General features: G+C 32.9%; 12 protein-coding genes across 12 annotated transcripts in view; 5 read left to right on the forward strand and 7 right to left on the reverse strand.

The window, feature by feature from the left end:
* The window catches only part of LOC148314000 (brefeldin A-inhibited guanine nucleotide-exchange protein 3), a 19,278-nt gene extending 5,455 nt beyond the window's left edge, over positions 1–13,823 (forward strand). Inside the window, exons 8-23 of the mRNA XM_088265968.1 lie at positions 1–34; positions 840–1,067; positions 1,147–1,202; positions 2,166–2,470; positions 3,450–3,617; positions 4,630–4,813; positions 5,508–5,628; positions 6,597–6,792; positions 7,343–7,484; positions 7,726–7,969; positions 8,597–8,690; positions 8,768–8,935; positions 9,789–9,992; positions 10,427–10,600; positions 10,685–13,351; positions 13,493–13,823. The exon at positions 1–34 is cut by the window's left edge and continues 197 nt beyond it. Of these exons, the coding sequence (XP_088122094.1) occupies positions 1–34; positions 840–1,067; positions 1,147–1,202; positions 2,166–2,470; positions 3,450–3,617; positions 4,630–4,813; positions 5,508–5,628; positions 6,597–6,792; positions 7,343–7,484; positions 7,726–7,969; positions 8,597–8,690; positions 8,768–8,935; positions 9,789–9,992; positions 10,427–10,600; positions 10,685–13,351; positions 13,493–13,690 (5,183 nt within the window). The 3' untranslated portion in view covers positions 13,691–13,823. The remainder of the gene's footprint in view (positions 35–839; positions 1,068–1,146; positions 1,203–2,165; positions 2,471–3,449; positions 3,618–4,629; positions 4,814–5,507; positions 5,629–6,596; positions 6,793–7,342; positions 7,485–7,725; positions 7,970–8,596; positions 8,691–8,767; positions 8,936–9,788; positions 9,993–10,426; positions 10,601–10,684; positions 13,352–13,492) is intronic.
* A 2,860-nt stretch (positions 13,824–16,683) lies between these two features.
* Positions 16,684–18,699, reverse strand: LOC148314001 (zinc finger protein 277). Its single transcript, XM_088266081.1, has 2 exons — positions 18,349–18,699; positions 16,684–17,850 (listed from the first exon to the last, which is right to left on the reverse strand). The coding sequence occupies exons 1-2, from the start codon at positions 18,617–18,619 to the stop codon at positions 16,775–16,777; spliced, it is 1,347 nt and encodes a 448-aa protein (XP_088122207.1). The 5' UTR covers positions 18,620–18,699; the 3' UTR covers positions 16,684–16,774.
* A 1,179-nt stretch (positions 18,700–19,878) lies between these two features.
* On the reverse strand, positions 19,879–22,777 carry LOC148314002 (uncharacterized). The gene is made up of 2 exons (XM_088260749.1): positions 21,419–22,777; positions 19,879–20,192 (listed from the first exon to the last, which is right to left on the reverse strand). Exons 1-2 carry the CDS (start codon positions 22,648–22,650, stop codon positions 19,973–19,975), a joined length of 1,452 nt encoding a protein of 483 aa, XP_088116875.1. The 5' UTR covers positions 22,651–22,777; the 3' UTR covers positions 19,879–19,972.
* A 328-nt stretch (positions 22,778–23,105) lies between these two features.
* LOC148314003 (uncharacterized) lies at positions 23,106–36,624 on the reverse strand. The gene is made up of 7 exons (XM_088262097.1): positions 36,453–36,624; positions 29,703–29,800; positions 27,258–27,371; positions 25,672–26,445; positions 25,390–25,502; positions 24,327–24,470; positions 23,106–23,830 (listed from the first exon to the last, which is right to left on the reverse strand). Exons 1-7 carry the CDS (start codon positions 36,622–36,624, stop codon positions 23,713–23,715), a joined length of 1,533 nt encoding a protein of 510 aa, XP_088118223.1. The 3' UTR covers positions 23,106–23,712.
* Positions 36,625–42,966: 6,342 nt separating this feature from the next.
* LOC148314004 (death-associated protein kinase 1-like) lies at positions 42,967–59,754 on the reverse strand. Its single transcript, XM_088266200.1, has 20 exons — positions 59,392–59,754; positions 58,097–58,239; positions 56,317–56,476; positions 56,007–56,158; positions 55,664–55,780; positions 55,062–55,243; positions 54,855–54,982; positions 54,362–54,776; positions 54,059–54,207; positions 53,512–53,601; positions 51,857–51,940; positions 51,538–51,729; positions 50,589–50,786; positions 50,211–50,393; positions 49,799–50,041; positions 49,180–49,399; positions 48,492–48,638; positions 48,326–48,415; positions 47,555–47,778; positions 42,967–46,482 (listed from the first exon to the last, which is right to left on the reverse strand). Exons 1-19 carry the CDS (start codon positions 59,419–59,421, stop codon positions 47,564–47,566), a joined length of 3,138 nt encoding a protein of 1,045 aa, XP_088122326.1. The 5' UTR covers positions 59,422–59,754; the 3' UTR covers positions 42,967–46,482; positions 47,555–47,563.
* A 1,710-nt stretch (positions 59,755–61,464) lies between these two features.
* On the forward strand, positions 61,465–64,482 carry LOC148314005 (uncharacterized). The gene is made up of 3 exons (XM_088267131.1): positions 61,465–61,792; positions 61,890–62,021; positions 63,861–64,482. Exons 1-3 carry the CDS (start codon positions 61,671–61,673, stop codon positions 64,462–64,464), a joined length of 858 nt encoding a protein of 285 aa, XP_088123257.1. The 5' UTR covers positions 61,465–61,670; the 3' UTR covers positions 64,465–64,482.
* On the reverse strand, positions 64,475–95,960 carry LOC148314006 (endoribonuclease ZC3H12A-like). The gene is made up of 4 exons (XM_088267022.1): positions 95,679–95,960; positions 69,690–70,228; positions 68,329–68,448; positions 64,475–68,218 (listed from the first exon to the last, which is right to left on the reverse strand). Exons 1-4 carry the CDS (start codon positions 95,700–95,702, stop codon positions 66,958–66,960), a joined length of 1,944 nt encoding a protein of 647 aa, XP_088123148.1. The 5' UTR covers positions 95,703–95,960; the 3' UTR covers positions 64,475–66,957.
* Positions 95,961–96,467: 507 nt separating this feature from the next.
* Positions 96,468–98,744, forward strand: Lamtor3 (Late endosomal/lysosomal adaptor, MAPK and MTOR activator 3). The gene is made up of 3 exons (XM_088266443.1): positions 96,468–96,679; positions 96,790–96,982; positions 98,505–98,744. The coding sequence occupies exons 1-3, from the start codon at positions 96,636–96,638 to the stop codon at positions 98,640–98,642; spliced, it is 375 nt and encodes a 124-aa protein (XP_088122569.1). The 5' UTR covers positions 96,468–96,635; the 3' UTR covers positions 98,643–98,744.
* Positions 98,529–103,249, reverse strand: LOC148314008 (glyoxylate reductase/hydroxypyruvate reductase-like). The gene is made up of 8 exons (XM_088266325.1): positions 103,098–103,249; positions 101,668–101,761; positions 101,433–101,581; positions 101,027–101,216; positions 100,782–100,945; positions 100,202–100,366; positions 100,000–100,125; positions 98,529–98,904 (listed from the first exon to the last, which is right to left on the reverse strand). Exons 1-8 carry the CDS (start codon positions 103,132–103,134, stop codon positions 98,783–98,785), a joined length of 1,047 nt encoding a protein of 348 aa, XP_088122451.1. The 5' UTR covers positions 103,135–103,249; the 3' UTR covers positions 98,529–98,782.
* A 475-nt stretch (positions 103,250–103,724) lies between these two features.
* fl(2)d (Pre-mRNA-splicing regulator female-lethal(2)D) lies at positions 103,725–113,395 on the forward strand. The gene is made up of 5 exons (XM_088266679.1): positions 103,725–103,821; positions 104,099–104,331; positions 111,225–111,349; positions 111,500–111,842; positions 112,348–113,395. Exons 2-5 carry the CDS (start codon positions 104,160–104,162, stop codon positions 112,800–112,802), a joined length of 1,095 nt encoding a protein of 364 aa, XP_088122805.1. The 5' UTR covers positions 103,725–103,821; positions 104,099–104,159; the 3' UTR covers positions 112,803–113,395.
* A 599-nt stretch (positions 113,396–113,994) lies between these two features.
* LOC148314010 (U3 small nucleolar RNA-associated protein 14 homolog A) lies at positions 113,995–117,736 on the forward strand. Its single transcript, XM_088266564.1, has 3 exons — positions 113,995–114,783; positions 115,430–115,622; positions 116,073–117,736. The coding sequence occupies exons 1-3, from the start codon at positions 114,125–114,127 to the stop codon at positions 117,456–117,458; spliced, it is 2,238 nt and encodes a 745-aa protein (XP_088122690.1). The 5' UTR covers positions 113,995–114,124; the 3' UTR covers positions 117,459–117,736.
* A 105-nt stretch (positions 117,737–117,841) lies between these two features.
* On the reverse strand, positions 117,842–120,556 carry LSm3 (U6 snRNA-associated Sm-like protein LSm3). Its single transcript, XM_088260874.1, has 3 exons — positions 120,426–120,556; positions 120,248–120,355; positions 117,842–118,104 (listed from the first exon to the last, which is right to left on the reverse strand). Exons 1-3 carry the CDS (start codon positions 120,444–120,446, stop codon positions 117,925–117,927), a joined length of 309 nt encoding a protein of 102 aa, XP_088117000.1. The 5' UTR covers positions 120,447–120,556; the 3' UTR covers positions 117,842–117,924.
* Between the last annotated feature and the right edge of the window lie 4,037 nt (positions 120,557–124,593).

Genomic DNA, 124,593 nt, shown 5'->3' on the forward strand with positions numbered 1-124,593 from the left:
ATCAGCACAGCGACGACATGGCACTGGTCAGACTGTGAGTATTAAAAACAAATTCTTGCAAACTTTGGTCCACAATTCAAAAATACAGGGCCTTTTAAAAAATATTTATTAGTTGCCTTAAAAATCCTCCCTGCCTGTTATATACAAGGATTTATAGCATATTCTGTTTATATATCTTAAAATGATAGTGAATTTAAAAATGACGGTGATAATGTAATAGAGGTTTACATTTCTAGAAAAGGTTGCGCATACTGAAACAACTTTTTTTACGGAAGATGATCAATTTAAAATATTTTACTACGGTGCATATTAAAAAAATATATACTGTTATATGTTTATTATAAAAATCTTATTTGTATCTTAGTTGAAACTTGACAGATCCCATCTGTTGATAAATTTGTGATAGCTATTTGCTTCACAATGTTTTCAATTTATCATAAAGTTATGTCACACTGCACTAGAAAAACTATATTAGGGAAGAAAAAAACACATTGAATCTATTTTGAAACTTGAAAAGTTAAAACTTTTAAGATTTTTAATTTAAATGGCTTTTAAAAAAAATTTTTGTCCACCTCCGTAGTGTAATGGTCAGCACGCTCGGCTACCGTTCTGGAGGTCTCGGGTTCGATTCCCAAGGGGGGTAAAATGAATATAAGTGATTTATTCACTGTAATATTTATTTAATATTACCCTGGACTGGTACCTGAAGCGGAGGGCTGATCACCTTTCCTTCATGTGTAAACGATCAAGATAACACTGCGTTTATATGACGCAGTGCCCTATGCACCATTGGGTGCGGATAAGGGTTTTAAAAAATTATTTTATAAAAATACTTGCAGAATAATGGATGCCATCGAAGAGTGTGCAGTGAGCAATAATTCCCACGTGCTTCTCGTCAGCTTGGAGTGCATAGTCAGCCTGTTAGGTGCTCTAGAAGACCTGTGTGAGGGGAAATATCTTCCACCAAATGCCACGGAGATTAACAACAAATGGCTAAAGTTAGAAGAAGCTGATTACAGAGGACCTCTCACATACCAAAGTTTAGCGAGGTTACCAAGTCCGTACAGGTAACATATGTTTATGTTGAAAATAATTTACCGTTTACAAATTCTAATTGTTGATACTGATAAGTCTTTTTTATTGTAGGGACTTGGTTGCTGAAATGCAATGTAAACTGGAAAATGACGGAACAGATTCATCAGGTATTGTATAATATTTATTTTATTGTAATATAAGCTACATACTGCAAAATTTTACAGGACTTTAACATAAAGTTAATATTTTTTTTGTCATTTATTGTATGTCCGCCTCCGTAGTGTAATGGTTAGCACGCTCGGCTACCGTTCTGAAGGTCCCGGGTTCGATTCCCAAGGGGGGTAAAATAAATATAAGTGATTTTTTCACTGTAATATTTATTCAATATTATTACCCTGGACTGGTACCTGAAGCGGAGAGCTAATCACCTTTCCTTCATGTGTAAACGATCAAGATGACACTGCGTTTATATGAAGAAGTGCCCTATGCATCATTGGGGTGCGGATAAGGGTTTTATTATATTATATATATATATATATATATATATATATATATATATATATATATATATATATATATATATATATAAATATATATATTTGCATATTTGTGGGCTTTATTAATATTTTTATAAAGTGGACACAGGCAATTTTAGGTGTTTTAATATAAATTAATGTAAAAGTAAATGAATTTATATCTGCTTACTTTTTGTTAGTAAATAAAAATTATTTTTAAACATGCATCAGTGCAATATTACAAATAAAAACAAAAGATGATCGTATGTATCCAAAATGCTAAGGTAGCCACCACTGAATTTAGTTTGACAAGCTGTCACTCTAAAAATATTATGGTTAACTATAATATTTTATACTATTTATACTATCAACTATAATATTTTTCAAATATTTATTTTAATTACTGTGTTATGGAGGTTGGCATATTAAAAGTGATAATTATTGGCTCCGCTTGCTATTTTTACACTGCAATATTTAATTTTTGCTTCCAAAGGGCACCAAAGCTGTTGTTTTTTTATGCGATTTTCGTTTGAATGGGATGGATATAGACTATTAATAAAACCATTTTTACTAATTTGTTGGCAATATTTATTCAATGCATAAATATGATTTTAGATACATCGGGTCCGGAAGAGAATGGTTCCGCATCTGAAGGAGAGATGGACTCTGATGCAGACAGCGTGTTCCTTCCTAACCGACAACATCCCACTTACCGGAGAGACAGCTTGGAAAATCTATCTTCTAACAATAAGGAAAATGATACAAACTTCATGAAATCGGTTCCTTCCACTCTGAATTTGGGGCGTTGCAATATAACAGACTACAATGTAGATGTTGAGAGACAAAATGCCAAGCAGTTTGTTAAGACGTTACAGAATGTGATGGTTCCAAAATTGCTTTCCTTTAGGACATGTGTAGAGGTAAGTTTACAATGTTTTTATTTTATATTATGAGATAATATAACTCAATCCACTTTGACAAAAGTTGTAGACATACATAAAAAAAAATCTTCTTCTTCTTTATGTAGATCCTAGGGATCTGTTTGTGCCTCCGCATGTCGCTCTTGGGATGTCGACTCCCAGCTGTCTTTCCATCTTTTCGGAGGTCTGCGTCCTTCAGGGTTGCCTTGGAGGGCGATACGTGGAAGTCTGTCTTCTGACATTCTGTTTATATGTTCCTTCCAGTATTGCCTTCGTTGTCGTCCCCACCTCACAATATCCTCCGTCTTACACATGCTTCGAATGTCGGTATTTCTTACTCGGTCTCGCAATGTGTTTCCGGTTATGGATCGGAGAGTCTTCGTTTCGGAGGTTCAAAGTTGAGATAAAAAAATTGTAGATATATATTCACACATACTGATATATTATCAACGCATGGTATTTTCATTACTATTTTAATTACGAAATAAGTTTGATAATTAATATTGTAGGGTAAAAATTACACGTGGACCTATTTGAGTACATAAAAAAAAAGAAAAACACTTGATATTCATAAATATATTTTATTAACATATGGCAATACATCAAATAGTGAAAAAGTTTCCTCATCATTTTGGTTCCATTTTTGTTCTATTACTTCTCTTTTTTTTCTTCATTTGGCTGCATCAAGTGACACATTTTATATTCACACGTTTTATCATCGTCAATGGTGTAACAAGAATAATGATATTCTAGACAACACATTTTATCCTTATAACTCTCTTTTCCCTTTTCATTTCTTACTCCAATCAGTCTTTAGTTTGTTTCTGTTATCTGTATTACTTATATTAGAGAAAAGATATAGGGATAAAGAAAGAGATAACAATATATATACCTAATATTAAACTGGTTAAGACTTTCTCAGATGGCAGTCTTGAATATCCAAAATGTTCTTATTTTAAAATATACTTAATGTTTACAGGTGGATGAATCAATGCAAGATTTTGCTTCTAAGTGTTGCCAGTTCAATGCGGCTCGATCCCCCTCCACATCAACAATAATGAATGCTGATGGAATATACCTAGCTACTTACTCTACACTACTACTCAACCTTAAACTCATTTACTCAGGATACTATAAGGGAAACACTGTACGTACATTGATTGCATTTTCTTTATTTTTGAACGGAAAGTGAAAAGACCCAAGAAAATTTTATATTTCAATAGTTTAATAAAGAATGGGTATAGATGAAACATCAACTTTTTCTGAATTGTAAATGAGGAAAAGAAAGAAAAAAGAAGAGTTAGGGAAATATTTAATTTAAAAATGAATATATTCTTGGCTATAGTAAAAACATTTTGTTATATGGTAAAACTTCAATTGTGCAACAAAATAAAATGTAAATTCGTACTGATTTTAGCATACATCGCTCACTCCTTTCAACAACAACATATATCAACATACTTGATTTTTCAGGAAATCATTTTTAAAGTTTTATAATATAATAAAATGCATTAAAAATAAATATCAAGCCACTTATTGAACTTTTTACTGTGCAACAGATCTTTTTAGGTAAAACCTGAATGTTTTTTCTCCATTTGAAAAATATTTATTGAATTTAAAAAAATAATTAAACAATACCTTTTTTTCAAAATGCAAAAACAACACTTTCTGCCCTGTAGCGGGTAAATATTAAGTTAAAAATATGCCGCTTTTGATGGCATGTAGTACATTTTCTGGGCATTCCAAAAACATGCACAACTGAAAATTGAAGATTTTTGAAATATGACATTGTTGAAAGGAGTGAGCGACATGTCCAATATTGCAAAACTTCTGAACTATGTGGATAACTAGTCCCACAATGCAGCATTCCCTGCATTCCCCTATTACATATATCAAAATATATGTAACTCAAATTATAATCCATTTATGCCCTTCGTGACATCATATGATCCAACTTAAAAGCATAACGGCACTAACCCAACACCTTAAAATAAAAATAAAAATTGGCCTAGTGAAAATTAAAAATAAAAACAGCAATTTCTTTCTTTTTCACCATAAGTCCATTATTGTATAGTTGATTTTTACATTTTATTCCTGAAATGTTACAAACTGATAATATAGTCTATATTATAACCTAAATTATAAATGATTTATTCTAGACATCGGTGCCTTTATCTGAAGATGAGTTTGTTGAAGAAGTTCACGGAAGTGGTGTGTTGGTTTATCTGTCTTCCACTTGGTTGTGTGAAGTGTACCAGCAGGTCCTCACCACTTCCATATTAGAAATCAGTGGATACCAACCATTGGTGCAAGAACACAATGCTCTGGTCAACCTTCTCATTGGTCAGTAATTTTACATATGATGTCAGTAGTTTATATTGGATATCATACAAACAAAAATAATATTTATAGATATGTATACATTATTTTTAAATTTATACAAAGCTGATCAATATTTGATCAATACTTAAAAAATATTAGTATCAATGGCCATATTATTTATTCATTTGGCAATAACTTTATGGTACAACAAGATTTTAATGCAAAATGAAAACATTTTATTTGATCTGTGACCGGGTTTCGTCACTATCGATATCATCATCAGACTGGTCGGCTATGTCCGCAACAATGAAACCCTCCTCACTGGTAAAAAAAAAGTAGAAAAAAACTATATAGTTGTTGTTTTACTATATGAAATACAGTCCCACTAAGAAATGTCAATACAAAACTGAAATCTAATATGTAACTAGTTTAAAAAACATTTTTATTTTTATATTTGTATCTATGGTTATGTTAATCTTTTAGATTCCTAAATAATCATTAATACGCAAATAAACTTTAAAAACTAATTGATAAGTCTTGTGGAAGAAGATATTTGCTTCAAAACCATTTGACATTATAATTTTTTTAAGTTTTAAAAATATGTATAGTGATTTTAAAACGAAGTTATATTGTATGTTTTAAAATAGAGAATCACAAATTTAGTGCTTCAAATACTATTCATATTTAATTAATTAGAATGAACAATCCGTTCCAGATTTTGGGGGTCTGGGAACAAGTCAGGTAATGTGTGATTGGCAGAGGCTGAAAGAGGTCTCAACGCCGAGTGGAAATGTTGGATCTGCTGAGAAAACTGCAGCATTGAAATTGGCTCGAAGGTATTTATATACGTCATACAAATATGCTTATTATTTCATCCCCATTAGCTTTCTATAAAAAGTCTCCACCTCTATAATGTAAACCACTAGGTTATTGCATTGTGCTACCTCGAGGTCCCAGGTTCGATTCTTAGGGGGTTAAAAATAAATATTAGTAATTTTTTACTCTTATATTTATTTTTTTAACCTAATCATGAAATACGAAATAGAAAGTCGACGAGGGTGGACAAAATATCTCCTGGCTCCAGAATGTATGAAATTGGACAGGGATCAGAACCGTCAAGGCACTGTTTAGAACTGCTCAGGACAAGGTTAATTGCTCTCAAGTAATAGTCGACCTCAGGGGGACCTGACAAGACATCACTAAAGAAAAAGAAGATATATTATTTTATGTTAATTTTTTTATGGTTCACAAACAATGAAAAACTTATTACAATAAATGAAATACAGTGCAATACAAATTATTTTAGTGTTTTTCATCAATTAGATGAGAACACAACAAGCTTACAGAAACAATAACGGTGCAGGTTAAATACATATTTAAAGAATTGAAATTTGGTTGTTAAAAAAGGGTAATAACAATTAAAAGTAATGAAATAAAAAAATTAAAATTTGGAGTAAAAATTAAAAGTTAAATTAAACTATACCACATAAGGTACAAAATTCAAGACTCCACTGGTGGAGTCTTGATTGGTGAACCAATCTGAATTGGTGAAATCAATTTCAAATTGATTTCACCAATCTGGTAATAGACCTCATTAATTTCATTTCATCCTGAACTGTTACCTGAAGCGCAGGAATTAATCTCCTTGCCTTTATGTAATTGAGGATCAAGATAATACCGCTTGAAATTATCCAGAGCCTTATGCTCCATGGGGCGCAGATAAGGGTTAGAAGAAGAAACTTATATGCGTAGTTTAATAAATAATAATTAAATGAATAAACATCATTGTATTGTTTTATTTTAGGGTTCTTACATGTATGTGGGATTCTATGGTAACTCTGCTGAGTGCTCCGCTAGTAGGCAGGTACTCCGATACTGTCACTAAACTGTCCACCCGAGTGAAACTGCACAAACTACTGCCACGGAAATCTAGATTCATCTTGAAAAAGGACAAAGTTAGAGATGAATTGGTTTCCTTAGCACTGGAGGGTTTGCACAAGGTAATTTTACTTTTCTTAGTAGCAAGTACTTAAAAGTAAGACACTTTTATCTTTAACACAAGTTTCAGGCTTAACACAATGTTGTCAGGACACATCTTAATTGTGTGTTCCTACACACAATTAAGCTTAAAAAAATACTTGTCCCCCTAGGAAACGGGACAAGTATAAATACATTTTTTTTCTGAATTGTCCTTTTGATTGTTTGAGGAACACGTATATATACTGGTTTGAATGTAGGCACCAAATACCACATCACAACTAATGATTCAAGTGATAATTTTCAATGGAAACACTCTACACTATGCAGGGTCAGGTATGCCACGTAATCAGATTGTCAACAGTATAATAAATATTGAAGCTCATTGGAGGTAGTTAAATGGCAATTTTTCTGCTCCTGACACTAATTGGCGCGCAGATCCGCCCGACAACAATGTGTCAATGAAGGTTTCATAAATAAAATATAAATTTCACCAATTAAATGGTGTAGGAAAGAAAATAGCCAATTTATTACTATGTTATTTTTACACACCTTTTATCAAACTGATTTTAGGCTGCCCGGATAAGCAATATCCTGAGTCTACAGAATCGATGCAGCAGCCTTCTAGCCTTGCTATCGGACTCTGCTTGCTCCGAACCTCCTTCCACTAAGATTGTCTCCTCACACGCCCTATCCCTAGATGTCTTAATATCTGGTAATTACTTGTATGGTATTTAATTTTTGGTAGATAGGTTCATATCTTAGTTAAATAATTAATGTAGCTGATTGCTACAATAAATCCATTAAATACTGTGATTCTCAAACTGAAAAGGGTTTTAAAAATCATGAACCTTGAGTCTTCAGTGGGACTGCTTTGAATATATTCAGACGTGATAATCAACAACTTATAGTAAATATGTCATATACAAGATTCTTTCTTACTATGTTGATTTCAGGCGGTCTTGAATTGGGGTCGCGTTCGATAGACTGCTGGCGTCACATATTCACAGCGTGCCAGTATGTATCTCGGTTAGAGCACACCCTCTTCGGGCAGCAGTGCAACACGACCACTCCGCTAATCACTCTTCAGACGGGCCGGAATAAAACTGTATCCTTCACTCACAACACTCACGGCAATTTCCTCAGTGACAAATTACACCAGAGCTTCAACTTCAATCAGGGGCAGGATGATGAGACATGGTAATTTGCACATTTGCATTTATCTGTCCTTATTTTAAATGTCAGTTTTCTGCTTTAAAAGTGGGTCTAAAATTTGGGAGTAAATATTTCATGTATTTTTAATATCAAATAGTATTGTAAAAGAAAAACACTTGTTTTTTACCACTTGACTTGTATTTATTTTATTATAAAGACTAGTTTCGAAAGCTATGCTTCCATGTTCAGTTCTAAATACATATAAACTAAAGCATGAATAATTATCTGTTCTATAAATAAGGAGGGGGGTAAGTTATGGAGAGGGAGGTGAGTCAGGGGTGGAGTTTGAGAATAAAGAAAAAATGGAAAGCAAAGGTGAAGAATTTTGAAATAGAATGGGAATTCCCAGCTGATTCCATGCATCCTATTTCATATAAAATGGCCAGTTTTCATTATTTATTAAATAGTTTAATTAACATCCCCCTCAGTAACTAAAATTATAATCGCAAATTAAACACAATAAAGATATTGCAGATTTCATTTCAAAATGTTAAAGAAACACCTTAACATTTTGAAATGAAATCTGTAATTTATAATAATCTGAAATTTTTTATTTGAATAATGATTTTATGTATTTTTAATAATCATATTTTAATATTTATTATATTTCAGTGTTGACATATATAGTTTCCTACAATCTAATATTGACAGTGTGGCAAGTAATAAGATGTCTGTGGCATCTATAATCCAGAAATTAAATAAGGAGGTATGTTTTTAATACCATACATACTTATATTTAAAATCTAATAAGTATGTATGAATTAAAATTAATGCATTTTTCAGACAAACAGAAGTAACACTCCCGGTTTCATATGTGGAACGGATGCAGCTAAAGTGTGTTGTGCTTTATCGCAACAAGTTGACTCATTGTTTGGTGATGCCGCGAGTAAATTGAATCTGCCGGCACTCTGTGGATTCCTACAGCAGTTGTGCTTAGCATCCGAAAGACAGGTTAAAATAAATTTTATTTTTCCTTTTTTTATACTACTACTACTATCATCACGCCGTTTCCCCGCAGGGGTAGGCAGAGAGGATGGAATGCCACACTCTTCTGTCCTGACATACACTCCTCGCCTCCTTCACATCCATATATCTAGTCATACATGCCCTCCGATTACGCAGACTTTTGACACCGCCAGATTTTAGGTTCTGATTGATCTGATCGTGCCAAGTCTTTTTCGGTCGTCCACGTTCTGTTTTCCCTCTCACATTCGCCACATATATTTTCTTAGTCATTCTCTCGCTATCCATTCGCTCCACATGTCCATACCTATTACAAATTCACAAATGTTTGTTAGAAAGTTGATTTTCAACAAATAACAAGTAAGGAATTTATAATTTTTTAAAACTTAAATCATAACAACATGTATAATTTATGAAATATCATATAAAGAATTTCATTCAAGTAATCTAAATTATAAATCAAAGACAGAACTAGAGTCTATTCATTGAATTTTGTCATAAAAATATTACAAATGACTTGTTACCAAACCATCTTGCTAAGTGGTGTTGCATATATAGAAGGCACTGGTATGTTCTTCTAATCCTTATCCACACCCAATGGTGCGTAGAGCACTGCATAGTAGTAGTCTCTTAATCATTACTTACATGAAGGCAAGATGATCAATCCTTTGCTTCAGGTACCAATCCAGGGTAATATTAAATAAAGATAAGAGTGAGAAATTACTAACATTTAGATGTTACTTTAATCTTTTCTCTATTTTTCTTCTTTCTTCCGAATGGAAGTAACATAGAAATGAACGAAATACATAGTATATCACGATGCACCTTTTTCCATGGACAGTTGAGCACAGAAAATTCTCAATCGGAGCACCACGGGGGGCGGTGGTGGAGAGGCGTGCTGGGTCGGAGTGCCCCTGCCGCGGCTGGCGGGGGCGGAGGCCTGCTGTCCCGTGTGGGAGAGGCCACGCTGCAGTGCCTGCGAGCCCCCCGTCCCCTGGCGCACCACATGGCTGTGTGGACCATCGTAGGACCGCATTACATGAAGGTAAAATTCACACCGTTCAGACGAGACTGTATTCAAATTGCTGTTTAACTTCAATTATTATAAATTTTAATTTGGATGCCTTCGCTTGTCATGTGCTGGTTATGCATTTTATTTATTATTCATTACACGGTGATTTAAGGTCTTTTACTTTTTATGATCGTTTTGTCATCTAAATCAATATTTCAAAGTGTTTTAGTAAAATTTTGACTAAGGTACAACTAACTAAAAAGGAATAAGCATGACATCCTACGAGCCTGGCGCTGTGATTGGACTGGCTGATTCTTTTTTAACAATTTGTATTTTATGGATACATACATAATGTAGTTAGTATGTAGGTTTGTACACCCCATTAATGGACAAGTTGCTGAACAGCCCCAATAATTTTCTGATAAAATTACATGCACGTATATATACTTTTTTATTTTATATTTCAGGCTGCATGCAGCAAAGATCGTCGGATTTCCAAGAAAGCTATTCAGTGTCTTCATGATGCTATAACGTTACTTCTGAATGAACAAACAGAGCTCCCGCACTTTCATTTTAATGAAGCTCTTCTTAAGCCATTTGAAAATCTTTTGTGCTTGGAATTATGCGACAGTGATGTTCAGGTAAACAAGTATTTTTTATCGGGTACTCTGTATGTTCTAAATTAACAAAATGTGAATTAAAATCATAAATGTTTATTTTTACAGGAACAAATAATATCTTGTATATGCCAGTTTGTTGAAGCTAATCAAACTGAAATAAGATCTGGGTGGAGGCCATTGTTTGGTACACTGAGAGCCGCACATAACTATAACCAATACTCCGCTGTTCTCGAGATATTCAGAGTATTCTTGAATACTGATAATACTCTAGTTTTTGCCAATGCAGCGGTAGATTGCATTCTATGTTTGCTCAGTTACATCAGAGGATCAAATATAGATGCTGCTCCTTATTATGCCCAAAAGGATTCGGATAGTCCTCTGAAATCACCTGACAGCAATTCAAAAACAGTATTTAATTTATCACAACGATTTGTGCTAAAGAATGAAGATAAAATTTTTGACAGCTGTCAAAGTCAATTGACAGTAGAAATCTGTAAAGAATCTTTAAACTACATTGAAAGCTGCGCTGAGATTTTGGGAATGATGTACAGTATGCCCAAATGTCCTACATTCAATACGGCTCACAGAGTAAATGCGGATATGCCGTTACAAGTTGTCGACGCTCTCTTTCCAAAAACTGCATTACATGTCAAGCAGTTTTCCAACACGTCTGAAATTACAGATGGCAACATTATATCTTATAGAATTTTATCGACAGCTTTACCGAGTTCCAAATCCACAATGTCATCGTTGGTTAAGTTTGATCGACCGAGTGGAATACTCAAAGTGTGGCACTTGCTCATAGAAGGATTAGTGTCGGCTTGTATCTCTTGTCCCCGCCAATTCCAAATGGCCGCGTTAGAAACATTATTCAAAATATTCCAAGACATGATGGTTATTCCTGGACCTTCCTTTGGTCTTCATTGCATAAACCATTTGTTACTACCGTCGATGCAAACCTGGCTCAGGCAAGCTAGCAAAAATGGTACAGAATGGGATTCCTTCGCCCCAAACTTCAAACAGTGCTGCGGAATGGCGACAGATTTGATTGTCAAGTACTTAAATCATTTACAGCACGAAGATCAAGATTCCAACCTTTCAAATAAATACAGTAATTTTAATGCAAGTTCTCCGGATACGAGTGAAGAAGAACTAGAAAAGCGAAATGAAACATTGGAAATAAAATCTGTTACATTTTCTTTGAAACAGCTGCTTCTAATTTTAGTAGAATGCGTGTCACAGCCTCATGAAATCATAGCGAGACTAGGAGCGTCTTGCATTCGGCACATTATTCTGACATCGGGGTATCTGCTAACGCAACAGCAATGGGAAATTACTTGCACAAGTTTACACAGAGCCTGCAATGCGAGCTTGGCGCCACTTCAACAACTGTCCTTGGCTTTTGAAGAGCACTCCAATAGTTTTTATGGAGATGTGGCCATAGTCAAGGTAGCAGCTAGGTGCGATAGCTCTATTAATGATAATGTGAGATTACACTCTATGGCGCAGCAAGTATTCCTATATGACTACAGTAAAGAGCACACTCTCAATACAAAGAGTGCCCAAAATTTGAGTAGACAACACAACCAATCGCTGCTTATTAAGAATCTCGTTTTGACAGATGATCGAAGTTACATATTTCTGTTATATCCTCAAGATGCCGCATCGATCGCGAATCCTGATTTACTGACCATACGGATACCTCACAAAAGTCTCGTGATTGGATTGCTAGCGCATCAAATTTTAATTCAGATTATCGCAACTATACTATTACAAAAAATTACTAATATCATGCCATTGAATCACATTTTGCTGGATACGTTCAAATCCAATGGTTTAAATCTTAATAACCGCTACGCTTTGAATTATAATAATGTAGATGTCTTACTCAAATGTCTGGACATGTCATACAGGAGAGCTATCAACTTTGATTTGAGGCCAGGGTTAAAGTTTTTAGTTCAAAAAGTTTCAAACTTGGACAGTGCTGCTAATCTTTATAAACACACCACCGCCTCGTGGATTATCAAGATGATAACTCTCACGCAACTTCACTTGCAAGGATTATCCAAAAAGCGAGTGACTCTCAAAAAGCTTCAAGATCTATTGGACAGCGATCATTTTTCACAAAATGATTTAGAAAACAAGTTTTTGAACAGGTCTTTTGACTTAAAAAATTCTTGGGATATGCTGTGTGACCTTTATATTAACGCTATAGAAATAGACTGTGTGGCGGCAGATCTAGCCAACAGCGAAATATCCGACAATATACACGAAGTAAGTTCCAACTCGATAGACAACGAAGATTTATCGGATATCGATCAATCGGATAAACCCAACAGATGCTTTATGAATAGTAAGACAGCATCCTTTGAATCTGTGACCCCCGTTACGGATAAGTCTTCTGAAAGCTTTGTTCCAAAACCGTTCACGTTCAGTGACTTCCGAGAGCAGCCAGTGTGCTTGGAGTACGACAGTGACTGTATCGAAGGTAAACAACCGGAACTTGAACCAACACGGCCCGGCAGTGCCGGCGAGTCTGAGAAGAGCTTACCAAATGAATATTATAAATCGAATGGTGATCAAATGTCTCTTAAGCAGTCGGATGAAACTACTAGCCATGATAGTGGCTTTAAGAGGGACTTGAAATATGCCGTCAATAAATTACAAAGTACTCCTAACAGTACTCTCAATAACATCCACGGGGAGCCCTTACTCCCGGCACAACCAGTTCCACCAGAAATCGAACAAGAAAGGATACATAGTATCTCCAGGGTAAGTTTTTTATATTGTTTTTTATATTCCCGTCTATATATATAGATTTTCTTCACCACTCATCTCAAATACTTGCATGTTTTTTGGTATGTCAATCAGATAGAAATTGTAAACTATATATTTTTACCATCTAAATTTTAGGATGCAGAAGCAAAACGTGTTGCGCTGGCAAACATACTGGCGGCATATTTAGAACTGGTTTTGTCATTCCCGATGGATCAATTTGAATTGACAGCCCCGATGCTCGACTATGGATATGCCAGACTGTTAAAATGCGCTACTGATCCCTTGTTGATACAAAGAATTGAGGCTTTCTCAAACAAAATTGACACTGTCTAGTGCCATTAATTTTACTAAACCCAACACAACATGATCAACTTGACCAATTGTATTTCAAGAAGATTCTATATAAACCGAATTAGTCTATGGTTTTTATAAAGAATAATATGTAGGTACTACTAAATAGGTTTTTTTTTATTCTCTGCACAATTATTTATTTCATAATGACCTTTCTTAAATAACAAATAAAAAACAATTCCTCTAGTGTCTGTTAAGGTTAAAAATGTCAACACTCAAAAAGACAGGATCTAACTGCAGTGTTCTCTGGGCCACCACATAGTTTGTTTATTCCCTTTTTACTTATTCCTTCCTTCCACTTTTGGCTATGTAGAGAGCCCAGCTGGTATTGTTATCAAAATATTGTAAGTTTTTCAATCGCATTATTTTTATAATTTTTACATTAATAATTATCGTTTGAATGATGGTAGTAATATTTATAAATGAGTATTATACCTATCTTTAAGCCGCTGATTCGTAATCAGGAGTTAGTTATTTTTTGCTATATTTCACAAATCATTCCAAATCAGAGGTTTGCAACGTGGCTCCCTGATGATGCCAATCAGAAAAGATTATTTGTGAAGCACGCATAATTTTTTTCTCATCACGCTCACTCCTTTCAAGAACGTCATAAATCAAAAATCGTCAATTTTCAGTTGTGCATGTTTTCGGAATGCTCAGAAAATGTACTATATCCCAGCAAAAGAGGCATATTTTTAACTTAATATTTACCCGCTACAGGGCAGAAAATGTTGTTTATGCATTTTGAAGAAAAGTATTGTTTAATTATTTTTTTAAATATATTAAATATTTTTCAAATGGAGAAAAAACCTCAAGGTTTTACCTAAAAAGATCTGTTGTACATCAAAAACTTCAATAAGTGGCTTGATATATATTTTAAATAAATTGTATTATATTTATAATCTTTAAAAACGTTCTCCTGAAAAATCAAGTTTTTTGATTTATGACGTTCTTGAAAGGAGTGAGCGATTAGTTCTTAGACCTCAGCTTAAGAACTGATCTAAGCAAAAGTATATTTACATAACATGTACCGCTTGTTATTCAAAAGTAATTACTAAAGAGTCGAGAGTGATACTTTGTGATGTGCTGAGTTTATCTATTTCAAAATAAGCTGAGTTTCAAGGCGTCCTCACACCAAACTACAAAACGTAGTTTTTACGACAAACAATAGAGATTTCACATATAAAAAAACATCAAATTAGTATATATACTTTAAGTTTAATAGTTTATTGTACATGTTGTTTAAAAATAAATATGGCTAAGTAATAAAAGAACACCGTGTCATGTGTCAATATTGACAAACATACTGACATATATTATAATTCTGTACAAATTTGCTAATGCAAAATGAGTACATGCATATTGGTTGTAATTGATAGATTTAAGTTAACAAATAATACTTAATTATATCAGTAGTGTTCAGCATAATCTAATATTATATATAGCATAATCTTATTAACCATATACGTATCTATGTTTTTTAGAACAAATTGAGATGTTTTGACAGTTCAAGATGCAGCATACATTCTTCTATACAAATGAAAACTTGCATAATTCTTATTTTCATAACACAAGTACATTAGCTTAGTATGAAAATATATACATAGTACAGAAGAATACCACTTTATAAAGAATTCAAACCCTTATCCGCACCCCAATGGTGCATAGGGCACTGCATCATACAAAGGCAGTGTTGTATTGATCGTTAACACACGAAGGAAAGGTGATCAGCCCTCCGCTTCAGGTACAAGTCCAGGGTAATATGGAATAAATATTAGAGTGAAAAAATCACTTATATTTATTTGACCCCCCTGGGAATCGAACCCGGGACCTCCAGAACGGTAGTCGAGCGTGCTAACCATTACACTACGAAGGCGGATGAAAATATACTTTATAAAGAATACCACTATATATATACACTTCTCTCAAATTATTTTAATCAATTTAAATACACAATATTAAAAACTAACTAACTTACCAAAAATATTATATTGAAAACTATCTGTGCAATATAGTGCCATCATTTATATTAAGTGCCGTATATCAATAGTAAATACGTTTGAACTATTCATCCTTCGTCCATTGTTATATTTATATAAATTATAATCACGCTTAGCAAAAATATATTTTATTATGTGAATTTTTATTTTGTTTAGCTAAATGTTCTTAATGTTTGTGAAATCAATATTAAATGGCTATTAACCAAAATAAACTGTTTTATTTAATAGCGCTCAGAGCTAGCTTGTGTGAAATAATTTCAGTTTGAATTTTGTCATTCAGAGTATCATAAAAAGTATAAATTAACCTAAAAATTACTTTATTGACTTTCTGAAGTCATGATGTATTTTGGCCAAAGCTTGTTAATCTTTTTATTAATTTGCTCATACTCGCCTGACCTCGCGCCGTCAGACTTCCACTTGCTGAAGCAAGCAGCGTGAACGCTATTCTAACTAACTAACTAACCATCACGCCGTTTCTCCACAGGGGTAGGCAGAGAGAATCGAACGCCACACCACTCTGTCTTTGCAAACATTCTTCACCTCAGCTACATTCATGCATCTCGTCATAGATACCCGACGATTATTACGACTCCTGACCCGGCCGCTTTCAAGTATTTGACATACCTGATTGTGCCAAGTTTTCCCCGGTCTTCCTCTGCTTCTTTTTCCAACTAACATTCGCCTCATAAATTTGTTTAACCGTTCTTTCTTCACTCATACGTTCCACGTGACCAAACCATCTCAACACACCTTTCTTAATTTTATCGATAATGCTTATTACATTCTTTCCTTATTTCATCATTCGAACGTCTATCAAACATCGTTTTGCCACACATTCATCTGAGGGATCGCATTTCTCCTTACCTTACCTCACGCTATTCTCCTTACCTGGTATAACATTGAATTCCAATGGGGCCATAAAACATCACCTTGTTCAGTTTTATTCCATGTATAATAAAAATGAAGTTCACTCAGTAAGTATAATATTATATTTTTACAATAATTTACGGGCTAAATATTAACATTTATTTAGTTGTATATGAAGTTATCACTAAACAAAAGGCCTTTATTCACTAAGGACAGAAAGAGCCACCTCTTCAGAAATATCAAGCGGAGTTAAAGTCTTTGGGTCCACTGTCACGGGCACGCTAGTTTCATCCGCAGAATCTTCATTGTCTTCTAAGCAAAACAATAAACCATCGTCTTCGTAAGTCGGAAAATAAAACTCGGGCTGGTTCCACAATTTGGAATCTTGCAACTTGAAATGTGTAGCACTAGACATGTGTGCTAAGAGGTCATCAATATTTTTAAATTCGGTATCACAAGAGATGCAGCGCAAGATATGCACTTGCCTTCTTACATAGTTAACAATTTTCACTTTTTCATAAAAATTCATTTTTTTCGTTATGTAACTAAAGTTAAAATTGTGTTTTTTAGACATATGACAAACAATATCTTCATATTTCTTTTCGGAGTGCTTACAAAATAAACATATAATAGAGATGCTGTCTTTTTCCTCCCAATCGGACCAATCACTATCGCCATCTGAGCTGGACTCTTTGTTACTCTTCCTAGATTTGACGCTATTTGTGCTACTGGTTGCCTTTTTCTTCGGTGCACCGCATGTTTTCAAGTATGTTTGCCAATTTTTACCCATTTCTAAATAATTGCTAACAAAGAACTTATCATACTCTTTATTACTGGGGTTGATTCTTTTATGAACCTTTTTACGCATATGTTCTTTGAGTATATTTCTATCTTTGAAAACTTTTTCGCAATAAATACAAATAAAGTTATCCAATTTATTGGACAGTATTTCTATTAGTTCTCCTATAAACACCAAGTTTTCTGTTTTTGCAATATAAAAGTTGTGTTTTTCAAACAAATGAAGCAAAAAATTTGCCCTTGAATCCTTTATGATAGTTCTACAGAAAAGGCATTCTCTTTCATATTTCTTGTCTTCTCTTTCGGCAGTTTGTTGGGAAAGTATCTTTTCTAACCTCTTCTGCTGCAAATCTCGTCTTATTTGGTTATCTATCGGAACAACATCACTGAGCAAATAGTACTTCTCATTTTTAGATAACTGTCCATCAGGCGTTTTATCTAATAGCATTGTAGAACAGTATTCGGCCAATTCCAAACCTAAAAGAAAGTGTTTATATTAAATAAGCAGATAATTATTAATTATTATTATCGACATTTGGACTAATAAATAAACTGTTTCTACATGGAAGAAACGACCAAGTAGCCATGGATTCTAGTAATGGAATATTATTTTGATACAAAATCGATCAAAATACAAATATCAAGTCATGTGCGCAAAGAATTTAACTTTATTTACTATCGTAAACAGAGCCAAAACTGGCTCATTAATCAAGTTGTAAGTAGTTACCGCCACATAGTTTCAGTAAATGCGACTAGACGCTGAACACAAAACTTAGCCGTAATAGTATTGTCTAGCAAATAAATAAAGATCAATATAGCATTACACCATTATAGAAACAAGACAAAATTAATTGTCATAATCTAATGAACCAATCTACCACCACCGAACTGTTAAAATCTAAGTTTTTTTTTCAAATTTTGTTACCGATTACATTCATCTTAAAAACAGATTTAACAGGGAGTGATCCACCTTACCTTTAAACTTTTGCTTCCAAAAATGAATATATTCCGTCAAAACCGCAATTTCTTCAACATCAGCTATAATCAAACGATGATCCGTATACAGATGGGTCAACATTTTCTGTTGCTCTTCTGGCATCGAGAATTGAATATCACACAACATACACTCACAAACACGGGTCGGATGAAATAACTGTTCAGATAACAAAATTTCATATCCATCTTGTTCATTCACATTAAATGTTAATGGCCCAATAATGTTCGACGGTCTTGTTACTTCTTCCATTGTTTATTCCACAAATGAAAACGATTTTTTTAGGTTATGTGTACTGAGAAATGTCAATGTCAAATTCGGACCATCTAGACTGCGTTCATAAAATATCGGACGATCGATTACCAAAAATACGGATAACGATAACGATCACAGGGCTCAAAATGTCATGTGAAAACGCATTTAGTAGGACTTTTGACAATTTCACTTATATTTATTCTTCATAATTATTTTACTTTTATTTATCTCTTTGTCCCCCCAAAAGATCTAAAAAAAACTAACTAACCATCACACCGCTTTCCGCAGGGGTAGGCAGAGAGAATAGAATGCCACACCAATCTGTCTTTGCACACAACCTTCGCCTCTTCCACATTCACACATCTTCTGATACATACACGCCGATTATTCCGACTCCTGACTTGAGAACTTTCAAGTATTTTAAATACTTGATCACGCTAAAAGATTTGTATTTATTATTTCCTAATTGACTTTTTAAAAAAATCTTTATTTCTCACACATTGTTATACATACTGTATTCTAGAGATGAAAAATTATAGTTACCATCCATTAGTCCATATACTTTTTAATATATTTTATTTTTATCACATAATTTATTGTCACTTTATTTATTCCAGACATCAAAGTAAATAATTTTGGTAGTATGTTGTTATTTTACTCAGGAGAGGGGGTTCATGGTCAGTGGGCATGATAAGTTTAGGAACACCTGGTTTTAACAGTTTAAAGTTCTGTGAAATTTGTTCGCGTTTTATGAGTAGTGTATAAAAGTGTATAAAAAGTATAAAAGAGAGACTTGGTATTTTTTAGGAACTTGAACCCCAGCATTATATCCAGCACGCACACAAGTGGTTTTCTCAAAAATTGTTACTCTTGTAATTCTAATAACTTAAATTAAAATCACTTCATAAAATATTTAATTTATCTATATCTGCTCCCATGTGGAGCATACGGAATCCACAAACTACCTTCAGGCTCGTCTGTCGGGTGCCAGCTTGCTTCCATTAAGTAAGTCCTGAGTCCCGAAGTTTAGACGAGAACTGCAGATGGATTGTTAGCACAGGACGTTCTGGGTGGTAAAAACCTGATGCCTTGTACTTTTACACGCTTGATGGCAGCTCTCGGGAGAGATGCAAAGTACATGGCCTAGCCAACTAAATTGCCTTTAAAATAAACTTGAGTATACTTGAAAAATAGATTTACTTTGGTGTTCTTGACCTTTACTTTGGTGGTGGAAATACATACAAAATAACATCAAATACAGTTTTCCACTTGTTTTTTATTATTTTTTGTCACATCTATATCATTCTACAATTAGTCAGGAAGATAGAAAAGTATAAAAAAATTATGTATTCAGATTTGAGGAGATAAAACAAGATTTGTATTAGTGCTCTCAATTATAGCGGTCAGTAATACAATATCATCCGGTGTGATGGCCCATCCGTTCAACTGTCCCAGGCTGCGTAACTTCGGACAGGCATCCATCAGCAACTCCACAGATTCTTGGGTTAAAAGCGGAGCACTCGGAAACCAAATCCCTTCCAGATGATCAAATTTATTATGGTGTAACATTCTGAAAACAACAATCAAATAAAATATGTTATGACAAATATAGTAATAAAGAAAACCAAAAAAATGAAAAGCAATAGTTAGCCTCTCGAATTTCATGATCAATACATTTTTTATTGAGCATACTATATCTTAAATACATGATTATTTATATTAAAATGCCCAATTAGTAATCTTAACATAAGAGACTATTTATTTACATAATTAATTTATTATTAGATTAAAACCAATATTTTTAGCTTTTCCACTTTTTTATTTGACCAGCGACCGGGTTTCGACGACGAAACCCGGTCGCTGGTCAAATAAAAAAGTGGAAAAGCTAAAAATATTGGTTTTAATCTAATAATAAATTAAAAATGCAATTCCATCACGAAGTGTCAGTGGATAATATAAATTTACATAATTTGTTAATATCAATCTTAGAATGATTAATGAATGGAAATATTTGTTATGCTTACTACTATCACAATAACATTTTTCAAAACAGATTACATACTATAATATAATTAAAATGTAACTTAGTTTTAAAATCACTATAATGATTTCATCATAGTGAATAAAATCACTATAGTGATTTTAAAACAAAGTTACATTTTAATTATAAAATGGAAAATCACAAAGTTAGTGCTACAAATATAAATTAGATTACATACTATTAAATTTTAATATTTCCTTTGAACAATAAAATTTATATCCTGTAATCAATATTGACTGGAAAGTAAAAAAGCTGAAGTGAATCTATGAATATTAAATATATATAATACATGGCATTAGCATTCGCTACAAAAATATAAAATTTACAGATGAAAAAAAATCTTTCAACGTCTAATTTATTTTATTCCCAGAATTGAACTATCTGAAATTTTATTTGATTTAAGTGACAAAGTAATCTTAGTCGACAAAATTCCCGGTAGATATTACATTATTGATAGATATGATATTATATTATTACAGTCACACACTAAGGACGGGAAAGGTATTTCTACCCGTTTGGTCGATTGATGCTTGCGGACAAGAAGGGCATTTTTACCTTCTGCGCTGGCCTCATTTCAAAGGCAGAAAAGAAGGAATCATACTATTATGTTTTATTTGTATATTTTATGCCAATCTCTGTATTAAGATCTAAACTATATGTACATAATTTTATCGAATCCCGTCGCCAGCAGTCCACAGGCGTAAAAAATTAGTGTGGTAATACAAAATGCAATATGTTATACAAAATGTAAGTACCTTGCCATATCCATGTCACTCATTTTTATTTCATCTCCTATTATTAACTTCCTAAGGTTTGGAGTACATGTCATTAGATACTTGAATGTTGACATTCTTATATTACAATGCAAAATTTCTATATCTTCCAACTTAGTGTACGGTATTTCTTCTTCATGCGTCAGAGTTTCCATTTTGTAAAGTTCTATAGAAACTAGACTGCTACACTTGTCAGCAATATGCGTCATGTTCAATGGTCCAGTCGCTTGAGATAACATTATTGAGTTAATTTTGTGACCGCATCTTTCTATCAGTTGATGAAACTCATGGCACGGAAACTTATTTAACTTTAAACGATTCAAGTTTTCCATTTTATCTATAAAAGAAATAACCCCAGGTTCTGGCTGCTGCAAGTAAATCGTTTCTAACTGGGGACAGACCTTTATGATACTTTTGATTGCATCTTTACTCGTGTTGGTGTCATGAATGTATTGTAATTTGGATTGTATATTATCCGGATAATCTCTGGACTTAACAAGGTGATGGATAGCCTTACCGACAAAAGAGTAACTTCCAAGATTTAACAAATTTGGTAAATTTGCTATGATTAATGCCACATCAGTATGACATACATTTTCTTCCCCGTACATTCCAATATTTACAACAGTGAGTGATTCCCTAATCGAAGGAGAACCTCTGCATAGTGCATCTAAACCAATTTCGGTTATATCAGTTTCTCCCGACACATCGAGCATTTTCAGGCTTTCACTGAACTCCCCGATATATTTAAGGATTTCATCATTAGCTATATATGGTATATTTAATACATGTAGATGCTGTAAAGATTTTATTAAATCATACAGAAGGTGCAGATGTTCATCCTTAACCCAAATGCCTTTCAAATTCAAGGCATTTAAACTGGTTCCCTGCGTTATTATTGTAGCTAAAATCCTATCGTAAAATTCTTCAGGAAATATGCCAGTTGCCAACATTTTAACATTATCCTGAAGGAGTAATTTCAAGGCAAAATATCTCGCTGTTGGGTCTAAATATTCCGAGTTCATTATAAGATTTAGCAAGTCTTGATAGATGTCTCCTGTCACACCGAGATTTTCAAAGTAAGATTTGATCACAACAAATGTCAAAGCCACATCACCATCCTCCTCCAAGGATGCAAGCACATCAATTACTTGTTTAGCAACAATAGTCATTGATAATTGGTTCAGTAACGGCACTTCACATTTGGGAGACATTTTCACAAACTTGGTATTCTAAATCTAATATGATCACCATAAGATATTAAAAATTTAATTTAATTATGTTATTCTTCACATGTGCTAGATGAAAACAACCAATTCTCATGGATTTAACATAGCAAGTGAAATTTGATGCGTTATGACCTAGAAAGTATACATAACCCACCTCCTTAAAAATCTATCTTTAAACTTGGTATCGTGCCAAAATCTAAAGTTAACAGGTGGTGGTAGCCCAAATCAATTTTATTGTTCCTTATTGCGTTTTTAACATTAACAAGGTACTAAATTATATAAAAATACTCATGTTGGTTTTTTTTACAAATCTGATTAAAATCATTTAAATTTCAGTGGAATTAAATTATTGATGGATCATTTCCATTCGGGTGGTGTTATAAAAATAAATACAAATTTATGAAATAAAATATAGGTTTATTATTAAAAACTTCACAATTTTTTGGTTAAAAACAAGTCTTTTCAGAATCAATAGTAACATATAAAAATTTAAAAAAACATATATACTTAGATGTTAAAAAAATGTCGTAAATACGTATGTGTTATAATATTATGAAACGTAACATTTTTTAAATTGATAAAATGTATTGATTTTGACATCTCAGCATAGATAAAGAAGAATATGAAACACGGAAGGGGTTCGAATCTCGCATAAATCCAAATAAAACACCCTTTATAAAAGCTTTTTCATTCCAACATAGATGGCTGTTGTGAACTCATATGTACTGTGTCATGAGATTGATCATATATCTAGGAGTTCCCAAAATTTGAGTAGTATAGTTGTCAATCATGGGTGAATCATGTTGTAGGTGTGTAAAGTGATCAGTTAATCAGCCTATGACAGCCCTATAAATACCCAGACTTCTTCATCTATGTTGAGATGTCAAAAAAATTGTGAAAATAAGTTTGAGAAAACACAGATTTGAGAACAAGTATTTGGACACACTCAAAATGTTATTGATTACTCATAATAATAACTCATTACATAATATTATTGTCAGAAATAGGAAAACATAACGTAATAACTGGTAATAAGCAATAGGGTAGTTAAGGAGAGTGGTTTTCCAAATTAGTTTCAGATTCCTTCTGCTTCTTGTTCTTCATTTTTTCTAATCTCATCCGATACATTTTGTTCTCATCAGAGCACTTGGTCGTTATAATGTTCCTAAAAAAAATAAAAATAGTTAAAATTAAATAAGCACTGTTACAATGTTATCATTTGCAATTTAAATATATAGATTTGTATGCACAATTAAAACACTTCTAAAATGGAATTGCAAGCAGAATTATATTGTTGACTAGACCTGTTATTTAGCCATTAATTATATTTTAGTTTTTTCAGATTTACGGAATATATTTTATTGTTTTTTTTTAAGTGCCGAACAAAAATTCAATGGATTACTTTTTGATACATGTGGTAGTATTTTATGAAAATAAAATTATAAATTATCCAAAAATATTAATATGAATTTTACCTTTTAACTAACGAAATTTAAATTGTATTTGTAAATTTATATTATCATAATTATAATTTATTTATTTAATCATTGTTCACATTAACATTTACAAATTATTATGTGCGTAAGAGCATAATATTATTGTAATTATTTTGATAACTTGTGTTATTTTATAGGATGTAATGTAATAAAATAAAAACTCACCTCACTAAACTTTCTTGCACTTTACACATTTGGGATACAGTCATAATAATATCAGCTATTTTCTTCGAGTCTAGTTTCATCTTGGCTGGTTTATCACTAAAAGCTGGTGAGGATTTGCCAGTAAGAGAATGTGTAGCCAGTGTTCTAGAAAATAGATAGCATATATATGAGTAAACAAAATCCTCATCATAACATAAGTTTACTTTAGAAATAATATTAGGAAATAACTATTCATCCTCTCCGCATACTCCACTCAGGCACTCACAACAACGTCATCTGTTGTAGAAGATAGCTCAGAGTATGGTCAGTTATTTTTTAAAATTGATTTGGCAGTCACTTTATTGTAAAATCTATCCATTTTTAATTTAAGTTTTACTTAATTACGTAATTAGAATTAGCTTCACGTATCGCTCACTCCTTTCAACAACGTCATCTATCAAAAACTTGATTTTTAAGTTTAAGAATATACTAAAATGTATTAAAAATAAAAATGAAACCACTTATTGAACTTTTTACTGTGTAACAGATCTTTTTAGGTAAAACCTGAAGGTTTTTTCTCCATTTGAAAAATATTTAGTATATTTAAAAAAATAATTAAACAATACCTCTTCTTCAAAATGCAAAAACAACACTTTCTGCCCTGTAGCGAGTAAATATTAAGTTAAAATATGCTTTTGCTGGGATTTAGTACTTTTTCTGAGCATTCTGAAAACATGCACAACTGAAATTTGATGATTTTTTATATATGACGTTGTTGAAAGGAGTGAGCGATATGGTGTTTGAAATTGATGCAGAATGCATTGAAATACGTGTCACAATAGATTTTTTTAAATATGGTCAGTTGTCTATGTCATAAGTCATCATTCAACTGAAGCACATGATACTTTCACCTATTTAGAATATTCAAGATGCCGAAAAATATTTAAAAAAGTAATTTTGAAAAACCAACATTATCAACACAATACAAATTATGCATGACTGTACATAATTATATACACATATTTTTATTTCAATTGAAAAATTGATTTTGTAAAAATATGAATAAAAACTAAGGACTACATACCTCCTTGGAAAAACTGACATGAGTAATTTTCTTGTAGCATATGAATAGGAATTCCACTTGATCTGGTTATAAGTGTGACGAGGGATAAGTGTCTTTCCACTTCCAATGGGTACCTAAGAGTTGAGTTAAACAATAATTAGAAATGTGAGAGAACTAATTTAATCATGTGATGAATATAAGATTATTTTTTTTTATTTTTTTTTATTATAATAAAAAAATAATAAAATAAAATAATACATAGGAATTATTACGATAGATTTATGCATCAAAAACATTAATTACCATTTCGGAAGCAGTTGTTTCTCCTTCAGGAGCAGGGCTGGGTAGGCGATGCTGGAAATGTATCGGTGTGGTTGGAGGGCAACCAGGGTACGGCGTTCTCGGCCGTTTCTGGACCACTCTGTCTATATCACTCCGGTTTGAATCTCGAAGAATAAGCATGGAAGTTTTACACATTCCTTGGTCAACCATGCTAGAATTATACGAATTATCTTCTTCAATGATTGTTTGATTTTTATATCCAGATTGCAATTGCTCTATAGTTCTTTGCATAGACTCCATCTTTTCTCCAAACTCATCGATAACTTTGTGAAGATAATTGATTTCCGAAGTTAATTGGCTTTGGTTTTGATGAAGAACAGCTATATTAGTCGAATCGGAGTTAGTCACATTTGTTTGAGTTTGTTGATCAAATGTCATAGGAGGAATTTTGATTTCGGGATGTTTTCTCTTCGATATACTGGTTCTCGGTCGCGGAGTATCGATCCTCAAATTACCGGTAGATGTGTTATGTGAAATCTCTTCCATTCTCTCGATAGTTGCGTAGTTGCAAGATTCCAAAGCGTGCTGAGTGTGAGGTCCTAAAGTCAAAGAATGTCGTTTCTGCGTTTGGAAACTGTTAGCTATAGACATTCTTATGTCTTGAATCTTGGAAGTGGGTTTTGATGTAGGTTTATTATTTCTCTGCTGTTTTTTGTTAAGAGCCGTTTTTTCATGGAGTTCTTTAGCTTTATTCAATATGTTAGTCTTAAGGCTGCCTCGTTTCTTTTGTGGCACCTGGAAAATATAATTATTTATTAAAAACTTTTATCTAAATTTAACTTATCTGTACCGAATGGTAGATAAGATACTGCATTGGAATAATACAGCATTATCTCGATTGCAAAGGTAACATTAAAAATATGTATTATAAATACATATTGTTTATCAACATTTTTTACATATGTACACATAACAAAAAAGGAATTGTTAAATATGCTAAACATTTCACATACAACTTGTCCCAGAAAACAGTAACTGCTTGCTCTGGGACAGTAAAGAGCGAGGTGAAAGATTCATACATCCAATTAAATAAAAATATTACATAAAATAAACTGTATTTTCAAAATGAGTTATTCTAATGCCCAATATACGATAAATCAAAACTTAATTTTCTCTAACTCAGGTAACATTTGACGTAATTAAATTTATTTCTTGAAACACTATTTTTGTTTTGAAAAATTAGTTTTTATTCAAAATATTTATATGGTTTTTAAAAGAAAATAGTTGTTGAAAGGTAAGGAGCTAAAAATTATTTATATATTTATTTTTTTCAATACATATTCTTTAAAAAAAAAAATGCGTACAGAAACGTCCAGCACTCAGCGCGGGCAAGCGCACTGTAATTTAAATGCTTGAGATCTCACCATTAGTGGTTTCTACACTAAGGATTTTTTAAATGTGAAATTTAAAAATATAATGTGGACCTATATCAGATAATTATTATTATTGGTCTGCGGGTCTATACTCAATGTAAAAATGTGAATATACATTTTTTTTATTTGTCCCAAGTTGTAATAATATAAAAATTATAGAACACATATATTTACATTTTCGTCATTTTCAGAATCAGCATCTGATGTACTTGGATTCCAGTCGGTGCCACTGTGTGCAAAGTCTCCATCATCTGAATCCGGGGCCGGTGAAGGTAACTCAGATTTCAGCTAAAAAATACAATAAAACTTTTAATAAGATGAGGGAAATCACAACAAACAAGTTTATTATGTAGTATCACAATATAGAAAACCTAATTTTAATACTAAATGGAAAATCAAATATTTTGTCCTTTTGCAGAAATATACCCCCACTAGGTGAAGATTTAAAGTTTTTTATGCTCTCTGGCAGCTTGTGAACTTCACGGAATTTTACCATCCAGCAGTCCAGTTTTGAAAAATAAAAGCGACTGTGACAGTTTAGCGTGATGGAATTTACGTGCAACGTGTTCACGCACCGATCGAGAGCACCTATCCAAAGAAAGATGGAAAAAAGCACAAGCCAATCCGAGCCAATCATCGTTTTATCAAGTTAACTGAAGTGCTGGACGGTAAAATTCCGTGTAGTGCACAAACGCCATCTGTGTTGAACAAACAAACATACAATAACCTACAAGGCCTCTATTTTTAGAAGCTTGTCTGCAGATAGGATAGTAGGGATAGGGAAAGTAAATGTGAAAAATACATCACAAACATCCGGAATTGAAAATAAATTTATTTTGCAATTGGCAGGAATCGAACTCGCGACACCAGTTTCGCAGTCGAGCGTCTACCCAACTATGCCACGGCGCCTGCTGAACATGCTACCTTTTGAACTAAAAATTATTAAAAATTTAATGCTCAAAACCGTTAACAATATTTATTTATTTATTGTAATTGCAGACAGTTGGTAGAATTCCAAATAGAATTGTTGGGTAATAATCCAAAATTAAACATGGTTATTGTATTGAATTCTCATTCTCATGGTTATCTATTACATATATATGATAATGTGTGACGGGTTTCGTCTTATTATTATCATTAAACATTATCTCATTATCATATTACATTATCAAACACATGGTTTGAGTGTTTGACAATGTCTTAATAAGACAAAATGTGTCACATATTATCATATACATATATGTAAATAAAAGTATAATTTAATCCAATAATCGTGTTTAATTTTGCAATATATTACCCAACAAAACAATATTAATATTATTTTTTATATCAGACTGGATTATTCACCCTACAGACGACATGTCAACATTGTAGGTGTCTCAACTTGATATGAGAAACATCTATCCATCTTAGTATATGAAAGAAGATGGAAGTCTGAGCATTCCAGGGCTTACGACCTGGCATTTGGCATCACTTTATACACTTGTGAAAAGTTCACCATTCTGCCCATTATTGATCATCCATATTGCATTAATTTTTGAAACCTGTATAAATGCTATAATTTCGATTACCCACCACATTCCGGCACAATTTTCAATAGATGTGGAAGTATGGCTGATAGTATCGCCACTTGTTAAATTTTAAGTAACAATTTACTAACTCTGGCATAGTAAACATTTATTATTTGTAAAAAAAATATTATAAAGTAAACTGATAACGGACAGTCAAATTGAGTGTGTGAGGTTTACCAGTAAACATCTTGGTATTTCTTCAATATATGAGTAAATATTTTATTGCATACCCTTCCAGGAGTCGAACACGGGACCAAATGCAGAAGTGATATTACAAAACGGCAAAAATATTGTTTAAATTGAATAGCCAAGTACAGTGTTTAATACATACAAAAATATTTTTACCTATAAAACTATAATATACTCATACATAAAATGCAGTACTTCCAATGAATGTATGAAATACTCACTAAAAATCTGCAAGGAACTGTTTCTTCGCCTTCTTCTTTTAAAAATATACCTACATTATTGTTGACATACATTTTAAATATTAAAATAAATAAATTTATAAACCAAACACAAAATTAAAAAAAAATCTGACAGGCACTTCTGGCATTATGTCCCAGGACGAGCGCAGATTATTCACGTACACACGAAAAAAAATTATGTAACATTTTAGTAAAGGTAAATGAACATTTTTTTATTACTTAAAATCGTACAAAGAGGTAATAAGTTTGTTTAAAAAACCTTTAATATTACGTGACACTTTAAAAAAAACGGGTGGTTCTGGGAATATCGTCACAACACAAAACATTACAGTATACTTACATTATCCACGAAATAAAATAAAAAATTGTTATCCATGATAACATTATGTAAACATAATTGAATAAAATTCTACACCCAATGCAAAAACTTATTTTTCATGACTGATATCGCGTTATTTGACGTTTAAAAAACGCGCTAAAGTTTTTTTAAGGTTTTTTAAAGTATACGCATGCGCAGTACATGGTAGTACCTACGCGCACAAATAGGTATGTTTGTCTCTGTTCACAGTTTAGCCGCGCATTTTTTAATATTTTATATGAAATGATCATTTGAAACTTACATTTTCTTTCGAAGGACCGGACTTCCGTCTCGTCAGGCCGAGTTGCAAAACGGCATCTTGTAAGTGTTTGATCTCTTTTTCCAAGAACTCCTTGTCAACTAGAAAAATACAAAATCAGTATTAAATTCTGGTAAGATTGATGCTGACATTGATTTATTAATCGATATATTTTAGATGTTATCGATTAACGACGTTTTCTGATCCGATTCCAGCAAAGAATTTAATAGAGGAATTCGTCAATTCATTTTCGAAACGCTGTTAACTCGTTCATGATAACATGACGTGTGGTCCCGTGATTAGTGTCGCGGACTCTTAAGTCAGAGTTTCTCGGTTTGAACCCACTCTATCACAATTCGATACCTATTTCTAATTATGAGCCGCTTAGGGTCACAGAAATAGTATCTGCTTTATAGAGCTATAATAGAAGTAGTGTGGATTCGTTTTTGTGACATCATTCGTTACCAACTTACGAAAACAATGTTTTTACGAAGGCGAATATTGCAAAAAAAATGATAAATGAACATATTGATTATATCATCTGTTATAAACACAAAACGAGTTTTACACAATCGTTTATAGGTTGAGTATGTTAAATTAGATTTTCCTCCCAAATGATAATACCCTATTGCCAGCCTTTGCCTCCTTAACGCCATTAGAAGTTTTTCGATTCCATTCAACAATTTCTATCGATGATTAAAAAAAGGTTTCATTTTTTTCTCGACAAAGTGGGGCTGTTTTATTCAGACGCCCCATCTAATCGTTCTTTGAACGTCCTCGACCTCCGTAAAAGCCGGTACAATGATGTACGTTCATGGTTAGGGCATATATCGCTCACTCTTTTCAACAACGTCATATAATCATATGATCAAAAATCTTCTATTTTCAGTGGTGCATGTTTTCGGAATGCCCAGAAAATGTACTATATCCCAGCAATAGCGGCATATTTTTAGCTTAATATTTACCCGCTACAGGGCAGAAAGTGTTGTTTTTGTATTTTGAAGAGCGGGTATTGTTTAAATTTTTTTTTAAAATAAACTAAATATTTTCAAACGCAGAAAAAAAAATTCAGGTTTTACCTAAAAAGACCTATTGCACAGTAAAAAGTTCAATAAAGGGCTTCATATTTATTTTTAATACATTTTATTATATTCTTAAACTTTGAAAACGATCTCCTGAAAAATGAAGCCTTTTGATTTATGACGTTGTTGAAAGGAGTGAGCGATATATAGCGAGGGTATGAATATTAGAAGTAGGCCCACGTTAAAACGAGAGAAATATCGTTCATCTCTGTCCTGATCAAATATTTTGTAAAATTGCTAAACGTCTTGGATCACGTGTTTTAGGTTAAACGACTGCTATCTATTAGAGCTTTCTATCAGATTTATCCAGTATTAACATGTCCGCCTCCGCAGTCAGCACGCTCGGTTACCGTTCTGGGGGTCCCGGGTTCGAATCCCGGGGGGGTCAAATAAATAAAAGTGATTTTTTCACTCTAATATTTATTCCATATTATTACCCTGGACTGGTACCTGAAGTAGAGGGCTGATCACCTTTCCTTCATGTGTTAACGATTTAGATAACACAGCATTTGTATGATGCAGTGCCATATGCACCATTGGGGTGTGGATAAGGGTTTGAATGAATGAATGAAGATTCCGTTACCTACTTAAATCTAAACTTTATTACCTCCCCTAACAAACTTGTGTACAAATAATTTTTTAAATTTCTTAAAATTAATTGTATAAATTTGTCTTCAAATTTATATATGTAAAGTAATTCACTTATCAAACTTACATTACGAACAAAACTAGCCCCACTAACACATTTATCTTTTAAAAATTAATGTTAAAAGTATAAATAAAAAATAATTAAAAACTAGCTAGAAAACCCTTAAAGAGTAAAAATACTAAAAGATGAATAAGAATGATAAAGTTAAGAAAAATCGGAATTTCTGATTTGGACACCGTATTTTGACTGTACAACATTTGTATTGGTTTCGATATAATATTTTTAAAATAAATATTTTAATTTATCCGTCATCGTACTGAATTAATTAGCATATTTGGCTACCGTGCTTGATGTCCCGGGCTGAATTCCTGGATGATCAAAATGAACGAAAAACCGATTTAAAAATATATTATTTTACCCTGAATTGGTACCCGATGCGCCGAAATAATCACCCTGCTTTCGTGAGATTAATAATTAAATGAACAAGGTATCAATTTAATGCAGTGCTCTATGCGCCATCGGGTGTGGATAAGGGCAATAAAAATAGTGTTTATAATCCATTACATGCTTAAATATATGTACAGATATATTACGAGTATATACAACAAAAAAATGGTATATATCGTTAAAGAATGGTACAAGACGCCAAAATTATTTTAATAACTCCGGGATATTTTTGTATATTTATTATTTATTCGGGATACTTATTTTCTATAAATAACATACAATTACGTTAAATGGAATTTTGTTTTGCAAAGTAATGCCATGAATAATAATGAACATATGCTGGTTCTTTGTTTGTTACTACTTCTCTGGATACTTCCAGAGAAGGGGTTGAAGCGACACATTCGCCCTCTCAACTCGAAGCAGTCCTGCTTGGAATGAATAATTACCATCAAAATACATCTTATCATTATCATTTCCATATAATAATAATTCACGTCGGACATAATTCACGTCCGTGTGAGCGCCCTTCAGGTCATTTTATGAAAATAGTGCTATATAAACAATCCAATCTTATCATTACATGACAATTAAAATTACTTTTAATTTACATTAATTAATTTTAATTACTTTTTAGTTCATAAACAAAAAAAACGGAAATCTTTATAAGCTTTACAAATGTTTACTTCAATACATTTTTTTTTTGTTTTAACAGTTTGCTAATGCTTTCGTAAGACGAAACAGCTGTCATCTGTCAGCTGTCTATAGAAAAAAGTAATATCAGAAATCAAAACAACACGGGATAATAAAACGGGGGTGTCAACTATAATACTTTCCTTAATTGATTCGGCAGTCACTTTGTGGTAAAATCTATCCATGTTTAATTTAAGTTTTACTTGGTTAATACCACTATTTATTAAAATCTATTATGATACACTTTTCCATGGATTCCGCATCATTTTCATACGGTATTTGAAAATGATGCGGAATGCATTGTTTCGATAAACACGTGCTACAATAGATTTGAAAAAAATAGTGGTATTTACCAAGTAAAACATAAATTGAACAGAATTAAAATTAGGTACATTTAAGTTCTGTGTACAGCAACCTTGAGGCTTAAAAAAATGGCGCTTAAAAATGATACTATATTATTATTATCCGTTTTTCTGTCCCACAATTTGAAGCAGACGTCCCACAATTTGGTCGTGATATTGACCAACCGCTCTAATGGATTCTACAGAAAGTTTTGCAGCACATTTCGAATATGAAGATTTCGGAAATTCTCTTTTGGGAACAGATTTTTTGCAATCCAACTACCCTTAGATGGAGACCCTTGTTATTATAATAGAATGATTTATGGGGGGATGGGTCCATGGGACTCATCTCGCTAGAAGCGTTGAAGTACATACCTACCTAACTCACATGGCTCACGTTGCAAAATTTTTTGCGGGATAGTGCAAATTCCTTTTGTCTGTTAGCCGAGGGAATCCATGGGAAGATAGGAATCTGATTAATTGTTTGTCTTTCTATTCTATTTAGTGAGGTGGTTAGTGCGTTTGGATAACGTAATGGAGTTCTCGGGTTCGATTACCAAAGGGGTTGAATATCACTGATCTCACTCGAATATTTATTTAATATCACCTTGCCTTCACGTAATGCAATCAAGATAACACTGTGCAAGATAAAACGCTCAATTAAGATAAAATGGTGTGATGCAGTGCCTTATGCACCATTGGACGTATCCAAGAGTGTGCTCTTCTGTCCTGACATACACTCCTCGCTTCCTTCTCATGTCTATTCCACTTTAAAGAACTCTCCTTGGTCTTTTCAATTATCCCTTGTTCAGCCTTACATTCCTTTCGTATATCTTCGTTTTAAATTCTGTCGTACAATGATTTTTCAAACATTCGCAAAAACTAAACAACGTTGAATATTAAATATCGAAAGAACGAGTAAATAATAAGCTTAAAAAATATTGGAGGGCATGTATGTTATGGCTAAACTGACCATTTATTTTTGTCCTCAAAACGGGATATCTACCAATTTTTACGTAATAGTATGTATATTAAAAAAAAATATTCCATAGTTTTTATGTATTAATATAACGAAAAGGTATGTTGATAAAGAAAATTAGAGGAAAAAATAATATAAATATGAAAAAATTATGTTGTTTTATATTTTTTTAATGAATAAATTTCTTAGTATAAGAGGGTTTGATAAGAATGGAATTTAAATAAGAATGGAATTATTGACCGGATTTCAAAAAAAACTACATCATCACTTTAAGTACTCCGAACTTGTATTTGTGTTTTTTTATGTCGTCCACAGCTAAATTGTTACCTTGTATTGCTCTTTTTTAGAAAATGGGACATTTCGACGTCCCGAAACTTTGCTTCGGGACAACGGGACAGGCTATCTAAAAACGGGACGTATGGTCACTTCAGGTATGGGTCAATGAATAGTAATAGAGGAAGCGAAAATTGTACCTATGTCAGGACAGTCGCTTGTGGAGTTCCATCCGTTCTACCTACCCCCGCAGCGGAAAACAGCGTGATAATAGTAGCTTTAGTACCAATAGTAATATAAAGCGATTCTACACGGAAGTTAACGATTAAACTACGTATGTAAGATAACTTTATGATTACTTGTATCACGAAGATTTTTTAGCCCGTAGACAACACTTCGTAATACGGATAGGTATCCGGTTTAAAAATGCAAACGTCATTAGAAATAACATTACCAATAATGTTCAAATGCGCTCCCTCAGACGAACGTGTGGAAAAGCATTGTGTGACAGAATTTAAAACGAAAATATTAGAAAGGAATGCAAGACTAGGCATGCAATGCATGCTAGGGATAGTTGAAAAGTTTAAGAAAAGTTATTTAAGGTGGTATGGACATGTGGAGCGAATGGATAACGAGAGAATGACTAAGAAAATATATGTGGCGAATGTGAGAGGGAAAACAGAACGAGGACGACCGAGAAAGACTTGGCACGATCAGATCAATCAGAACCTAAAATCTGGCGGTGTCAAAAGTCTGCGTAATCGGAGGGCACGTATGACTAGATGTATGAATGTGAAGCGAGGGGTGTATGTTAGGGGACAAAAGAGTGTGGCGTTCCATCCTCTCTGGGTATTTATGTCGTGTTTGATTGTAATTCTCGCCGACGTTACGGCTATGGCCTGTAATGATGGCCGAAACGTCTTAACACACGCCACAAAAACTCATAACCCATCAGCATCTCTAAACTGCTGTGAAAATCTGAGAAAGTTGAATATTCTTGAACTCTATTTACTAAATACAAATGTATTGTAGCACTGAAAATATATAATTTTATATAAACACACCCCACTTATTTTTTTTAAGTGAACGTTTTAAAAAAATCATTGGTCTCTTCAATTATTTTTAAATTCATTTCACATAAACAAATAAATAAATAAAAAAATTAAGACGGATTCAAGTGATACACCACGAAAGGCTTTTAAAAATTAAATAATTATATTATTAACTAACTAACTAACCATCACGCCGTTTCCGCGCAGGGGTAGGCAGAGAATAGAACGCCACACCACTCTGCCTTTGCAAACATTCCTCGCCTCTTCCACGTTCATGCATCTCCTCATACATACCCGCCGATTGTTTCGACTCCTAACCTGACTGCTTTCAAGTATTCTGCATACCACCTGATCGTGCCAAGTTTTTCTCGGTCTAATTATTTTACTATCTAATTATTTTATTATTGACTATTATTTAATTTTAGGATGCGCATTATGCACTTACATAGAATATTTTATACGAGTAATTATAAAAATAATGTGCATTACACACATATATATGTGTATATATGTGATATATATATATATATATATATATATATATATATATATATATATATATATATATATATATATATATATATGTATATATATGTATATGTATATATATGTATATATGTGTATATATATATATATATATATATATAATATATATATATATATATATATATATATATATATATATATATATATATATATATATATATATATATATATAATATTACATAAACTGTCTTTAAAATATCGCTCACTCGTCTCAAGAACGTCATAAATAAAAAATTGTCAATTTTCAGTTGTGCATGTTTTCGGAATCCCCAAAAAATGTACTATATCCCATCAAAAGAGGCATATTTTTAACTTAATATTTACCCGCTATAGGGCAGAAAGTGTTGTTTTTGCATTTTTAATAAAGGGTATTGTTTTTATTTTTTTTTAATAAGTACACTAAAATATTTTTCAAATGGAGAAAAAACATTCAGGTTTACCTATAAAGATCTGTTGCACAGTAAAAGTTCAATAAGTGGCTTAATATTTATTTTTAATACATTGTATTATATTTTTAAACTTTAAAAACGTTCTCCTGAAAAATCAAGTTTTTATATTTATGACGTTCTTGAAAGGAGTGAGCGATATCATCAAGTAATACATGAAATAATTTTAATCTTACATTTTATATTAAACTCAAATCATCAAAAAACTTTGCTTAAATAATTAAATAAAATGAAGACTGTGTACTTACCAGAAACAATGACTATACATGCTTGACGCACTGCCCCGTTCTGCTTGACATTCACAAGTTTCCCGGTGTGATACTCTTCGAAGCGCAGATCATCCACGAGGTCCTCGCTGCTGACCAGGCAGTATCCATTGTGAGTGGTCTTAGTTCCCTTCCACTCCACGATCAACCACATCTTCCGATAGTCGTTTCCTATTGGATGCAGATAACTCATTTCGCGCCGAAACCCGATCGATCGACGATAGCAAATAAATAAAATAACGGACGCGAACCCAACTGAATCTAACTCGAAGAGAGCTCGTGGCGTACTGGTCGCTCGTCGCTCCTGCCTGCTAGAAAGGGCAGGTAAAGGAATGAAATTCTACCACTCTGTTGTCTCATTGCCGCCCCTAGAGCCCACCCTCCTCCCTTCTTAGAAAGGCATTAAGGTTGTAAAAAGTAAAAACCCAACTTATGCCCGCGACAATTCGTTACGAGCGCCCATGAAGAATGGCGTTCAGCTGCGGAAATAAGGCCGCAGTCCCTTTGGGTAAATACGGTAATTTATTGTTACTTGCAAGGGTGCACTTAAATCTACCTGGTAATGCATTGATTTTACTAAGGCCTGTGTAACATCTGCACATCTAGCTACGGCTGAATGGGATGGTTTAGAAAGTTAGGAGTCCTCGATTTGCTGATAAAAAAATATACGAGTTGGATTTTCTGACGCAAAATAATTACGTTCCTATAACGATCCGCTTTAAAATAACACAAATCAAATAAAAATAATAGTCTTGATAAAAGAAGCGGTTAGCTTCGAAACCGGTAGACATTATAATTAAATTATAATAAAAAATTTGTAGTGATTTTAAAACAAAGTTAAATTTTAATTATAAAAAAATAATAGCGTTATAAATATAAATATATCGCAAAACGATGCGTTTAAACCATTTTTTTTTACGAATTAAAAGGTAGGTAGGCAGATTATGATTACAATACATGTGTACATTATATCATACGGTGAACTGTTAATGTTTACAGATTTATATTCAATTGATTTTATTCATCTGTGTAGTGTGTTGGTAAGCGCGTTTAATTACCGTGCTGGAGGTCCCGAGTTCGATTCCTTAGGGGTTTTATTTATTATTTCAATTCCTGACCCGACCGCTTTCAAGTATTAATACTTATGTAAATGTGTTAAAACACACCTGATCGTGCCAAGTATTCCTCGGTCTTCCTCCGCTCCTTGTTCCAAATACATGCAGGTCATAAATTTGTTTTACCGCTCTTTACTCACTCATTCGCTCCACGTGTCCAAACCAACTCAACACACCTTTCTTAATTTTATTAATGATGCTAAGATAGTTCGGCGTTGGATTCCTTCCTTATTTCACCATTCGAACACGTGTCCAAACCATCACAACGCACCGTTATTAATTTTACCGACAATGCTTATCTCATCCTTGCATTCTTTCCTTATTTCACCATTCGAACATCTATCATACATCATTTTGCCGCACATTCGTCTAAGTGATCGCATTTCGACAGCATTCAGTCTGTTTTCACCCTTTTTTGCCAACTCATGCGTCACTTCCACATGTAAGAGTTGGAAACAGAACTCCGTTGCGTACTGCCAGTTTTACTTTCGCTGAAAGGTTTTTATTTGCTATAAATAATTTCAGTGCATTCACTATTCATTCATGGTAATGGTCAGTATGTTTAGCTACCGTGCTGGAGGTCCCATGTTCGATTCCCAGGGGGGGTGAGAATATATATGAGTGATTTTACACCTTAATTTTTATCTAATATTACTCTTGACTGGTCCCTGAAGCGCAAGAGTGATACCTTGCCTTCATATAATCAAAGATCAAGATATCAATGTGTCAATACGATGCAGTGCCCTATGCACCATTGGATTCGGGAAAGGATTGGAATACACTATTCACTCTATTTCCAGCATTCACTGTTTAGATATTTATATATGCATTAAATTTAAATATTAATATTTCATTTTTTTAAAATCCTTATACGCACCCCAATGATGCATAGGGCACTGCATCATATAAACGCAGTGTTATCTTGATCGTTAACACATGAAGGAAAGGTGATCAACCCTCCGCTTAATATAAACGCTCCAGGGTAATATGGAATAAATATTAAAGTGAAAAAATCACTTATATTTATTTGACCCCCCTGGAAATCGAACCTGGGACCTCCAGAACGGTAGCCGAGCGTGCTGACCATTACACTACGGAGGCGGAGAATTATAATAAATATTAATATACTGAATATATGTAAATTGAATATATCTGTTTACGTTTCTACTCCTTTAGTCAGATCTCTCATATTCCCGAGTAATTCAAAACAAAAACAAAAAAACATATCGCTCACTCCTTTCAAGAACGTCATAAATCAAAAATCGTCAATTTTCAGTTGTGCGTATTTTCGGGATGCCAAGAAAATGTACTATATCCCAGCAAAAGAGGCATATTTTTAACTTAATATTTACCCACTACAGGACAGAAAGTGTTGTTTTTTCATTTTGAAGAAAAGGTATTGTTTAATTATTTTTTATGTCCACCTCCGTAGTGTAATGGTCAGCACGCTCTGCTACCGTTCTGGAGGTTCCGGGTTCGATTCCCAAGGGGGGTAAAATAAATATTAGTGATTTTTTCACTGTAATATTTATTCAAAATTACCATGGACTGGTACCTGAAGCAGAAGGCTGATCACCTTTCCTTCATGTATAAACGATCAAGATAACACTGCGTTTATATGACAGTGCCCTATGCACCATTTGGGTGCGGATAAGGGTTTTATATTATATTATATATTTTTTTTTTTAAAGTATACTAAATATTTTTCAAATCGATAAAAAAAACCTTCAGATTTTACCTAAAAAGATGTGTTTTGCACAGTAAAAAGTTCAATAAGTGGCTTGATATTTATTTTTAATACATTGTAATATATTTTTAATCTTTAAAAACGGTCTCCTGAAAAATCAAGTTTTTTTATTTATGACGTTCTTGAAAGGAGTGAGCGATATGTAATAGAAAGATCCCTGCATTATCCGTAATTACCATAACTTCTGAAGAAAACGTAATTATGCGGGTAAATCCAAACAATTAATTTCTATTTGCGTTTATTATTGTCCGGTTTGAACCGTACGATAAATGAACAAAGACAATTAGGAACGCTTTAGTAAATTCCTGTAATTTGTGTTATTATTAGAGAAATACTTTTATTACCTACGATTAAGTAATTACCGACAATAAAACAATTTACGTTGCTTTTACATCTAGCTTTCCGGTGACTAATGTATGTATATGTGATTTAGTTTATTCCACAAAAATAATAAAGAAAAATAGATAAGTACCAATTTAAAATCGGTACTAATTATTCCTCGAAATATGCGTATTTTTTTTACTACTACTACTACTACTACCATCACGCCGTTTCCCCGCAGGGGTAGGCAAAAAAGATGGAACACCACACTCTTCTGTCCTGACATACACTCCTCGCCTCCTTCACATCCATACATCTAGTCATACATGCCCTCCGATTACGCAGACTTTTGACACCAGATTTTAGGTTCTGATTGATCTGATCGTGCCAAGTCTTTTTCGGTCGTCCTCGTTCTGTTTTCCCGCTCACATTCGCTACATATATTTTCTCAGCCATGATCTCGTTATCCAATCGTTCCACATAACCATACCACCGTAAAGAACTCTTCCTAATCTTTTCAATTATTCCTTGTTCAGCCTTACATTCCTTTTTTATATCTTCGTTTTTAATTCTGTCATACAATGATTTTCCACACATTCGTTTTAGGGAGCGCATTTCGACAGCGTTCACTCTGCTTTCGTCCTTCCTTTGTCAGTTCCATGTTTCGCTTCCATACATTAGTGTCGGAACCAGCACGCCGTTGTGAACCGCTAGCTTGGATTCCGTGGATATATTTTTATTTGCAATCACTCTGTTTAAAGCACCATTTATTCTATTCCCTGCATTCACTCTTCTCTTAATATCCTTTTCCGTATTTTTTTAAAGGACCATATTTTGTTACATCTTGATTTTGCTAATGTGAAAACATTACTTCATACAGATATAATTTCTACAATTAAATATCTTTAGTGGTTAGGACGTGGTTTCACAATGGTGGCGACTTTGATATCCGACTGAGTCAACTAGAGCCGAAAACACGTATTTTTTAAATTTATTTATTGATCAAAACAACCCCTCATCAATCCAATGCATTTGCAAATAAAATATCTACGAAAAAATCAGTGACTGTAATTATTTTTTATTAAGCCTCCACTTTTACGAGCGATTAAACTTTTTTAAAACCCTTATCCGCACCCCATTGGTGCATAGGGGCATCACATAAACGCAGTGTTATCTTGATCGTTAACCCATAACCAAATGTGATCAGCGGTCCGCTTCGGGTAACAGTTCAGGGTAATATTGATTTATGTATTAAATGTTAAATCAAATGCATTATGTTGGCCACACGCAAGTGTTTTTGACTTATATTTTTTACTCAGGAATTGCATTAAATTATAGTAACTATAAACATAAATTACAAATCATATTCAGGATGTCAGATGATAGACTTCCACGTATCGCCCTTCAAGGAATCCCTGAAGGACGCAGACCCCCAGGCAGACCTTCAAAAAGGTGAGAGCTACAAGCGGAGGCACAAACAGATCCTTAGGATCTAGAAAAAAAAGAAGAAGACATTCAGAAAAAGGCTATTAAATTGAGTTGAAACAGTTGAGGCCTCGTTTGAGTCAAGCGGTGTTGCATAAGCCGTAGCTAGAACTCAGACTCACTTAGATCGGTGGTCTCTAACCCACAGGCCGCGGTCCGGCACCGATACATAGATCAAATAGTACTGGGGCCCCCAAGGCCGTGCGTTACGTAAAAATACGTAAAAAAAAATCGAACACACCCTATAAAAATAATAAATAATTATTTAGTTGTTAAAAATAATAATCCAATAAAACTTTTTCACGCCAGATTATCGCTGACACAATACCTTCGAAGTAAAAAACCTATTGGCCTATCAAAAGCTATCAAAATAATCTAAAATATAAACCATTTACATGAAAAACCGACTATTACACCATTAATAAAATAAAATAATAAACCTTGAGTCCCTCTCCAAGCACAAGAGCTCAGTCTCTTTTTTGAAGAGGCACAGCGAAACTAAAAGTATAAGATAGTCATATTTATAAATGGATAGAAATTGTATCAATTTGTATTTTTAAAATGTAACTATATTAAATAAATAAAAAATCTACATTCGTTTCCCCTCGGAGCGAGCCGTGGTAAAATTATCAAATGATGACCGGTCCGCGGAGATAAAAAGGTTGGGGACCACTGACTTTGACGTAAGGTAATTCCAAAAAAAAATACTAAAATAGTTTATTTTGATAAGCTAATTTTGCTAGTGAAATAATTTATATTTTGGATCCGAAAATATACGTAATATCATTTGCAAGAGAAAGTTCAGAACGAATCTTATAAATATATTCAAATGAAGAGTAGGTATGTCAAATCCGATGCAATGGGAGTCACTTCGTATTTAAAAAAAATTAATCGATTGTTAAAGCTAAAAATAAAAATAAATGAAAATCGATACCTCTGCACGGCATTATTATTCAACCATTTTAGACACTGAATCATAACTATTGGTGACAGGACAATGTCGTTTTGAGTTTTAGCACATAAAATCTTGCAAAGCAATTTTCTGATAAATGTGATAAAATAAATTAAAAAAATAGGTTGTTAAAATTTCGTTCGTGTTTTTTCGCCTCTCTAGAGAGAAAATAAAATAATGTAACCATCAATTCTTATTCTTATTGTATTTTCTATTTTATGTTTACCCGAGAGGATAATATGACGAAATAATTACATAGGTGCTTGTAAAGATGGTTTTATATATATATATATTTTTTTCTTGTTAATTTTAATATGTCCATGATTATATTTTTATCCATACAATTATTATTATCCATACATGTGTTGAGATGGTTTGGACATGTGGTACGAATAAGTGAGTAAAGAGCGGTAAAGCAAATTTATGACGCGGATGTAGTTGGAAAAATAAGCGGAGGAAGACCGGGGAAAACTTGGCATGATCAGGTATGTCAAATACTTGAAAGCGGTCGGGTCAGGAATTGAAATAATCGATGAGTATGCATGAAGAGATGCATGAATGTGGAAGAGGCGAAGAATGCTTGCAAAGACAGAGAGTGTGGGGTTCTATTCTCTCTGCCTACCCCTGCGGCAAGCGGCGTGATGGTTAGTTGGTTATATTTTTACATCACTTAATGAACCCTCCTCCCTTGTAATTTGGATTAATATACTGCAAACTATTTATATATGTATTATGTGTTATTATTTATTCTGTATTGTCTTTTATGTGGGACAGTGAAGGGAATATTTAGAATAAAAACAATGATTTTATTGAAAATATTATATTTTCATCTATTCAACGAATAAAATAAAACAATTTTACATTACATCACAGATAAAATATGCAAATATTATAATATTAAATAAATGCAAGCTAGGTAACTTTCTTGTACTTCATATTTGTTATTTAATATAGTAATCACAAAAAGTTTGGAAAATTCATATTATAATATTTAGATTTAAAAAAAATAAAACTAGACACATTAAAAATGGCTACAGCAAATACTTTATAGATTACAACATCTAACATTGGGACTTTAAAAAATATATTTCTATATTATCATGATTAAATATGTACTTTATTAAAGGGTAACACAGATATACGGAATAAGGAAAAAATATTAGAAACAGCAAGATTGTTATCTATGAATTACCAATCATATCAAGATCTAATACTTAAAAAATATCAAGTATGAAAATGTGTGTTAAGAAGTTTTTATGATATTGACTTGTCAGATTAAAGGTAAAATTTTATACAGTACAATATACAGTAAATTAAACCTTCATGCCAACGATATACAAGAAAGTATATTACCTACTCAATGCCTGTATATACCTATTCTCCTTAAGATTGTAAAATATTAAGGCTTAAAACTGCCATTTACTTAACTTGAGAATACGTATCCATGACAAATTCAAGGTGTTTAAGTGTGCGTGGTTTGATTTTGCAAGAAAACCAGAAACAAGATGTTAGACACAGCAATTCATGCTCACAACTCTCACCAACCAAAAAGATACAGTTGGCTAATCCATATACTCCGCATCCCTCCCAAAAGTGGCCATCAAGCTTGTTTCTATGACGTGGCAATACTAACAATTTGTCAATAGTCCTAAATACGTTATAGTCTGACATGGCAAGATGCAAAGTAGCTGGCAGTCGATAGATGTGTCTGTCGGTTCAAATATTTCAAGGAGTAAGTAAGTACAATCTATAGATTGTACGAAAATACAAAATATTTCCTAAATTGCACTGTAATGTCATACATTCCTGTTCCATTTTATGAAGAGTATTCAGTATGTTTGTCCGCCTCTGTAGTGCAGTAGTTAATGCACTTGACTTCCATGCTAGAGACCAGGGTTTGATTTCTAAGGGGTTCAAAAATCACGAAGCGATATTTATTCAATATCACCCTGGTACCTGAATCGTATGACATTAGTCCATTATTGGCAATTACGCCACGCCTTTACATAATTAACAAGTATAGCGAAGCGACATGATGTTTAATTAATTTATTATTATTAAAAGAATTTTTATTTATGAAGCATTCAAACCCAGGCTGTACCAATAAGATTTTTTTAAAGAAATACGTTAATGTAGAGATAAGTATTTTACTATAAAATTGATTTTTGTTTAAAATTTTGCTGAAAGGTAATAGATAATAGATCGATAAGGTTAAATATCATTAAATCACTAGAAAGAGAGGCATGTAGATATTTTAAATAGATATCTAGATTTCAACTACAGCTAGCACAACGAATGTTGACTAATTGATCTAATATTAATGTTAGCTATACAAATTGTTAAACAATACTTTATATCAAATAAAACCTAAAATCCAGCCAGGTACCAAGTCGTCATATTATGTAATACCATTAAATCATATTCGTGTATTCTAAAACTTATTTTGTATAAAATATATATATTTTTTATTAAATATGAATATTAAATGCTATGTTCACAATCACAGAGTAAAGGTAAATAAATACATAGAAAACTGGTCATACTGTCTACATTTTCTGTTTTTTAGTAACCTGATCATGATTTAATCTTTTATAGACTCTGCTGACTTAAAGAAGACAAAAAAATCAAATAATTTTAATTATATATCGCTCACTCCTTTCAAGAACGTCATAAATCAAAAAACTTGATTTTTCAGGAGAACGTTTTTAAAGTTCAAAAATATAATACAATGTATAAAAAATAAATATCAAGCCACTTATTGAACTTTTTACTGTGCAACAGATCTTTTTAAGTAAAACCTGAAGGTTTTTTCTGCATTTGAAAAATATTTAGTATATTTTTAAAAATAATTAAACAATACCTTCTCTTCAAAATGCAAAAATGACACTTTCTGCCCTGTAGCGGGTAAATATTAAGTTAAAAATATGCCACTTTTGCTGGGATATAGTACATTTTCTGGGCATTCCGAAAACATGCACAACTCGAAATTGGCGATTTTTGATTTATGACGTTCTTGAAAGGAGTGAGCGATATATGTTACAGGGAAATGCTAGAAAACGAAGTAAACCTAGGTTATCCGGGTTAACTGAGCATTACCCAATCCTGTTGGGTAATGTTCTAAAACTGACAAAAATAAATTTTAATTTGTTGTTTACCCATGTATATCTAGGTCTACCCAACATTGGCCGGGTAATGTTAGGTTAGGTTAGATTTTTTTAAATTTACTATACAATATGTTTGGTACTTTTTTTTATAATAAAACGCATAAATTCAAATATTATGTTTAAATATTCCTTTGCCCTGAGTCTGTACTTATATTGTCTACGTTTTTCTAACATTATCCAATCAGCATTGGGTGGACCTAGGCGTACACAGGTAAACTGCAAATTAAATTGTATTTTTCTCAGTTTTCAAAGTTTACCCATCAGCATCGGGCAATGCTAAGTTAAACTGGATAAACCTAGGTTTACTTCATATTCTAGCATTACTCGTAACATACATATATTATTAAATGTTATGTTTTGTTTATATTACTATGTTATGTATCACATTTTTTGGGAGTAATGGATCGAAATACAAGCAACGACACACACGCGGTCCGCGGGGTATTTAAATGCTGTCCATCTATACTCACATTTTCACTTTTTAAATGCTAAAAAAAATCCTCTGTGATTCTGAACATACTAAAAACATTACATAGGTATTACTTTGTTAATAAAATTTTGTATTATATTCAACTTTAAATATATCTGTATTCATTTACGGTTTCAATAAATCATAACTTATTAATTAAAAAATAATATGTATTTAATTCACCAACATCAGGACGTATAATGATAGATACACATATATGCATTTCTTACCTCTTTTTTTCATAATTCATAGCAGGAACAGCTGTTATCAAAAGAAGATTGTTTAATATATTATTATATAAATATTTTGAATACTAAGTACTTGATATGTATCGCACAATATTACAATATATTCCTAAAACTAAAGCACGATAAAAATATTTTGAGCTTTTGACATAATGCATTTATTTAAGGCAATTAATTATTTGGTTACTTTCTAATTCCATAATGGGCAGTAACTACTGTTTAATAGAGTAGCCAGTAAAAAAAATAGCTAGTAAGCTAGAATGATGTTTTTAAAAATGTAATTACCAACTGTTTTTTTTTAATTCAAATAAATTACCAAACACAAAATTTTTGTGGTATTAACCAAGTAAAATTTAAATTAAAAATGGATAGATTATACCACAAAGTGACTGCCGAATCTATTAATGAAATATTTATTTCAACTGACTATTTAATGTGTCATTAAAAATACTGACAATTTTTATATATTATTAACAACTCATTATTTACTTACGGAAATAGATACTGATGAATACTGGAAAAATAATTAATAGGAATAAAATAACTGTAGAATTTCATACAACAACAAAAAACTCAACATAAGTAAGTCAAATTCAGATTTTTGAGTCTCGTACTGCTCGATATTATATTTCTTCTAATAATTGTTTAATTTTTAAATTGAATTTTTGATTTTGAAATGAACATTTGAATAACTATATGTAGGAGCATTTACCCCAGATTACAACATTGCATAATATATGCCTGTAATTTTTGAGAGCGGAAAGCATATTACCCAGAAGCATTGACCGGCCCCTGCTGACTCCATGTAAAAGTACATTGCACTTTAGTAATGGTTTCACAATTGATTTATTTGCATTGACTTCTCAGTCACACAGTGGGGAGTACAGGAATAGAATTTATAAAAGAGACTGCTGCTGTACCAATCTCATTATTTCACCAGTACTAAGCGCAGCAGCTCCGGCACCACTCGGATTCATCAGTCATCCACTGACACAGACACAAAGATACAATATATCTTATATCATTCTTCCATTAACCCATTGCAACACAAAGCCATTGCGGGCGAATCGCCGGCCAAGGTCAATTTGTCACTGACTCACAAAGCTGGCGATTCGCCGGTTTGTCTTTGATGTGATTTTTTTACATTAAAACTGACAATAACTTTCACAATTCTGAACTGAACACACTCTTCCAAAACTACCTGGGGATGAACCATAATGATCTAGTTTGCGAAATTACAAAATTATGCTCTTATGTTTTACTATTTTTATTTTGTATATAATTTAGTCTTAATGTTATTGTAATAAAAAAATTATCAAAATTAAATAGTATAGTTCATAAACAAATTATGTCATCTTTATTAGTGGTGCAATGGGTTAACAGTGGTTCGCCCTTCACAAAATTAAATCAAACAAAAAAATAGTCTGTAAGAGTGCAATCGGTTAATACCGACTTGGTAATCATTCTCTCTCAATTCACAAGTGGTCTCCCACTTCTATATACCTGTTTAAAAATATGTAGCCTCAAAAATCTGTGTTTTATTTACTAATTATACATAAATAATTTTTCATATAATCTGAATTTACCAATTTAATCTACACATCTGTGTGAATTCTAGAGCCAAGAATGGTATTGGAACTAGCGTTACTTTCTTTGGACAAATCGCAAGTTTCCACATTCTCGTCATCTGATTTGGAGGAAATAGAATCCAGGTCTCTGTAATTAGTTACTCTGTAAAGTGGAGTGAGGCTCATGATCAGCTCTGCCGCGTCGGTACGACCCAGTTCCTGGAGTTTAGAGAGAAGCATACCTAGAAATACAAATGTATCTATCTGTTAGACATACAGTGTGGGGTGGTTTCGTGTGAGAATGAGTGTGGAGTTTTGAATATTGGTTTATTACAGTTAATCGTACATCTACAATATTGTAAGGAAAATAATCCAATAAAAATAAATAGATAAATTGTTTAATTCTTATGCAGTAGCTAAGTTCCTACCAATTCCTAATTAATTACTATAATTTACCCGCATGTAAATATTACCATATGAAATTTGTAGCGCTGGTATCGACAGTCATGTTGATTCCATTTTCTTTTTTAGCATCAAAGGTCTGCTACAAAAGGAAATGGAATCTTACGCTATTAAGTCATGCAATCATATTTTACAGTTTGGAAATAAATTAGATAACCAATCGTTATTAGTAATCTTTGAATATCAATAAAGCATTTTTCCAAATGTATTATGACATATAATTTTGATAAATGCCTAGTTCTCGGATCCCCTAGTGAATCCGTAATGAATTAAATACATTCATGTTGAAAAATTGTCATAGTAACAAAGAAAAAACACAGTACTTACCTATACTGCAATTGACAGTCATCAAAAGCTTTTGCGTATGCCATGTCTCCATTTCAGCATCGAAAGCAGCAATTGAATCTTGACTTACACCTGTAATAAACAGGCTAAATATATCTTCTAATCTCATTTCTAAATTTGATATTGAATCAAATGATAATAATAAGACCTAATGCCACGGCCAACATGCACCAGTGTGCACCGAGGTGGTGCGGAGGATCCAGCATGGCTGATAGTCTAGAAAGCAGGCAAGGATTCATATTTCTTACACTGATGTCCAGACACCACTCCAGGACTTCATTGATCATTGGACTATCTGCAACAACATTTTGGCAATTTCACAAGAATTCTTTATAAAGAGACTATTTTTTAATACTATGTTATTTTTACTAAGAAATAACTTAAAACAAAAAAGGGTATTAATGCGAGACTAAGAAATTGAAGAGACTAAAACTCAAAAATGATTTCAAATTATCAAAATTAAAAAAAAAAAATTTGGTCAAATGTATTTACAAAGAGATTTGTAAATTATGATAAGAAAATAACAAAAGCAGTGAATGAAAATGTAAATGTTTGTAAATTTAAAAAATGAAAAACAAAACATCATTTATTGATATTTTTAAAAAATCTATGATTTTTGTGCTCCTTTCTTTTAATTTTATTTCGAAATTTGAGAGAATATTCTTTCCAATTTAGAATTTTTTCGCAAACAAGTTTTGTATAAAAATAAAGATAATTTAAAAATAAAAATAAGAATAATTTCCAAATATCTTTCGAACTATGGCAACATTCAAACACCTAACTATCTGACTGCCCCTGTAGGTCCAGATAAAGATTAATATAATCAAATATATTACCGAAACAAATTAAATTTTCCAATGTTTCCTTTTTGTTTGAATTGGGATTAGACAATACTATGGCACTCATGGAGGCAGATTCATCATTCTGGTATTGTAGCATCTTGCTGATGATGTGACTTCCACTCCAGCTGTAGGGCTCCTCACAATGAGTTCTGAGTTGGTGAGAAGACATCACGGAATACTCTAAACTGAGTCCCGGAGCAGTTCTGCCGATAGCCTACAATTGTAAAAATAAAAATAATTCAGCTTCTGATTGCTGTCGTATTTACTTATCGCTTTTCTTATTTTATAAAATACGAGGCAGTCATGCAATAAAACAATGGAAGAGAGAACGTGTTACATTTGCAGTTGGAAGTACGTATACATAATTTCCAATAGTGTTTTTGTAATAAAAAGTAAAATAAACATTATTTTTGGATTATATTGGATTGCAGCAGGAGAGGTATTTTATTAATTTAAATATTCAACTCTTACTATACCATCAGGTAATTTACGATCGAGATAAAACTGGATTAATCAGTGTTCATTGTGTTCGAATGATACTAAATTAAATTCCTATCTTTTTCTACGTTGCTTCTTTAAATTTATTTTTCAAAATGATAAATTGAAGAATTACCTGATAAATACAATTCAGCACTTTCTCCAGATGCAGAAAGCACAAATGAGAGGATCCTGGTGACCCGCGTACTCGGATGTCCAAGAACTCTACCCCGGGAGGTCCGTCCAGGGTCAGGAGACATTCCGTGTTCAGCCAACTTATTTTGGATCCATGCCACCATTGATACAAGTCACAATCGGTGCCCCAATCTCCAATGGTGTCAGACACTCGTAAAGATTCAATTTCATCGCGTAATTGTACCTAAAGAGTATATACATACTACATAAGAGTATATTCATACGAACATATTAATATTTTTGCGTTTGAAACACCTTAGTATAGTAAAAACTGAATAATTCAAATAAACACAATTTAAATTTTACTTTAATTTTCAAAAATAGTGAATTTTTTTCCTAATGCATATTTATACCTGAATATGCGGAAAAATTGTTGCAAGAAGGTGCGTGAATCCTCTGGCTTGGCTTATCTTCATTCCGCCATAGCAAGAATCGGAAGATTGATATCGTGGATCATCAGAATCCCATAAGCCTTCAAGTGTTTCCACGAAGTTAAAACATGGAAATTCATATTCTATTTCATCATCAACATCACACTGAAAGGAAAAATATATAAGAATATCATCATCTGAAAAAAAACAAGTCAAATGACTACAATCCGTCTCACTAATCTGTAGCTATTTCTTTGTAGATACAATATTTATAGAACTTAATAGATAATTTTATGTTCTTTGAGGTTAAAATACTTTGGCAGCATGTATGATCAATTATTTAGAAAGGTTATTTATTACCATTGTGCAGATGCGCATTTCTTGCAGTAGTCCGAGCAGTTGTGAGGCATCACAGTACCCAAAGTGAGCCTGGAAGTCATGAGCAGTGTACACTCCCAGAGCGCGGGCTTCTCTCAAGCCCCCACGTCCCAGCAGGGCTCCTAAGACCCCACACAGCCAGCCACAGCACAGTACAATAACATCCCCCACACACAGAATCTAGAAAAATATCAGAGTAAATACTTTTTCTTTCTTCATCTTCTTGCTCAATGCTGAGCGTCGTGGTCTTCTGGAATGTCAGGCACTTGGTGCACAAGTCCTCTCCATTCTTCCCGGTTCTGGGCCAACTTGATGGCAGCGTTTAGCGAGGATCCGGTTAATTCCTTTATTTGGTCTGTCCATCTTAGAGTAAATACTAAATATGTATTAATATTTACTTGATATCATCCTGGACTAGTACAAGAAGCGCAGGGCTAATCGCCTTGCCTTCATGCAATTGACGGAAATACCAAATAAAGAGTTATGTACCCAGTAAGAGTGATGGTTATTTATTTAGGTCTCTTAACCCATTTCAGTGTATGATTGTTAATTTCATAAAGGCAAGGTGATCAGTCCCGCCCTTAAAACATTTCGGATGAGTATTTTTTACGCCTACGGACCGCTGGCGATGGGATTCAATAATTATGTATATATAGTTAAGACCTTAATAAAGAGATTGGTATATAAAAACATTGGATAATTCCTACTTTTCTGCCTTTGAAATGAGGCCAGCACAGAAGGTAAAAATACCCTTGCCATCTTTAAGCAACAATCGACCGAACAGTCCTTTCCTGTCCTTAGTATGTTAAGGTATCAGTCTGGGTTGATAATGGTTGAATAGTGCAGAATATTATTATTTAAGTCTCAATCTACATTTTAAATATAATTTTATATTTTAAGGCTTGGTTAAAAATAAATATTTATCACAAACCTCTCCCAAAACGTGGAGATGGTGAATAACATCAATTATATGATCATCACTCGCCAATAAATTGACATGGCAGCGTACATTTTCCATAAATGCTCTACGATCCATTACAGGAAAGGACTCCATCGTTTTCCGAATGCCGATAATCCAAGATAAAGTTGATTCCAAAAACCCATTCCAATTACCTAGCGAAACCTACAATAAAAATTTATATGAGATACCAAAATAAATTATTTTTCATATGCTCTTATAATGAAACATTATAAATATTATACAAATGAAATAATATTTTCAAAATATAATTTGATGTTTTTAAACTTAACTGCAGGCGAACCGGAGACCCATGTATCAGATCATATTCACTTCCAAATACTGTAGTTCTCTGCTTTCCAATAAAATCTGTGCCCTGCGCATAATGAAAAAAAAATTGTGCATTGCAAACAAAAATAGATTCGGCCTTAAAATTTCAAAAGCAAATAAATGTATGGCAAATCATTCAAACGGTGAACATAAGAATAGACTAATCTTTGATATTTAAAAAAACTCTCAGCAATGACATGTAAAGCATGAAAATTTCAGAATCTGGTAATTTTTGAGCAGATATCCGATTTTATTCATATTAATATTTTGTTTAAAATTCTATATTAACAAAATCAATGTAATATTTGATAAAATACGGCAAACAAAATACAAAGCTGACAGCTGAAATCATTTCGAAAAATCCTTTCTCACCCCCCAGATACCCAATATGTATTGATTTCTGCCAGGTATTGATTTTTTACTGTCCAGTATTTTTTTGTTGTTTAAGAAAACTAATGTATTTTGTTGACATTTCTAGATGATATTCAATTGCAAGGATATCTTTGAAATATTATTGCACAAATATATTTTTTATGAGTAATTTGCGTTCTTATTATAAAAACTAATATTTCAATTTCATTATATTTTCGTTAGCCTGAATAATCAATTTCTTCAGAGTGGACGTAAACTTGAAATTCTGACTCGCTCATTTGATCACAACATGACAAAGAATTAAAACTACTTGGAACACATTTACTTGTTTATCTAACCAATCAGGGTTTTCCCTGTTGTCAGGCATCTTCAGGCATTATTGCAATATTACAAGTAAATATCATTATCTAAAAGACTATTAAATTAATATGATTGAACATTAAACGAGGATAAAAAAACACAACTAATAAAAAATATGTACTATGTACATATATCTTCTTCTTTGTGTACCTTGTTAGGTCCCCCCAACGCTGGCGACATGTATAAGTGTGTATAATTAATTTTAAAAAATAATTTTGCCCAAAAATCATAAATTTTGTTTAAATTTTTCTAACTTTGCATAACTTATGTTTGTTAATAATTAATACAATATAGGATATAAAACATTAATTCATGGTTTATATAAAATATTAATTAGTAATGTTGAACAAACACATAATCCAGACTTGAAAAACTAACTTTTTGATTTTTCATTTTATGACTTACAAAATAACTTTGTCATAAAATCACCAAACATCTTATATATATATCTTATCACTTTAAATATAACTTAAATTGTCGTCCGCTTCCAAAGTACACAACTTCTTTCTCAAGACAATTAATACTAAAAGCTATTTACATAACAACAACAAAAATGGCAAATATTAGAAATTTTGCTATGCATATAGTTTTCATATTAACTAATCTTGAAGAAGGAGCTACTAGTCAATATTAAAGTAACGTTATAATAATATTTATAGCTATTCTGTTACAAAGTTATTTTGTAAGATATGAAAAAAAATTACAAATACTTTGAATATAATTTTAGATGCCTATCGCACCAATTTTTATCCCTCTACTTTTCTTCTCACTAAGAGATTAGGCAAAAGCTCCATTCATTTTGGATATGAAAAAATACTCAAGGTATACATGTGGGAGTAAAAGTAAATATAAAATTCTTAAACTAGATCTATAAAATATCCTAACCTGAGTTATAGATTTTTTTACAGATGCTAAATAGGATTTAAAGCTCCGCAGTCCTACTGACGTGGAAGCGTTACAATCCAGGGCAAGTACCTGCAATTTGTAATCTAAAATAATTACTTGCTACCATGCAAAAAATAGAAAAAAACATTGAAGTATGTATTAACTAATCATGTTGTAGAAATATACCACTAATATCGCTTCTGTACATAATATCTGCATGAATCTATAAATACTTGTAGTTTAGTACATTTTATAACACATAAATCTATTAAAGTTAAGAATTAAATAATTAAGAATTTAAAATATCACTTCAATAGCATAATTTTTTTTATTTTATGATTTTAACATCTATGTATTACTATTTTTTCTGATATTTACTCCCATTTAAATACAGTATCTAATTAAATTATCCTACTTGCTAACAATGAAACTTTAGTTTATTTTATTAAAAATTACACATTGACATCAGGTTTGATGTAAAAATATTAATTAGGACTACCCTAAATTAAATATACTTTATAATAACGAAAGAATAAATAAATACAACCTGTGTGTGAATTTTGAAAAACGAAGAGAAATTTTGTTGGATTTCCTGTAGCAAATTTTCTCCAGCGGGATAAATATACTCTCCCTGCGCTGTTTTATGTGTTCTGAGATCAGCGTGACTTCCAATTAATATGACATTTCCTAAACCGCCTAAAATAAAACAATCTAATCAGGTACCTTTATTTACCTACCAATACACATAACTAGTATTAAAGGTTAATCAAATATGAGTTGTGTTAGTATACAACTATTACCGCGATATTAGACTACCAGTTTCTCTTTAAATATTAATTAAGGTACTTACCTGGTGTATTACAGGGTGACTGCTTTGAAATAATAAAATTCAACCAAAATGTACACTGCTGCAGTTGAATATAGTATGGCTTTTCTAAATTGAACATTATCGCATACACAGCAAGATGCGAGTACCTACTCAAGGCACAGTTTACAGATGAAAAGCTGTTACTTTTATAACACAAATAATTGTCAATGTTGGTTTCCATCTGGGACTTTCCTATATTTGTTATGACATTATCATTAGCGGCAGTATATTTGGCTAACTCGTTGGAATTGAAATTTCTCCTTTTTACGGAGTATGGAAATACAGTCGCAGGTTGTGGAATAGAAACATCACTGAGAAAGTGGTGATAAATTTGAAAATATGCTTCTTGACCACAAAAATCCCAAACCGTTATATCGCCTACATTATTTAAATCCATCTAAAAAAAATAGGAATAGTTTTATTGACTTTTATATTAAACCTACTGAGCTTTCAATGAAAATTATATTTCACTTACCTGATGCACTTGAATACCCTTTGTAGGAATATAGTTTGGAGTCGTACAATAATCAAAACTCAACGAATTATGCCTAGGAGTTACATCCATTTCAATATGAGAAGACTGACTGGGAGATGATGGTCGTGCTGCAAATTAAATCATCATTTATTTGATTAGAATACATGGCTTTGCTTTGAACTAGCGAATAAATACAAATGATCTTACATCTAGTAGTGAGTGAGGTTGATCTTCGCAATAAAGCATGCAAGAGCCCAGCATTGAGCGAAGCAGCCAGTGCAGACTTGCCGCTGCCACTGTGTCCTAAGAGCCTCACTTGTAGACGTACGAGGGGGCGCCTCCCGCTCCCCAGTTGACTGCGTAGACCCCCTGCGCTCCATCCACCCACCCTTGGTACAATCAAAAACTTATAATGTAATAACTAAACATCCAAAGTAAATACATTTCAGCAATAAAACTATCCTACTAAAATTAAACATACATATTGTTCAGGTTATATAATGTGTCTCAACAGGAAAATGTAATTTTTGATACAAAGGGATATATGTATAAATGTATGGGCATTCACGGGGTTTATAACCTGGTATTAGTTGACTTACGTAATCACTTTATACATTAAGTAACATTCACCATTCTAAACCCTGTGAAAGCTTTGACTTCCATATTTCTCTTACTATATATCAAAAGATTATTAATTTCTCTTGCGACATCTAATACATATAACTTACATACATATAGCCCTCAAGGGATTAAATTCAAGGTTTGACTACAATCAATTTCTTTATTTTAATATTGTTATATAATTGTACCTCAATTTATCTAAAAGCTCTGCAATATTATTGTGGCCGTACTTTAGAGCTGTTATATCTGCTCGAATCCCATCACCATTTCGCTGGTCAATTTTACATCCATAGAAACAAAGTAATCTAAAAAAAATTACAAACAAATTTTTACTTTATGAATATTCAAATCCTTCTATCCAAATTCAAATCACACACATCTCAAAAGACAAAAACATTGAATAAGTTTAAAAATCTCAATACATAAGTATAAAAAACAGTTGGAATTTCATTAAACACATCAATCTGTTGAGGTGTTTTTTTTTTTAAATAGCCAAAAGCCAAAAGGTTATTATTCAAAAACTGTACATACCGCACAATATGAATGAATCCATTCCTAGCAGCGATATGAAGTGGATATTGGCCCCGAAGATTATGTCCTTGTGTACAACCCATAGCACACAAACACCTTACTACATCATATAGACCAGCGGCGCAAGCAAGGTGTAAGCAACTATTTCCCCTCTATAAAATATTTATAAAATTACTTTCTAAAAGTTTTGATTTTATATTATTATTAATGAAAATAATGTTTTCCGACAAATAAAAGTCAGGTAAGTTGGTTTCTTGGTCAATGATATTTTATTCAAATACTCTCAAGTAATTGAAGAAATAATTTTTACCGAGTCTTTTATGTCACAATCAGCACCGTGATGTATTAAAAGCATGGCTACATCCGAATGTCCTCCTGATAAAGCAGCGATTATTGGAGGTTCCGGTATACCAGCATCCACATTTACACCATAATCTATTAAAAATTTCACAGCTTCTAGTTGACCGGCTCTAAAAAAAATTACTTTAATTAACTTTTCCACATACACGTATATGTATAAACATATACCATTTTATAAATTCATTGGGCAATAACAATTTTTAATGAAGATGTATTTAAAACTAGAACATAAATAATAAGGTAATATAATGTCCTGCTGCTTTGTTAAATTGTACTCATTATTATTATTACTAATTTTAAATATTCCATTAATTGATTCGGCAGTCACTTTGTGGTAAAATCTAACCATTTTGAATTTAAGTTTTACTTAGTAAAAACCACTGTTTCTTAAAATCTTCTGTGACATAATATGTCGAAACATATTATGTTTCGATGCATTCCGCATCATTTTCAAACACCGTATGTGAAGCTAATTCTAAATTTTAGAGGCGGGTCCTTGGGACTTTGAAGGTTGAAAAAAATAAGAAACAGCTCCTACCCCCTTCAACCTTCAAAGTTCCAAGGACCTAACTCTAAAATTAAGAATTAGCTTCACATACAGTGTTCGAAAATGATGCGGAATGCATCGAAACACGTGTCACAGTAGATATTAAGAAATAGTGGTATTTACTAAGTAAAACTTAATTTTAAAAAGTTAAATAAGCATATCCATACGGTGTAGTGAGACAGGTGCCTATGGTATAATTGGAACATCACTACAAAACTAACATCATGAGTTTGATCCCCACCAAATGCTAGGAAAATAAATTAAAGAATCTTTAATTTAAATTGATCATGGTATACTGGTGCTATTTCAGAACCTTCTATCCTGTGAACAAGCCTTAAATGTTGTAACCTTGCCGTTTATTCCTTTCAAACTATGTAGAAAGCTTATTTATAATCCACATTATATTTCGAAGCCATTATACAAAACGCTGACAAAAGTAAAGTCAAATAATGAATGATGTTCTCCTTCTTCTGGCTCTAAGAACAAGAAGCAAACAAGCAGTAAAGTAGTGCTTAAGGAATTGTAACAATTTGATACAATTCAATTGTAATTATATAATAATAATAATAAATAATAAATTTGGATAACTTATATAGCGCCATTTTCGTAAAAAAAATACCTCAACAATGAAGGGCGATCAGTCTTGTACTCCAGATTCATGGATATAAAAGTGGAAGATGCTTGGTGGGATGCACATGATCCGTGTGAAGGATACGAATGATAAATGGGAAAGAAAATGGAGGATGAAAAGTAAGTACCATATGAGAGGAAAAGGAGAATAGCATGAATGGCTACGTTCAGGGCAAGATTTATTTGTACACTATACCTTTACTGATAGTCCGCCTCCATAGTGTAATGGTCAGCACGCTTGGCTACCGTTCTGAAGGTCCCGGGTTTTATTCCCAGGGGGGGGTCAAATAAATATAACTGATTTTTTCACTATAATATTTATTCAATATTACCCTGGACTGGTACCTGAAGTGCAGGGCTGATCACCTCTCCTTCATGAGTTAACGATCAAGATAACACAGCGTTTATATGATACAGTGCCCTATGCACCATTGGGGTGCAGATAAGGATTAGAAAAAGAAGAAGAATACCTACACTGAAACCTAAACCCAAATCCTATACCCAAACTTGGGTACAAAACAGATCTTGAAATGAGTAAGTAAAGTATACTGACCTAGCTGCAGCATATAGTGCGGCAGTTTGGTGGGAGACGGGTGGAGTGGCATGAGAAGAGGGTGCCAAGAGTTGCTTCAGCACAGCCGCCTGGCCTCCGCGAGCCGCCACCACCAGCGCTGCTTCCCCGGACATGTCTTCTGTCTGCGCCATCATAAAAAATAATTCGGTTATAAAGAATTGGGAAACAAGTTTTATTCTTCTTTCTTTTCAAATCCTTAAGCAACTTAACTTTTGTTGATCCAATCGGGAATCAAACCCGATACTGTATGGAGATAAGTGAATATGCTTCCCGCTCTACTACACTACAAAGCTGTTATTTACATTTACTTCTGAATAATATATAATTATAAAAACATCATCCTTTAAAAAAAAATTGAAAAACATTTATCATTTAAAATAATTGTACCGGTGAAATAAATGTGAATTTGCAAATTCAGTTTTCAAATAAACCAAATTTTGTTGACGTCGAAAAACACAAAATAATTTCTTTAAAAAATATCACTTTAACTTTATTTTAAAATATGAGCAAATATGTATATTTAGGTAGGCAGGTACTTCTTGATAAACTTTTTTAATGTTGAAAATAAGAAAAAAAAATTAAATACAAATAAATAATATCTTCTTCTCCGTCTTATTCCTCATTGCTGAGGGTTGTGACCCTTGCAGAAGCAATGACTCTTCTCCAGTTATCCCTTGACTGCGCTGCACGTAGCACTCCAACCACTGAGGTGCCTGCTGCTGCCTTAATTTGATCGGTCCATCCTGTGGGGATCTTCCTCTCCCTCTCTTTCCCTCCAGGCTACCGATCACAACTAGTCGTTCCAGGCTATCCTCATTGCCACGCGCATCCTCATAAATAATATAAATTGTAACAATTATTTTATAATTATTACAGTATAAATATTATTTATTCTTATTTTTAACAATTTTTTTTAATTATAAAATTGTCAACATTAAAAAAAGTACCTACCTTAATAGACATATTTGCAACTTATATATTATATTTTAAAATAAAAATATAATGCGACGATTTCAATATATTATTTTTAGTTTTTTTTATGTCAAAACATTTTTAATTGATAAAAATTTGGAATTTCACATTTATTTCACTGATACCATTTTTTTATATTTTGTATTTTGGCAACCAAAATAAACAAACATCATCTTTATCCGGCCAATAGGTATGCTGTATGCTCAAATATGATAACAGTAGAAATCATTTTTTTCTTTTACTTTTATGTCACATTTCCAAATTTATAAACTATTTACATAAAACAACAAATTAAAACCAACATTATTATTCTTGCGATTCAAATCTTCCATGTGTTGGTAATGTTCACATAGTTATCGAATCTATTACTGGAAAAACACACGCGGAAAATCGAAGCGAAAGACAATCGGTTATCTGTCACTCGTGTTATCAAACGGTAGGTATTATGGAAAAGCTAAATAATGGAAACGTCGTCTGTCTGATAATCAATAACACTTGTCATTTGACCTTGTTAATTCACCGTTTAAATTGTAATACATTTTTTGAAACTCTATATCTCGTAGTATTTTCGTCTTCCTTCCCTTTACCAAATTCCAATACGTTCCCATAATCACGAATCAAAATCTTATTCGAACGAATGTAAGTACTCTCGACTTTACCCTGAATTCTTGGTGTTTTCCGCGCAAACTCCAAGTGAAAGCTCCTCCTACCACTCAAATATTCGTTACGTCGAGATGGATGGGGATTGGGGTGGACGGTTTCACCTTGAAAAAGAAAACCTTCCAAATTAAATACAACCTACAAACCGTAATTATACCTATTTGGCAAAGTAGCGTACGCTATGTGTATTATCAGTAAACCAATTTAAAAATGCTGATAATACATGTTTCAAAACATATGCTATTTTATAAACTAACTAATTAACTAACTATCACGCCGCTTTCCGCAGGGGTAGGCAAAGAGAATAGAACGCCGCACCACTCAGTTTTTTCTAACATTTTTCGCCTCTTCCCTACATGCATGCATCTCATCATACTTCTGACCAGACCGCTTTCAAGTATTTGACATACCTGATCTAACAAGTGTTTCTCGGTCTTCCTCTGCTTCCTTTTCCAACTACATTCGATCATAAATTCGTTTTATCATTCTTTCCTCACGCATTCGTTCCACGTGTCCAAAATATCTCAACAACACCTTTCTTAATTTTATTGATAATTGTCAGCTTTGCATTTTTTCCTTATTTCACCATTCGAACATCTATCATATATTATTTTGCCACAGATTCGTCTGAGGAATTGCATGTATTCTAATGATATTTTATAAATAATAAATACAGGCTTGGGACGGATGCAAATAACGAAATAACAAAGATTATTTTTAAACCTCTAAATTTCACCGCACTACATTTTATTACTGTTTTCTTCATGCGTACTAGACAGTCGAATAGATGGTAAAAAAATGTGCTTTATAAAGTTTATGTGATTTTCGGTTTAGAGAATAAATTTGGGTTAATTTAATTTATGTTACTAATATTGGAAAGAATTTGAAAATAATATTAAAATCAAATAAACTTAAGCACTCAATATTCGATAGCCTTATTAAAATTATAGTTACAGATTACAGAACTTTTACCTAACATCCTGGTGACTCTAGCAACGGCTTATGCAACACAGCTTATTATGACCTTAGGCTTTCAATTTTATGAGTTTAGAGCCTATTCCCAAATAAAAGTAGGTTTTTTCTTTATGTTCAAGGTTACTATAATTTCATCCAATTCTTGAGTAAAAAATTCAACGTAAAAACATTTGCTTATGATTACGAAATGGAACGTGGATTGGATACTTTAGAGCACATTGTTCTACGTGAACACACTATGAGATTCTAAGCAATCAACTCGATCTGCTTAATAATGAACGCATCACGAATACATAGTCTTCATGACTGCTGCAAGCGCACAATCTCTTTTGAAGAAGTTGCAGTGTGTGGTTTAGTTGTTCGTCATCAAATGGGTTCACAACTTAAAGAGATTTTCAAAACAGATAGTGTCGCCCTCCAGGGCTCTGGAAGAGCTTTGGACCCAGGTAGTATATAAATCAAACTTTTGTTAAATTTGATAACGACTTAAAAATATGTCAAAATTTATCTTTTACGTTGACCTAAACACTTTTTTTTTTCATTTGAAGGGATTTTTTAGATGATTAAGGACGCCATTTGTTATCTTTAAGGGTTATTTCGTAGCTAGTGCTGCTTGGACCTCTCAGATTGAAAAAAAACCTTCCTCGCTACTCGATGGACAATTTCTTTTGAAGATAAGTACCTACTTCCAGCGAACATCGAGAATTGTCTATGTTATTATCACAGACAATAAAATGAAAATAAACGATATATGTCAATATATATCAACAAACGTCAAATAAACGTGATGTCAGACAGAATTTTTATCATTCCTTACCGATTTGAGAATGCTGTTAACTGACAAATTATTAAGATTTCTAAACTTTTAATTCAATTGAATACAGTAAATTTTAATACTATACCGCTTGTGGCGATATTTTTAATATTGTCATAAAATAATTTGAACATGTCCACCACACCAAATGTATCAATTTTGTCGAAAAAGCAACAAAATAAAACTCTTTCTGCCAAGAAGAAGCCCTTAAAAACTATACGTAATATTCTATCTTCACAAGATGCTTCTTACTGGTAATAAAATATTGATAATATGATTTTTCTACTTGACAAACATTATAGGTTATATAATTGATTAGAATGAAAACTGTAATAAATATATATATTTCAGGCCAGTTTTGGAAGGCAGCGAGGACTTACTTTGTGAAATAAAATCTTTTAAATTTGCGAAGTCCGTTCCAAAAAATAAATCCACAAATCTCTCACTCATGGATGTTTGTTCTGATCCAGACACTGAACTAAGGTAATTATTTTTTTAAATTACAGTAATTTCGTCAAAAAAATACTTATTATCATCTTTGCAATTTAATTTCGGTTATTTTTCATTCAATTATAAAATTTATTTATCACTCACTCCCTTCAAATATAAATTATACAATATTCAACAAAGAAAACATTTTGATCCCTATAAAATTATTTTTTTACATAATTTGCTTAATTTCTAATTGTTTAAGAGTGACTTCACACTCAAAACTGTACTTCATTCTCAGGAACATCGGCTGACACTAAATATCATCAGAGAAAAAACAAAAGCTGTGGTTTCATGTATACCAATTATGAATGACATGATATTTTCACTGCCATTGTAAATCAGATTTCCATAGACAAAAGTCAATCGATAACTGTGCTGCTATTTATTGTATGGGATAAATTAAGATTTTATTTGCGGTTTAGCCCAAAAAAAAACAATTAAAATGAGGATGTTTGTGATAAATAACATAAGCAGACGCTGCACAGGGAGGACCTTGGGGCATGACAAAAAACAACTTTTAATTTATTATAAAACATTTACAGGTCTTACGAATATAGATACATGAATAAAAAATCTAAGCTTTATTAATCTCCCAAAAGTTCAATGGATGGCGCTTCTGGCTTATATGAGAATGGTCCTGTCACTTTGAAGATACAGAAATTTAAAAAAATCTCAATAAATATTATTGTTCAATCATGGCCAGAGCGGTGACTGCTACAGTGTATAAAGTGTCTGCTTAAAACATCCGATGACGGGTCAAAAACCCTGTAAATAATTGACTTTCACATTCTCTTCTCAAAAACAACTTAATATCTGTTGGGGATATCAATAAATCATGATAACAATCTCTCAAGGATTATAATGAGTATATCGTAGTCATACAGGAGAAAGTGACCAAGTGCATTTTTTTTACAAAAACGTGACCATTGACTGTTTGATATCTTACTAGCTTAATATTGTCCTGAAAAAATCCCTAAGGATTTTATACTTGGAAGTATAATATATTGACCTGTTAAAAATGACTAACTGCATTGATGTTTATTTTCTTGCCAAGCAAAAGTATCTTAACCCGATGGTTGCCAGAGACGAGATATCTCGGCAAATGGCGGAGTGCCCGTATGGCCAGAGACGAGATATCTCGTCAGTACTTTTGATGACGTATTACTCCGCAGTTTTAACTCATATTGACAATCTGTCAAAAACGGAACATACATTGCCATCAGTTGAAGTTGTCACAAAATATTTTATAAAGTTTTTAAATACTTTTAAGTGATTTATCGGTATCACTTTCAGCTGACAGTTGACAGATGTCATTAGGGCTACCACTCAAACCACTTGAAATATTGATTATTTTAATCGATTGTTTTGAACGCCAGGGGTTTTTATTTTGCTCAATTTTTTTGTGTTTTTCTTATTATTTTAAAATATTCCATTGATAAATAATAGTTGTGTGTTAATATTAAATTTAATAAAAACTTGCGTGTGCGACTTAGTGTGACAACCCTGAAAATTTGAAACTGGTTTAACTTCAAGAATAAAACTCTAACAATCGATGCGGGATATAATATTTGGTAAGTAAATTATAATTCAATAAAAACAACAAAAAAAAATCTTTAGACAACTTTTTTTTTTCAAAAAAATACTTGGCCTGTTGAGCACTGCGGCGTAATTTATTTGCGGCTATGAAAAGGTTAAATGGCCCTCCTGAACATTTTACGTTTTGTTAGTTGGTCACTTTCTCCTGTACAACTACGATATACATATTTGTGTACCAAGTGTTTTTCATACTCAATAATATATTTTAATTTGATCTGTAATATTCTTTTCCAGGAAAAATATCAATTTCGGAATAAATGAAGTTGTGAAATGTTTGAAGACCGATAATTGTTCTGCGTTGATATTTGATGCGGAAGTCCCTCGCATCTTGGTCCAACACTTAGTTTCCATGGCAACCTCTAAACACATTCCTGTAACCGGTGTCCGTGGTCTGACTCAAATTATCCAAGATAATTTTGGGTTCAAAGGCAGCACTATGTGTTTTAAAAAAGAGGCATCTGGCAGATTTATTAAAGTCATACATATAATAAGAAAAAATCATCCTCTTGAAATAAAAGAGTTGGAAATTCCAACAGGTTCGGAAAACGCTGAGAAAAATGATGAACCGATAAGTTCAAATATAAATCAAAGAACTCCTGTAATTTATCTGTATAGAAAAAGTAAAAAAGAAAGGGTGTTTATTCCACAGACATTACCTAAAGTTATGGAATTACAAGAAGCACCGATAAATAAAGAGACTAATTTCATAAAAATAGATATTTTATCACAGGTGAAAAAAGCAAATAAAAGAAAATTGCCAAACAAAACTTTTAAGCCTCTTGTTATAAATAAAATACAGAACAATGTAAATAGATTAAAAAGGAGGAAAAATAAATAAAGACTTTTTTGTTTTTTTTTTGTTTGTTTAATTTATAATACGTTAGACAGTCAACATTAAAAGATAATCACCATACGTTGAAGATAAAATTTGTTATATATATATATATAATATTTTGTAGGGTAAATAAATTTTAATCACTTTTCTCAATGGAATTAGTTATACTAAAACTTTATCACATATTAAATGAATATAATAATAATTTCATTTTACAGAAAAAGAAGTAAAGTAAATTTCGGAAACTGCATTTCATAAGATTGGAAACATAATTTTGCTAAACACAGGATGGGATATGGACTTAAATATATTTCCGGTTCATTCAAAATGATTCTATAAACATTTATAAAAAAAAAACAACATAATTTGAATTTAGTAATAGACGTATATCGGCTTAACCAATGTACAAATATGTAAAAACATTGATAGGAGAATACATATTTGTACACAGTTCAAAACTTAAATTATTTCATATTTCAGGGGCAAAATATACCTTTAGTTTTATAATAATGATTATGCCAGGCATAAATGAGCATATGTTTAAAAAGTTAATCTAGAATTTTAAAAAAAATCTCAAACAACAATATACCTATTTATTTTGGTATCTTGTTTCTAACCGCATTAATTTACTCAACTAGTTTTCATGTATAAAAAGATAATAAAAAAATATCCTTGTTTAAAAAAAATAAAAAACAGATATTTGTATCTTATGAATAATTTTGCATGGCAACTTCTTATTACAGTATCGTGTTTAACTTTTACAAAATCAAACAAGATTTTATTAATAAATTGTGTTGTAAGAATACAATACATGTCTGTACACGACACCACAATTTGGGGGAATGTGATAAAATACAAATAAAAATTTAGTACACAGTACCAAAAGAACTTTTGTATATAATACATTTCATTAGACAAGTCGGATAAGACATCTCATTGCATACACGTTTAACAACTTCTGTCAGCTTCAATGTGAAGTTGAATAACAGCACGAAGCTTATTAAGTATCTCTAATAAATACTCTAGATTACATTCTAGGGCAAAGAGCACTTCTTCAATGCACCCGTCAATAAGATTAAAGAGTAAATTCTACATTACATAAATGCTTGTCACGCAATGCCTAATGTCTCGGTAGAGACATCCTTACTAATCTAAATAAACTCAACAGTTATATATTTAATGCGGGTTAATTTTGTATAAAAAAATCTAACATGTAAATAATTGTTTCTTTTCTTTTTTTGTAAAAATATGCAATTTTACACATTTAAGCATTTAAATTATAAGCTCAGGATCAAATAACCGAAAATTAGTTTCAGATAGTATTCCGTTTAGTCTCTGATAAAATTTATAAAATTAACATGGAAAATCAATGCAGTGGTCGGCAATCAGGGGACCAGATCCCCTTCCTATCTTCACCTGGCCATATTAAAAATTAAGAAAAAGCTAACATGTTACACCACTGTTATAATACAAGAGTTTTCCAAGTAATAAAAAAATAAACTAAATATAATAATGTAAGCTATCCTATTATGAAAGCATATTTTGCTCAAATATATTACAAAAATTGGTTTTAAAGATCAGATTTTTTTTTCAGCTTTAATCTCGATACTTTTCTATATTTTTTTGAAAATTTTGATGGGGAATGGGTAGTCTTAATTTCATGAACCTGTGTATTTAATGAATATTTGTTATTTATGTATATATACTTAAATTTGGACAGCTGATTTATTTTTTAAAAGAGTGCATTATATTTTAAGTATTTTTAAACACAAGTGAAGGCTTAAATTTAATTTGAATCTGGTTTACGTTAACTAACCAAACACGGAAAAATAAAAGTAATATTTTATGGCAGATTTCCCTAAAACGGGGTCTGCCAGCTAGTATACATTTAAAGGACATCAAATTAAGTACATTTTTTATCATTTCAAATATATTTTTACTATATTGTCCAAGTGTGTCCAACGCATATAAATATAAGAGAAAATATATAAAACCCGCAATACATTGTTATTAAACGTTTGATGTGAAAATGTTGCGAGTACCCCAGCGAGTTTAATATAAAGAGACTTTCTTCAATATGATTTAATACTTTTTAGTATATTTGAATACATAATGGACCACACACTGTGGAATCATGTATATTTTAGAGTTTGTATATATATTTGCACAAGTCACAAGTAAGGTGGACACAATTACTATACACATTACTTCGTACTTGGAAGCAAAGGAATCAATACATCTTAAATACTGCGGCAATAGCCGTACACTGAAGTCCCAAAGAACATTAGCAAAGATTATATAATGAGCTAATATAAGACACTACAATTCTTAGAAAATCTGCAGCGAATCATTAAACTAAATTTATTTACAGAAACAGAGTAAGATAGCAGTCAATGCGTATGTATTAACATCTATCGATTCAATTTTACCAATATTCTCTTTACTCAAATTACCAACAATAAAAAACTGGCCCTTAAAAAAACAAACAATGTCAAATTACTTTTGATTTATAATAGCGGCACATATATTTTGGGGATTAATCTCGTCCGGATAGAGTGCCATCGCTTTCTGGACTTTGTCTTCGGGGAACAGGCTGGAAAGGTGGTAGTGGATGTGCGTCCTCGCCTCGTGGTGACTCTGGGCCCACTGCCAGGGGGGGCACGCGGCGGGCGCCGACGCGTTGCGTCCCACTACGGGGTGCTGCCCGGGGGGCGCCGGCGCCGGCGCGGGCCCGCCCCACGCCCCCGGCTGCACCGAGTGCAGCATGCGGTACAACCGAGGGTCATATGCGGGGTTCAGCGTGAGCTGGCGGTGCAGCTTCCTGTGCATATTGCCCCCGTCACCGCCTTCCTGGTTCTCCGCATACGGGCTCCACGCGCCCGCCTCCCGAGAGGGGCCCCCCATTGCTCCGCCACCCCGCGCCATTCCCGCACTAGGATATCCCATCGCGCGGTTTCCCAACGAAGGTCCGCCGCTAATGTTAATATCCTTCTGACCCGACGAGATATTCTCTATGCTCCGGCTCTTGTGAGGAGGGTCCGTAGTTCTAATAGCGGCGTGGTACTCGGGTGAGATGGCCTGGTGATACTCTCGCTGCGCTCGGTTGAAGTTGGAAACGACAGAGGCGTGGGTGAGGGGATCCAGAGGGGAGGGTGGCAGAGAGTGGGCGGGCGCGGCGGAGCGGGTGCGGCTGAGGAGTGTCTTCCCGCGCGGTACGGCCCCGTGCCCGTCGTAGGACAAAGGCAGACTGTTTGTTTTCAGATCATTCCTCGGACTGTTCCCTTTGGTCGGAATGTGTTTCTGAGCGTGCTCCGAAAGACACTCGGTGACAGATTTATGGGGCATGTTTCCACGTTCTGGGTGATTATATTTACATTTATTTCCATACGTACATTTCTTCCCGTACGGACAAGTTGAAAGCGTTTCGTTACGTTTGGCCATGCGTAGAAACGTGTCCAGTTTGGGTCCGGATCTGCCCATCGGGTCATCGGGAGGCATGAACCGATCATTCACAAAGGAATACATGAGTATTCTTTCTTCTACTACTTTTCTATAATCTGAATTTTCTTGGGATAGATCTCTGTAATTATCGTTGGACACCACTATGCCATCCATTTCGAATGCCAGCTTTAAAATATACCGATCATCGTAGCACACCATTCTCTTTCCTCCTACGTGACGACTCGGTGTGAACACTAAGAGTCTATCTCTTTCTAACTCATCCAAAATATCTTTGTCCGTGATAGGGTTGTCAGGTCTGCAACAAAATATGTAATCAATATATTTTTGTAAAAAGAATATTATATTTTTATGACATTTAAAATATGTAGCTGGTGATTTGAAAAATAAAGTAAAATATTATCATACCGGCTGGCTTCTTTTCTCCATTTAGGTACAAAGACGGTGATTTCCTTGTGGCCACGTGCTTTAAACCAATCGACGCATATTTTAATGCCACGGCACGAGAATACTTCCTTGTTTCCATGACTGAAATTAAAATTTTAAAATTATTTACAATATTCTGAAAAAAAATAGTAGCGGAGTTGGGAGTTATTTTGTTCTGCAATATAATTATTTTATATTGGGATGGTTTAGAACAACCATAGCCATCATTGAAAAGAAATCAAATAGATTATGATAAAGAAGAAAAATAATTATATCGCTCACTCCTTTCAACGTCATATATCAAAAAACATCAGGAGAATTTTTTAAAGTTTTAGAATATAATATAATGTTTTAAAAATAAATATCAAGCCACTTATTGAACTTTTTACTGGCAACAGATCTTTTTAGGTAAAACCTGAATGTATTTTGTCCATTTGTAAAATATTTAGTACATTTAAAAAAATAATTAAACAATACCTTTTCTTCAAAATGCAAAAACAACACTTTCTGCCCTGTAACGGGTAAATATTAAATTAAAAATATGCCACTTTTGCTGGGATATAGTACATTTTCTGAGCATTCCAAAAACATGCACAACTGAAAATTAACTATTTTTTATATGACGTTGTTGAAAGAATGAGCGATGTGTCAAAGTTTAATTGATCATTACATAAGCATTACTTATTCCAATTAAAATATTGTTCAAATATAAATTTATCATAAAACCAACATTTTCTGAGTGAGTTTATATAAAATTCTGCAAATCAAATCTATGTCAAAATTTAACCAAAACCAATTCAACTTTAACTCTTAACCTATTTATATATATATTTTAACTTGCAACATTAGAACTGAAAGCAATATAAACAATTGACACCCTAGTGCTTTCCACGAGTAGAACAAACTCTAAACGAGGTTCCTATATTTATCGTTCATAAAAATTGGTCAACGATGAATATGGGAATGTTGTACTCGACATTGTCAGCACTGCGATCGCGTACGTAGTTAGTCGATATTTATATCGTGGTGTGTCCCAATTTTAACATAATTTGTCTTTTTGGACTTGAGCTTTGATCTTTCCCTTTTCCCCTTTTCCGCCCTTCTTCCAGGTATTTATATTTAATGACATGTTAAATTTTGTAAATGGATTGTTACAAATACCGGTTTTTTGTTATTCATTATTGTAAATGTATTTATGTAACTGTTCTGTAAAATTTTCAAATAAATAAAATAAACAAGCTATTGTGGTAGAATTTGCTCATGTTTCTTCTATTAAAACAACCAACTCGACAGTTTTGACTTTATTCCGAGATGGAAAATCTCCGACTGAACGTAAGACCTACCTCATGGCTACGTTGCTTCCGTCGATCACGATAGGTCTCAGGTGCGAGGTGGAGTGGACTACGGCATCGTTGCAGCAGTTGGGCGAGGAGTCGGGCACCCGGTTGGTCTGCGCGCCGAGCTTGATGAGTTCCGCCAGCAGCTCGTTGTTGCCCGGGCTGGGGCCCAGCTTCTGCAGGGCCGACTGCACTAGCCGCTCCGTGTAGCCCAGCTTAACGGCGAACTCCACGCGCGCCGCGTAGCCCGGCGGCTTCTTGGCCTCCTGCTCGGTGCTGACGTACTCGGCGAACTCGGCGCCGAGCGTGTCGCTCACGGTGCGCGATACATCGTGGTGCGCGCCGGCCGAGGAGCAGCGCGACGCGGCGGCGTGCGCGGGGCAGCCGGCGCGCGCCGCCTCCCCGGCCCACGTGCACGCCTCGTCCGTCTCGAAGTCCGAGTCGTAGCTGGAGTCCTCGTTGGTCTCCAGCGCGCCGGCCGCGCCGGCCTCCCCGGGCTGGCTCGGTGTCTCGCCGTCGCATTTACTCGGCGAGTCGACATAACTCTACAACAAAACAAACCACGCTTTATTTCGACGAATATTGTGCATTATAATAATCTAAAATTATAATCTTTGATTTATTGTTTCGGCGTTCACTTTGTGGTAAAACATGATTAAATTGTAAAAGCGAACACTTTTTTTACCACTTGAATTATATTTATTTTTAACGACGAGTTTCGGAAGTTACAGATGCCGAAACTAGTCGTTAAAAATAAATGTAACTCAAGTGGTAAAAAACAAGTGTTCTCATTCACAATTTGATTATAATATTCATAACCCTAAATAATTATTAAATTAAATAATACTATTTGTAAAGGAGAAAACGAAAAACTTAAAACCGACAAAAAACGATATATCAAATGCAATAATAAAAGTCTCCAAGAAAAATATCCCGAATAAATAATGGGACCAATCTGAAAACTCAATGCGGAGCATAATCCTTCCCCCCTTATTTTCTTCGGCGGCAAAATATTTTTGCAACCTAAGAACTAAAAAAAAAATATAGCCAAGGGTGTGTTCTACCCTACATATGCTAGTAATGGCAGAAACGACTAATATTCGATTGATACATATACTAATTTTCATTTATTCCGAAAAACCATCGACTGAGAAGTATGTTGATATTAGGAAATAGATTTAAAAAAATCATTTCAATATAACCAAAAAAATATCACATATACATCAATTCTTTTTACTCGCATCACATCTAACTGCGAGCAGTTTTAAAAAGAGCAAAAAAAAGCATAAAAATTTAAACCCTTTATTCTGTAGGTACATTTCTGTTATACCATCACACGAATCAAAACGATCCTCGTTTTAACGCTGGAAAAAATAGTGTTGCAATAAAATATATCACGAAACATGTGGCTCGGTTATTCAGCGATAAATGATGATTTTTATATGAGTCTTCGCCATAATTGATTACGAGCGCGAACGCAAAGGTAAAATGTAAAAAATATTGGAATTACAGGATTACTTCCGGCTGTTTCTCGAAGTATGCTTTCCGGAAGAAGGTTTTGGGGTTTTTCCATCCTTTATTACGGTCAAAATCCCAGTCACCGAGCGACAATCACACACGACGAAAAAAATCATTTAAAAAAGAGCTCATTTAATATTTTCGTCCGACGGTTTGTAATCGCGGCGCTGATAAAGATACGTCACATCGTACGATGCATCCGTAGGAAAGTTCAATCGCCTAACGTCAAAACGATTTCACGTGCCGACCTTACCTGGCTGTGCCCAATGACAAACCTAGTAGGTCCGGTTCGGCCGGCGAGCTCGCGGTGCCCGCCGTGCCCGCAGTGCCCGCCGTGCCCGCGGCGCGAGATGCTCTCCACCTCAGATCCGGGTCCGCGCGCGCAGGTGCTCTACTCATCCGGCGATTGTATTCTCATTCGCGACTACATGCATCGTCCCGACGTACCGAGGCCCGCCGCTACACGCGTCTTTGTCAGAATCATGTGTTCCGTACCTACTCGTACAAGCGAACTGCGTTTCTCATCGACGTTCGTTATTATACCGTGGGTATACTGGCAAAAAACGTTAACTCTAAAATCCCTGTTATTTAAAGCTTATAACCTGAATAAAATATCCGCTTCTAAACTTAAAGTTGAACTTACTTTAACCACATATATATGACATTTCAAAGTACTTGGTGTATTTTTCCAGTTCATAGAACGTTGAAAACTTTATAATATGCATCATTAAGTCAAAATTTGATAATTTCGAGTTAACGTTTTTTGCCAGTACACCCACGATATATTCCACAAAAATCGCCATGAACTATGCGCCTATCTCATTCATATTAGATATATCAGCCGACAGAAATATCTAGCATTGAAATTATAAATATTTCAAAGTGGTTTCTAATACTCGACGCAAAAACTAACATACTCATAGACACTTCTGGCAAAACCCACAAGTTGAACACAAAGATTTTCGGTCGACAACCTTCATATGTTTCGATAAACCCAAGTCTCAAAAAGTTTCAAATTTGATTACCGATTGGGCCAACGTTAAAAAGATTGCATTTTAATTTTAACATATTGACTCGAACCGACCACAAAAATTCTTTTTAATTTCATTTTAAATGGTAAATACCACTATTTTAAAAGTGGTATTTAGCAAGTAAAACTTAAATAAAAATGTTTAGATTTTACCACAAAGTGACTGCCGAATAAATTAACGAAATCATGAAAATTATGTTAACACTGCAGTTGAATGCAGAATTCTATGCACCGAAATAATGGAAACGATAAAAAAAAACATATAATTAAAATGTAACTTTGTTTTAAAATCACTATAAACATATATTTTTTTGATTTTATAGTGATTTTAAAACAAAGTTATATTTTAATTATAAAATGGAAAATCACAAAGTTTTGGCTTCAAATATAAATTAAAGATACAAAAAACAGTCTCAAAAATTATATATCAATACAAAAACGTATTTCTGTATGGGATTTTTTCTTGAAAGGTCACGATATGACCTACAAAATAAATAGGAAGATCAGTCGCCCAGGTGACGGAAAAAAATCACTAGAGACGCGTATTGATCGATGTCGTATACATATAATTATTACGAGGATAGCCTCGAGTTTCGGCCAGCACGACTCGAGGTATTCAGAAACAGGTCGACTAGTTCCTCCGGCGGCAGCTTTCACGGATCTGTTTAAGGATCTTGCCGAACAATTTGTCGAAGATTAGCTAATTCAGAAAACATAATATATTGCGCCCAAGGACAGGCTTGCTGAAATCAATGTCTCGATACAACTTCGCCTGGTGTCGTAATGCAATTAACATTTACAGATAATATAAACAAATATTTCATACTAAATAATGCGTTATGTATGCATATACGAGTGTATTGTTAGAATCGCCTTCAGGCGTTGAAATATTATTTTTGTTCTAAATAATTATGTTTATAAATAAATACCATATACACAGGTACCTACCTACATATTGGTGAAAAAAATCGTATATAACTAGGTCAAATCTTTAAAACATAATATTGATTCCGTTACTCTGATAATAAAGGGTTTTCTAAGTATTTAAATAAGTATGCACATCCATAGTTAGAAAATTACAGTGAAAAATATTACAAAAAGTAGCACAATCTCAAACAAAATTAATATTCGTAAAATTATTTTTAAACTTAAAAATGTAGTTTTATGTACTTTCTGTAATTAATTTAAAGAAAAAAAAAACTAAACGAACGACGTTTATACGAGTAAGTAAACACAAATATACCAAAATGTACATAATTCATGATGAGTATTTCAGGAATGATTTAACTTTTTCTCTGTACACTTTTTATTTCAGTTTTACTTAGTAAATACCACTATTTCTTAAAATCTATTGAGACACTTTTATGAAATGGATAGAAGAGTTACTGCCGAACCAAATAATGGAATTTCTTTCTATAGTCTATGGCTAAACAAGCGTTACAATCTGGGGTAGGGTGCTCACGAACAAGCGAAAGTCTGGAAAACCTTTTTTTAAATGTCCTCCTTCATCAGTACTGCAGCACGTTTAAATTAATGTACCTTTTTTAAGAATCACTGCTATAGACTATAAAGTGCTACACACACCACAAACTGATATACAATCACTGGAATTTGAGGTAAGTACTGGCGATCACTGGCAACATTACGGAAACTTTTATTAACAATACTTTAATATACCTTCATTTAACGAGAGCGTTATTCGAGATGCCGAATTGAGCGTCGAAGTCCTCTGGTATATGGTATTATCGCACTTGTACACCGCGTGACATTAATACGCCGACTGATAATCAGGAAGCCCGAGCCAAGAGAAAAGGCAAGAGCTGCAGCCCGCGTCCGCGTACCAGTATCGTACAAGGATGTGACCGACAAGATAAAGTACTATCACTGATTTGTGTCATAAGTCAACCGATTAATTGCTGCAGCCCGCCACCCCGGGCCCGGTAGCGCAACTATCGCAATTATAGTCGCTCCACGAAACTTGTTGTCCGCTTCCGTAGTGGTCATGTAATGGTCAGCACGCTCGGCTACCGTGATGGAGGTCCCGGGTTCGAATCCCAAGAGGGTCAAAATTAATATCAGTGATTTTTCAGTCTAATATTTATTTAATGTAATTCAGGATTGGTACCTGAGGCGGAATACTGATCACCTTTGCTTCGTGTATTTAACTATCAAAATAACACTGCTTCTATACGATGCAGTGCCCTATGCATAATTGGGTGCGGATAAAGATTAAAAGAAAAAAAATAAGATTTTTTAAAACCCTTTTATGTATTAAAATACATAAAAGGGTTTATATTTTTTCTGTTTTTCTTACAAATAATCAAATGGTTTTGAAAAGAAAGAGTGATGGAAAGGTTAGGAATAAAAAAATATTATTTTAATACATATTTTAAAAGAAAACTAATGCCAATATAACAAAAAAAAATTTTTAATTGTGCGCGGGGACACGTCTGGCCCCTCACGCAGTCGGTCGCTTACTGAAATGTACGTTTGCGAGTACCCCCTTAATCTGGCATATATAATGGCCAGCACCGACGAATGTAAACACTAATTCCATAAAAAATACTGGACGTAAAACATACCCCAGATTCGTGCGGTCAAAGTTAATTTAACCGCAAAGAGTAATGGAAAATACGGAGAAATTTTCTTTTTAAACAAAATGGGTATTTATAGAACCGAATGAATCTCCTCGCAAACCGCATAAATCACACATACGAGTACACTAGCCTCGAGTATGTAAATTCAATATGTGTTTTTTTTTATAATGTACTTTTAGCATTGTGTCGGAGAACAATAATTAAGATTTTTTTTTAACTATGAAACGTCTTAAATTTACCAAACCCGCCCACCTTCAAGGTGACAGACACCTGATCCTATATTTTAAAAAATGAAATAAAAATATTAATTGTTAATGACATACCAACATTCGGTAAGACCTCACGCGTTAGGGCGTTCGTGGACTACACGGTATTACACGGAATTTTGCCGTCCGGCACGTCAGTTAGCATATAAAACGGATGATTGGCTTGTATTGGCGTTATCGTCGGAATATCGATGGGCCGTGATTTGGACCAGAGTCGATATATCGATTCTCAGAATTCTAATGGTAAAATAACTCAGTTCGTCTCGGATGAATTTGAAAAAAATCTGCCTATGGGCGTTTGTGCACTACACAGAATTACACGGAATTTTACCGTCCGGCATGTCAGTTAGCGTTTTAAAACGATGATTGGCTTGTGCTTTTGTCCATCTTTCTTTGGATCGGTGCTCTTGATCGGTGCGTGAACACGTAAATTCGATCACGCTTAACTGTCGTATTCGCTTTCATTTTTCAAAACCGGACTACCGGACGGTAAAATTCCGTGTAGTGCACAAGCGGCTTTACTGTGTCAAGCGTATTAATCTAGATAAAAAATGTTGGTCACACAGGGATCCGAGAGAAGCAGACGGTTCGATAATAAGACGTCAGAGTAAAAAAGTGTCTAAATATACATTGGACATGTCCACGGAAAGGGAAATTGACGTAATCACTACGACCTCTAGTTTTGGAAAATACCGAAAACCGATAGATACCTTTTTTATCATAAAATAAGTGAGAGTCAAGATCCCAAGAGCGACATTCGGAGGCACAAACAGATCCCTAGGATCTACAAAAAGAAGAAGAAGAAGAAGAAGATAAAAAAAAGTTTTTTTATATAATGACAAAATACACTGCTTACGTAAAAAAAATACCTTGCTGATTGAGCTAATCCGGTAAATTTAGCTTTTTTTTTTAAAATTATTATTACAATTTTTTTTTGTTTTTTTTTTTATTTGGATTCTTTTAGAATACTTAAATCAAGCCATTCACATAAATGTGTTACACAAAATAAGTACTTGTACTGTTCCAGTTACAAAATTCCACATTTTTTAAACACCGTTGATGAAACTGTCATCCTGATGAAAATCCAGCATCCGGTAACTAGAAAAAACCGCCAAAACAACTCAAAGAAACTATTGCTGAACTGCGCACTGGCGAATGTGGTTAGTTTTGTCAATTTGGTGTATTTAAACATAATGAATTGTTCTTGTAACAACATTTAGAGTGTCCAAATACTTGTTCACAAATCTGTATTATCTCCAATTATCCGAGTTATTTTTTGACAGCTTAACATGACAGCTCAGATAAAGAAGAATATAAAAGTCTGGACATTTACGGGGCTTACGATAAAAACTTCGTTCATCTCACCATAGATGTCTCTAGTGAAATTCTAGTGATTTAAGCACTATGTTTCGAATTTGAACAATATGTATAAAAGTTTCAAGAATTTAAGTAGTGGTGTTATCAATCATGGGTAGAATTGGTAAATGTTACATGTGTGTAAAGTGATCACTTAAACCAGCCTGCCTGTGACGGTCGTAAGCCCCGTAAATGCCCAGACTTCCATATTGTTCTTCATCTACGTTGAGATGTAAAAAAATAATCATTGTTATTGTAATTAAATACTAGTACTTTATAAAAAATCTTATAATCTGACAAAATTGAGTAACCGGATTAAGACTACTATACTATACGTTTCTCGCCGTATTTGAGGCCAACCGAATTGCCCTTGCTAATTCGAGAACCGATCTCGGCTCCGTCACACTGCGACAAAATCTCCGTTTTTACAGCTGATAATTTATCTTTCTGAAGAAGTCGGAGGAACGGTCCGCTGGTGAGGTGGCCCGCGCGGCTCCGAGATCCGAGACTTGGAGTAGGATGTCCCCTCGAGCCGCCCACTGGACCACTTACCTCCCCCCGCGGCCCCGCAGCCCCGCGCTGCCGGATCTCCAGTCATTTTTCTCGCTAGGGTAAACCGAGAGTGACTAGCCACTGCCAGTAAACTGGCCACGTATTTTTTCGCAGCAATTTATAGATGCTGTGTAATTTTAGTTTGACTACATAGCGGTTGTTTTTTTATGCTTGACAATGTGCATGAGATTCCGGGTTATTTTTTTTTTTAATTACATATATTTGATTTTTTTATGAAACGCCTCACTAGTGAGGCCTAGGCAGAACCCGTGTCGAGACGTTCATTTACATTATAAAGAAATATGATTTTGAAATTACAAGTGTGCAACAATAATAATTTGCTTACTATTTTTTGACATCTCATCAAAGATGAAGAATAATATGGAAGTCTGGGCATTTACGGGGCTGACGACCGTCATGGGCTGGTTTAAGTTATTCCATATTTCATATTCTTCTTCATCTTTGATGAGATGTCAAAAAGTAATATGAAAATTAACTCCTATAATTGGAGATAATCCAGGTTTGTGTACAAGTATTTGAACACACTCAAAATGTTGTAAATAATAATTTGATTTGTTAACTTCAATTTGTGGGGTGACCAAGCTTACTATGATTTATTTTTATTTTATCATTATATAATCGATACAATATTCACTGTCTTTTCTTGCAGTTTTATTAATGGCTATATAGTAAACAAATATTAGAGTTATTTTAAATATAAGAGCCGGAGGCAATCGAAATTCAAGACTGATTACCTTGCCTCTTGCCAAGTCGAGCGTTGTAGTATTTTGCCAATGCTCGAAGTATCCGTTGCCTTATCGTTGCTGTCCGCAATCAAGACGGATTGATTATATAATGCTCGCATCATGGATACAGATCAGTGTCTTAAATCGATACAGTTATATGATAGCAGGCTGCTTTGAGAATCCCAATGTTCAGAATATATAATCAAGGACTTGCGAAAGATTTTTTTTGAGGAAAATAAAGAAAAAAACAGGGCACATTTAAGGAGGGAAAAGGGAAAGCGAAAACCTTAGGGATGGAAACTTTAGAGGAGAAACTTTTAGAGCCCTGAGGAACACTTGTCTACAAAAAATGTTTTTAAACTCGTATATCGTTCTGTACTATGATAGTTACGGACAGGCACAAGAGTGTAAGCTCAATAAACTATTTATATTTAAAGAAATATTATTTTCATTCAATTAGTTGCCACAAAAAAGTGGACTTACATATCTGATGTAAACTGAAGAGAATTATTCATGTTTTGTTTTCGAAAGTCCGTCAGAGACTACGCGAAATCGATTTCTGCTTCAGTCCAATTCTAGCTTACATTAAAAAGAACATAACGTTATTATATTTTCAGGAAAAAATTCGTTTATGAATGTATTTGATAAACATAATGTTTGTTTAATAAATGTCAATAATAATACACGACGACAGTGATTGGGATATAAACGGCCAGTTACTATACGGTGCACTCTACTTCACTCAGACATGCTTTCCTTCGTCGTGTGATGATAATGGTAGAGTATTTTCTCACGGAATTCTGTTCGGAGGAAAATCTAGCCGAAAACATTATTAATGTGGGAATATTCATTCAGCAATACTAGCTTTCATTCTTTTGCGAGGCAAAAAATAGTAGTTACGCTCCTACTCGCTCATTCGAGTAATGAGCGGTTTTAACTTATCAAGATTTCAGCGTCGCAAGAAATACATAAAGCTAACTATTTTTTTTTTGACTACTCATCAAAAATGAAGAAGAATTTGGAAGTCTGGGCGTTTACTGGGCTGACGACCGTCATAGGCTGGTTTAAGTGATCACTTTACACACGTGTAACATTCACCAATTCTACCCATTATTGACAACCACACTTCTCAAATTCTTGGAAGTTCTATATATATGAATCAATTTTAAAACATTGTTCTTGAATCACTTGAACTCACTTTTATTGGTGAGATGAAAATAAGCTTTTTATTGAGCTGAAACTCTTTTATTATTATGTGAGGTCCGAATCCAGGATTATAATCACATAAGTACATGAGAAACGCCAGAAAATATCATTTACATTTTTGTTATTTTAGCTTATAATTTGACCAGTTAATTTATTTACAACATTAGAGTGTGTCCAAATACTTGTTAACAAATCTGGATTATCTCCAATTATAAAAATTATAACTCCTTTAATTGGAGATAATCCACAATTGTGAACAAGTATTTGGACACACTCAAAATGTTGTAAGCTATCTAAATATTAATTAAATAATCATATTCGCTTAATTTATTAATAGATTTTCTTAAGTACAGAATAATATACTAACTTCTCCACTTATAAAGAATATCTCAGTACTTGTTTTACGCAGATTCACGCTTCGTAGTATTTTTTTTTAGTTTTTATCAAAGGGGTTCAAAAGTTTGGATACAGTAGTTTAAAACATACGTTTGTTATAAATGTCCCAACTGGAAAAAATATATTAATGTTTTTTTATAAAACAGTTTTTAAAAAAACCTATAAACACACAAAAAATGTAGACCCACAACAAAAAAAATACATTAATGTCCCCTAGGTTACTGATTTCAAAGTAAATTTGGAACCATTACAAGCCGAGAGTTTTTTTGTTGGAAATTAAGGTATAAATATTTACAAAGAGATTTATATTATCCACTGACACTTCGTGATGGAATTGAATTTGTAATTTATTATTAGATTAAAACCAATATTTTTAGCTTTTCCACTTTTTTTTTTATTTGACCAGCGACCGGGTTTCGTCGTTACCGACATCATCAGACTGGTCTGATGACTGGACCAGTCTGATGATGTCAGTAACGACGAAACCCGGTCGCTGGTCAAATAAAAAAAAGTGGAAAAGCTAAAAATATTGGTTTTAATCTAATAATAAATTTACAAAGAGCTTGTAAGGGTTTTGGTTTTTAAGTAATTTTGACAAATTTACTGAAATTATTTTGTCCGCATGTGACTAACGAGGTTTTTTTTTAAATTTAACGGACGAAAATGTCGATTAACGAGTACATACTTTACTTTTTTTAAAAATTCAGTTATAAAGCGTCATTTATTCCGAGTGAGAAAAAAATCATGCTGAATTAGTGAAAAAATATGACCATAATCCGAATTCGGAAACGACAATAAAAGTGTTTTGGTTGAAAAAATGCAAACATGTACCGTTTATTTAATGAACATAACTCGAACAATACGAGTATAAGTTATATTTTACTTGGAAAACTGTCGCTATTTAGGCAGTTAAATATTTGAATTGTGCATACTAAAATGCAATTAGCGGATTTGGCTGCAGGTTTGTAATCAAGGATACCAACTGTTGTGTGGACGTTAATTGACATTGCGATGTCGATTTGTAAGACAAACTTGATTTTTACACAAACTTCTAATTTATTGTATCATTACAAATGAAATCGAGAATGTTTATTGTAAGTTAGGTGGTGGACTATATGGAAGGCAGTTTAAGCATTTAAATTGCCTTGTATGAAAGAAAATTTGTAAGAAATATTTGTAAGAAAAATTAATGAAAAAAAAAATTTGTACAAATTTTATGAAAAATACAAAATATATAGAAGCATGGTAATAATCACACGTTAAAAAAATCGTTTACTCGGCACAAAAAAATGTTGTAAAACAACTCACTCCATCTAAAGCTTTAGGCATATTTGTAGAAGCTGACTTTACTAGAAAACTATGGGAACTTATTCAAGCCTCCAAAAAAAACGTAGGATATACGTTTTTATTTCTAGATTTGGCGTTTAATTTGTAGAACTCTATTTTAATTTTTATATTAAATGTGAAAATCAATTATATTATATTTGATCAGTGACCAGACTCCGTCGTTATCGACATCGCCAGTCTGATGACGTCGGTAACAACGAAACCCGGTCACAGGTCAAATAAAATAAATGTGGAAAAAAACTATTCTACTTATAAGATTTTATTGTTATATTGGCAAATCTAATCTAATCTAAATTAATATAATGTATAAAACATTAACCTAATGGCAGTCATCGTGCCAATTTATAAACATTGAGGTCACAGTCAAAATAATGTGAATTTTTACAATAAATTTGTAAAAACTGAAATTATAATGCGTAAAGCAAGGGTAGCCAACCCGCAACCCGCGGGCCGCGTGCGGCCCGCAGCGTCTTTACGTGCGGCCCGCGGTCGTGTATGACGAATATATTTATTTTTTAATATGGGGTCCTTAAGAATATATTTTAAATCATATTTATTTATTAAAAGCAATCAAGTTACTGTAATTACATGAAGTGCATATATTCTGGTGAAAAGAAAATCAAGTCTCATACCATTGTGGCCATTGATAAATTGGTTTAATTTAAAATAAAATTAGTAATATTGTTTCATTTATGTATCCTAATTAATAATTTAGATTGTTAAAATTGATAAAAATATATTTAGTACAATACGGATACATTTTTTGTTGGTTCAATGTGTCTTTTCTTTTCACATCTGGTTGTAGTAATTGTTTATTTTTCACAATTACCCTGATTGTACATTCTGATTACCTCTGCATTCAAATTATTAATAATATTTACAAAAAAATCAATATTATTTTTTGACATCTCATCGAAGATGAAGAAGAATATGGAAGTCTGGGCATTTACGGGGCTTACGACCGTCATAGGCTGGTAAATGCCCAGACTTCCATATTCTTCTTCATCTTCGATGAGATGTCAAAAATAATATGAAAATAACTCCTGTAATTGGAGATAATCCAGATTTTGTGAACAAGTATTTGGACACACTCAAAATGTTGTAAAAAAATCAATAAGTACGAAATTCGTTTTACTTTTTTTTTTTAAATATTACTATCTATCTGTATGCGACCCTTGGGAAAATTTTAGGTCATCGATGCGGCCCGGGGTGCAATTCGGGTTGGCCAGGCCTGCGTTAAAGTATGTAAACCGGATAAATAAAAGTATTATAATACGTATAGTACGGAGAGTGGAGCGCTTGCCTCAGTCCACCTGAGATCTTGACAGTATCCGATTTCCGGGTACCTACTAATAAATATGACGATTGTCTCGGCGGCGAAACGAAACCGGAAGCGGGTATATCTAGTAGCCAGCCGTATCGCGAGTAGTGTCGATTTAAAAAGCGAGCCTAGAAAGTGGGCGTTCGTTCCATCACCGCGGCTGCACAGAGTCGGCCTCTCGGCTGGCGGGTCGCGGCCCACGGCCCACGGCTCGCGGCACGGCGACGGCGTCTGACGACACACTGCCGCTAATGGTTGGCTAATGCGATGCAACATGCAACACGTCCCAAAAATATACCACGCGAACGTAATATTGTAGAAGTAACAGTCAAATTTCAAATCAAGAACTTTCAAATTTTGACATCTCAACATAGATGAATGAGAAAATAGATGTCTGGGTATATTAAGGGGTTACGACATGTAATAGGCTGGTTTGAGTGATCTCTTTTTACACGTACAATATTCACACGTTCTCTCTCAAAAGAGTCTCTGGTAAATAAAGCGTACTCAAGTGAACCATAGATACCGCCGCACGTGTAGAAAGTGATCAATCAAACCAGCCTATGACAGATCGTAAGCCCTTTTGCTAATATCCAGAATGACCAGCAAAAAAAACAACAGAAAATATATAGAAGCCAACAGAATAAAGGGAACATATCGCTCACTCCTTTCAAGAACCTCATAAATCAAAAATCGTCAATTTTCAGTTGTGTATGTTTTCGGAATGCCCAGAAAATGTACTGTATCCCAGCAAAAGAGGCATATTTTTAACTTAATATTTACCCGCTACAGAACAGAAAATGTTGTTTTTGTATTTTGAAGAAAAGGTATTGTTTAATTATTTTTTTTTAAATATACTTAATATTTTTTAAATGGAGAAAAAACCTTCAGGTTTTACCTAAAAAGATCTGTTGCGCAGTATGAGTTCAATAAGTGGCTTGAAATTAATTTTTTAATACACTGTGTTATATTTTTAAACTTTAAGAACGTTCTCCTGAAAAATTAAGTTTTTTGATTTATGACGTTGTTGAAAGGAGTGAGCGATATGTATACTACCATTTTTTAAATACTATTCAAATTTGTATTAATCTAAAACGTCTGTAGGGTAAAATTAGACGGGTAAAAAGTACAGGAACGCCTTTAGAATAATAGCAAGTTTAGACGGAACGAGAAGTGGTTCATTTTAACCATTAAAAATACGTTTGTAGAATCCGTTGTTTCGGATTTTTATTAAAACGATATACTTACTCCTTTCTGTAAAAAAAATATTTAAATATAATTTGATTGGTACACATAATTATTTAGCGGTGACACATTACAAACAAACCAAGTAAATATGATTAATTATACTTTTGAAATAAAAATATGTACTAGTTATTTAAACAGTTACAATTTTTTTCTACTTTTCTAACCTGGTAAACTATTAACAAGCTGTCATCGAAATCGACGTAGAAAAAGAAGTTTCAAAGAAAACGAATACCTTTTTAAAACAGAATATAAAATCAATCCCGGTGGATTCAAAACAGAATATCAACTCTCATAAATTGGATTTTTTAAATGGCTATGATTCGTTGGATGAACTAGATTACAGCGCTCGATTAGATACAAGTTCAAGCAATAGCTATGACACGTAGAGGACTATTTCTGTTACAGGTCGTTCGCTCATAAAAATATAGGTCAATCGTAAAGTCCTACAGTCCTCGAGCAAATTATTTGACACAACCTGATTTCGTTGCCTAGGGCGGACTAGACATTCGTTATGGTTCTCCGATCAATATTTCAATTTTTTATTTTACCTGCGCTAAGAAAATATTTTTCTATGACACAGATATTCTTAGAGAAAAGACTTGTTTTTCACCACTCGAGTTTATTTTTGTGACGACTAGCTTCCAAAACTAGTCGTCACAAAAATAATTTCAAGTAGTGGTAAACAAAACGAGTGTTTTGTTTAATAATATCATCGAGTCTTACCATAAAGTAAATGCCGAAACAATAAATAAAATATGACACAGATAGTTATTATTGGATGTTTTCTAGAAATATTGACGTATTCATTTATTTTTACAAGACGTGTGATAATTACAAGCATTATGAATATACATATAATTGAATCTGTTTTGAAGGATGTAACGATTCTCATTGGAAAACTATTTATACATATCTGTACTGTATCTGTGGACCCAATGTTCTAAACATTATTTTTTCTGATAGTTACAAATGCAAAACCACTGAATTTTAATAACGCTTAATCTACGCCCCTTTTCGTTGTTATCAACATTTACACTCCCAGGAACACTGACATTCTAAGGAAAATTGAATACCATTACATTTGCATTTGTTACGTCAAATAATAGTTTCACGACATAATTCAACTAAAAAATAATAATAAGATCATCCATGCTACAAATCTGGTTCTCCAAAGTCGATTTTGAGTCGAGATTCAAATTGCGCCTAATAATTTGTCCAAGGACTGTATTAGCAATAAAACTATAAGTCTTCCCTATCAGAAGACGGTAAGCGTGAAAATCTCACCTTTCAGGAAATTTTTAATTTAACAAAGTGCAACAACTTGGAGCCTAAGTAGGAACATGATAAGTGGTGTTGCATAAGCCGTAGCTAGATTTCAGAGTCACTTGGACGTCAGGTAATACAAAAAAAATAGTTTACCAGAGCTAAACATTTTGAATGCCCAAAAAGCAATATCGTGTTTCGAAGGATATCGTACCACAAGGAAGAAGAACAATCATTCGATGCATGACATATGAAAAAAACGCAACTAGGCAAACAAATTGAACACGACCGTATGCATTGACATTAAAAATATGTGAAAGTATAACCTTCGTATCGGATCCTTCCATTGCGGATACGAGAATTCGAGTCTACTAAATGTGTACTGATATCTCTAGTGCGAGATAACCCCTTACTAACTCGAGGATAGATACACAAAAATACCGCCCATTCAACAGTACACGATCCGGTTGTACGCGGATATACATCAATTGTCTGAATATTACAAATCTATAGCGAAATGGGTTAAACTAAATTTATAATCAATTGAATAGGTGAAGAATTCGAATATTCGTGGGAAGTAAATATTTAATAATATTTTTTTATTGCTTATTTTTTTGCAAAATTTTAGTCTGAACCCGTTTTATTTACATTTTCTAAGCTTGCATGCGCTCATTAAGTAGCATATATCGCTCACTCCTTTCAACAACGTCATATATCAAAAAACTTGATTTTTCAAGAGAAAGTTTTTAAAGTTTAAGAATATAATAAAATTTATTAAAAATAAATATCAAGCCACTTATTGAACTTTTCATTGTGCAACAGATATTTTTAGGTTAAACCTGAAGGTTTTTTCTCCATTTAAAAAATATTTAGTATTTAAAAAAAATTAAACAATACCTTTTCTTTAAAATGCAAAAACAACATTTTCTGCCCTGTAGCGGGTAAATATTAAGTTAAAAGTATGCCGCCTTTGCTGGTATATAGTACATTTTCTGGGCATTCCGAAAACATGCACAACTGAAAATTGTCGATTTTTGATATATGACGTTGTTGAAAGGAGTGAGCGACATGTATCTTTCTCACACATTGCCCCGCAACCTTTTATCTTCCACGGTACAGAGACGTTACCTCCAACATTTTGCTACACAAAAGTAAAACGAACCATACCTACATTTTTATTTTTAAAAAATACAGACATTTTTACTATTTTTCTCTCTAAAATGTTTTTTGGTGGAAAGGGTAGAATTGTCGACGCAAATCGTATTGACATTTTTTTTTACGATCATTAAGCAAAGCACTGGTTGAACAGTATAGAGCAATAAAAAATGACATCTGTTTTCGAAAATTCGTTTTGTGTTTGTAACAAATAGGTACGTAATAAAGTCGCTTACATTTTTGGAAAAACAAGGCCCCAGTGTACCAAAAATCCAGCACTTTTTATGTCAATTACAGAAATTAACATGAAAAAATGCCATAATTTTTTTTATCCCTAGGTTAGATTCCCAGGGGGGGTCGAATAAATATAAGCGATTTTTTCACTGTAATATTTATTCAATATTACCCCGGACTGGTACCTGAAGCGGAGGGCTGATCACCTTTCCTTCATGTGTTAATAACGATCAAGATAACACTGCGTTTATATGCAGTGCCCTATGCACCATTGAGGTGCGGATAAGGGTATAAATATTACATATATTTTTTGTACTTGTATTTATATTATGAATTGAAATGTAAAAGAATTTAAAATAAAGAAAATAATAATAATAAAAAAATCCAGTAATCTTCCAGAAGAGTCCAGAAGAGACGGGTATGTCTCGAAACCGGTAGACATAAAAATCTCGGTGAGTGGTTATTCACTAATATTATTAACATTTTTATAAAAAAATAATTAAGTATAAATGACTAACCACAAAGTAAATGCTTTAAATATTAATAATATCCAGTAACCTTGTTTAATTTTCGATATATTACCTTTTTTTTAATTACGACGATGTTATAACTTTGAAATTAGATTTTTCTCTATGGCCAGAGTTAAGGAATAAAGATTTCCCGCTTGTGGGTAAGTTACGACTGGCAATACCGAAAAGAGAGTGCGGTGTGCGATGTGCGGAGTGCGGAGTAGATAGGTACGGAGCGGAGTTCCCGAATGTGGCGTGGAGAAGTTGACCCGCCGCGCCGGTCTGTAGGTCGGTCGCCGACCTGCTTTATACAGGATATCAGACTATATACTTAATCGTATGCATCGGACTTACTATGTACCCGTCTATATATAACCGTCCAACATTTCAGCCGAACGGGCCCTTGCCACCTCGCCTCGGTACCTATCTACCTATCTACCTGTACGTTATGGATCCGGTATCGAATTTATCCGCCGTCTATCGATATATACCCAAAGACGGAAAGGATGTAAGCGACGCTTATGCACTGCGAGTGTTTTTGCCTAGAATTTTCACACATGAATTACATGAAATTATAGTAAGTTTAAACATAAAGAGCAAATCCACTCCCGAGTAGGCATAGGCTATAAAACTTGTAAAGTTGAAGACTGAGTAGGGACATGATAAACGGTGTTGCATAAGCCGTAGCTAGATTTCAGAGTCACTTGGACGTTAGGTAATTAAAAAAAAGACTCTTATGCATTTGAATAGAAGTTTTTTTAAATTCGAACGAATATTACGACTTTTAACGTTTCAATAATTGAAAACATGTCTAATAGTAATTGGATAGATTTACAACAATAATACTTTTGAATAATTTTTAAACCGCAATTTTCGTAAAATACCACCTCAATGGCACTTTAACGAAAGAGTTAAATATATATCTGTGATTCAAGTACAATAAACCCCCCTAAAACGTTGAGATAGGAACCGCGTTATCGGAGGAAACGTTATAGGGGGTTACTATTTTTTAATTGTATCTTGATATTAAATTACTAATTTCAGTCATTTTCGCTCATCAAAATGTATAAATACAATTTAAATAAATTAACACCCTATATCATTTGCTACGATGAAGTGGTATCTATCTCAACGTTACAATAGGCTTACTGTAATCATGGGTATGATTTTACGAACTCACTCTTACGGCTCTAGCTGCTGGTAGAAGAGCCTTCGGGACTACAACAGCCAAGGCACGCTTGACAAATTTAGTGCACTGGCTACGTAATATCAATTTTACCCATAGCAGTCGTAGCTGATCGAAGCATAAGACACATATAAATTAATTCTGACGCAAACAAAATAATTTACATTTTTTACTTTGTTTTTTTTTTTTAAATATTTATTGTATGAAAAATATATTTTGAAACAAATATCGTTATGGAAAATACTATAGTTCTGTTGTTGTAAAAATCCTAACTTAAGATATATCGTTCCGGTATTGCACCTCGAGTCATATGATTTCCTGCAATGATATAATGTAATTTTTATCGGTAAACTTTGTCACGGTGATGTGTGGTACGCCGGGTACAGCCAGCTGTTGCTCGTGTTTAACATGCGTTTTTTTTTTCTTTTTTTTTTTGCAATTCATAATATAATATAATTACAAGTGCAAAAATACTATATTATATTAATACAAAAAAGATCCCTTAAAAGGCATGGCCTGTGTGTGGGTATACATTTTATTTTAGATTTTAATAAAGGGAAAAAATATAAATATATTAAAAGTGCTAATAAAAACTAAAAATATTTTATTTTAACAGAATACAAAAAACAAAAAAACAAATTAAAAAAGTTACAATACGTAGGTATATAGTATATGAGTTATAAATTAAAAGAAGAAGCTAATTAGATCTGTTTTGTTTTAAATAAATAATTTCAGCAAAATCTTCAATTGAAACAAATTTAAATAATTAGTATCTTTCATATAGTCACAGCTTTGGAGCTATGAAAAATGAGTGTCTTTGCGCGAGTCGGGATTTGCAAAAAAGGAATATTCATTACATTTTTTTAATTACCGAACGTCCAAGGACTCTGAAATCTAGCTACGGCTTATGCAACACCGCTTATCATGACCCTACTCAGGCTTTCACGTTTAAAGTTTTATAGCGTATGCCTTCTCGTGAATGGATTTACTCTTTATGTTTAAAGTAACTATTATTTCATGTAATTCATATGTGAAAATTCTAGGCAAAAACACTCGCTTTTATTCTATATCCATTAATATTTTAAGGAAATAAATGTTGGCGCAAGAAAACATATTTTAGACACTGATGGCAATAGATTTCTCGTAGCTAATTGATGGATTCGTTAATTTAGAGACAATATTACGTCCGCGCTACGCGGCTCGTACGAATCCTCAGGCCCCAGGTGAGACCTTCACCCGGACCTCGCCCCGAGCCTCTCATCCATAAAGTACGCCATTTTATAACTTCTTTTTTTTTTTTTTAATATATAATGCTAAAGGCATTCGATAGATGCGCGCAATTTATCGCACACAGATTGTGGGTAGATAATTGAAATTTATATTGTTGCCGGGCTACACAGAAACGGATGTGAAGTGTCTTGTGAAATCAAGGTGGAATACCGTACCTGCACTATCAGTTATTAGGAAACTATCATTATCCGTACCAACACTATCAGTTATTAGGAAACTTCTTCTACAACTTTATCCGCATCCAATGGTGTATAGGGCACTGCATCATATAAAAGCAGTGTTATCTTGATCGTTAACACGCGAAGGAAAGGTGATCAGCCCTGCGCTTCAGGTACCAGAAATATTAGAGTGAAAAATCACTGATATTTTTTTGATTCCCCCCGCCTGGGAATCGAACCCGGGACCTTCAATATGGTAGCCGAACGTGCTCACCAGTACACTACGAAGACGGACAACTATCATGATTATTGAACTGCAATATTATTAACCTTAGATTACGGGACATTCGTAAAATTTACGACGGGCATTCAATCTGTGGAGAACACATCGCTCACTCCTTTCAACAACGTCATTTATCAAAAAACTTGATTTTTCATGAGATCTTTTTAAAGTTTAAAAATATAATGCAATGTATTCAAAATAAATATCAAGCCACTTATTGAACATTTTACTGTGCAACAGATCTTTTTAGATAAAACATGAATGTTTTTTTCTCCATATGAAAATTATTTAGTTTATTAAAAAAAAATTAAACAATACCTTTTCTTCAAAGTGCAAAAACAACAATTTATACCCTGTAGCGGGTAAATATTAAGTTAAAAATATGCCGCTTTTGCTAGGATATAGTACATTTTCTGGGCATTCCGAAAACATGCACAACCGAAAATCGACGATTTTTTATATATGACGTTGTCGAAAGGAGTGAGCGACATGTTAAGAATGTAGTGACAACTAACATGTATCTTAGCTGTTTTTATCGATATTTTATGTCCGTATTTCATATAAAGTTCTCAAAAAACATGTTCCACTTATTTTTAAACATTTTCGGTAAAATGTGAGTTGCGCTTGAATGTTAACTGGGAGCGTGAGACTGATGGGATCACCCTCCCTTAATATAATAAACTATCAACTTAACATTGCATCAATTGGATGCAGTGCCCTAGATGAGAGTGAGAAGAAGAAGAATGTTGAATTTATAAGATGCAATATAAATGCAAGTTGCTGCAGCGATACAAATGCAATCTAAAAGCATCAAAGTAAAAGGCCTCATTGTATTTTGAGGTATTGCCTATTACGCCCCGCCGTTTTCATTCTTCGTCCCACGCGAGAGTAGGAAATAATAAATTCAAGTCCGGCTCTACATCAGAAATCGATAGACCTTTATATTTCCGTGACGTCAAACACAACCGAATTATTATTTGTATTGTATTATTGTGACGTCGCGATCCGAAAACAAAACTGGTTTTGAGAATACGAGGCAACGTACATATTATATATCAAAAAGGCATTTTATTTTTGGAAGGGGTGCTAGGAAATACAGGAAACTAAAATTTCTCGTATCTTTGTTTTTTGTTTAGGGTGGGAAAACGTATGGCAACAAAACAAATGCACAACTTTTAATATTTATTATTATTATTATTATTATTAATTTAGCTGTATCCAGCGACGCGTTGCTGTGTGACTCAGTCTCATTAAATGGAAAAGAAATAAACAAGAAAACACACATTTGAAATAAGTTTCATTTCGCAAAGGTTGTGGGTATACAATATTTTTAGCACCTTTTAAGAAACACGCTGTCTGCCATGAGCAATATTTAATATTGCATGTGGTATTGTTACAGTTTCGTTCAACAGATGGCGCTGCCATTGCAGTCATAAGAGCTGTTTAAAAAAATAGTTTTACCCGTCTCAGGTGTATAAAAACACACGCGTATTTAAATGCAACGTTTTATCAAAATTTAAAAACAATCGTTGAATTACTTTAGAATAATAGAAAATTTTGAACAAAGTAACATTTATAATTTATTTTTATATGTGCTCTTTTTAAATATTGCAATATTATGGCACTATAGGGTGGAATCAAGGAAAATATTTTTAAATAACGATTTTGTTAAATCGCATTCTAGTAACGTCAGTCGTCATCAATGTTGACGTTGTTTTCTCATAAATGTATCGCGTGTGTTTGATATTTTCAGATAGGAAAACGATATTATTTCATCTAATGTTGGTCATGAACCGAAAAAAGATGTAACCAGCAATTATTTGGCAAAACCCAATGACAAACTGTCGTTTTAAACGAACAAATACGAGAGAAAGTAGAGAATACATACATAGTATTCCAAATATCTACTTATTGTAGCTGAAAATTTCGTCAAACATACCGAATCCGGTTGCGTTTTTTTGTTCTTTTCGTACATACTTATATGGGTCCCAAGCGTCGATCATTTACTCGAGAATATAATCATTTTTGACATCTCAACATGGATGAAGAAGAATATGTAAGCCTAGGTATTTATAGGGCTTACGACCTGCCATAGGCTGGTAAAGTGATCACTTTACACACGTGTAACATTCACCACTCTACCCATAATTGACAACCATACTACTCAAATTTTTGGGAACTCAAAATTTTTAGTAGTGTGGTTATCAATCATGGATAGAATGGTGAATATTACACGTGTGTAAAGTGATCACTTTATCTATCTATGACAAGTCGTTTGCCCTGTAAAATACCAAATTTTCCATATTCTTCTTCATCTAAGTCGAGATATAAAAATGTAAAAAAAAACTCCTAAGTGGGGAAACCCAAATTTGTGAACAAGTATTTGGACACACTCAAAATATTGTTATCATTTTATTGAAAATTTTCTAATTTAATTTTATTAATTTAAAATTTTATATTAATTTAAATTTTTTAATTTAAATTTAATTTTTATTAATTTTCTAGCCTCATCTATTGAGATGAGGCTAGTAAATCAGGAGGTGACGATGCGTTCAATATCTTTTTACGGACTTCTCGATGGACTATATCAATAATTCGTAATACCAGCTTATTTTATTTAAAATATAAAGTAACCGATTTCGTGGTCAAATCAAATCGTCAGTTCGTGTTAAATGGAGTATTTTTACAATACGTTTCAATACGGAGAGACGAGACGTGGTAAGATTCGGCTCAAAAATTATCAACAATATTATGCAGCCTCAACGACCCGCTTACTTTACACTTTCATAATGCCGGATCTGGCGGCCATTCTCCGTAGATCCGACTCGTCTAGTAATAATAGTGATGTGTGGAGTATGCGGCGTGTGCCGCTCGCCGTGTATCCGCACTCGGTACGTACTACCGCTCGTACTATCCCACTAACCTTATTAATCCTCGATTCGGCCGTGGTCCGCGTACTTTTTCTCAATAGCCGTTTACTTTTGTGAAAAAAAGTTTCGGTGCCAATAACAAACTTAAGGGGATATTCGCAAACACAGAATTCATTCCACTGGAGACCACAGGAAAAGTCACGTGTCCGTTCTCCCTCGATTTTTTTCAAAGAATGTATATTGGATTTTTTTTCGTTTTTAAGAATATATGTTGATTTGCTGTTTAAACTATTTATCCTTCAATAACTCTTTCCTTTTAAAAACCTTATAAATATTTCGAAGAAAAACTTGTGCTTTCAATGCAAAATCTGTGTTTTAAGAAAACAGTCAATTACGTAAAATGTTACCTGGATTTAGAGAAAATTATGTTGCGACTTAACGTATACCTTAAGCTTGAAGACCGAACAAAAATTAAATTATTATTTTATTAGTTATTTTTGTGCAGTCGATGAACACAACTAAGTAATATCATTATAATGTTTTAAACTACTCACAGCAACACCAAATCGATTACCAGAGAAATTTATCATTATAATACACGAGAATATAATAAAATACATGTGGGGCCGATAAACACAACTAAGTTTGGAGTAAGGTTCTTGCAATATATTGCCTATATTAACCAGCTGCCTGACATACTCGTATATAAAATAGAACCCAGTCAGATATACAAAATAAGTAAACTGAAAAAGTACTTTATGGAAAGATATTTGTGTTAGTGATTAGTTATATTTTTTCATTTGTTTCCTTTAAACATGCTTCTTACCTTATTATTTTTTATATGCCTATTTACTATACGCGTTTACTGTTTTATATTTTATATATTGCCCTGTGTTAGTTTTGTTTGATTTTTTTTAAATTTTATTTTTAAATTTCTTATTTGTGTTTCAGTTTTGTCAACCTTTATCCCATGTCTCAAAATGAGTAATGGAAATTACTCATCGGGAATATTATACATGTGACTTATGTAACATGTTTTTAAAATAAAATAAATTTATAAAATAAAATTGGTACTTATTGGAGAATATTATCTAGAAGGGACTCAGTGACGTAGGAACGATCGCTAGTCTATCTTTACATGCTGTAAAACATGATTGTGATAGGTGATATCCGGGAAACTTGGAAAACCAAAAAGTCACATCACGGATTCTGGATCGTACCACATCCAACTCCGCACAAATAAACCTAAAGAAAGCGCGTTATCAGTTGACTATTTTATGTATAACAGATTTCTTAATATAATAAAATATAATAAATATACGCACGCAACGCGAGAAACCGCAATTTGGTAAATTTGTTTGATTTAACCCAAATTCAGAAGAAAAACGATAATATTATTTTTTAAATTGATAAAAAAAGATATAACAATTGGTGAGTTTTGAGTCAATTCAATCGATTTGATAAACTCCAAGGTAATTGAATAAATTCACAATGTTATTTTTTTAGTCGCCTTAATTTATTTATTTTTACAAACATATTCCATACATAAGTCATAATATATAATATATAAGGTAAGAAGCATATTTAAAATAAACAAATGAGAAAAAAAAACATAAGGTAAAAACAAAATAAGAAAATATGATTAAACATTACATGTATATCTTTCCATAAAGTATTTTTTCAGATCATTCATTTTGGATCCCCGAATGGGTTCTATTTTATATTGTTTATATGTCAGGCAGCTGGTTTATTTGGGTATAGGCAATATATTTTAAGGACCAATTACAAATTTTGTCCATTAAAAAACAGTCAATTGGTGTCATATAGTTTCTTCTTCTGACCCTTATCATAGGGGTTAGGGTGCATCAGATCTAAGCAATTTTGAATCGGATTGGAAATGAGATTTGGAAACTGAAAATACTACAAAAAAACTTACTTCTATAAAAGCATAAAAAATAATTGTGTAGTAAAAAATTACTACGCTTTATGCTAGTCTATTCTACACTATGGGATTATTAGTTGAGATGGTACGAGTAATGAATTATTAAATAATGTTATTGTTGCCGAAAAATTAAAAATTAAAATAATATTTATTTGAAGTTCAAGAAGGACTGCCACTGAAGAAATTCCACCTTACGACAGTCAAACAAATAAACATATTTGCTAAAACCATCTTTCCATAGGCATTTAAGAATTACTCTCACATAAGACAAGAAAGCACCTTCCAACAAAGCACACGAATCACAATTAACACACTTATGGAAACGTACAAGGAACTACAAGATCCAAAATACAGAAACACATCAAACAAAACCTGACACATACCTCTTTTGATCAAAAGAACTTTGATTACTATGCAATAAACTTGTACAATCTGCTTCCATTATCCATGAAGTCATTAAAAACTAAGTATAAAAGAACTATTCATAAATGGATAATGGAAGTGGGTAGATCTGAAATAGATCGCATCATTCGGCCATGCCGTATTCGATTGCATGTCGTGAACAATTTTCTTTCACATTCTTCACTTTTATAAATAAGTATTGTAAAATGTGCCCTCGGCACGGGAAAACTCAGTGGTGGCACATTTTTGTAATTTTTAATTGTATTTGACGAAATATATAAATAAATATAATAAATCATTATAACCCACGCGATGGTTAGAACACTCCCCATATATAATGGCATGTGTCAACTGGACCATAACCTACCCTAAACTTAATACATAACATTGGCTGGTTGAAAGATATTGCTGTATTGCGATAAGAAGATACAAAGAATATACAAGAAGCTTAGTAAAATAAATATTAAAAAATACGTCATACTGTGTCCCTCTTGAAAATTAAAATTTGATGACTTATTACGACCTTTGAATGCCATTTAAGCCTTGAACAAGTAAATACATACAATAAATAAATAATATTAAAGGATGTACTAAGTACAATACTTAAAATAAAAATAAAAAACATTTCTTAATCAATGCAAGTCTGATCACTTAGAGAGAATTGATTTTTATTAAATGTACCTGTTGAATGGAATTTCACAAAAACAAAAAAGCATTCACAAAACAATCTCATCCGTACGTGTGTGATACATTATGAGAAACGCTTCTCAAATACAGCAGGTAGTGAAATTTGCGGATTGACAAAAACGTCAAAATATCAAGATGACGTAATTGAATAATTGTACATGTTGAGTGATATTTTATAAAATTTTAGTATTATTGTAAAACTATTATTAATCCGGATTTTGAGGTCAGTGGCGATATATTAAAGTATGTATTGCAAAATAATAACATTACTAGTTGACGTACGAACTCACTGGTCAAAACAAATGACGTCTGATGAACAATATACGAGCAATTTTCATGTCCGGGTTCAAAAGTATTCCTTGCACAAAAGAAAACACGTGAGCCCTGTCAAAAAAATTTAAACAGATAATGTCATTTGATGAAAAGGTCTTACCTGGTTGATATTCGCCGATTCCATTTATATTTAATTAAGAAACAAGTCACATTCCAAGAGGAAAAAATAAATTGCATACACTTCAAAAGTCGTCTTCATTCACCATATTCACAGCAATGAAACAATGAACAACATTTTTTATTAAGGCATGTAAACGAAAAATAATACGGTAATATTATCAGTATTACTTAGTTACAACTTGTGCTTAAATAAATTCATAATAATATCCCTTCGACCGTGCACAAACGTGGACACCCCGCACAAAAATAATTTTTCTAATACAAAATCCACAGACGTCGACAATATTTCATCTGAATTCCAAAGAAAATAATTATGAAAAGAAATTTATATACTATCTTACCATAAAGTATCAGAAAAACCGGAAGAAACTGACTAATGGGGTGAAAAGAAATATTGTTTTTGTATTTTTACAGGTTTGTTTGATACAGACAAAAAATACAAGTAGGTTCTCATCATTCTCTGTTTACTTGTAGGTGGTGCACTTTGTAAATTCAGTAAGTAAAATCGATAAAAAAATTAAACAAAAACATGGTTTACAATTTCAGCCGTGTATGTTTCCTACTTGAGCGACAACTTTATTAATAGTTTCATGACTTATTTCTACAAGTAAATAATTTTTTATATTTAATATTTTCAAACGCCACAATTTTATTTCATTCATGAAGGGAAATTCAACGTAAAATATTTTATGATGGACCGCTGTATACTTTTGACCCAGCCTACATTATAGTCTATGATAGTATTTTTACAAAGTCATAGAAAAACTACAATATCATTGACATTTCATTTGTCAAAACATTGTTTTTCTGCTTATCGACATTCATAGTCATTCATTGTCGAGTCAGAATTTTACTGTCAATTTTTGATTTTTAAATTTACTGTAATTCTAAGAATCAATTATTTTATTTGATAAAATAGGCTTTTTCACACCCACCAATGGCTGAAGAACTTAGGAAATACCTGAACCAACTGCTTGACAAGTATATCTATTTATCATAATTTATTATTTTCTGGCCTTTCATCTTTCATTTCAATAATCCCTTTCATTGGCACGTAGCAAACTTAATGCCAATATTATAATTTGTTGCAGAGTAAATGGCCTTCATTGTATACTAATAACAGACAGAGATGGCGTACCATTGGTAAGAGCAGCCACCGAGAGGGCCCCACAGTTGGCCCTCCGGCCTAACTTCATTTCTACATTCGGGATGGCCACTGACCAGGGAAGCAAGTTAGGATTGGGAAAGAATAAATCTGTCATATGCATGTACTCCAATTATCAGGTAATAATACTACCAGACACCAACACACTATGATCCATTAATCGTATGCAGGGTTAGCGTTGATTTGATATATTCATTCTAGGATGTTAATGGGTTATTCATGTTATTTATTCGACAATATATAACTTGGCTGTCCAAACTTAAAACACAGTAAGGGACTTTTTTTTTTTAAACTAACAAAATTTTTTTTTTGCATTTTTAGTCCAAAAATGCAAAAAAACCTTTTTTTAAAAAAAATGTATTTCAGTTTGGACAGCTGATCTGTCTCCCAAAGCACAAAAAAATCCTCTTGTAGTGAAATGTTTTATCCCTACATTTTTTTGTCAAGAAGAAGTCATTCATTACATTGAATTTTTGTCCTGATGGGTGACCACTAAATAATCTTTCCTTACATCAATGGATAGGGCAATTATTTGTAGAAAATAGCGCTAGAATTGTCATTATTATAATAACAATCCACCTCCATTTAAATTAACTAAAAATTATTGTTCTGCCAACTCTTATGATGGAACGTTTTTGATTAAGTCATATTTTATTTAAAGGTACAATATATTTTTCCTTCATAAAATTGCGCGAGTTTTACGTAAGTTGTAACCATCTTTCTCATTTTCTAAATAAGACACATGAATTTCTCTCTTTTGAAAACACTGACATAACTATAACATGTTAAAATTACCAAAATGTTGCTTAACACATTTTAGTCGGGCGCTTTGAACAATAGACTCTAGCCTATATCGGACGTTTTTCGCGATTAGTGCAAAAATATATCGCTTTCTTAAAATTGACGCAATTTCTAAACCAAATAATATTCTCGATTGAAATTTTCATAGAAATCATATATGACATTTGATCATCAAAAATAAATTATAATCATAATTTTTAATTAAGTTTTCCGTATTTCACAATTTTAGAAGCATTGTAAACTCTAAAAAATAGTCTTCCCCCCGAGGTATCATTCCCTACACAATGCTAATATATTCAAATAATAAAATACCAAACAGTAAAACAAACAGTGCGAGCGGTATGAAAAATAGTCCAATACGTGAAATGACTCTAACTAAACTGGAGATTGAGATCGCATAAAAACTCTTGATTTCTGGCGATGCCTTTACAAGCGACACACTAGCCAATCCGGACAAGGCATCTCAAATAACGTCAACGGACTGTCGCCTAGCACCCAGGTAGCAGATTACCCTTCAACGCGTTTTATTTCACGATTATAACCGACAGTCGACAAAAACGGCATTTGCCGTGTCCCGCAGTTGACCGACAGTCTGCGAAAAACGGCAAATGCCGTGTCCCGCCGACAATGTGTTAAGATAATTTGGCTGCTTCCCATCAATGTAATTTTCCCTTTTACTAAAAATTAATCATTTCTACATTAATGTATTCTCAAAATATATCTCTCAACCTTTTCGTATCAATCACAATCACACTTTATACCATTCATATTATTTTTGTTCTGTTCTTACCTTATTGTGTTTAGAGATTGGTGGAATTATTTTTTTGTTTTTGTTTTCAGGTCATACAAATAAATAAATTACCATTGGTTTTAACATTTATTGGAAGTGACAATTGCAACACGGGACACATAATGTCATTAGAGGAGCATATAGATCCACTTTTAAAGGACCTAAAACTCGCCGTCACTGAAGCTTAAGTCATATTTAAGTACAAATAATTTTTACTCGTAACAAATCGTATACAATATGTTATATTATTATACAAATAAAATAATAAAAAATCTTTAACATTTAAAACATATTTTGCGCTTTTGGTGTATATCCATTCCACAATAATTTAATGTAAAATTGGTGTCAGCACTGGTTGTCCGGTGACTCCCAATATGGCATTTAGCGTGGCAATTTTAGCCATTTCATTCCTGGTGTTAATAGTGGCGCTTCCCAAATGTGGCATCAAAACTGAAATTTAAAATTTTTTACTGAATTAAACATAGATAAGACACCTAAGTACCGTCTATCTACTTTATTTTTCCGTGCCTGCATCAGAACATCTTTAACATTGTAGTTGAGATTATACCTACTAGTATATTACATATATAATGAGTATAAACACTGGTTAAACTAAAATACTCTGCCGTTTGACAAATTTTTATCTGTTTATTTCATTTTCATTTAATTAATTTTCCCTTTTCCAATTTTCGCTTCATAAATAAAAATTTTAATACACACATTTTATATACACTAAGTGTGATATTTTATACAAAATGTATAATATTACACGAAGCGTGCATTAATTCGTACCCTGTGCGATGTTCACAACTACAGCAATGGCTATTTTTATTGTAAATTTCATGATAAAAGAGTGATCAGTTTTTACCGGAAACATCAGTTAAAATTGCTGTTGCCATATTGCTCACTCCTTTCAAGAACGCCATAAATCAAAAATTGACAATTTTCAGTTGTGTATGTTTTTGGAATACCCAGAAAATGTACCATATCACAGCACAAGAGACATATTTTTAACTTAATATTTACCCGCTACAGGGCAAAAAGTATTGTTTTTACATTTGGAAGGAAAGGTATGGTTTAATTATATTTTTAAATATACTAAATATTTTACAAATGGAGAAAAAACCTTCAGGTTTTACCTAAAAAGATCTGTTGCACAGTAAAAAGTTCAATAAGTTCCTTGATATTTATTTTTAATACATTGTATTATATTTTTTAACTTGAAAAACATTCTACTGAAAAATCAAGTTTTTTGATTTATGACGTTCTTGAAAGGAGTGAGCGATATACAGAAAATCCCATTCAAGCAGGAATTTTCATACACTGGAAAGAATTGTGTTTATTATTTTCAAAACATAATACATATGTGAAAATAAATGCCAAACTAATATATTTTTGGAAACTAATGAATTTGCTAAGAATGAAACTTGTAGTTTTTACCTTTGAGTATATATTTACATACTAAGAGTCACACTCATTATTCCATCTAAATGGGTTAGGAATTTACACTTGTCCTATTATAATGTAACATTTTTTTTTACTTACAACAATTAGGTAATGAAACCAGAGGATTGTCCTTTGGTAATGGCTCAGGCGTAGTAACATCCAGCCCAGCGGCCCAAATCTTCTTGTTTTTCAATGCGTCTATCAAAGCTTCTTGGTCTACAACACCTATAAAATTTTGTTTTCCATATACCATCTTTGTACGGATACATAAGGATAATAAATTCTACCAAGAAATACTAACCCCCACGACTAACATTGATAAGAACTGCGGTGTTCTTCATTTTCTCAAATGCAGCAGCATTCATCATATGCTTTGTATTCTCATTTAAAGGACAAGATAATATAACAAAATCACTTTGTTCCAATAACTCATCAAATGACACAAATGTTGCCTTTAGTTGAGTTCCTGAAAAAAAATATATAATCACATATTTGGCAAATAATATGATGCGGCTACCACTAGTTCATTGCAAAAATAAAATAAAAATATCAGTAATGTTCTTAAAAAAGTTGTACTAAAAAAAAATTATATAATTAAAATGTAACTTTGTGTAAATAATTAATACTTAATAGTATTATTCAGTCTTGATAAAGAAGCGGTTAGCTTGGAAACCGGTAGACATTATAATTAAGTTATAATAAAATATTTAAAGTGATTTTAAAACAAAGTTACTTTTTAATTATAAAATGGAAAATCACAAAGTTATTGCTTCAAATATAAATTATAAAAAAATGAGTCCATTTCAAACCAAAGATAATAACTAATTTGTTAGTGCTGATTAATTAAAAATATTTTCTGGCGGACAATATGACTCGAATACCTTCTGATTTTTCCTTGTGTCCACAGTACACAAATTTGCTTACTACAAATCCTTCAAGTCTTCGAATAATTGTTTGTCCTATACCACCCAAGCCAACAATTCCTACTGTACTTCCTTGAATGTCTCGTCCCAACATCTTCTGCGGTCCAACCTGCCAATCACCACTGAAATATTTAAAAACAACTGTAACATAACAATAGTAGGTACTTAATATAAATTATTAAAATTTGTTTTTTATTTAATACGTTTTGCATTGTTCAATGGCTTCGGGGACCCTTCTAGATGCTCCAAGAAGAAGAAGAATAGCCATATCAGCCACAGCATCATTAAGTACACTCGGTGTATTAGTAAGAATGATATGACGAGATAAGATTTCTTCTTTATCTATGTGATCAATCCCGGCTGACATTACAGACACTATCTTCAGTTGTGGTCCTGAAACCATTAAAACTTTATTTTTTACAAGTAGCTTATGAAATACATATTTTTTTAAATGTTATTAATAGTACAACTTTATTATTGTCAGTATAACAAATAACATGTTTCTTACCCACTAGTACTTAGGGTTTAGATGATAATTTAAATGAATTTGGTCATGGTCAATCTTCTGCTCGGAAACCTAACATTCAAAATACTTTTATTCAAACTAACCTGCTTTATCCAAGAGGTCTTTTCCAAAACGTAATCGTGAGCACCATATAACAGCATCAACTCCAGGAATTAATTTTTCAATTTCATCTTGGAATTTATCAAAAGTGTCACTGTCGAAACCATTATACTTTGGTTGTAAAATTTCAACCCTAAAAATGTAAAATATTTATATTACATAATCAACTTATTATATTCAAAAAATTTCGTAGTTACAACCAGAAATGAGAAAACTCACTTATCATGTAACATTTGAATACCGATTTGTGGAAATTCAGAGGAGCTCACAAGGACCTTATATTTAGTATCCATGTTTTGATTATCACACGTTCCTGTTTGATGAAAGACAAATCAGTGTTAATAATTATTTATATCAAGCAGACATTGGTTATCTCAAACCACAAGATTAGATAATACTATGTGTGTTAGAATATGGCAAATAATTTGATAATGAAAAATGATAAATCTCCGAATGAAGTGTCATTGACTGAGATATTATAAATATTATTACCAAATGACATTGTAATGAAAGTAATAAAATGAAGGTATACTTAATATAAAACTGAGCAAATAAGTACAAAATTCCATGAAATAAATTGCACCCACTTATAAATAATAAGTTTTTGTAAACATTTAACTTTCTAATTATGTTTGTAGGATGGGTAGGCATACTTCCACTGATAAATAATATCCGATATTTTTTTAAAATCATTTTTATATTCATCAAATCTTATATTATAAAATCACTCTTATATTTATGATCGTTTCTTTAATATTCTAATGAATAAAAATGAATACAATTCATTGTTTATAACATATTAGAATCTAACAAGAATAAAGATAAGCATAATTAATTAATGTTTACTATCTGGAAACCCTATTTGAACATATTATTATGACGACTTTTGGTTTTTTATCTACTCGCATGTACATACACATATAACAATTCTTCAAATGCTTAGTGTAGTGTATCGTATAAACGCAGTGTTATCTTGATCGTTAACACATGAAGGAAAGGTGATCAGCCCTCCACTTCAGGTACCTGTCCAGGGTAATATTGAATAAATATTAGAGTGAAAAAATTACTAATATGTATTTGACCCCCCCCCCCTGGGAATTGAACCCGGGACCTTCAGTACGGTAGCCGAGCATGCTGACCATTACACTACGGAGGCGGACTCTTTTTCATTTGCATCCTGCTAATAACTATTAGAAAATGAAAAAAAAATTAGAACTTAAATTTTGATTGATCTGTCATTTAATTTTATTTGAGATGGAGTAGGCACATTTTGAAAATATACCTACATCTAGGTTCTTACTACTCATTCATAACCACACCATTCTCATTCTGACATTTATCGGAAAATTAGAAAGTATTGTAGTAGAAAATTCATTATGTTAAAAAAAAAAAACAAGGGAATGGCTTCAAAAATTGGCTCAAGGTCTTCTCATTAGTATGGAATGCCTATTTACATCACACAATGCTGGCTTGGCTTGGTGGAATGTCTTGAAAATTGAAAAATTGGTGGAAAATCTTGAAAATTGACCTTGTATAAATGTCATATTATGGAGATATTTGTTAAGAAATTTTGCTCATGAAAAGTAGAGTATACATTTTTCCATATTTAAAAGAGGATCCATTATTAAAGTATTTAAAAGTGTTCATACGTTCAGAATGGCGATAGCATCCCCCTGGAAGAACCATTGTAGCCGCAATGAAAATAGAAGTTTTACTAAATTTGTTACATATAATAAAAATTATGTTCAATTTAAGTATAATTATAAGTGACGTTTTCCACCTTGGCTAGAACAGATTAAATGTCATTGGTTGTAGATAAAAAAAAAATGTTTATGATAGATAAGTATACAAGTGTATATAGCATAGTATACAAAAAAAATTAGGGGAGATAATTGGATTATTTTCACTGCATATTTTATCACCGTTTTTTATACATAGAAATCAGTCTTCAAATTTGATAAAATAACGCATTAACTTATCAAGTCCAATGTATGCTTAGTTGAATAAAAAAACGCTTTTTCAAGAATCAATATAGATGTAGACCACCGAATGCTGTTTAAAATACCTACTAAAATTCGAATATTTTAGACGAAATTATTTTATCAAAAATTGGCACTCCTTAGTTATGTTATGCATAACAGTTAGGTGTGGAGTAGGACGTAAATAATTTTTGGGTAGGACCATCTCTACATACTATAGACAATATGCACAGGCGAAGATCATAGAAAATCAATGACCATAGAAATGTGTACGTTCGAGTTTTGCGTTCATGGTTCACGTCCGTGTTGAAAAATAGCAAATGGCGGTCGCGTTTCGTAAATTTAGTCCAAATGAAGTGTTATATAGTTTTTAGTCGTTAATCTTCAAGCGGAGGTAAGTTTTTAATTATTATTTTATATTTGTATTATTTATTGATTGGTATTTTCATAAAGAGTATATTTTATGTCTTGTTTTATAGGGTTGACATAATCTCAGATCTGTCCATCCTTGCCTGCTTCGAAGCTTGACGAAATCTGACCTCAATTAAATTATTCGATAATAATAGTAAACAGCAGATATGCCTCTTCAGTGTGTCTCCACGAAGTTGTCGCTACCGCGACTGTTATAAATATTTGCTATGTATATATTCTCACATGCCTTTATTTTCCAGTGGTCTCCATATCAGAAATTTGACTCCATCCAGCTTCTTCCAATCCTCTTTTGAAATAAGAATGTCAGAGGATTGCGGAAGCGGACCACCTCCTGTTAGCAATAATGCTCCCAGCAGAGTGGTGTTCACGGCCGCACAAATAGACGCCGCCGGTGCCGAAGCCCTCCGTAACGCCTGGCGCTCGCAAGAACTGTACATAGACCATCTCGAAGCGCACAACAAATCCCTCGAAGGTACTAAAACTCCACAACTTTGTGGATACTTATCCATGTATTGAAGCGCCAAGCTGGAGTGTGGTTGGAGTACGGCTGTGTAAATTGTGCAATGTTTACGATTTTCCGTTCGGTTATAATTAGCCAAATTCTATCGACTTGAGTTGTTGCCGTGATCGATTTTGCCTTATAATTTAGTTTTTCTTCATTACTTAAAACAAATGTGTCTGTTACCATTCGGAATAATGTCAGTGTTTCAAATGAGCGCTCCTAAAACCTTTACCCGGAGCAAAATCAATAGTCTCGTATCGACACTCGCACCCGTTGCATCTTTAAGGAGAATATTATTTATTTATGATTTTAATCCGGTGTTACCAGTGTTAAAACCGCCGTAAAAAGTTATTCTGTGAAAAATGTGAACACGTTACTGTGATGTGAAAAATAATGGCATTTTGGCCGTTAACCAGTGCTCGAGTGTATCGCCAAAAGCTACTAAGATATTTGGTAAAATATATATCATCGGTTGATTTAAATTTACTGGTGAATGTATACAAAATCATTTGAAACAGTGAATAGATGAAATTGTTCTCCACACGGTAACACGAGTGGGGGCGCATCCTGACACCGACATCAAGTCATAGAGTGAGGCATATTACTGCGGGCGATTCTATCCAATGGTATATTACTTTACACTGATACACATTTACTTTATATGTCTGATTAGCCTACTCCCTGTGAGCCAGTTGTCCTCCATACACACTGTTCAGTATCACCGAGTGTTGCGCACCTCACCGTATGGAGAACTGTCGCCAATAGCTGCCTGCCAACTACCATACCTCCATCACCTTAATTGTGTATCCTAACAGTCCTTTAATTTTCCTCTCAAGGACAGATAGTATGGCAATGTCTAGTCTTTTTAAATGATTAAGTAGATTAAATATCCAAATTATCTTATATTTTTAGTAATGACAAACTTGCACTATTCCCGGTTATATCATGTGACGTTACATCAATAAATAATGTTCACACATGATTCTAAATGATGGTGCTGCCACAGCAAGAAATCATGAAGGTTGACATTTTTTCTCCAATACCAAACTAATATGTACATATCAAATTTAATAAATGTATATGTATTGGTAATAGTAATTACTTATTTTTATTGTTTGATTTCCATGTGCTCTAGCTTATGCACAAATCACTTTAAAGATACATTTGATCCTTGAAACCACTTGATTTCATCTTTACAATTTGGTTCCAATGCCGTTGACTCGAATAAATGACAAAATGGTTTATCTGTGTACTATTCTAGAGACGCATAAAAAATAGTCATAATTTTTTTTTTTTTTTGAAAGAAGAGGTTGGGTTTGAATGAAATTGTTTTATTGGTGGATTTAAGTATAAGAAGTTGTAATAATGATGTTTAGTAATAATGATTACATATATTTATTGTAAAATAGCTTTAAAGAATGTGACAAATACCTTTGATTATGCAAGGTAAGTTTTTATATTGAGATAGCGTTCTCCTGGGTTATTTACATTTGTTGTTTTAAGCTCCATCATTTTGAATGTTTGTCGTTATTAGTTTTTAAGGACATTATTATTCTCAAATTAACTAGGAAGGTTTATCACAATGTATTTACAACTGACTGATAGCTGACTTTGTACTCACTTCCCTGAATGAATCATCATTCTTGTTATTATATGAATATATATAATAGGATTTACTGTAATTTTTATCTTTAATGTTGAATCAAATTAACATACTTTCGTTTAAAAGTTTTGATACATTATATTCATAAAAAAAATAATATGTATATTATGCTGTCAGCAATATCAATGTATGTGCGCTTACTCGAATAGCAGAAGCATTTAGACAAAATCTCTGGCTCTAAGTTACTTTTAAGGTGGAGACTGACCGGAGCATTTCGTCGTAACATAACATTTTAACATCGCTCTCTGCGAGCATCAGCGAGCGTCCATAACTATGGAAGGAGCGCTCGGCTCGGTGTACTGACTGCCTGAATGCTCTCATCGTGACGTGTTACGTTACGACGAAATACTCCGGTCAGTCTCCACCTTTATATGTAGCATGAAATAATTACAATTTTATTTGTGTCTGATATCAGATAATTGATATTATGAAAATAAATGCCACTGCTGTTTGGTGCCAACAATTTAATAAATAAACTAATTGTAAAATTAAGTGTAAAAACAGTAATAGATTTCAAATGTTGGATTTTAATAAAAGTGTGTTCATTTGAAATATAAAATTTTCAAATGCTTCATAGATTTTTTATTTTTTTCAATAATTAAACGCATTATTATATTTGCTCTTATCTGTATGTTTAATAAAATTCAAACAATACACTATATTATGAATCACAGACAGCTTTAGTAAATACTACTTATTAGGTTGATAGTAAATAAGATAGATATCATTCATAATGTTTTATCACATCATTTTGTGAACAAAGTTACGAGCAAGTCATAAAAACAAAGTTACGTAATATAAGGTTTTAATGACTTTCGTTTCTTGATTTTAACTTTATGATTCAGCTTTTACAGGAGGGAATAAGTCTCTAATTTTGGAGTGAATTCCGAATGCTGATTTATGGTTCAGAAAAAGATTGTAAAAATCTTAATCCTGTTAAATTGAATATATTAGAGAATTTTAAAATCAATTTAAAAAAGGCGAAGAAATAACCGCCTAGCAGTCAATTTGCAAGGTTGCCTTTAAAGTCTGTCCTCATTTAATATTATTAAGCTTCAACAACCGTAACATATAAACTGTTTACTATTTTCCTTAATTAAAAACAAATTAATATACATCTTTGGACTGTGATTAGAAAAATTTCATCATCTGCCTGACAACAGAAAACGATATAGTTACGTCAGCCAGATTTAAGATGTATTAACTTAATGGCTATGGCTTTCGCTTGAACGGGGATGTTATGTAAAAGACATACAGTCCCTGGCCAAATATTAGGTGCACTTTTATTCTAGTAATATGTCAATCAAGATGTAGGTTTAATATATTATATGTGCTTTGGGTTACAAATTTTTTTATTGTGACTCATCTACATACTTGTATTAATATTGATTGAATGTTTTCTACATAGTATATATTTTGACTATATATAGCGTCCGCCTCTTTGGTGTCATTGTCAGCGTGTTTAGCTGCCGTGCTGGAGGTCCCGGGTTCGATTCCCAGGGAGGGGTGAAAATAAATATATTAGTAATTTTACACTCAAATATTTATTTAATATTACCCTGGACTGGTCCCTGTAGCGCATTAGTGATCACTTTGCCTTCATTTAAGTAACGATCAAGATAACATTGCGTCAATATGATGCAGTGCCCTATGCACCACTGGGTGCGGATAAGAATAAAAATAGAATATAGTAACACTACTTACACAGTTAAACTAATATATTTTATGGTAAAATTCATGTATTCACTTTAACCGGATCCACGCGGCTCGCATAACCGTTTGTGTTTTTACAAGACATGCCCCATACGCGGCTGACATAAGCGTTTGTGTTTTCACTTTGCTCCAAGTTTCGAACCTCAGTTCAACTTGGAGGGATTTTTTCATGGTGTGGAACTTTGGATAAAATAATACGTCAATCTTCGGCCTTATGACATCTGTTGAAATATCTGACTAATAATTTGTAACATCACAAGGATAAATAAAACAACAGATCCCTGATTTTTCTTGCGGTCGGTAATTAGTCCGCGCCATAATCATGCCCTATATCTGTCTCACTCTCGACGCTACGCATCGCCAGTGGGTAAGAGTGACACACGATGCGTGCTTTGATTTATTTATGTTACGATCTAATTTGTTTATATTACGATATATTTCAAGAATAATGTGACACACGTGTATTATAGAGTACCAAAAAGGCACAATGAATCCCATTGAACGTTTTTGTTCAGGAAAATAAATCGTTTCATAACTAAATACATGATAAAAGTAATAATTTAAAAAACGGCGAAATACAGCCGCGCACGAGCGTCTCTTAGGAACAAAGTTAACGCGTTTAAAAGGTTAAATACGTCTCAGTCATGTCCAAACGATTTCTATAATTGTTGGTGCCAAATAATAACCCGTGCTATGCATCGGGCCCTCTCTTCTTCACTCCTTTACATCATTATTCAAGTTTATTCCGGCGTTTGATTGTGCTGATGTGTTTATATGTTTCGCCCTTTTAAATTTATGAAATAAGATGAAATAAATTATCAACTAATAAACTATATACAATCAAGAAAATGCTGACATTAATATTCAAAAATATGAATGAAGCCTTCTTGTATCTTTACAAATTTTTGTCTATAATGGAAGAATGTAATCCCAATGAAGAGATTGCCATTATTTCAAGTTTATAGAGCAATTCATAAAGGCACAGTATTTTATAGAACTATTTATGAATAAATTAAAAGTGAGGGTGATATCCAACTAACTCTTAATAAACTTATAAAGATATACACTTATAACTAATATACCTTGTTAACTTTTGAGGGTTGAAATTTTATTTTAACCATTGTTTTATAAGTTATCTTAGTATTAATTTTCAAATTTGCGACTGACCATTTCCGCTTGTATTTGAAGTATTTTTCTATTGGGGTATTCATCAAACAGAAACATAAAAAAACCTTCCTTGAACGCCAAAAGATATTAATTAATTGTAAAAAAAAATGATTCTCTATTTGAATTTTAATTTTAGATTTATCTTATAAATAATGTATGTTTATTTAATTGAGACTAATTATTGTATATTGCTTTTAATCATAAATATTTTGTATTTAATTAATAGTCATGTACTGTGGGAAAAAATTGTGTATGTACTTTCGCTAACCTTTTTAGTATTATATGATATAAATACATAAAATCACTAGTAATAAATTATTTATCGAACTTTACATACATTTTTAATGTGTAAATTATTTAAATTTTTATGTCCATTTTAAAAAAATGTAAATATTTGAATTCATACATTTATTTTTTAACAAAATATTATTTCCAACAAATTAATTTCAATTAATACATTTATGAAATATCATTAGTTTCTTCGGAAATTAAGAAATAAAAAATCATAATAAACAAAACATCACCAAAATATTATGTCAATCAGTATAAATGATGTGGGTTATATAAACTATATAGTCTTTTTCAATTTTTTTTATTTTACCAGCGACTGGGTTTCGACATTATCGACATTGTTAGGCTGGTGTTTGTTCGTTTTTATTACTTTTATAAAATGCAGTTGCGCTAAGAAATATCAAAAAACAAAACATTAGAAATTCTCATTTTGTTTTCAGACCCTTTTAAATATTGTCTTTTTAAATTGCGCCGAAGTTTATTAAATATTTTCCATGTTTAATGTTTTTTGACCATATTTATTTTCAGTACTAAATGTAGGGTATGGTAAATACGTATTTTATGAAATTTTAAATTTCTTTACATGCGTTTAAGATTTTAATACTGTAAATTTAAAGGCACAATTTGACTTGAGGCAGTATAATGATGCATGCCACACAGTCTTTTAATCAAAGAAACACCAAGATAAAAATGTTAATCTTTAAAAGCTTGTATCATAGTACTATACCTAGTAACATGCTCATAAGGGATGTCAAATTGTTGAATTTTAATATTAATTGTAGGTTTGTATTGTGGAATCTTGAGTCAGAGGTTCTAGGTTCGTTCTTCACTCTGCCCCATCTTAATTTCTAGTTTCAAAAACAAGTTACTTAGGCTTACATGAAAATAATATTGAATTAAAATATTTGTGTATATTGTAAGAATACAAATATTCTTATGATTTTAAAATAACAAACAACAAAACCCTTATCCGCACCCCAATGGTGCATAGGGCACTGCGTCATATAAACGCAGTGTTATCTTGATCGTTTACACATGAAGGATTGGTGATCAGCCCTCTGCTTCAGGTACCAGTCCATGGTAATATTGAATAAATATTACCGTGAAAAAATCACTTATATTTATTTTACCCCCTTTGGGAATCGAACCCGGGACCTCCAGAACGGTAGCCGAGCGTGCTGACCATTACACTACGAAGGCGGACAAAGTTTTTAAAATAAAATAAAAATATGGATTCCGGTAATAAGTTCTGTTTTAAGTATTTTATTTAAAATTTGATATCAAGAATATGAAGTCTCAGATCATTGAATGCCTATTAAATATGACGGGTTAAGTGGCTTGATTATTTGAGTAGCCAATTATTAAAATTAATTTTAGAAGAAAAAAAATTATGTATGCATGTGAAAGGTAGTCTGTCGTGTGAAATATTATTTGTACTCATTTTGGATCATAAAACCTTGAAAACATTAAAAACACAGCAGCCTGTGTAATCATTTTTATCCGTGATCAGACAAAACTTACCAACTAACAATTGCTGCTATGCACTTTCTCCACACACAGCTAACAGAACTTATCTAACTTGAATAAGAGAAGAAAAAAACATAAAAATGGACCGAAAAGGCCAACACTTTTGTAAACGACTTTTACCAAAACGCTTATGATATTTTGCTCTTTGTACATTTTGGATTATTCGAAGACATCTTCATTCTATATACTTATGTTGCACAATGATAAGAGATGTTTATATGTACATATGTATGTAACTATTATAAAAAGCAAGAATTGATTCAGTAGTCAACCAATCACAGAGCAACCATCTTACTTCTTTTCAGCACCTACTAGTTTTATAAGGAAGGAGTGACTTAAGGAATAAGTGGTGATACATTCTAATTTTAAGAAAAGTTACGCATAAAACAAACATGTTCCTAGTATATATTGTCAAATTTTGTATTAGATAAGATTTTTGTACTCTGTCAAACATGAATCCAGTAGTAAGTATGAAAATGATAAATTGCATTTATTTTTAAAGGTTCCCTGGAAAAATTAAGAGAATTTGAAGAAAGAAGAAAAATACAATGTTCCGAGTCACAACACAGGGAGAGAGTACTAGTAAGGCGGCTGGCTGCCAAAGAACAAGAAGTCCAGGACTATGTAGTAAGTTTACCACTCATTAACTACATTGTTCATCAAAAAAATTTAAATCTCACCCCAAAATTTGTTTTCTCTTTGTACACATAAATGTTTCCTGTCTGTATTTTGTAATTTCTCGTAGTAATCACGGTGCGCATCTCATTTTACTTTCAGGCTCAAATTGGTGAATTGAAAACGTCGCAAGTAGGAGCTATCGGAATTGTGGGAAGCGCAAGGAGTTGCCTGCTGGACCCGGCTGTTAATGTTCTAGTTATGCGAATGAAGCAAGAACTGACTTGCACTAGAAACCATTTAGAAGAAACTCAAAATGAATTTTCCGCTTGGAAGTTTACACCCGATTCCAATACCGGGAAGAAACTTATGGCAAAATGTAGATTACTACACCAAGAGAATGAGGAGCTCGGCAAGATGACGACCAGTGGAAGAATAGCCAAACTTGAGGGGGATTTAGCTTTGCAAAAGACTTTCAGCGAGGAAGCGAAAAAATCTCAATCAGGTTCGTAAAATAACAACATAAATGCTTATTCTCTTAACTTAAGCTATTTGAGATGTATTTAATTATAATATTTTCATTATTTCATCTTGTACTCTACATAACAAACTCAGTAATATAGTAAAAACTCCTATAATTGATATTGGTACCGCATTATCAGAGAAAATGTTATAAGCGGTTGTTTTTTGTACATTTTAACTAGTGGAAAAGACTGAAATGAATAATTTAGAATTAAAATACAATTCAAAAACATTACCCCCTACAACATTCTCATTCATAAACGCGGTACCTATCTAAACATTATAGGGGGGTTTACTGTATTTAGTTATTAAAGCTAAGTTTAGTTGTTACATTACCATAAAACTCTTTGCTTTTGTAAGAGTCCCCGATTGCACTGAGAGATGCAAGGCACAAATTGTTATTTACGAGTTCCTGTTCCTTACTTAAATCTCAATAAGTAGCGTGCCCATCTTGTTGAGTATGTAATAATGAGTGGAGTTTTGAACAGAGTTGGACGAGTTCCTCCAAGAGCTGGACGAGGATGTGGAGGGCATGCAGAGCACCATCCTGTACCTGCAGCAGGAGCTGCGGGCGGCGCGCGAGCGAGCGGAGGCGCTGGAGACGGAGCTGGGCACCGTGCGCAGCGCGGCGCGCCCGGCGCTCACCAACGGAGACTACGACTCGGACCCCGGCCTCGCGCCCGAGGCGGAGGAGGACGGCACGCCCAACGGGAGGACCAAGCCGCCCAGTGAAAAGGAGAAAAGTTGGAATGTTAACGGGGTGGATGATAACAAAGCGGGTAGAACTAAGTGCGAAAGCGGGGTGGACAAGAAGCGCGGGTCGGAGAGTGACTGGAGTGAGTGCGGGACGAGGAGTAAGAAGCAGCGGCGAGCGTCGGTGCTGTCGCTGGACTATAGTGAGGAGGATGAGCCGCTGCCGGCGACTAACGGAGACGCCGACTGAACTCATTCCGGTGCGGACTCAATATTATTAGTTCTATGCAAACGATACACTTTTACTATGATTTGTTGTTATGGTCATAGGTGATTGGTCCGCAAGCTTGTTAAAAAATACAAAACACTTAGTAGGTAAATGTACTTTTATGGTGAAAAACTGACCGCTATCGACGAGTGGAATTGTATACAGAATATTATATTACTGTAGAAAATGAACTTTGACATTGTTGATTATTTTAATTGTATTTGTTTACAAATTTATGAAGAAATTGGAACGAGATTTCCGTACATTACTTAACTAATTTGATCAAAATTATCTCATTACAAAGAACACTCCGTCTTTATATTTGTAACAATTTTTTGTTTGTGTTGGCGACAATTGATAAAACTGTTGGATATATTTTAAGATGATGCTGTTTATTTCTATATTTTATTTCTTATAATAATAAAATACAGAAATTAACCGACTCTCCTTTATTTGTGAAGATGTTTTCTATTTGTAAATATGGTTTTTTTTATAGCTCTGAATATATGCAGATTTTTTTTATTCGGGAACAATTTATTTTGACAAAAAATAAACTTATTTATGTACATCTAAAAGCATTTCCTATTGAATGACATCCATTGATCCCCAATATTCCAATATGTACACCAAAATTATTTTTAAATACAGCCCTCAAGAAACAATTAGTATTTCTAAAAAATATGAGTACCTCCGTAAAAATACAAAAATATTTTTTTCAAAATATATTCTAAAAAATCAATATCAAAAAAAAATTATGGGGTAAGAAACTGTAACCGGCTCTCAGCGCAGCCTAACACTTATTGAATTCTATTATTGCGAGTAAGGCATTAATGGATTAAGTTCTAATTGGCTGACAATGGACGGAAAAGTTTATTTTTTGTACATGGTATGAAAATATTGAAATACATTTAGAGCCAATATTATGTAAACTGCAGGTTTTTCCCGTAATAAACACTAAAAAGATTTTAATGGAGGTAACCTCGATAGCATTTTTATTGAGAAATCCTAAAGAAATACAACGGCTTAGAAGTTATATTATTTTGTATTGAAGATTAAAAAAAATTGCGGCGCTAGTCCCAATACATAGGCTAGTGCATAGTGAAAGGTAAGATACCTGCTTATTTTGGATTAATTAAAACAAAATAGAAGAGTAAGTATTTAGAATTTTGTCTATGCATTTACAATCTATGGTTGTACTATATGTCAAGAGTGTCAATAATTTTTAACCTCACTTTTAACGCGTGTGCTTTTATACAGTTCCCGTGTGGAAATAGTGCATGTTAATTCAATAAAAAAGAGTCAGGATGTCCGACAGTGAAAGCAATATTGAAAGAGAGGATGAAGACTTTGACCACACTCGTTTGATAAAAGCTATTAATACTTTAGACAAAACTCAACATATTTTAAAACCAACTAGAGAAGGTTATTCTGGGACGAAATCTGAGTTTCATGTGTCCAAATCCAATAATTTTAAGAGTGGGGTCGCTGTAAATGATCTTATTCAGTTATTACAGAGTTCCGGTGAACATTCTGAAGTAGGAAAAAAATTGAAAACTGCCCAGAAAAACGTAAAAACTCTGCAAAAACCACTCGAAAAACATGAAGCGGCAGTTATTAAAAGAACGACGGGTTTTGAGGAAATAAAAACGAAATTGAAAAGATGGGATGCCGTAGTATCGAGGAATAGAACACTAGAACATCAAAAATTTCCCATAGAAACTACAATTTTCAAGCAACCAGTTACTAAAGAGTATTTGGCTAAATTTACTTTGAAATCGGAGCTAGAAAATGAGCTAGATGAGTTAGTGCCTGTCGAAGAAGAAGTTGTTGAGGAAACATTTCCCATGACGATGAGTGAAATGATGGAGCACAGAAAGGAAGCGGCCAAACTCCGAGCTAGGCAGTCCTATAAAGAAGCAAAGGCTCGAAGGCAAAGCAAAATCAAAAGTAAAAAGTTTCACAGGTTTGTTTTCTAAATTATTGAAATTTATTAAAATAATTTTTGCAAAACCTATCCTAAAAGTGAAAAGATTGTTCAATTATACACAGGTCTGAATATAAATCAATTAAAAAAGAATGATAATCTAACTCAATACTGCCTTAAAGGGTATTGCAACATACAAACACACAAATTACTTTCATGCATATTTATTTTGCCATAAACTCATTGCTTTAAAAGACTTCCATCCATTAGTAAGGTAACATATTATGAACTGCCAACTGGTTTAGGTAAATACTTTCATTTTGATTGTTTTAAAATGAAAGTATTTAAAATTTAAAGTATTAAGTTTCAAATATTTTTTTACACCGAGGCTTAATCTTTTAGAACGAAGATACCTGCAATGAATACTAGTCTTTAAGAACAAAGATACCTGCAAATACTTTAATATGTTCAGAAGCTGTACAGAAAAAACTCATTTTAAACATATTTTAAAACCAACAAGAGGATTCTGGGACGAAATCTGAGTTTTCTTGTAGATTACGTGTATTAACATGTTGAAGTGTTTGATGCCAGTACCTACCTCCCGATATCTGATTGCCTTTCTTCAAAAACATATAATGCATAGTTTTAAATTATTATAAAATTTTATTTTGATCATTTTCTGCAGGATTCAGAGGAAAGAGAAGATAAGGAAGCAGTTAAAAGATTTTGAAACCCTGCAGAAGACAGATCCCGAAGAAGCTTTGAGGAAACTAGAGCAGTTAGAGAAGACTAGAGCGCAGGAAAGGGTCACCCTCCGTCACAAGAGTACCGGCCAATGGGCCAAAAATAAATTGGTCAGAGCGAAGTATGACAAGGAGGTGAGCTACTTCAATTATTCAATGTCTATTTCTCCATTTTGTTGCTTTACTGATATAACATCTATAGTTGTATTATGCAGTATTTTATGAGTCTTAAATATGTCTGATATTTATCTAGCTTACTATATTTTTTTCACTCCAGTTTACGTTACTCCAGTTTCCAGCAAACTGTTTTGTGTCAACCATGTTTGCTACTGATTTTCAAAACATGAATAGTGATTTTCAAAAGTATTTTTAAACTGGATTTTGTTTTTTTTAATATACTTTTCAGTTAAACCTATATTAAGTAACATAGATGTAATAATAGGAATTGAGTATTTTCGCCGTAAAATTATCTTAAAAAAATAAACTTCGTTTTTTTACTGGTTTTATAGACAATGTTTACAAACACGGTTATCATAAAAAATCCATGATAAATATATGTTGACTGTCTTTTTATTTATTTTGTAGACTCGACAACAATTAGCTGAGCAACTTGCCATAAGTAGAGAATTAACACAAAAAACCCAAATTGTCAATGAATCTGAAAGTGAAGAAGAAACGGAAAAAATGCCAAGTTTACCGGAGGATGCTTCCAATCCTTGGCTTTCTCAAGTTGTCAAAAAAGATCAATCTAATGAAGTGGCTGATTTTGTAAGCGGTTATAAAAAATACTGGGAAGATAGAAATAAAGTGTCTCAAAGTAATCTAGAAAATAAAGTTAATGAGGAAGAAATGAAAACTAATGACATTTCAAATAAAATGAACAAAGAAGAAAATAAAGTAAATAACATAGAGAAAATGGAAGAAACTTCTATTCTTAGAGCAAAAAAACGTAAGATAAAAAAAAGTTCTGCTAAATCAACAGTTGAATGGGATGTTGTCGAGACAGTTCCAGTTGTATTTCCTACTAAAATAAATAATGAAATTGAAAAAGAGAAGTTATCTGTAGAAAATATATTTGATGACTTTGAATACAGATTAAAAACCAAGGTCACTGACAAGATCAATCGTTTAAAACCGGATGTCTCCAAAAGAATAACCAAAAAAAGTAAGAAAACTGAAATGGATACAGAAACTAATAATTTATCATACCTAGAATTCAAAAGAAAAAATACAAGGCCGCAAATTGATGAAGCATTAGATGAAAACACTAATTTAACAAGCTCCATAGAGAAAGAAGTGGCAAAAATAGCTAGTAATGGTGTTGTAAACATCAATACTCTCGGGGATGTGAATAAGACAGAAAATATTAATAGAATAGATCCTGATAAGTTTGTCGCAATCAAACCGAGACATCTACAAACAACATTACCTGATATGGATCTGGACGGCGACCATTTGGATGATGATGAAAATGAAAAAAAGATGACGATTGCGGAAGCATTTGAAGATGATGACATTGTTGCCGAATTCCAACAGGACAAAGATAGCGATATCAATAAAAATAAACCGCAAATAGAGGATTTAACTCTTCCCGGATGGGGTACATGGGCTGGTAAAGGTTTGAAGCAAAGGAAACGCAGAAGATTTACCTTCAACGTACCCAAAGTGCTCCCTCGTAAAGACGATAAAAAGGATAATGTAATTATAAACGAGTCCAAGGACTTCAAGATTAAAGCCCATCAAGTATCTGAGCTGCCATTCCCCTTCACGAGTGTGAGTGATTTTGAGTCGACACTCAGAGCTCCGATTGGCAACACATTTGTACCAGAAACTGCATTTAAAAAATTAATCAAACCAGCCGTAATAGTAAAAACTGGTATAGTTATAGAACCGATGGATGAAAGTCAACTGCTTGTGAAGAAAAGAGAAAACCATGGATTTCCAACAAAACTCAATAAGATTAGTTCTTAAATAAATCTTATGTTACTGGACAATCATTGTTATATTATTTAATATAAAATATGAAATAAAGTTAATCTTAATATCTACATTAATATAAATTATTCATTCCCATATACGAAAACTGATGAATATAATGTCTAATTGATTGCTTTCAATTGATTTTATTATTATCATTTGCAACGTGACACTAGCCATTTTTTTATTAGTTCTAGCCTTTACTCGTTTCTGAGTGACTTTATTTCTTTTCGATATATCTATAAAAATAAAAGCTGTCTATTTAATAAAAATAATAGAACTGTCTTTGTTTTATTTACCAACTCTTCTTATCGCACATAATTATGTGCTTTTAGATTCTGAGGGTGGAACAAAGCTTGATAAATTATCACAACAAATTTTCATGACTTCAAAAAGTGTATATTTATTTATTTATAAATGCAGACAAAAAAGAAATATTATCAAGAGATTACAAAAAATATTAGCCTCCAACTCGCATGGGTGGAGAGACTAGAATGACTCCATCTCCACGAACAAACAGCATTGGTATATGCCTCTTGGTTGTGCGGTAGACTTCCTCGTATGTCTCCTCATCTATTTCAACAGTTGTGACGGTCTCCTCTGCATCACCCAACACCATGTTTAAATGTTGATCATACGCCTGGGAAAAAAAGTAACTCATTATATTGTGAACATTGTAAGGACCAATTTAACAAAAAATATCAAAAGACTTTGTAAAAGCTATTTATTTATTTTTTTATTTAATATAGTTACACGTGTTTTTTTATAGTTTAATTGATTTTCTAGACATTTCTACTTTACAATCTTAAAATTAATAACACTGTTCTCTCTAATAAAGGGGCTAAGCTCTTGTGCTTGGAGAGAGACGTACACTTATTATTTATTGTTTATGTTTGTGAGAGATGTAATTTATTATGAATGGAAATTTTTGTCAGTGTGCTTTGTAGTAAAGATGATAGAAAATGTTTTATTATTTTTTTTTAAATTACTTGTGTAATTGATAAACTACTGTGAAATTAGCGCGCTAGGCTACCATGCTGGAGGTCCCGGGCTCGATTCTCAAGAGGGTCAAAATAAATATTGGTGATTTTTCAGTCGAATATTTATTTAATATGACCCTGGACTGGTAACTGAAGCGGAAGGCTGATCACCTTTCCTTCGTGTATTCAACGATCAAGATAACACTGCTTTTATATGATGCAGTGCCATATGCACCATTGGGTGCGGGTAAAGGTTAGAAGAGGAAGACTTCAATAGGGATTGGGGATTAATTGTGAATCAAATTTAAGAAAGATTATTTTTTTTATTAAACACTTGAATATACCACTTTAATGAGTTATATTTATATACATGACTAGTTTCGAAAACTTACAGTTTTCATCTGCCGAATCAATAAATAAAATAAGAAAGATTTATTTCAATTGATTTACGTGTTCACAGATTATTTTTCATATCTTCCTTCTTTGAACTATTTTAGCAGGCGAAAAGCATCAGATTCAGAGATTCAGCTGGTTATTTCTATATTTTGTAAAAATGGCTGATAAAATCTTGAATCTAATTGAAAACTAAAAACTTTACTTTTTTCTTAAATTTTTATTTTTAAATCACTTTTTCAAAGTATTATATATTTATTTCCACTTTTTATGAGAGTGAACAAGAAGCAAGCAGACTGAATGCAGTCAAAATGCGATCCCTTAGACGAATGTGTGGCAAAACGATGTTTGATAGATGTTCGGATGATGAAATAAGGAAAGAATGCAAGGCTGAGATAAGCATTATCGATAAAATTAAGAAAGGTGTGTTGAGATGGTTTGGACATGTGAAACGTTTGAGTGAGGAAAGAATGGTTAATCAAATTTATGAGGCGAATGTAGTTGGAAAAAGAAGCAAAGGAAGACCGAGGAAAACTTGGCACAATCAGGTATGTCAAATACTTGAAAGCAGCCGGGTTAGGAGTCGTAATAATCGTCGGGTATGTATGAGGAGATGAATGAATGTAGAAGAGGTGAAGAATGTTTGCAAAGACAGAGTGGTGTGGAGTTCGATTCTCTCTGCCGAAAGCGGCGTGATGGTTAGTTAGTTAGAACAAGAAGCGCCTTAGCATACAGTTGCCTGACATTCGGAATACCTACTTGTTTGTTAGTTAAAGTGTTGTTTTGTTTATTTTGGATTTTTCAAGTCCTGGTGACATTCCACTTTGTCTACTATTGCGCAAACATTGATTGTAATCCTCTAGACCATGGGTCGGCAACCTGCGGCCCGCGAGACATCTTGGTGCGGCCCGCGAGATTCTCGCCGCAACGCACATGACGGAAGATATTATACACAATCGAGTGAAAGGAAGCGAGAAAGGGAGCGAAGGGAATCTCATTGATTTTATTAAATACAATAAACGTCGTTAAAATATACACTTAGCGTTTTATTTTTAAAACTAAAATATTTGTACATAAATATTGTATGTATACCTACTGCAAGTGCGGCCCGCACTGATCCCCATGAAAAATATTTGGCCCTTTTACAACAAAAGGTTGCCGACCCATGCTCTAGACTCTCATCCTCACCCAATGGTGTATAGGACACTGAATCGCATTGAAGCTGTGTTATCTAGATTGTTGTAAGTTGATTGCATAAAGGTAAGTAAGAAGTTGATCAGTCCTATGCTTCTCGTACCAGTTCCGTGTGACATTAAATAAACATAAGAGTAATAGTGCAATAATACTAAAATGTTGTGATAATTCATGGAGAAGCCTATTAATCTTGAATATAAGGATTGATTTACATACGTGTAGTCTCCCGCGTAGTTCTCTCTCGCTCCTCATTTTAACGTAAATTCTTTCATCCAGACTTAAACGAATCAGGTCTAACGGCTCCTTCACCGTCATAATAGGAATCTAAAAACAAAATAGTTTGTAAATATGGATACAGTTTTAATATTATTTTCAAATATATAAGAGAACTTACGTTTTCAGCATCATCAGCCATTTTATAAACTATTTATTGAATATAACCAATTATAATCAACAATTTGCGGCAAATTGTTCGAACGTGAAACTGCAGGTAGGTTATGTTTTATTTTAAGCGGCTGTCAGATTGATTGTCAAAATGTTTTATGCTTATTTCTATAATTAAAATATTGTCTGTGGTAAGTACCTACTTGAAATATAAAAATTTAAAAAAATGTGATGTCGAATAAATTTGGTTTCATATTCGGTTTATAAAAAAATATTATTTGAGTGTCTGGTTAGTAAATGAGTATTCTTGGATGAACTTTCCCCTTTAGGATAGACGACTTCCGTCAGTTCTTATGGCTCGATTTTTTAAAAATATTTTTTAAATATATTTTATTTTATTCTATTCATTTTCTAGTTAGAGAGGAAATTATCATTTCATCCTCTGAGATTAAAAGGGTTCCATCAATATCCTTTTATGTCTGATAGTCTCGCAATCTGTGGTCAGCAATATAAATATTTTTACCTAATATTTTTACCATTTTGTGAGAACACTTTTGATCTAAACCTTTTTATTTCTCTGCCTTCATCCTGCTTGGAAATTATTTTAGAAGGGCTATTAATGAATTTATTTTTTGAGATCGAGAATTTGCATGTCTACAACGCCCTTTTTATTTTGAAGGGAAGAAATAATGACAAAGCACAATTTTAATGGCGTTTTCTTTGTAAAAAATCATCTGAAGGGCCTTTTACAATTCACAATAATTTTAACATTTAAAACGGCAAACTGCACGTACTTATCATATTATTACAGTCTTATTTAGTTTTTTATTAATATTTATATTATGTTGTTGGCAGTGACATCTATCTTCTGCCGCTCATATTGTTTTGGGACTGCTAAGCTTGAAGTGGATACTGTTTTATCCTATATACGAATAAAACAGCGATCTATGAATTCGAAGTAATGTAGCCAATAATAATTTGTCTAAAACTGAAAAATACCATGAAAAATTATTTATGTTTTATTCTAACTTAATTAATGTCAATCATTTTCAAAGCAAACAATTTCTTTCTCAATATTGATCAATACTAAATACAGACGAAGGACGGCTGGCCAAACTCAAAACGCAGTAAGGGACATTTTTTTTGTAGTAGGTTTTTTCGCATTTGGACTAAGTAGATTCTACAATACTTTGTCCAAAAATGCAAAAAAACGTACTACAAAAAATGTCCCTTACTGTATTTTAAGTTTGGACAGCCGAGGAATCAAGGATGATCTGATTCTGGAAGTCATTTTGGTAAATAATGCGACTTTGAAATGAATACTTTCTACCGGTATTTCAGTTTTTTTCTTTAGATAGATATCTTTTCTTTAGATAGGTACAAGTAGGCACCTTGTTAAATGTGATTTTGATTAATGATCGTGACGATATAAAGCGAAGTCGGTGACCAGGATGTGAAAATGCCATTTAATTAATTTTGCAAAACATTAAAACGGCATTTAGAATAATGACGAGAATACCTATACCTACTTACTAGATCTTTTTAATACTCAGTCACAAAATTATTACCACCGTATGGTTAAATAAAATAAAAACTTTTCGTACTAAAAAGCAACCGAAAAACGCTGAACAGGTGTTCCTTATTTATTTATTTATTTGGAGCTTTAAGCATTGCGAGCAGGTTTTCTGCAGGTGGGACATGGATGAGATGTTAACGGTAGGTACCTACATATTATTTTGTGTTGTTATTTAAGAAAAGTCATAATATTTTTAACCTTCGAATGAACTCATTTTATTTTATTGAATGTTAATCGATAGTTGATGGAACCCTTTTAATCTGACGGAACGAATAGAAAGATAATATAAATAAATCACAAAATACAGTATTTCAATATATATATTTTTTAAATACTTCAACCTAATTATTAAGTAATTCAAGAAGCACTTTAAAAAAAATCCAGTTAGTATGCATCATAACGTGTAGATAAGGGTTTGAAAACGAAGAAGAATGTACATATCGCACGATCACTTAAAAGTTAACTGATCTTATTCAAAATATGCAAGAATTAAGTCACGTTGATATACACAGATGTAACGCTTAATGTATCTATGTATGTACGATGAAAATAATGTTTATTTTATGTTGTCAAACGTCATTGCCAATTGATTACCACACTAAACGTATGCGTAACTTGGTTTTCTGTAAAATTTTGATTAGGTCGATAGAAGCAGAGGAAGACCGAAGATTACTGGTCATGATCAAATATTTCAATTTCAGGTCAGGAGTCGGAATAATCGGCGGGCATATATAAGGAGAAACATGAATGTGGAAGAGGCGAATATTGTTAGCAAAGAGAGCCCCGAGTGTCAAAGCCATCGCTGCTACCCTCCTTTTCCTACCTACTATTCCTCATCCATTTTCTTTACCAGATAGCAGTTACGTTTTTCGCCCTAGATTTGTATCATCTGAAGCACAGGGATGACCACTTTACGTTCATGTAATGAATGATAAGTTAGCAATGCATCGGTCAGTGTGATTTTTTTAAAGGCCATACGCAATACTAAAAATCAGTTAGCTTCCGGCAATACATATAACTGGACGTCAGGTCACGCCCATTTTTTTAGAATACATATTGTGTTTTTTTTGTTTTTGTTTTTAAAATATATTTTGAAAAAATATTTTTAAACGTTTTTTTTTAACTCCTTACCTTTCAATAACTCTTTTCTTTCCAAAACCACATATGTATTTAATTTCGAAGAAAACCTTATTTATTCACTACAAAAACAGTGATTTCATAAAAACAATTACGTCAAATGTTACCTGAGTTGAAAAAAATGCTAAGCATTTCACAAGGATTTATAAATGCATTTTTGAGCTTTCTTCCAAATTCAGTTGCAATATTTTTTTTACTAAATTAAAACTACAATATTATATGGATAAAATAATAATACCTTTATACCTTTAACGGTCATAAACACCACTAGTCGAAACGAAAATTGAATGCCTGAAGTGTTTATTTAAAAATAATGTAAAAAAAACAGACTTATAAAAATGCATAATAGAAGGCTGTATTTGAATTGATCACAAAGCCAAGGTGTAAATTCTGACACTTGGAAGTATGTGGGAGATCTCTAGCCAGGAGTGTGTGAAGTGTGGAACATTTGTCAATACAGTATTTGGTGTAAGGCGCCAACGCCAATCTGGATGTTGACTCAGGCCACAACAGGTGAGGAAAACAAACAAACTTTCTCAGGGTTATCCATGGACACCAAATATTATAGGTGTTATACCTATTGGTCTTGGCGTGTCCTGAATAGTCACACGTTTAAAAAAAATGTAAGTACATACTACTCACTGAGATTTCAGTCTACCGTTTTCGAGATGTACCCGTCACTTCGTCAGGACAAGCACTGTCCAACACTACCATAATATTCATTTACATACAAACAGTGGCGTGCACAGAGAATTTATAAGTATAGGCAATAGAGGTAGGTAGTAAGGTAAGCTAGGTACTACTTACTAAGGTAGACAGTAGAGGTAGGTAGCAAGGTAAGCTAGGTACTATTTAAGGTAGGGTAGGTAGGTACCACTGTCCTGATGAAAACTAGGGTACATAGACTAAAAACTCAGTGTAAAGACATTTTGTTAATATATTTGATCTCAAAACTAATGCTTTAAATATTTAAAAAAAAACATTAATTACAGTCACTCCTTAGGTTTCACGGTGGAAATTATGCCAAGTTTCATTCTATCATTATAAAACAAGCCACTACGAGTATTTGCCCACTTCGTACGCCTCCGTAGCGTGGCGCGTTTAGGTACCGTGCTGGTGGTCCCAAGTTTGATTCCCACGGGGGTCAACTAAATGTAAGTGATTTTTCAATGTAATATTTATTTAATACTGTCCTGGACTTGTACTGAACTGTACTTGTATTGTACTGTGCCGGAAGCATAGGAGTGATCACCCTGACTACATGTAACTTTATTTGCGTTGTGTCGCGGTCGAACCTACTTTACCACAACTTGTTTACTATCTAACTAACTAACCATCACACAGCTTCGCCGCAGGGGTAGACAGAGAGAATAGAACGCCATACGAATCTGTCTTTGCAAATAATCTTCGCCTCAATTCACCCATACATGCATCTCCTCCTCACCCACCGATTAATCCAACTCCT

The sequence above is a fragment of the Brachycentrus maculatus genome, unplaced genomic scaffold, assembly GCF_059751285.1.
Source record: "Brachycentrus maculatus isolate JH-2025_06_01 unplaced genomic scaffold, ASM5975128v1 h1tg000003l, whole genome shotgun sequence".
Classification (NCBI taxonomy): Eukaryota; Metazoa; Arthropoda; class Insecta; order Trichoptera; family Brachycentridae; genus Brachycentrus; species Brachycentrus maculatus.

Excerpts from the sequence above, each read along its gene's own strand:
- LOC148314001 (XM_088266081.1), bottom strand. The coding sequence starts at position 18,619 with ATGGAAGAAGTAACAAGACCGTCGAACATTATTGGGCCATTAACATTT. Across the intron at positions 17,851-18,348 it reads TTGGAAGCAAAAGTTTAAAG|GTTTGGAATTGGCCGAATAC; the intron begins GTAAGGTGGATC and ends ACTTTCTTTTAG.
- LOC148314002 (XM_088260749.1), bottom strand. The coding sequence starts at position 22,650 with ATGTCTCCCAAATGTGAAGTGCCGTTACTGAACCAATTATCAATGACT. Across the intron at positions 20,193-21,418 it reads AGTGACATGGATATGGCAAG|AATGTTACACCATAATAAAT; the intron begins GTACTTACATTT and ends TGTTGTTTTCAG.
- LOC148314003 (XM_088262097.1), bottom strand. The coding sequence starts at position 36,624 with ATGTGGTTGATCGTGGAGTGGAAGGGAACTAAGACCACTCACAATGGA. Across the intron at positions 25,503-25,671 it reads AAACAACTGCTTCCGAAATG|GTACCCATTGGAAGTGGAAA; the intron begins GTAATTAATGTT and ends CTCAACTCTTAG. Across the intron at positions 24,471-25,389 it reads ATGTCAGTTTTTCCAAGGAG|AACACTGGCTACACATTCTC; the intron begins GTATGTAGTCCT and ends TCTATTTTCTAG.
- LOC148314004 (XM_088266200.1), bottom strand. The coding sequence starts at position 59,421 with ATGGAAGATTTGAATCGCAAGAATAATAAT. Across the intron at positions 54,983-55,061 it reads AACCTCACTCACTACTAGAT|CACGACCATCATCTCCCAGT; the intron begins GTAAGATCATTT and ends TTTAATTTGCAG. Across the intron at positions 50,787-51,537 it reads ATCTCCACGTTTTGGGAGAG|ATTCTGTGTGTGGGGGATGT; the intron begins GTTTGTGATAAA and ends ATATTTTTCTAG.
- LOC148314005 (XM_088267131.1), top strand. The coding sequence starts at position 61,671 with ATGTCCACCACACCAAATGTATCAATTTTGTCGAAAAAGCAACAAAAT. Across the intron at positions 61,793-61,889 it reads TCACAAGATGCTTCTTACTG|GCCAGTTTTGGAAGGCAGCG; the intron begins GTAATAAAATAT and ends TATATATTTCAG. Across the intron at positions 62,022-63,860 it reads GATCCAGACACTGAACTAAG|GAAAAATATCAATTTCGGAA; the intron begins GTAATTATTTTT and ends ATTCTTTTCCAG.
- LOC148314006 (XM_088267022.1), bottom strand. The coding sequence starts at position 95,702 with ATGGAATCGGCGAATATCAACCAG. Across the intron at positions 70,229-95,678 it reads AATCGGCGAATATCAACCAG|AGTTATGTCGACTCGCCGAG; the intron begins GTAAGACCTTTT and ends GTTTTGTTGTAG. Across the intron at positions 68,219-68,328 it reads TGGAGAAAAGAAGCCAGCCG|ACCTGACAACCCTATCACGG; the intron begins GTATGATAATAT and ends ATTTTGTTGCAG.
- Lamtor3 (XM_088266443.1), top strand. The coding sequence starts at position 96,636 with ATGGCTGAAGAACTTAGGAAATACCTGAACCAACTGCTTGACAA. Across the intron at positions 96,680-96,789 it reads CTGAACCAACTGCTTGACAA|AGTAAATGGCCTTCATTGTA; the intron begins GTATATCTATTT and ends AATTTGTTGCAG. Across the intron at positions 96,983-98,504 it reads GCATGTACTCCAATTATCAG|GTCATACAAATAAATAAATT; the intron begins GTAATAATACTA and ends TTTTGTTTTCAG.
- LOC148314008 (XM_088266325.1), bottom strand. The coding sequence starts at position 103,134 with ATGGTTCTTCCAGGGGGATGCTATCGCCATTCTGAAC. Across the intron at positions 100,126-100,201 it reads TATCAATGTTAGTCGTGGGG|GTGTTGTAGACCAAGAAGCT; the intron begins GTTAGTATTTCT and ends AAAATTTTATAG. Across the intron at positions 98,905-99,999 it reads GGTTTCATTACCTAATTGTT|TTTTGATGCCACATTTGGGA; the intron begins GTAAGTAAAAAA and ends TTTAAATTTCAG.
- LOC148314010 (XM_088266564.1), top strand. The coding sequence starts at position 114,125 with ATGTCCGACAGTGAAAGCAATATTGAAAGAGAGGATGAAGACTTTGAC. Across the intron at positions 114,784-115,429 it reads AAAAGTAAAAAGTTTCACAG|GATTCAGAGGAAAGAGAAGA; the intron begins GTTTGTTTTCTA and ends CATTTTCTGCAG. Across the intron at positions 115,623-116,072 it reads GAGCGAAGTATGACAAGGAG|ACTCGACAACAATTAGCTGA; the intron begins GTGAGCTACTTC and ends TTTATTTTGTAG.
- LSm3 (XM_088260874.1), bottom strand. The coding sequence starts at position 120,446 with ATGGCTGATGATGCTGAAAAC. Across the intron at positions 120,356-120,425 it reads TGGCTGATGATGCTGAAAAC|ATTCCTATTATGACGGTGAA; the intron begins GTAAGTTCTCTT and ends TTTTGTTTTTAG. Across the intron at positions 118,105-120,247 it reads AACTACGCGGGAGACTACAC|GCGTATGATCAACATTTAAA; the intron begins GTATGTAAATCA and ends TTTTTTTCCCAG.